The sequence below is a fragment of the Mesoplodon bidens genome (assembly GCF_964165515.1).
Source record: "Mesoplodon bidens genome assembly, chromosome: 3".
In the NCBI taxonomy this organism is placed as follows: domain Eukaryota; kingdom Metazoa; phylum Chordata; class Mammalia; order Artiodactyla; family Ziphiidae; genus Mesoplodon; species Mesoplodon bidens.
The window spans coordinates 85,178,447-85,303,103 of NC_138178.1; the positions used below are offsets into that span (position 1 = coordinate 85,178,447).

Here is a 124,657-nt window from a genome sequence, read left to right on the forward strand (position 1 = left end):
ATAGAAGAGTGAAAAACTAGAAACAAATTATAAGTTATACTCTTTTAAGTTTCAAGCCATGTTAAATAATGGTGATTTATTGAAAGATAATAGCATGGCTTATAGGAACATCAGAGTTCCAGAACTGGAAAGTCTTAAAGTATAAGACATTAAGTTGTATTATCATCAAACAATGTTAACATCTCAGTCCCAACTCTGGTACTCTGCTTTTAAGGAGATTTGGATACTCTTTAACTTTACTTCTGCTATTCCTACTACTACCAAACTATTTCTCTTATGTCTCAAGTTCAAATGCCCTCAAAAAGAGTATCTGTTTGTTTTTGACATTTGCTATGTGATATTGGGTGTGAGGGGGGGTCTTTGTTCAGCAGAGCTCTTATACAAGACCACATTGTAGATCTCTGACCAGGATCCAATGTCCACAGCCCTAGTCCAGTTAATAGCAGCAAGGATAGCAAGGTTGTATTATATGCTTTTTTTTTTCTTTAATCTTGAGGTTACATTATTTTTGCAACCTGAAAGCCAAAATTAAAAGTTTCTTAATGAACATTACTTAGTTATACACTTAATACAAGTTGCCCTTAATTGTCCATTTTTAAAATACAATAAAAACATGACCATACTCTGTTCAGCATGATTCATATTTGCAGAGTGACTTCTGAAATTAGAAAAGGTCCTAGCCCAGCAGGGAGAGATTTCATTATGTAACAATTACTGAGATTCTATAATAAGAAAATATGATATATTTATTTCTCATTTCATAGGTCTTAATCTCTTCCTGATACAAATTCTCAAACCATAGCTATAGGAAAATATAAACACTTGTCAGGTAGGAAGAAAGGCTGTCAAGAGAGATTTACCTGTTTTGTATCAGAGCAAAACATGTCTAGAAAAGAGTTGCCCATGTTATGCATGGGCAAGATGAAAGAAAACACATAGCAACTATGCAAATATACTCATAAAACAAAACAAAAAAACAACCCAGTAACAAGGAAAGGAACATGGCACACCAAATGCAGTCTGGAAATCAAACAAAGTATAGAAAAAATGTAAGAGTTCTTTCTGCTGGCATGTTTATGATAAAATAAGAACGTATAAAATGACAAAACAACAAAATGAGATTTGTAAAAGAGAGAACATAGAATTTAGGAAATAAATTAAGACTGTATAAGTCAGGATCCAATCAGGAGCCAGAAACCATACTAGCTATTTTAACCAAGGGAGTTGAAGAATTGTTAACTAAGTACTGAAGAATTGAAAGGGAAAAAAGGAACAATAAGATTATAGATAAATAAACATAGATATAGATATAGATATAGATATGTTGCAACTTTGAGGAGGGGCCCCAATGAACTGAGTACCAGGCTTGTGAGAAGAGAGTGTTGCTTAGCTGGTTCTGGGGTCTCTTAGAAGAGGAGCTCAATAGAACTGTGACCCAGACCTGTAAGGAAGAGGTGCTGACCAGCTGGTGCTGAGGTCTTTGAGGGGCTGCGATGAGGCTGGTTCTGCAAGTGTTAAACAAACAATGACTGTAAATTGGACTTTGTAACTGACTATGTTTCTCCTGGATCAAAGCAACGTGCCCTAGTGAAGAAGTGAGGCTGAGGTGCCACTGAAAAGAGCAGGAAAACAAGAAAGGAGGAAATCCCTCCTCCTTCCTCCAGCTTTTAAGTCTCTCTCTGACACTTCCTATTAGAAGCACCTAACAGAGGGAAACTGGCAAAGGAGAAATGTGGTTTACATGGTCCCAGCTCCAGCATCACAAACCAGGAGAAATGAATGGTGGGTATGGAGGTGAGAGATGATATTTATAAACTGGCACAACGGCCAAAACAATATCATTACAGAATTAATAAATAAATTTGGAACAGCAAGAAACAGACCTAAGGACAGGGTCAAGGTTTATTTTGCTCACCACTCTATACCCAGTGCTTACCACAGTGCTTGGCCCATAGCAGGCGCCCAATAAATGTTGAAAGAAAGAAAGAATGAATAAATGAATGCTCACTGCTACCAATAACCCAACTCACATGGGTTTTGTTAAGGCACAATTGATTCTAACACTAAATTGTTTGAACTGATTTTCTACTGTTTTCTTTGAGAATCGCTTCTCCTATCATGGTGGTGGACATTATGGCCAGCAGAATAGCCATCAGTTATAGCTTGATCATGAATAGCTAAAATAGACCAGAAACTTAGAACCATCGGCCTCTGTATTAAGGGAGATATGGAAAAAATGAAATGCACAGTCTCTGACAATAACCTGTGAAGTGCTCACATTCTACATTGTCAGCCATGAATCTTATTGATCTTATAGAATGTATTTCAAAATTTTTTCTGTGGTGTTCTTTACCTTAATTGTATTAAAATACAGCACTCTTTTTTTTTTCTGCAGTGTGATTTGCATCATTTATTACTATCAATGGTACCTCCTTCTTATTCTGTGTAACATTAGCGTATCTTCCAGGAGAAAAAATAAGCAATCAAGAGTTTCTTTTATGGATTTTTTAATGTGTATTTTTAGTGCGGGAGGTTTTTGTATCATTCCAATGTATTCCTTGTGTTCAGGTTCAAGACTGAATGAACTTCATTAGAGTATATAAACTGTCACAGTTAAGGCAGTGCTTCATTGTTTTATAATGATAACTTTTCACAGTACAGAATCTATTGAGTGCTGGGATCTGCTTCTCACCTGTTCAGAAGGATACCAAATCAGAAGTCATAGTTTTCATACTTGACTGTTTCTTCACCTTCCTGGAATTCACATAATCCTGTTGACTTTGCACTTGAAACAAACAAATATATATCAATCTTATTGATATTTTTTACTCCAAAGTTCTTCTGTGGCAAATCTGTCCTGAACTAGCATATTTTGACATGAGTAATTATAGCAGAATATATGCACAAAAAGTCATCGCACTCAAACATGCAATTTCACACTAGCAACTGATAATTTGAGGGGACAAGAAAGTTAGTAAGAGAAGAAAAATGGGGCGGAAAGAGGAAGATATATGTGGATACTTTTAACACCTTCTCCTCTTACCACAATTACCAGATAAAGACACCATTTCTGCTGTGAACGCCACTGCTACTTAGCCGTAGCCGAACTCCTTGAAGGATAGGATAGGTGGACAGTCAATTGAGCCCACTCTATTCCCCAGCTGCCCAGATCTTGGAGAGAAGTCACAGCTTAAGCTCACCTAAGGACCACCAGACTTAGAGCTTCAAGGTAGAGGGAGCACAAACACATCTAGAACTACTGCTCACTCCTTCCCTCTGACAAGTTTTCTCTTTTCTTTATCCTCTCCTGTTCCTCTGCATTTTCTAGAAAAGCTTCTAAAAACTTCGCTGACCCTTGGAGTTCTGGGTGTTGGCAAGCATAGATATTTAGCATTTCATGGTTATCTCTCCCTGAATTCTTGGTGGACAGGGATTTATGCTACTGGGACTGTTTCTCAAGGTTGCCCAGTGTTGCACCACTGGTGAAGGATACAAACTATCATGATGATTTACTGTTGATTTTTCTGACAGCTCCCAGACCACCTGAAGGTACCTTGATCACTTGTGGTCTAAGGGTCACTGTTCCAGAACATTTGTGATAAACTATAGCTCACCTTTGAGGGAAGGACTCCGTCATGTTCACTGCTTGTATCCCCAATACTTAGAACTGTATTTGGAATATACTCAGTGCCCAATAAATATTATTTCTTCTCTTATATTTATTCTTTTACTAGTGGAATTTAATTTACATGTTCTTAATGTAGTTTGAGAGTTCCTTGAAAGCTAGAGCTATGGGAAAGCTATCTTCCAGAGAATTCATCATTCTTTACAATGTATATAAAATCCATTGAATGTTAGTTATTGGACAAAATCCAATGAAAATAAAAAATATTTCTGTACTACAAATAATGTATTTTAAAAGTTTTATCAAGAAATAAGTAGTGTTAAAAATATTGATATGAGAAAACTATATGGTGGTTCCTCAAAAAATTAAATATAGAACAACCATATGATCCAGCAATTCCACTTCTGGGTATATACCCAACAGAACTGAAAGCAGAGACATGAACAGATCTTTGTACATCAGTGTTCACAACAGTGTTACCAAGTCCAATCTCACTCTGCTTGTTGCACGATAGGCCAATAAATCGGGAAACGAGGTGTTGAGGCAAGGAATAACGACTTTATTCAGAAAGCTGGCAGACTGTGAGAAGATGGCAGACTAGTGTCTCAAAAAGACTATCTTGGGCTTCCCTGGTGGAGCAATGGTTAAGAATCCACCTGCCAATGCATGGGACACGGGTTCGATCCCTGGTCCGGGAAGATCCCACATGCCACGTAGCAACTAAGTCTGTGCACCACAACTACTGAGCCTGCGCTCTAGAGTCCATGAGCCACAACTACTGAGCCCACGTGCCTAGAGACCGTGCTCCGCAACAAGAGAAGCCACCACAATGAGAAGCCTGCATACCACAACGAAGAGTAGCCCCCGCTTGCTGCAGCTAGAGAAAGCCCGCGTGCAGCAATGAAGACCCAACACAGCCAAAAATAAAAAGAAAGAAATTTATAACAACAACAAAAAAGACCATCTTATCGGGGTCTGGATGCCAGTTTCTTTCATAGAACAGAGAGGTGGAGGAGGTGAGGAAGTAAAGTAAAAAGGCCATAAGTCTTGCAAATATCTCCCGGAATGGCCAGCCTCAGGGAGGGGATGTGTTAATTTCTTCTTTCTTGTAGCCATTCACAGGTGGACAGGGTCCGGATGTTTCCCTGAACATAGGCACTTTGGTTTAACATTCAGGCAGAGGGGCAGGGTTCCCCGAGGCAGGCCATTATGTATAGACAGTATCCTTGCAGTGAACAAAAGCAACGGGAAGCAAAGGTTAAAGTAAAAGAAACAGATCTGACATGTAGCCAGATTTTGTTCTTCCCTGTAACAACAGCATTATCCACAATAGCTAAAATGTGAAAGCAACCCATAATGTCTATCAACAAATGAATGGATTTTTTTAACGTGGTATATACATGCAATGGAATATTATTCAGCTTTAAAAAGAAATGAAATTCTGGGACTTCCCTGGTGGTCCAGTGGCTAAGACTCTGCACTCCCAATGCAGGGGGCCCAGGTGCGATCCCTGGGTCAGGGAACGAGAACCCACGTGCCGCAACTAAGAGTTCACATGCCATAACTAAAAGATCCCGTATGCCACAACTAAAGATTCCACATGCTGCAACTAAGACCCAATGCAACCAAATAATTACATATTAAAAAAAAAACGAAATTCTGACACATGCTTTAATATGGATCAACCTTGAAAACACGGTGCTGAGTGAAAGTGAAATAAGCTAGTCACAAAAAGACAAATAATGTATGATTCCACTTAAACGAGGTACCTAGAAATAGTCACATTTAGAGACAGAAAGTAGAACCGTGGTTGCCAGGGTCTGGGGAAAAGGGAAAGCAAGGCATTATTGTTTAATGAGTACAAAGTTTCAGTTTGGGAAGATGAGAAAATTCTGGAGATGGATGGTGGTGATGGTTCACAATAATGTAAGTGTATGTAAAACCACTGAACTATATACTTAGAAATGGTTAGAATGATAAACTTTATGTAATATATATTTTACCACAATAAAAAAAGAAAAAATGTTGACAAAAATTTTTAAAGAATATTGGTCATTAGAAAGTATCTGATATTGTTTTAGCTCTTTATTTTGTAGCTCTGAACTCTGAATAACCCATTTTCCCAGTTCAGTGGTTCTTAAAGTGTGATCTGGGGACCCTTGGAGGTCACCAATACCTTTACAGGAAACTCATAAAGTCAAAATTATTTTCATAGCAATACGAAGATGTTATTTGTGTTTTTTTACCTTCATTCTCTCATGAGTAAATATTGGAGTTCTGCAACATTTACTTCATTCTCTCAGGAGTAAATATTGGAGTTATCACAAAAGACTGAATTCAGAAGCAGCAAGGAGAATTCTACTCTCTCCTATTAAGTCAGACATTTTTTTTCTGACAAATTTGTCTCCAAAAATATAGTTATTTTCATAAAATATATTATTTATGTTAATGTTACCAAGTCCAAGCTCTCTCTGCTTGCCACATGACAGGCCAATGAATCAGAGAGGAGGTGCTGAGGCAAGGAATACAACTTTATTCGCAAAGCCAGCAGACTGAGAAGATGGCAGACTAGTGTCTCCGAAAAACCATCTTATGGGGTTTGGATGCCAGTTTCTTTTATAGCACAGAGAGGGGGAGGAGATGAGGAAGTAAAGTAAAAAGGCCATAAGTTTTGCAAATATCCCCTGGAATGGCCAGCCTCAGGGAGGGGATGTGTTAATTTCTTCTTTCTCACAGCCATCCACAGGTGGACAGGGTCCAGATGTTTCCCTAAACAAAGGCACTTTGGTTTAACATTCAGGCAGAGGGGCAGGGTACCCCGACACATAATACATAAGCAAGCTTCCCGTTGCTTTTCTTCTTTTAGTGAAGAACTTTTGAGAATTGCTGGTCCAGTTTATAGGGCGATCAGACAAACCCATTAAGATGCTAGCAAAATGGCACTTCTCACCTAAAATTTTACCCATCACCTCAGGTTAATCAGGCTAATCTCCAACCTCTTCTAAATTCAGATAAAACCCAAAACTGTCTGTGAACATAAACAGTTTTGTCAAATGTGGGTTAAGTAATACTACTTGCTGATAAATAATTCTGAATCTGCAAACTTCTGGGCCTGACTTTATTGCTACTGGATCAAAATTCATGCCTGCACATAGAGGATGGCAGTTGAATATTCTAACACAAATTAGGGGTTTGGAAGAAATGTACTCTTTAATTGTGCACCTTATCTATTTTGTGGTCACTTAAATATAACCCACTAATTATAGAGTTCTTATTCTACTTAGACATACAATTTAAAATTCATTATCCAGCATATAATTCACAAAGACTGTATAAAGACTAGTTATACAATAGTCACATCAGAAATATAGTCATAGTTTAAGATAGGTCACTCAGTCTTCTTTTAGTCTGTATAACCATGTTTTGCTTTCTAAAAGATCCTTGAGAAAAGATGTTTCTGGTAAACGCTGACTGAAACTGTCTTAATTCTTTTCCTTGCAGGAAATCAGGTCTTATCAAGTCACCTACAGGCATAGTGGTTAAAAACTTAAACTTGCCTGGTAGGCAAACCTGCATTCCAGTCTCAGCTCAGATACTTAGTAGCTGTGTGACCTCAGGCAAATTGCTTACCATCTTTTATTCTATTTTATTTTTTACTTTTTTATTTTTTTATGGATAAGTAGTACTTTTATTTGAAATAACACAAAGAAGCATAGCTAAAAATATTCTATTCACCAAAAAGAAGGCAGGAAAGGAAGAAGGAGAAACTAAAGATCAGATGGAACAATTAGAAAACAAATACTAAGATGACATATTTAAATCCAACCATATCAGTAATTACATTAAGTGTAAATGGACTCCAGTTAAAAGACACAGGTTGTTAATTTGTATGAAAAAGCAATACTCAACCATATACAGGTCTCCCCCACTATCCAAAAGTGGAGGATTCCTGTGAAACCTTTTGTAAGCCAAAATGGCATAAAGCAAAAAAGCAATTACCTTAGGACACATCTTGTTAATAGATGCACAAAATAAATCAAGATAAAGCACAGATGCTCAAAGCTATGGCGGCCTAATGCTGGAATGCTGAGTGTAGTTCCCAGGGAAGGAGCTTGGAGGTGCCGCTCTTGATGCTCAGGGTTTGCACCGCCTCTAAAGCAGCTCACTGCAAAACAAACACTGAAAGCTATTTTCGGTTTTCACCTTTTTTCGTAAAAGTGAAAATCCTCTTCAGGTTTATTTCATTTAGCGACAATAGGTACCAGTGTAGGTCTTTCATCAAAGTGAAGGAGGTAAAGCAAACTTTCAAGAAGCAGGGCATACCTGTATTGTCTATAAGAGAAGCACTTTAAAGACACAAATAGATTACAATTAAAAAAGAGATGGGACCTGGTAGCCCTACAAGCATTTGGTATTAAACATAAACTCTGTGCAATGATGACTGGGATGGTAAAAAGAGCAGGACAAATATTTGAGCAGGAGAGCAGTCCTTTCTTGATTCCTTCTGGTGAGCAGAGGTTGCTGCTGACATTTATTCTTATCTGAGGTGGTGGGATCTAGGTCTTTCCAGATCTTTCCAGTTCACCTCCAGTGTTTTAATTGCTCTGGAGATACAAGGGAGCAATAAACTTGGGAAGCTGCCCTTTACACTTTCCCTATAGGTTCTCACTTTCAGCTCACCATCCTACTGTGGTTCTTCCTCTCAAGTCCTTTCTTTAACACAGGACGCTGCCTTCAGGGGAGAGGGGCGGTAGCACACAACACTGCCCCCCTCTCGGCGCCCGGTCAGGGCCTCTCAGAGCAAAAGTCAGGGGCTGCGAGACGTAAGGGTACCGGGGCGGCAAGGAACGGACCCCTGAGTGCAGGGCTCGAACAGGTAACGGGGACCAAGAGGCTGCAGCACAGCACCCCCAGGGTTCTCCCCCGGCGCCACATGCAGAGCCGGAAAGGCGCCGCTTACCATCTTTTAATCTCACTTTACCTATCAGTAAAATAGAGATATTAATACCTTTTCCCAATGGATTAAGTAAGAATTACGTAATGGGTAAAAAGCAATTAGCTCAGTCCTGGATCCATATTAAGCACCTGATCAATATTAGCAACTATTTCAAATACTGTTATTGGCCTCCATTACACTATCGAGCTATTTCTAATTAGAAGTAAGAGAAAGAGGGCTTCCCTGGTGGCGCAGTGGTTGAGAGTCTGCCTGCCAATGTAGGGGACACGGGTTCGTGCCCCGGTCTAGGAACATCCCACATGCCGCGGAGTGGCTAGGCCCGTGAGCCATGGCCTCTGAGCCTGCGCGTCCGGAGCCTGTGCTCCACAACGGGAGAGGCCACAACACTAAGAGGCCCGCGTACCGCAAAAAAAAAAAAAAAAAAAGAAGTAAGAGAAAGAAATCAAAGGCCTTGCTGTTATCATTTTCCCTCTTTCCTTAGGAAATGCAGAGACTGACAACACTAAGAACTACAGAAAGGGAAAAGCAGGCACTCTTCTGTCTGTCCTCTGAAAGCAAAGGATAGTCAAAGAAGAGGATTAAGCCAAGTCATGTCTCTTGTAGCCCCAGTTCATCAATTCTAAAATGAACATTTATTTCACATTATAACACCTCTGCAATAGGGATATGTCATACACTGCTTAACTAGCAGGGTTTTTTTCTTTCTTAATGCTTAATAAAATAATGGCAAATCTTAAAATTCATGGCATCTTAAATTCAATGAAATAGAGTAATTGAGCTTTCTACTAAAAAATACTAATAGTACCCAAATAATCCCCCAAAGTACACCCTTCATTACTGTATTTATCACAGTGTCTTACCATCTCTCTTCCCAGGCCTAACATGCTTATCATCTGGCACAAAGAGATCACTTAGATTGATGGAATCAATGCATGCATGCGCTTGATCTGACCTTATTCACCACTCCTACTGTGAGTATCTGCAAAAAAATGTAGCCAAGGGAAGTCTATTTCTCTTTTCTCAGAATCCAACAGTCTTTAATTATATAGTGTTGATGTTGCTTATACTTGTTTCATGCATGTGAACCTCATCTACCCAACTATAGTGTAAGCATCTCAAGATAAGGACTGAGTCAGATAAATTTGCCTTCCCTACAGGGCTGGTGCTGTGGTACATACTTAGTGATCAATTGCCCGAAGGGATGTTTTTTTTACACTGTACAAGGATATATGACCATATTCCTGCCAACCTGACTCCCCTAGAAATCTGAGTAGGGGATTTAAAAAAATTCCTTCGGGAATTCCCTGGCAGTCCCGTGGTTAGGACTCTGTGCTCTCACTGCCCAGGGCTGGGTTCAATCCCTGGTTGGGGAACTAAGATCCCACAGGAGTGTGGCACGTCCAAAAAAATACAAATATAAATTGTTGGAGAACTTAAAAAAAAAATCCTTCGCTGCTCTAACAATTCAAATCACTTAGAATTTCTTTCTCCACCACTTACTGATTGTTAATGGACCCTTTGTCTGTTGATCAGAAGAGTCAAACCTATAGTGAAAGAATTACAAACTGCAGAATAGATGGTCACTGGCATAGCTGACACTGTTGGTGTATCACTCACAGACCCTCTGATCACTTTTGATCAATTCTGGTGTCTATCTCCTAAATTATGTTTGCTTTGCTTCCAAAGAAGATGCTTTGTCAGTATTTGCAGAAATTCAGAATTGCCCTGGGGGAACCATAGCCATTGATTGATTGGTGCCTGAATAGAAAGCCCACCACCTTTGCCTCAAGGCTGGATAAACCCTGAGGTATAATTTATGCTCCAGAGCTCCTCACAGGATCAGGCCAAGGCCAGGGCTTCTTGAAACGGCACCGGCACCGTGCTTACTTCATTTACCCCATCCCTATCCTACTCCCTCTACACCCTTAACAAAGAGCGTCTTTGAGACAGGATCTGAATTTGATAGTGTCTGAGTTTTTGCATAAAAATAATGGGAAAAAAAGTTTTGTGTTCTAAGATTTAAACATTTATTCTTCACCCTGGGTGTATATTCTTGAAACTCATAATGAGCAATATAAAACCATCAACAAAACCAAGACTGGAGAGTCTTTCTGCCCTGCCCTTTAGGAGGACACATTCTGCCCTGAGCAGGATAACAGGAATAAGGGAACAAAAGAACAGCAAACAATAAGAACTGACCAAACAGCATTTCACAATCGATTTTATTTTATTTACAAGTGATATTTATCTAATTTTATTTTTGACAATGTCTGGCTTCTTTGCTGAGCTTCTTAGTGGCTTTTGGAACTAAAACTGTAGTGCAAAATGAGTTGATCGACATTTTGATAAAATGCTGCAAGATCACATAACAGAAATGCATCCTCTAATAGACTCCAATTTCTCTCTCACTGCATCCCTTATAATGTAGTAGTCTTTCCTTATCAATGGTTTCTTTTTTTTTTTTTTTTTTTTTGCGGTATGCGGGCCTCTCACTGTTGTGGCCTCTCCCGTTGCAGAGCACAGGCTCCGGACGCGCAGGCTCAGAGGCCATGGCTCACGGGCCCAGCCGCTCCACAGCATGGATCTTCCCGGACCGGGGCACGAACCCGTGTCCCCTGCATCGGCAGGCGGACTCTCAACCACTGCGCCACCAGGGAAGCCCTCAGTGGTTTCTTTTACCTGTGGTTAACCACTGTCGGAAAATATTAAATGGAAAATTCCAGAAATAATTCATAACTTTTCAATTGGGCACCATTCTGAGTAGCGTGATGAATCTTGTGCCATCCTGCTCCATCCACCTGGGACGCAAACCATCCCTTTGTCCAGCATATCCATGGAGTATACACTACCCACTGGTTAGTATAGGAGAAAACATAGCATACCTACGGATTGGTACTATCTGAGGTTTCAGGTATCCACTGCGGGTCTTGGAAGATATCCCTACGGATAAGGGGGACTACTGTACTCTGGAGTCTCAAAAACAAATCTCAGGATCTACTCTACTGAGTGGAACTGTTATACAAGTTTGTACACCTTGGCAGGCAGTTTCACTAATATGTTTCTGAATTTCTTCAAAGCTCTTAGGTGTGGTAGATGGAAGTGTGGATGGTGACAACTCTGGTACTGAATTATTGTTCTTTTCCTTTTATGGCATTCAGCAAGTTGTTTAATCTTCCTGAGCTTCAGTTTTATTTCCTTAATAAGACTGTTATAAAGAAATGAATGAGATAATATGTAGTTGGTGGGGCAGCTGTTTGAGATGTTAATTTATATCTTGTTCAGGCTTCTATAAGTATTACTGCCTCCCCAACCCAAGGAAAGCAACCATGTCTGCCTCCAGGAGTAGTTAATGGCTTTAATGTTGCAGGGCCAAAATTAAAAGTTGTCTGACACTCAGAGCATAACCTTTGGTCTAGTCTTGAAAGTGATCCAGCTGGATTGTTGCAGGTGGCAGGAGACATTAAGGGTTGGGAGAAGAAGTGGACCAACACTAGAGAGTAAACTATTTGGGAAACACCTCCCCATGTTTAGGGGGGATGCATTTATGGATTTCAAGAGAGTCAGGGACATGTGCCCTACTCCCACACAGTAGCAGGATCCAGGGCCTCTGATGGTGGCCAGCTTGTTACAAAATTGTATGTGTCAAGATAGAATGATAGAACCTATTTTCTTTAACAGTTTTTCGGCTGGATTTGTAATTTTAAGATATTTAACATATGGTATGTGAACCTTCATTTGTATTCTTGTCCTAGGCCCTGTAAATATTTGGGGTGGCCTGGAAAAGGGACCATAAGGACTTGGATCATGAACAACCAACAGTGGTAGCTAATGTGGTCTGAAGAAGAGAGAGCCCATCTCAGAATATTATGGAATGTGTAGGACCCTGGGATGGTATAGAAAACCCTAATTTTCTTCCCCCTAAAGTAAACATGACAAATCCTGAATTTCTCATCTCCCTTGACCTAGGTGGCTCAGAGCCAGATTTAACTTCATTTAGAACAAAATAGGGGCACGGATTTTTCTCTATCTTGTTCACTGCTTTATCCCTAGCACCTAGAACAGTGCCAATACACTTTGTTGAATGAATGGATTCTTGCTTCCAGTGCCAAGGACCAAACTCCCACCTGCCACATTGTGTAAAGCTCCCGGTTTTGTGCTGTCACATATTAGGTGTCAGTGTCAGGCACTCATTTTTGCCAAATGCCATATAATACATCTTTGTATCTAATGTGTCAGATGAGCCTAGAATACCCTGTTTATTTATTAACTTGTTTTAGCACCTTTAGCACTGTCTGTTATGCACAGACAACTAAGTACTTCGCCTGCCAGTTTTCCTCACTCCCTTCCTAAGTCCTAATCCCACTTTTCTGACAGAGCCCCTATCATAAATTCAGGGTTTCTTTGGCCCTGTATGTGAAACCAATTCTGTTTCAGAGACCACAGCCTTAGAGTTCTAGATCCTTCTCCATCTATATGCAACTTTTCTGCCCTTCATAGTATAGTTCTGTTCCTTGGTTGTGCCCACATTTAACATAGTACCTGCCTTCTCTCCCATCCTAGATACAATCCCAAAGTTAGAAATTCCCTTACCAACACCACCAGGTATCCACACGAGAGACACCCTTTGATCTCTGGGCCAGAAAGTGATGCTTCTACTGTCACCCTTCAGGACAATTTATTTAGGGAAGAGTTGTAGAAAGGGCAAGTCCATCTAGAAGCAACCTTCTTTCTTGGCACTGAGGGCTGAAGGGTATTGTTTTAAAGCCTTCTGTAAGGCTCCATGTACCTCTGTGCTTCTCAGCTTCTGCCATCTATAGAGAATACACCTGTTCTCAGAGGACTGAAAAACCATATGGTCTCCACCCTGTTGTTGGGATATAGTCGCAATCATGGCTAGAATTTTATTAGTCTGAGTTTGACCTTTTTCTGTGTGTATTCACTAGCTTAGTGATTTAACTACTCTGAAACTCTATTAGTACCAAGCTCAGTAAGCTCCTAATTTGTACACCGGAGGCTCCTTGCAAGCAAGAACTGTGCCTTTTGGTTCTGTATCCCCAGCACTTAGTACCCTGCCTGGTATGTAGTACTCTTCAGTGAAATCCCTCCTAGAGATAGATTCTGTCAAGAACTGTAAAGGGTCTGAGTTTTACCCTACTTGCAAGTTAACAAGTTAGCCTGTCATAGTTTCATGGATGCTGGTAGAAGACATGAGACTCCTGGGTCAGAGTCAAAAATGGTTTATTACTCATAGCAATAGTAGTAGCTAGAGTATCTGCCTTTTTTAAGTCAGTTCCCCAAGACCTAGTTTCCAGAGGGCAATGGGAATAGGGCCAGTTAACACCTGTACATGAAGAACTCTGAGCTTAGGGAGCCAAAATCTTTGTTTTACTTTGCAGAATTTTTATGGTTTTATTTAACACAAATAAAACTTGCACATGAACTGTTCATTTTCTTCACTGTGCAGCCTGGCATTGCAATCAGTGACTCACGGCCAGCTGGGCTGCTCTTTCCACAATGCCTTTGAGGTTCTTGGAGGAAATGAGAGCCATCTCAGCACAGTAAGATTTGTTGCACATCAGCAGCACTTCCAGCTTTTTGACGTTGTAGACCAGAAACTTCTAGAAGCCACTAGGCAGCATGTGCTTCATTTTCTTGTTGCTGCTATGACCAATATTGGGCATCAAGATCTGGCACTTGAATCTTCTCTGTACCCTGTTGTCGATGCCTCTGGGTTTCTGCCAGTTACACTTAATTTTGACCTATCAGCCTGACTGGTGCCGGATGAACTTCTTGGTCTTCTCTTTGATCACTTTGGGCTTCATAAGGTGTCTGAGAACAGTCATGATGCTGGGTTGGAGATGGCTGCTACCTCCCCTGAATCTTTTATAATGGGCAGTAAATATGCCTACCCTTTACTCCAGAAGGACACCCTGTTGCCATCAAACATTCTTGAAAAGGTAGTCTGGAACAAAGTGCAGTTGGTGCCTCATTTACAGGACTTGCAGAAATGGGAGTGACCCACGGAGAATGTCTCAACAGACGGCTGAAGTGAAGCAGAGGTGGCAGCAGGCTGAAGTTCACTTGCTCCCGCCCAACCCAATCTCAGAAGCCTCCAAGAGCAAACAGTTTTTTCAGTGTTTCAGGAGCACTCTATTCATTCTGGCTTCTACTTCTTTGGTGGTCCAATACTCCCTGCCTTGAATGCCTTTTCCTTACTCCTCTACTATGTAAATCTTATTCATCTTTCTAGATCAGATTCAAATTCCACTCTCCTATAAAGCATTTCCTGACCAGCCCAACTCACAGTGATTTCTTCTCCGATAGTACAGAGTGATTATTACCAATATCAATCATATTGACACTTAGGAAGTAACAATAATAACACCAAAAACCTCTGACATTTGTGTTTTGTGTATCATTTTACCTTTTACTAAGTATTTTTACACAAACTATTCCCTTTGACTCTCACAGCAATCTGCAAGACATGCAAAGGAAAATATTATTTTCAATTTATAGATAAGGAAAAGCAGAAATTCAGAAACGTGCCCAAGGTCACCTAGTTAATAAACAGGTCATCAGATTTAGCTCATAATGGATGCACTATGCCATTTCTTCTTGCTGTTTAAACTCCCAAATGGATTTATTTCATGTAGTGTTAAGTCTCAGAGAGACTTGATACTTTCCTCTGGTCAAAGAGTAGGGGTGGAGATTAGAGTTACAGCAGAGTCTAGTGGTTAAGGGTCCTGAGTCAGACAAACCTGCTGTGGAGAGGTTTCTTGGGCTCACCAATATACAGGTTGCCTCACCTTCCAGAATATGGAGATAAACCACATTTCGCAGGTTCCCTTGCATCCTAGATTCCCACAAGACTGAGTTCTAGCCAATGGAATGTGGGCAGAAGTGATATCACTACTTCCAGGTCTGACCTTGAAACATCCTATTCAGTCTCCCCTGCTCTTTTTCCATCACTCCAGCCTGATTCATGATGGGGAGATCTTGAAGCTACAATATGCTTAAGCCATAAGATGGAAGTGGCCTGTGTACATGAGTCACTGCTTAGAGGTGAGCTGCCTAAGAGAGCCACCTGATGAGGACCATCCACACTGCACTTTGCCCCAGCAAGAAACACATTTTATTGTGTTACATTACTATGATTTTGGGATTGCTAAACCAGTTACCCTACCCTAATGCACTTGAGATTAAAATCCAGCACTATAATCCACCAGTCTAGTGTGACTTTCTGTGTGGTACTTAGCCTTTATTTACCCATTTTTATGATGGAAATAATAATAATAACTATCTTATAGAATGCTTGTGAGAATTAAATGAGATAACATGCAAAGGACTAAGCACAGTGTCTGGCACATAGTATAACTGCTATTTAATCAATAAATACTATTAACTTTTCATGTTATTATTTCTAACACATTTTCTGCTGGTTCCAAACAAAACTTTGAATTTCTGTTTTTCCAACTTGTGTTAGAGGAGAAAAGACAGTGCTTCCTCTCACTCTGATTACCTTATGATAATGAGAATGAGAATGAGAATGGCTCAGGGTTAGTCAGGGTTAGAGTCAGTCTGCACACAGACCTTGTTTTCTGGGTGTCCTGCCAATCCATTCTTTCCTGCCCCTAGGGACTTAAAACCAGTGAGGAGGGGAGTTCCCTGGTGACCTAGTGGTTAGAATTCCAGGTTTTCACTGCCATGGCCTGGGTTCAATCCCTGGTAGGGGAACTGAAATCCTGCAAGCTGCATGGCCAAAAAAAATTGTTTTTAATAAACTAAAATAAAATCAGGGAGGAAAAACAGCAACAAAAAATTTATAAAGCTATTGCCATTGCAAAAAAAATCAAAATCTTCTGAAAATCTCTCAATATCATACTGGAAATATGTATTTCTAACTAACGGTGACATTTGATAATGCTTAGTCTTAATATTCACAATGAATTCATCAGTTGTGGTTGTGTCATTTGAAATGACACAACTAAATCTTTCAAGTAAAAAAATTCGGGGCTTCCCTGGTGGCACAGTGGTTAAGAATCCATCTGCCAACGCAGGGGACACGGGTTCGAGCCCTGGTCCGGGAAGATCCCACATGCCCCGGAGCAACTAAGCCCGTGAGCCACAACTACTGAGCCTGCGCTCTAGAGCCCGTGAGCCACAACTACTGAAGCCCGTGCACCTAGAGCCCATGCTCTGCAACAAGAGAAGCCACCGCAATGAGAAGCCTGCGCACCGCAACAAAGAGTAGACCCTGCTTGCTGCAACTAAAGAAAGCCCGTGCGCAGAAACGAAGACCCAATGCAGCCAAAAATTAATTAATTAATTTAAAAAAATCCTATTCTTTGGGTGATAATGATGTGTCAGTGTAGTTTCATCAATTGTCACAAACGTATGACTCTGGTGGGAATTCCCTGGTGGTCTAGTGGTTTGGACTCCACGCTTTCACTGCCATGGGCCCGGGGTTCAATCCCTGGTCATCCCACAGGCCACAAAATGTGGCCAAAAAAACCCAAACAAGCAAAAAAACCAAATGTATGGCACTGGTGAGCAATGTTGATAATAGGAAAGGCTATTCATGTGTGGAGGCATGGGGCGTGTGGGAACTCTCTGTACTTTCCACTCAATTTTGCTGTGAACATAAAATTGCTCTAAAAAATAAAGTCCATTAAAAATTCTATTCACCATTACTGAATTGAACTTATAATTATAAATACTTTCTCTAATGGGATAATTATGTTATTAAAAAGAAATTACTAGAGTTTTATCTTGAAATGATTGGCACAGAGTATTCCCAGTACATTTTTTTTTTCTCTAGTTGGTGACAACATAAACTGAAGCTCAGATTGAGCCACCTCTCTGACACTTGGGAAACTGATGACAGGACAGATAAAGGCCTGTCACGGCTGATTTCATGTTATGACTTGTTAATGTGTCCAGCCCACCCACAATGGTTCAGGGAATTAAAAAAGGATCCCAAGGGTATGCAGCAAGAACATTTCTTGCATGAGCAGACTGGGAAAATACAGAACATTTCTTTGAAAATTTGCTTGATGGCCCAGGTTTAAATATAGGCCATAGGATAAAGAGCACTTTTCATTCACCCTCTTGACAATTATCCTGTTGCTTGCTCTCACCTTGTCTACTGAACAAGTAAACATGGAAAAAGCTATAGGCTCTGAAATCAGTCAGCCTGGATACAAATTCCAGCTATGCCTTGGCCAGATTATTTAACTTTTCAGGTGATTGCTTTCATCATCTGTAAAATAAGAACATAATAGCACTGACCAATGGTGAATGCCTAGGAACTGTTTTGTGCTTTGTTGTTAAAAGATTAAGAACCAGGTTTTGATACAAATTTGGTATAAAGTATACCAATCTAAAAACTCCTGAGGGATTAATCACAAAACTGGTTAACAGGGGACTTCCCTGATGGCGCACTGGTTAAGAATCCGCCTGCCAATGAGGGGGACATGGGTTCAAGCCCTGGTCCGGGAAGATCCCACATGCCGCGGAGCAACTAAGCCCGTGCGCCACAACTACTGAGCCTGCGCTCTAGAGCCTGCGAACCACAACTGCTAAGCCCATGCGCCACAACTGCTGAGGCCTGTGCATCTAGAGCCCGTGCTCCACAACAAGAGAAGCCACTGCAATAAGCCCGCGCACCACAACAAAGAGTAACCCCCGCTCGCCACAACTAGAGAAAACCCACACACAGCAACAAAGACCCAACGCAGCCAAAAATAAATAAATAGAAAAATATTTCAAAAAAACAAAAACAAGACTGGTAACAGGAGATTTTAGTACAAATAGTCGATTTATTAATCTCCCCAGCCTCTCACCTAACCCCTTCACCCTTCTAATACTAAAAGTTTATACACACAGTTTTGGAATATGAAATATTTTATCAAAATATACTAATGCTCCATATTATTAAGGAACTATAATCTTGGGATTGCTTGCATTTTTTCCAATTGTTTACTGTTAAACAGAAAGCCTATTGAGAGATTTTATAAACATTAAAATTTGAAAAATCATTTCTATTTTCTTTTTTATCCAGCTATTTTCATTTTAAAACTGATTTATCATGCAGTCATATTCTAAGAAAAGCTTTCAATGAAATTATATAAAATACACTGCAGTTATAATTTAATACACTTTTATCTGGTTCAAGTGCTAAGAGGTTTAGTTCAGCCCAGGTTAATCTGTGTTGCACAGAACATAGTGGTTCAGTTCTGGACCTAAGGAAGGTTTGATCTGAAAATTTGGACCTCTTTACCAGCTCGAAGAGATTCAAAACCTTGGTTTGGCCTAGAATTGAACTAGTCCCTCCAGAAATCCTCCAATGAGAATTTACCTAAAACAAGTTAAAATCAGACCAATGTCTAAGTCGGGGATGAGAATTTTTCACTTTGATGCATTCTACCTTAATTATTTTTTTTAATTACCTAAAAAATATTTTTTAAAGTAAATGCAAGATGCAGCAGACAGTAATACTCACACAATACTCATTTTCTCTCATACACTTTCTCCCATTTCTGCCCAGCTTATAGCAAGTAGTTGGAGCCATGTGACTAGATCTGGTCAATGGGCTTTGAGGGCAACTGATGTGTGTCACTTCCAGGCCAAGGCAGAAAAAAACCAGTGCTTGATTCTCTAGATTTCCTTCTTTCCACTCTGACTCGAGTGGCCTCATGGGTCCTTGAGTGACAATGTGGAGTAAAACCCACTGCCTACCAGTCTGGAACAGTGTGTCAGAGAAATAAATTTTTGTTGTTTTAAACCACTGCGACTTTGGGGGTTGTTTTTTACAATAATTTACTTTAGTCTGTCCCAATTCACAATACTTCCTTAAATGCAACCTGTTCTTTCACTCCTCATGCTTTTGCACATGTTGTTCACAATACCTGAAATATCCTGGCACCTCAACCATCAAGCCAGTTCTGGTTTATTTCAGGATCCATCCCCAGTATCTTGTGCCTAATGAAATGCAGAATGACATACATAGGAAAGAGTATGGGTTTCAGAATTTGCTAGGCTCAGGTTCAAATGTGGTTCCATCTCTTAAAAGCTAAGCAACGTGAGAAAAGTTATTTACCCTTTCTCTGCTCTGGTTTCCTCATCTACAAAGTGCAGAAAATAACTTCATTGGATATTTGTGAGATTACATAACATCAGGGGTATAAATTGCTTAGTGCAATGTTTACCACATAGGAAAAATACTAGCTGTATTATTATTTCCAGGCCTCCACCACCCCAGCTAAATTCAGATGCATTTTCCTCTTGGTTTCCCTAGCACCTCTATTATAACTTAACTGTCTTCCATTATATTTTTTCATACATGTCTATATTCCCCATTAACCTATGAATAACTAGAAGTTAGTGGCATTGTCTGATTTTGTTTGCAGTTCTACTCCCAGCACCTAGAACACTGTTCGGCAATAAGAAGTGTTCTACTAATATTTGTTAAGTAAACTCTTCTTGATGTGCTCAGCACAGTCCATCTTTAATAAATTTTTATTGATTGGATGAATAGAGCAATGAATAAATCAATTAGTGAATAAATGATTGTATCTCTTGCCTTCCCCATAAGTAAACTGACTTTTTCAAAGGGGAACCATTTTAACCTACTTCCTATAAGCCTCATCTCATTCCTGCTGCCACCTCTGCTTTCTTCTCTCATGGCAGACTGGCTACGTATTTATTAAAATTGTGTCCTCTTCCATAACATACTTCTGGAAAACATTTATCATTCCCCTTGCAACTAGGCAGTGCTTTGTGACTAATTCTCACCAATGGAAAGTAAGCAGAAATGATGTATCTTCCTTCAAGCTGAATCCATACAATACCTTCCTTGAGATCCTCCCTATCCGTTGGTCCCTTCTGTTGGATGCAGAGAAACCAATGGAGGATTCCAATACCTGAGAAGATGCTGGAGCCACCAGATGAAAAGTGCTTGGAGCTTGAGTGCCTGAATGACTGTGTGGAGTAAACTTCTACTTACTTCATTTACTTCATCCCAACCAATCAAATTGGACTATGAGATTAATAAGAAATGATTATTCTGTTAGGCATTGGGATTTGGGATTGTTTATCACCTTCAGAGCCTTATATTCATTCACCCATCCAGGGCTGGGATAAAAAGCACTTAAGCAGCCTGGCACACACCAGTCATCCCCCCAAATCTGTAAGTACTTGAAAGAAGCAGGTCCTCTTGTAGTGCTGACCCCTGGCTCCTGTGTTTTCCACCACTTCCTCCCTGACTGAGATCTAGAATGGGACTTGGTCAGTGCTGCCACTGGAAAACTAAGGAGTTGCAGTTCTTTATGCCCACGAGGTGCCCTGTTCTGGTAATGGGTACTGCTTCCTGAGGCTGGGTTCCAACACTGTTTATAAAGCTTAGTCCTGCTTTTGGATTTTTTAGCTTAATATCCCAGGAGCTCCTAAGAATGAGAACTTGCTTCGCTTTTTCTGGGTCCTTCACCAGAGCTATGCCCCCTAATCCAGAGGCCATTACATGTTAATTAACCATGGTGAGCATGGTAAGCTGGCTTTCTGTCTGTTTGTAGTCTTGAGTTTTGCCTACCCCCTTCATAACTTATGCTAGGAAACCTCGCTCTGCCCTGATGACCTAACTGCAGACCAAGCATTTGCTTAAACTTTGTCCATTTCTCCTGAAGTTCACTGAGGCACCTTTGCCCTGCTGAGCTGTCAGAGCCTGTACATTCAGCTGGGCCCACACCTTCCTTTCACTACCTGGGATGGGTGGGTCTGGAGCAAAGTATCCTCCTGACATTCCTCTCCAGCCTAGAGTAAGCAGTGCAGCCTCACAGGGACGTTCTGAGATTAGCACAGTTCAGATGTCATCAGGTCCTTTGTTTTTCCATTGGCATTTAGTATTTCAGTGAATGTTTTATATTGTGATAAATATACTTTAATTTTAGAGTATAGCAAATAGGTTAATGGTTTTAGAGCCTTATATTTTTATGAGATATGGATACACTACATTACATTTAGGGCATGCTTGGCATGCACACATTATTTTATTGCACTAAATCAAGTCTACTGGGACCTCAGCTTAGCATTTAATGACTTAATATGCAAGTTTACTAAAGTCCCAGCCAGTCGTCCTATTGCACAGTAACCAAATACCCAAGCATTTAAAAGTGCCTTTCTTCTTTAATCTCATTTTTGTCCTACAGTCTTTTCTAATGTGCCTTGCTTTCGTTTGCTGGCCTATATCTTTACTGTCCAGCTAAATAGACCAAGTCATTTCTAAACAATGACTTTTATTATTGAGCTTAAGGAAATTAAAAAATAAAATCAAACCTGCTGCATGTAGGTACAAGTTGCCAATAGTCAATTCTCAGGAAAGCAGCTACTAGAAGTAGTCTGTCCTATACTCCTGGCAGCAACAATGACAATAAAAACCTTGCCCTACAGATGTCCTGGAAACACCCAGTTTCCATCCTAGAATGGCAGAGAATTGCATTTTCACTCGAACTTTATTATCTACACTAAGGATGTTTGCAGAATCCAGTGAGATAGCTAACACTGAGTGTGAACTATATGCCAGATATTGGGCAGCACATTTTACATACTCCTTTACTCATTGCAGCATTTTTACAAGGTAGGTGCTATTATTATTACTATCCCTCCTATTTTACAGATAAAGAAACATAGGTTTAGATGCTTTAGGGAACTTGGTCAATGTCACAGTGTGTCAATTAGGATGAATTCGACTGCAAGAAATAAAAACTTATGAGGAGTGGCTAATACCAGTGCCTCTCAGATTTTAATGTGAATAAGAATCACCTAGGATCTTGTTAAACTGCAGGTTCTAATTTAGTAGGTTGGGAATTGGGGGTGAGATTCTACATTTTCAGTAAGCAACCAAGTGATGCCAATGCTGGTCTGGAGACCATACACTGAATAGCAAGTGTTTAATCACAAAAACACTTACTGTTTACTTAGTGAGAGGTTTGGAGGTAGGCAGTTCCAGGATTGATTCAATAGCTCTACAGTGTCCTTCAGGACACAGACTCTTTCCATCTATCTGATGTGCCATCATAAATAAGTTTTTTATCTTAGGCTATTTCCTCATGGTCACAAGATGGCCATCTCTGCTCCAGTGTCACATCTGTATGTGGCTAGAAACACAATTCATTCCCCCTGAGACTGGACACATTGCCAGCTTAAAAAAAAAAATCTAGTAAGGAAGACATGGAGGTAAGTGGGGAATGGAAGTGGGGAAAGGCATTAAACATGTATGCCATAGCTAAGAAATAGTATAGCCAAGATTCAACCCATCTGTATCCAAAGCAATACTACTTTGCGTCTGTTGAATTAACTGTAGCTGAGGTGACCTGAAGTCATCTCAGAAGGCAAACCTGGAATGCCATTGTTCTAACATGCTCAACTTTGATTACTTGTATAATGGCAGCCTGAAGAATGAGTATGCTATATAAAAAAAGGGAATGGATTTGTTTGGAGCCTAGAGATGAAGAGCCATATAAGCACAATTCACAAAGATTTGGCTCAGCAGAGAACTGTTCTTCTATGGGGCAGAGATTGTTCAGCTGGATTAGACGTACACATAAAAACATCCCTTAAAATGATTTCTCTTGACTCCATGCTCACCAGGAAATTTTCTGGTTCTTCATTTGATCTGCCAAGTAATCAGAAACCAGGAAGGGAGAGGGAGCTCCCCTGGTGAGTCTACAGGTGTTATTGTTTCTCTGAGAGAACAAAGTTCCCACTGGAAATAAATACTTGCACTTGGACAGAGAGAAGAGCTCAGAGACATACCCATGTCCAAATTGAAACTTATTATGCAATAAAAGTGGAAACACAAATCACTGTAAAAGGAACAAGTTGTTTAGGAGATGTTTGGAAAACTGGCTCCCCATTTGGGAGAAAATTTTTAAACAAAATTTCACAAAGACAATGAGACATCAAGTTTACATCAATTAGACTGGTCTCTTAGGGAACACAAAGGAGGGCATTCATTAGAGCTTTGCTTATGGTTCTGGAGAGTTGAAAGTAACCTGGGTGGCCATCACTGAGAGAGTGAACAGGTTGAATGCAATGGATTAGAGGTACCATATAGCAACAAGAATAGGTCTTTAATATATAATACTTAATGACAAAAGATATAGAATGCAATACTATTCATGTAAACTAAAATACAAGCACATAATATACAGTTTGCATAACACATTCAAATAAAAAGATACACATTAGGGCTTCCCTAGTGGCGCAGTGGTTGAGAGACCGCCTGCCGATGCAGGGGACACGGGTTCGTGCCCCGGTCCGGGAAGATCCCACATGCCACGGAGCGGCTGGGCCCGTGAGCCATGGCCGCTGAGCCTGTGTGTCCGGAGCCTGTGCTCCGCAACGGGAGAGGCCACAGCAGTGAGAGGCCCGTGTACCACAAAAAAAAAAAAAAAAAAAAGATACATATTAAATACATTAAATTACCTTTGGGGATGGGGAATGGGAGTAGAGTATGATGATCAAAAAAATGAACGGATGGATAGATAGATATATAAATAGGACAGAGTGGTCTCAGCGGTACCGATAATGATAACACGCCAGTAACTGAAGAATGTCATTAACTGAACCTTCTGCACCTGAGATCCAAATAAATAATTTAGCAACTGCAGGCAAGCACATACACAGACATAGTTATCTATATATACATATATTAATACAAATTATTAAAAGTTAAAAATGAACACATGAAGATTCTTGTTTGCTCATTCCCTTTCTTGTGATTTCTTGTAGATGTCCTGACAAAAATGAGTCTCAGGGCCTGTGCTGAGTCTGAGCCAAGGCCTAAAGACCCATCAAATTCAGCTCCCCTGAGTAATCCACCTTCCTAGTCCACAACCAGCACATCTCTCTAACTATAACCTTAAGTTTGGAGATTCTAATTATTAAAGTTGGATATCACCTTTCTGTCTATCTAGAATGCATCCTCCCTTTCCTTCAGATAGAAAGTTCATTTTTATTTCTGCTCAGTTACTGTTTCATTGTCTCAGTTCTTCGGTTAATGGAACGAGTTAGACTGTTATTATCCTCTCATTTGCACTAATAGTTTTCATATTGTCACTGCTGTTACTACCACAGATAATTTTCCTGGCCAGCATAGATTTTTTTTTGGTATGAAGATAGATATCACTTTCTTGTGTTTTAGAAATAACTCCTGATACTATTTGAGGGACTACATTTAAGGTGAGGAGACTATAAATAGAAAAGTAGCTCACTGAATTGTAAACTGGCATTTGGAATGGAAAAAAAAAGGGGGGGAGTGTGTCCTTAAGTGGAAGAGGCTATTTGCACAAGAGGCCAACTGTTGTTTTAAATTAACTTTGATGCTAGGATTTAACCCTTTGCTCCCAAGGACATTAAATACGTTAATTTCTAACTAATTGGAATCCAAAGGTTACAGGGGCAAAATTATGAAAATGCTTGTCATGCTTGAATTTGGAAATTCTGTAATCTAAAGTGCTAAGGAAAGTGTCAAGACAAATCCTTTTGGGCCTGGCTTATAAAGGTAAGTTGTAAGATATATCATGAAATTTTTAAGGAAAATAGCTGCACAAGCAAAGAGAACTGTCAGACTATTTCCTTGATATAAAAATCCAAATGAATACACATATACTTTCATAAAAACCAGTGGAGAACTTAGAACAGCTAAAAATGTAAGTGCCTACATGGTGTGATTTTTATAGGTACAGTCCAGCTGTAAATTAACGTTATGACTTTGTGGCTTTATGCTTTCTTCTTCTTAAAATGCCATTTATATGCATGCAGGTGTAACTCATGCTAGTGACTGGTGTTCCGGTTTGCCTCTAGGCTAGTCTAGCTGGTAATGAATTTTGAAAATGCCAGATACTCCAGGCTCTTATCTCAGATAAGATGTGGGGCCCAAAGGCAAGATTATAACAAATTCTAATTGTGCACACTTCAGACAAAAATCTGTGAATAAAGTCACTGCAGTTCTAGAAATAGAAAGTGGAATCAATCCAATAAAAATGCCAATATGAGGAAATAATTCAAAAAAGGGAGTTCTCAGAGGAATCATGTTTTCGTAGACAAGCAGAAAGGAAAATATTTGAAATCAAGATTACTAAATTGATGAGTAGCCTTGAAAAGATGTGCCCCTTTAGGATTTTATTCAAGGATCAAGACTTATTACGTTATTTAACCCCTTGCTGAAAAAAAGTAATACTCCACATGCTGTCATTTGTTCCTGGTGCTTTCCAATTTGAGAATGAAATTTGAAAAAGGAGGGAAAAGCTTAGAGATTATTAAGGGCAGTCAACTCAAGGAAGTAACTTTGAGAAGATTCTGCCTTGCACCTATTCTTCAGGCTTTAGGCAGAGAAAGGGTTATAAATAAGGTAACAAATTTATCATCCAGATATTTTGAAAGTGAAAGGGAACACTGGTTAATAAATATACAAGAGTAATAGGTATAAATCAGGACTGTCCCAAGAAAATCAGATGTATATAATTCCTCTAATTGTAACCATGATGTTATTTCTGAAGAAGTAGATAGATCCTCAGCTGATGTCTGAAATTCCACAATTAGAGCTTTATTTCTTTGTCTTTTTTTTTTGTTTGGGTCTTTGCTGCTGTTCGTGGGCTTCTCTTTGCAGTGGCTTCTCTTGTTGAGGAGCACGAGCTCTAGGCACGTGGGCTTCAGTAGTAGCAGCACGTGGGCTCAGTAGTTGTGGCATGCGGGCCCTAGAGCTTGCAGGCTTCAGTAGTTGCGATGCATGGGCTCAGTAGTTGCGATGCACAGGCTCTAGGGTGTGCGGGCCTCAGTAGTTGTGGCATGCAGGCTCAGTAGTTTGAGCACACAGGCTTAGTTGCTCCACGGAATGTGGGATCTTCCCGGACCACAGCTCGAACCCGTGTCCCCTGTGTTGGCAGGTAGATTCTTAATTACTGCCCCACCAGGGAAGTCCAATAATTTATATTTTAACATGAATAAACCTTTCAGATTCTTCCCAGAGGGCAAGCTTGGAGGGAGAGGAAAAGCCAGTCTGTTGAATTCTGGACTGTATTTGGCTGAGGGAAAAGGGAAAGAACACTGACTGCATGAGGGAAGCTGGAGAAGTCTGAGGATGACCCTGACCATAAGACCTAGTCTTAACTCAGGGAAATATCCACAAGGGACCACAAGGGCCGGGCAAGCCTCAATGGCCCAAAGGATCTATGCTCACCTAGCCCCAGGGGACACATCTCTAGCAGAATATAAAGATCTCATTTCTAGCAGAATATAAAGGACGAGCTCCCAGCTGCTTATGAATCACCTTGCTCCAAATAAGCCAGCTTAGACGCTCACAGGATAACTGCCATTTTTATGAAGTTTAGAGACTGCTTTCCCTTCATCACACAGAACCAGCTAGAGTCCCTGGTCAGACCACCATGTTTTGATGGTTCCATTCCCAATTCAGGAAGCACTGGAGAAGTAGGGGGTGAAGAACCCTGAGTTAACCCTCCAAAACATCCTTTCTTTTAAAGAGTTGTTTTGCATTTCTTGACTCTGAGCAATATACATCTTAGATTTAATCACTATTTAATGTGAATCCTTAGTATTGAAAACAACCACAAAATAAATAAATGAATAAATTAAAGTCTCTAGGCTATAATTTGGGCCATTTTTGACCAGTAATTTGCATCTACCTCATCCTTGCTTTTCACAACAACAGGTTATACAAGCCAGGTAATAGCCAGTGACCACTCACTTTTTATGAATATATAAATAAACTGGAGGATGTCTCTGGAGAAGATTACAGGTTTTATGTAAAGCTGCTTTCAGAAATAAGGTCCTGAAATAGAAACTTACAATCTGAGCAGAAATCAAATGGCTCCAGGATGCCTGTACCAAGTTGTCCTTGCCAAAAGGTCTGCTAGGGCAACTATGCCATCTATAAGTCACTGGAGAAATCAGAGTATATCAAAAATACCTGCAGAAAAATGAAAATAGAAACACAACAATCCAAAATCTATGGGATGCAGCAAAAGCAGTTCCAAGAGGGAAGTTTATAGCAATACAAGACTATCTCAGGACACAAAAAAACTTTAAATAAAAAATCTAATGTCACATCTAAAGGAACTAGAAAAAGAAGAACAAACAAAACCCATAGTTAGTAGAAGGAAAGACATAATAAATATCAGAGCAGAAATAAATAAAAGACTAAAAAAATAGAAAAGGTCAATGAAACTAAGAGGTGGTTCTTTGAAGAGATAAACAAAATTGATAAGCTTTCAGCCAGACTCATCAAGGAAAAAAAAAAGAGGCCTGAATCAATAAAATCAGAAATGAAAGAGGAGAAGTTACAACCTACACCACAGAAATACAAAGGATTATAAGAGATTACTACAAACAATTACATGCCAATAAAATAGACAGCCTAGAAGAAATGGATAAATTCCTTAAAATGTACAATCTCCCAACACTTAATCAGAAAGAAATAGAAAATACAAAGAGAATGATTACCAGCAATGAAATTAACACAGCAATTTAAAAACTTCCAACAAACAAAAGTCCAGGACCAGACAGCTTGGAAGGTGAATTCTATAAAACATTTAAAGGAGAGTTAACACCTATCCTTCTCAAGCTATTCCAAAAACCTGAAGAGGAAGGAACACTTCTGAACTCATTCTATAAGGCCAACATCACCCTGATACCAAAACTAGGCAAAGACACCACAAAAAAATTACAGGCCAATACCATTGATGAACACAGATGCAAAAATCCTCAATAAAATATTAGCAAACCAAATTCAACAGTACATTAAAGGATCATACACCATGATCAAGTGGGATCTATTCCAGGGAATTAAGGATGGCTCAGTATTTGCAAATCAATTAATGTGATACATGATATTAACAAACCAAAGAATAAAAATCACATGACTATCTCAATAGATGCAGAAAAGGCTTTTGACAAAATTCAACATCCACTTATGATAAAAATTCAAAGTGAATATATATGCAACATAGCTCAACATAAAAAAGGCCACAGCCAACATTATACTCAGTGGTGAAAAGCTGAAAGCATTTCCTCCAAGATCAGGAACAAGACAAGGATGCCCACTCTTGCCACTTTATTTAACATGGTATTGGAAGTCTTAGCCACAGCATTCAGACAATAAAAAGAAATAAAAGGAATCCAAATTGGAAAGGAAGAAGTAAAACTGCAATTTTTTGCAGATGACATGACACTATATATAGAAAATCCTAAAAATGCCATCAAAAAACTATTAGAGGGCTTCCCTGGTGGCGCAGTGGTTGGGAGTCCGCCTGCCAATTCAGGGGACACGGGTTCGTGCCCCGGTCTGGGAGGATCCCACATGCCGCGGAGCGGTTGGGCCCGTGAGCCACGGCCGCTGAGCCTGCGCGTCTGGAGCCTGTGCTCCACAAGGGGAGAGACCACGACAGTGAGAGGCCCGCGAACCGCAAAAAAAAAAAAAAAAAAAAAACTATTAGAAATAATAAATGAATTCAGTAAAGTTTTAGGATGCAAAATTAATATACAGAAATCTGTTGTATTTCTATACACTAACAACAAACTATCAGAAAGAGAAATTAAGAAAACAATCCCATGTACAATTGCATCAAAAAGAATAAAATACCTGGGAGTAAACCTAACCAAGAAGATAAAGGACATGTACTTGGGAAACTATAACATTGAGGGCAGAAATTGAAGACAATACAACAAATGGAAAGATATACCATGCTCATGGATTAGAAGAATTAATATCTTTAAAATAACCATACTACTCAAAGCAATCTATAGATTCAGTGCAATTCCTATCAAAATACCAGTGGCATTTTTCACAAAACAGAACAAATAATTCTAAAATTTGTAACATAAAAGACCCTGAGTAGCCAAAACCATCTTGAGAAAGAAGGACAAAGCTGGAGGTATCATGCACCCTGATTTCAAATTGTAGTACAAAGCTACAGTAATCAGTTCATCAGTTTTAGCAATATTTTTTTGGATGTGTCGCCTCAGTCAAGGGAAACAGAAGTAAAAATAAACAAATGGAACAATATCAAACTAAAAAAGTTCTTGCACAATGAAGGAAACCATCAACAAAATGAAAAGGCAGCCTACTGAATGGGAGAAGATATTTGCAAATGATATATCTGATGAGCAGTTAATATCCAAAATATACAAAGAACTCATACAACTCAACATCAAAAAAAAAACTCAATTAAAAAATGTGCAGAGGGAATTCCCAGGTGGTCCAGTGGTTAGGACACCACACTTTCACTGCCAAGGGACTGGGTTCGATCCCTGGTTGGGAAACTAAGATTTCACAAGCCACACGGTGCAGCCAAAACAATAAATAAATTAAAAATGGGCAGAGGACCTGAATAGACATTTTTCCAAAGAAGACATAGAGATGGCTAACAGACATATGAAAAACGTTCAGCACCACTAATCATCACGGAAATGCAAATCAAAACCACAATGAGATATCACCTCACACCTGTTAGAATGATTATCATCAAAAAGGCAAGAAATAACAAGTGTTGGTGAGAATGTGGGGAAAAGAGAACCCTCTGTTAGTTGGATTGTAAATTGGTGCAACCTCTGTGGAAAACAGTATGGAGGTTCCTCAAAAAATTAAAAATAGGGCTTCCCTGGTGGCGCAGTGGTTGAGAGTCCGCCTGCCGATGCAGGGGATACGGTTTCGTGCCCCGGTCCGGGAAGATCCCACATGCCGCAGAGTGGCTGGGCCCATGAGCCGTGGCCGCTGAGCCTGCGCGTCCAGAGCCTGTGCTCCGCAACGGGAGAGGCCACAGCAGTGAGAAGCCCGAGTACTGCACAAAAAAAAAAAAAAAAAAAAATTAAAAATAGAACTGCCATATGATCCAGAAATTTCACTTCTGGGTATTTACCCAGAAACACTAATTCAATAAGATATGTGCAGGCTTCCCTGGTGGCACAGTGGTTGAGAGTCTGCCTGCCGATGCAGGGGACACGGGTTTGTGCCCTGGTTCGGGAAGATCCCACATGCCGCAGAGCGGCTGGGCCTGTGGTCCATGGCCGCTGAGCCTGCGCATCCGGAGCCTGTACTCTGCAATGGGAGAGGCCATAACAGTGAAAGGCCAGCATACTGCAAAAAAAAAAAAAAAAAAAAAAGATATGTGCATTCCAAAGTTCACTGCAGTATTATTTACAAGAGCCAAGATATGAAAGCAACCTAAGTGTCCATTGATGGATGAATGGACAAAGAAATTGTGGTATGTATGTATGTATACACACACACACACACACACAGAGGAATATTAGCCATAAAAAAGAAGAAATTTTGTTATTTATGACAATATGGCTAGATCTAGAGGCTATCAAACAAAACAAAATAAAAACAGATTTATAGATACAGAAAACAAATGGGTGATTGCCAGCAGGAAAGGGTGAGGGGTGGGCAAAATAGGTGAAAGAGATTAAGAGGTACAAAGCCTCTAGTTATATAACAAGTAAGTCACAGGGATGTAATATACAACATAAGGAATATGCTCAATAATATTGTAATAATTTTGTATAGGGACAGATAGTTACTACATTTACCATGGTAATCATTTAATAAAGTATACAAATGTCAAATCATTATGTAGTACACCTGAAACTAATATAACATTGTATGTCAACTATATTTCAATTTTTAAAAAATGCACCATCTATGAAAAGGCTAAGAATAAGTGCCCAGCCTATAGTTTTTTTTTATACAGCAGGTTCTTATGAGTCATGAATTTTATACACATCAGTATATACATGTCAATCCCAATCGCCCAATTCATCACACCACCATCCCCACCCCCCCGCAGCTTTCCCCCCTTGATGTCCATACGTTTGTTCTCTACATCTGTGTCTCAACTTCTGCCCTGCAAACTGGTTCATCTGTACCATTTTTCTAGGTTCCACATACATGCGTTAATATACAATATTTGTTTTTCTCTTTCTGACTTACTTCACTCCGTATGACATTCTCTAGATCCATCCACGTCTCAACAAGTGACCCAATTTCGTTCCTTTTTATGTCTGAGTAATATTCCATTGTATATATGTACCACATCTTCTTTATCCATTTGTCTGTCAATGGGTATTTAGGTTGCTTCCATGACGTGGCTATTGTAAATAGTGCTGCAATGAACATTGGGGTGCATGTGTCCTTTTGAATTATGGTTTTCTCTGGGTATATGCCCAGTAGTGGGATTCCTGGGTCATATGGTAATTCTATTTTTAGTATTTTCAGGAACTTCCATACCATTCTCCATAGTGGCTGTATCAATTTATATTCCCAACAACAGTGCAAGAGGGTTCCTTTTCTCCACACCCTCTCCGGCATTTCTTGTTTGTAAATTTTATGATGATGCCCATTCTAACTGGTATGAGGTGATATCTCACTGTAGTTTTGATTTGCATTTCTCTAATAATTAGTGATGTTGAGCAGCTTTTCACGTGCTTCTTGGTCATCTGTATGTCTTCTTTGGCAAAATGTGTATTTAGGTCTTCTGCCCATTTTTGGATTGGGTTGTTTGTTTCTTTAATATTGAGCTGCATGAGCTGTTTATATATTTTGGAGATTAACCCTTTTTCCGTTGATTTGTTTGCAAATATTTTCTCCCATTCTGAGGGTTGTCTTTTTGTCTTATTTATGGTTTCCTTTGCTGTGCAAAAGCTTTGAAGTTTCATTAGGTCCCATTTGTTTATTTTTGTTTTTCTTTCCATAACTCTAGGAAGTGGATCAAAAAAGATCTTGCTGTGATTTATGTCAAAGAGTGTTCTTCCTATGTTTTCCTCTAAGAGTTTTATAGTGTTCAGTCTTACATTTAGGTCTCTAATCCATTTTGAGTTTATTTTTGTGTATGGTGTTAGGGAGTGTCCTAATTTCATTCTTTTACATATACCTGTCCAGTTTTCCCAGCACCACTTATTGAAGAGGCTGTCTTTTCTCCATTGTATATCCTTGCCTCCTTTGTCATAGATTAGTTGACCATAGGTGCATGGGTTTGTCTCTGGGCTTTCTATCTTGTTCCATTGATCTATGTTTCTGTTTTTGCACCACTACCATATTGTCTTCATTATTGTAGCTTTGTAGTAAAGTGTGAAGTCAGGGAGTCTGATTCCTCCAGCTCCATTTTTTCCCCTCAAGACTGCTTTTGCTATTCGGTGTCTTTTGTATCTCCATACAAATTTTAAGATTTTTTTTGTTCTAGTTCTGTAAAAAATGTCATTGGTAATTTGATAGGGATTGCATTGAATCTGTACTTTGCTTTGGGTAGTAGAGTCATTTTCACACTACTGATTTTTCCAATCCAAGAACATGGTATATCTCTGCATCTGTTGGTATCATCTTTAACTTCTTTCATCAGTGTCTTATAGTTTTCTGCATCGAGATCTTTTGTCTCCCTAGGTAAGTTTATTCCTAGGTATTTTACTCTTTTTGTTGCGGTGGTAAATGGGAGTGTTTCCTTAATTTCTCTTTCAGATTTTTCATCATTAGTGTATAGGTATGCAAGAGATTGATGTGCATTAATTTTGTGTCCTGCAACTTTACCAAATTCATTGATTAGCTCTAGTAGTTTTCTGGTGGCATTTTTAGGATTCTGTATGTATAGTATCATGTCATCTGCAAAGAGTGACAGTTTTACTTCTTCTTTTCCTATTTGTATTCCCTTTATTTCTTTTTCTTCTCTGATTGCCATGGCTAGGACTTCCAAAACTATGTTGAATAATAGGGGTGAGAGTGGACATCCTTGTCTTGTTCCTGATCTGAAAGGAAATGCTTTCAGTTTTTCACCATTGAGAATGATGTTTGCTGTGGGTTTGTCATATATGGCCTTTATTATGTTGAGGTAGGTTTCCTCTATGCCCACTTTCTGGAGAGTTTTAGCATAAATCGGTGTTGAATTTTGTCAAAAGCTTTGCATCTATTGAGATGATCATATGGTTTTTATTCTTCAATTTGTTAATATGTTGTATCGCATTGATTGATTTGCATATATTGAAGAATCCTTTCACCCCTGGGATAAATCCCTCTTGATCATGGTGTATGATCCTTTTAGTGTGTTGTTGGATTCTGTTTGCTCGTATTTTGTTGAGGAGTTTTGCATCTATACTCATTAGTGATATTGGCCTGTAATTTTCTTTTTTTGTAGAATCTTTGTCTGGTTTTGCTATCAGGGTGATGGTGGCCTCATAGAATGAGTTTGGGAGTGTTCCTTCCTCTGCAATTTTTTGGAAGAATTTGAGAAGGATGGGTGTTAGCTCTTCTCTAAATGTTTGATAGAATTCAGCTGTGAAGCCATCTGGTCCTGGACTTTTGTTTGTTGGAAGATTTTTATTCAAAGTTTCAATTTCATTACTTGTGATTGGTCTGTTCATATTTTCTGTTTCTTCCTGGTTCAGTCTTGAAAGGTTATACCTTTCTAAGAATTTGTCCATTTCTTCCAGGTTGTCCATTTTATTGGCATACAGTTGCTTGTAGTAGTCTCTTAGGATGCTTTGTATTTCGGCGGTGTCTGTTGTAACTTCTCCTTTTTCGTTTCTAATTTCATTGATTTGAGTTCTCTCCCTCTTTTTCTTGATGAGTATGGCTAATGGTTTATCAATTTTGTTTATCTTCTCAAAGAACCAGGTTTTAGTTTTATTGATCTTTGCTATTGTTTTCTTTGTTTGTATTTCATTTATTTCTGCTCTGATATTTATGATTTCTTTCCTTCTGCTAACTTTGGGTTTTGTTTGTTTTCCTTTCTCTAGTTCCTTTAGGTGCAAGGTTACATTTTTTTTTTTGCGGTACACGGGCCTCTCACTGTTGTGGCCTCTCCCGTTGCGGAGCACAGGCTTCGGACGTGCAGGCTCAGCAGCCATGGCCCACGGGCCCAGCCGCTCCGCGGCACGTGGGATCCTCCCGGACCAGGGCATGAACCCGTGTCCCCTGCATCGGCAGGCGGACTCCCAACCACTGCGCCACCAGGGAAGCCCAAGGTTACATTTTTTATTTGAGATTTTTCTTGTTTCTTGATGTAGGCTTGTATAGCTATAAACTTCCCTCTTAGAACTGCTTTTGCTGCATCCCATAGGTTTTGGATGGTCGTGTTTTCATTGCCATTTGTCTCTAGGTATTTTTTGATTTCCTCTTTGATTTCTTCAGTGATCTCCTGGTTATTTAGTAACATATTGTTTAGCCTCCATGTCTTTGTGTTTTTTACGTTTTTTTCCCTGTAATTCATTTCTAATCTCATAGCATTGTGGTCAGAATAGATGCTTGATATGGTCTCAATTTTCTTAAATTTACTGAGGCTTGATTTGTGACCCAAGCTGTGATCTATCCTGGAGAATGTTCCGTGCGCACTTGAGAAGCAAGTGTAATCTGCTGGTTTTGGATGGAATGTCCTGTAAATATCAGTTAAATCTATCTTGTCTATTGTGGCATTTAAAGCTTCTGTTTCCTTATTTATTTTCATTTTGGATGATCTGTCCATTGGTGTAAGTGAGGTGTTAAAAATCCCCCACTATTATTGTGTTACTGTCGATTTCCCTTTTATAGCTGTTAGCAGTTGCCTTATGTATTGAGGTGCTCCTATGTTGGGGGTATATATATTTATAATTGTTATATCTTCTTATTGGATTGATCCCTTGATCACTATGTAGTGTCCTTCCTTGTCTCTTGTAACATTCTTTATTTTAAAGTCTATTTTATCTGATACGAGTATTGCTACTCCAGGTTTCTTTTGTTTTCCATTTGCATGGAATATCTTTTCCATCCCCTCACTTTCAGTCTGTTGTGTCCCTAGGTCTGAAGTGCGTCTCTTGTAGACAGCATATAGATGGGTCTTGTTTTTGAATCCATTCAGCAAGCCTGTGTCTTTTGGTTGGAGCATTTAATCCATTCATGTTTAAGGTAATTATCAGTGTGTATGTTCCCATGACCATTTTCTGAATTGTTTTGGGTTTGTTTTTGTAGGTCCTTTTCTTCTCTTGTGTTTCCCACTTAGAGAAGTTCCTTTAGCAGTTGTTGCAGAGCTGGTTTGTTGGTGCTGAATTCTCTTAGCTTTTGCTTGTCTGTAAAGCTTTTGATTTCTCCACCGAATCTGAATGAGATCCTTGCCGGGTAGAGTAATCTTGGTTGTAGCTTCTTCCCTTTCATCACTTTAAGTATATCATGCCACTCCTTTCTGGCTTGTAGCGTTTCTGCTGAGAAATCAGCTGTTAACCTTATGGGAGTTCCCTTGTATGTTATTTGTCATTTTTCCCTTGGTGCTTTCAGTAATTTTTCTTTTTCTTCAATTTTTGCCAATTTGATTACTATGTGTCTTGGCGTGTTTCTCCTTGGGTTTATCCTGTATGGGACTTGCTGCACGTCCTGGACTTGGGTGGCTATTTCCTTTCCCATGTTAGGGAAGGTTTCGACTATAATCTCATCAAATATTTTCTCTGGTCCTTTCTCTCTCTCTTCTCCTTCTGGGACCCCTATAATATGAATGCTGTTGCATTTATGTTGTCCCAGAGGTCTCTTAGGCTGTCTTCATTTCTTTTCATTCTTTTTTCTTTATTCTGTTCCGCAGCAGTGATTTCCACCAGTTTGTCTTCCAGGTCACTTATCTGTTCTTCTGCCTCAGTTATTCTGCTATTGATTCCTTCTAGTGTAGTTTTCATTTCAGTTATTGTATTGTTCATCTCTGTTTGTTTGTTCTTTAATTCTTCTAGGTCTTTGTTAAACATTTCTTGCATCTTCTAGATCTTTGCCTCCATTCTTTTTCCGAGGTCTTGGATCTTCTTCAGTATCATTATTCTGAATTCTTTTCCTGGAAGTTTGCCTATCTCCACTTTATTTAGTTGTTTTTCTGGGGTTTTATCTTGTTTCTTCATCTAGTACATAGCCCTCTGCCTTTTCATCTTGTCTGTCTTTCTGTGAATGTGGGTTTTGTTCCACAGGCTGCAAGACTGTAGTTCTTCTTCATGCCCAGTATAGTTAATCTCACCAAGGTTACTACCTAGAGCAGGCCCATCCAATGGAACCTTCTGCAATGATGGGAAAGTTCTACATCTGTGCTGTCCTACGTGGTAGCTATTAACCACCTGTTGCTGTTGAACACTTGAAATGTGGCCACTGCAAGCAAGGAACTAAATTCTTAGTTTTAGTTTATTTTAAATAATTTAAATTAATTTTATTTAACTTAAATTAATAGATTTAAATGAATAATTATGTTTAAATTAATTTAATTTAAATAGCCATCTGTGACTAGTGGCTACCAAGGCAAGTCTAGAGGTTAAACCAGCGGAAAGAAAGTAATTCGGAAGTCACCTTTGAATTTAGCAGGGAATCTAACAAGTTAACATTTGATAATATATATATATATATATATATATATATATATATATATTTTTTTTTTTTTTTTGCGGTATGTGGGCCTCTCACTGTTGTGGCCTCTCCCAGCGTGGAGCCAGACTCTGGACGCACAGCCCCAGCGGCCATAGCTCACGGGCCTGGCTGCTCCACGGCACGTAGGATCCTCCCGGACCGGGGCACGAACCCATGTCCCCTGAATTGGCAGGCGGACTCTCAACCACTGCGCCACCAGGGAAGCCCTGATAATATATTTTAACTCTATAAGAATCTGCGATTGCTCCTATTAATTTCTCTTGAGTCTTCGCAATGGCCTTCTAGACCCTTCATATTCTGGCCTTCCACCCCTCTCCTGCTTCTTCATCCATTACCTGTCAGATCTCAGCTCCTAGTACTCTACCCCTTCCTCACTTAGCTCCAGCTCTAGTGGGCCCCTTGCAGCATTCCTGTTTCAGGGCCTTCCCACTGATGCTTCTTTCTGTCTCAACCACTGTTCTCTTAGCTATATGCATGGCTTACTCCCTCCTTTCTTTCAAATTAATACTAAAATATTATGTTCTCAGTGAAAACTTTCCTGACCACTTTATTTGGAATTGCAATGCCCATCATCACACATACTCCTTATCTCTTTCTGTAACTTTGTCTCTTTAGTGTTTATCTCCTTCTAACATAATTCACTTACTTATTTTGTCCGTCTCCCCAATTAGAATAGAATGTGAGTTCCACGAGGGCAAGGATTTTCCTTGGTTTGTTCACTTCTGTAGTCAGTGGTATGCACATAAATGTTTAAAAACTGGCTCTTTGGGGGGGAAATGCCCTGATTTGTAGCATTTGCCAATTTCTGTGGTATAAGTACTCCTACTATCAACAATTTCAGTTTACCAACAAGAATTTACCCAGCGTAGATCTGGGAAGAGATATGCACAATCAACTTGCAAATCAAGCCAGCTCCAACACACCACTAACTATACTCCAATTCCTAAAACACTTGGAATTTCTCAAACAGCATTTCCTATACTTTGCTCTTTTTTAATTTATTTAATTAATTTATTTATTTTTGGCTGCCTTGGGTTTTCGTTACTGCACGTGGGCTTTCTCTAGTTGCGGCAAGCGGGGGCTACTCTTCGTTGCTTCTCATTGCGGTGGGTTCTCTTATTGTGAAGCATGGGCTCTAGGCACGCAGGCTCAGTACTTGTGGCACATGGGCTCTAGAGCACAGGCTCAGTAGTTGTGGCACACAGGCTTAGTTGCTCAGTGGCACGTGGGATCTTCCCGGGCCAGGGCTTGAACCCGTGTCCCCTGCATTGGCAGGCGGATTCTTAACCACTGTGCCACCAGGGAAGCCCTATACTTTGTTCTTGATAAGAATTACCCGGGGCTCTTAAAACAGGCTAAAACCTAGGTAATCCCCTCCCCTGGGGTTTCTGATTAAGAGGCTCTGATGGGAACTGGGAAGTTGATTTTTTAAACTGAAGTACAGTTGTGTTAGTTTCAGGTGTATAGCATAGTGATTCAGTATTTTTGCAGACTACACTCCATTATAGTTTTTTAAAAGATCATGGTTATAATTTCCTGTGCTGTAACAGTATATCTTTGTTATTTATCTATTTTATATGTACTGGTTTGTATCTGTTAATCCTATACCCCTAATTTGTCCCACCTCCACTTCCCTCTCCCCTTTGGTAATCACATATTTGTTTTCTATGTCTAAGAGTCTGTTTATGCTTTGCATATACATTCATTTCTATTTTATTTTTAGATTCCACATGTAAGTGATATCATATAGTATTTGTCTTTCTCTGACTGACTTATTTCACTAAGTATAATATCCCATTGTGTATATATAGATAGATAGATATGTGTATATCTTAATCCAACCGTCTGTTGATGGGCACTTGGGTTGTTTCCATATCTTGGCTATTTTAAGCAGTGCTGCTATGAACACTGGGGTACATGTATCTTTTCAAAAAAGTGTTTTCATTTTTTTCTGGCTATATACCCAGGAGTGGATCATGTAGCTCTATTTTTAGTTTTTTAAGGAACCTCCATACTGTTCTCCATAGTGCTTGCACCAATTTACATTGGGAGTTTATATATATACAAATTTAATTTGATCATGGAATTTTATGTCAATGGAATTGAAGAGTCAGTATTTTAGGACTTCCCTGGTGGCCCAGTGGTTAAGAATCTGCCTGCCAATGCAGGGGACACAGGTTCGAGCCCTGGTGCAGGAAGATCCCACATGCCAGGGAGCAACTAAGCACGTGTGCCACAACTACTGAGCCTGCATGTCACAACACTGAGACCGTGTGCTTGGAGCCTGTGCTCTGCAACAAACAGAAGCCACACAATGGGAAGCCTGCACACCGCAACGAAGAGTAGACCCTGCTCGCCACAACTAGAGAAAGCCCATGCGCAGCAACAAAGACCCAATGCAGCCAAAAATAAATAAATTGTTAAATAAATAAATAAATCAGCCTGCGTGCCACAACTACTGAGACCGTGTGCCTAGAGCCTGTGCTCTGCAACAAAGAGAAGCCACCACAATGAGAAGCCCGCACACTGCAATGAAGAGAAAGCTGCGTTGGGTCTTCGTTGTTGCGTGCAGGCTTTCTCTAGTTGTGGCGAGCGGGGGCTACTCTTCATTGCGGTGCGCAGCCTTCTCCTTGCGGCGGCTTCTCTTTGTTGCAGAGCACAGGCTCTAGGCACGCAGGCTCCATAGTTGTGGTGCGTGGGCTTAGTTGCTCCGCGTCTTGTGGGATCTTCCTGGACCAGGACTCGATCTTGTGTCCCTTGCATTGGCAGGTGGATTCTTAACCTCTGCGTGACCTGGGAAGTCCCGGGAATTTATATTTTTAACAAATACCCTACGTGCTTCTTATTGTCAAGGTAGCCCTATCCACATTCACCTTCCAACTCAGGTTATTCCTTCCAAAGCTGAAAACTAGCCTTCGGCCAGAGAATTTGGAGAAACCAGCCTATCATCCAAACAAAAATACAGAGACTCGGGTGGGAAAACTCCTGACAACCCTTCAACACACCCTTTTTCCAGAGAATGTGGAGACTTGAGAGTACTGCAGACATGTTTTGAATCTAGCTTCACAATGGTCCAGTTCTCTAACCAACAAGTATAAAATACCATTGAAACAGCAGGATATGTAGAAGGCTGTGTTTCAAGGATGATGTTTGAAAAGAAACATATTTTCCTTTTGAAAATATGCATATTCAATTTCTGTATTCATCAAAACTGAGGAGAAATTACAAAATAACCAGATCATGTCCTGTTTCTATGAAAGTTTACTAGGTCTTAAAATGATGAGTGTGTATCACTGGATTAATTTTCTTATTAGATTGTAAAAAATAAATGTATCCAGCCAAACCTGTACCCACTCTACACTAAGCACCAGAGATAGAATACACAGAGAATAAGGCAGCCTCTCTCCACAGTCTCCTGGGGACATATTCGAGTAAACTGGCAATGCAGAAGGATAACCTAATTAGTTGTTTGGAGGGAGGTGGTTGTTTCTAGAGGAAAAGGCATCCAAACTGGAACCCAGTGGAGGAGTGGGTGTTATACAGGTTAAGGCATAGGTGGTGGGAAACATGTATTCCAGGAAGAGAGAACCGAATGTTCAAAGGCCAGGAAATGAGCAAGAGATGGATTCTACAACAGAAAGTTCAGTATAACTGGAACTTTCAATGAGACCAGGGAAATGACAAGACCTGAGGCTGGAGGAATGAGTTCAGGCCAGATCACCAGAACCTTGTAAAATCAAGTTTTTCATTGTTTAATATATGTGTTTTTCCTTTTTGTATTAACCAAATGTAGAGAACTACCCAAATACTCATGAGCAAAGAATGGATAAAAAATTGTAGTACATTTATAAAATGGAATACTATACAGCAGTGCAAATGACTGAACTACAACCATATGCAACAATGTGGATGAATTTCACAATGTTGAGAGAAAAGCAAAACACAAAAGAGTAAAAATTGTATGATTTCAATTATTTGAAGTTTAAGAAGAGACAAAACTAAATATGGGGTGATAGAAATCGGAAAGCAATTCCAACAGGTACATGAAAAGGTGTACAACATCACTAATCATCAGGGAAATGCAAATCAAAACCACAGTGAACACATCACCTCACACTTGTTAGCATGGTTATTACCATAAAACCCCAAAAGACCACAACTGTTGGCAAGGATGTGGAAAAAAGGGAACCCTTGTGCACTGCTGGTGGGAATATAAATTCATAGAGCCATTATGGAAAATAGTATGGAGGGTCATCAAAAAATTAAAAATTGAACTACCATATGACCTAGCAATCCCACTTACAGGTATATATCTGAAGGAAATGAAATCAGGATCTTGAAGAGTTATCTGCACTCCTATGTCCATTGCAGCACTATTCACAATTGCCAAGACATGGAAACAACCTAAGTGTCCATCAACAGATGAATGAATAGGGACTTCCCTGGTGGTCCAGTGGTTAAGAATCCACCTTTCAATGCAGGGGACACAGGCTCAATCCCTGGTCATAAACTAAGATCCCACATGCCTCGGGGCAACTAAGCCCATGCTAGCAACGTGCTCTGTAGCCCACGTGCCAGAACTAGAGAGCCCGAGCCCCCCAACTACTGAGCCCACACTCTGGAGCCTGCTCACCACAACCAGATAAGCCTGTGTGCTGCAGTGAAGACCCAGCGCAGCCAAAAAAAAAAAAAAAAAAAAAAAGAATAACATGAATGAAGAAAATATGGCATATATATACAATGGAATATGATACAATACCATAAAAAAAGAAGGAAATCCTGCCATTTGTGATAACATGAATTTTGAGGACATTATGTTAAGTGAAATAAGTCAGGCAGAGAAAGACAAATACTGTATGATTTAACTTATATGTAGAATCTAAAAGAGTTGAATTCATAGAAACAGTAGATTGATGGTTGCCAGAGGCTGGAGGGTGGCGGAAATGTGGAGATGTTCAAAAGATTCAAACTTCCAGTTATAAAATGAATTCGTTCTGGGGATTTAATATTCAGCATAGTAACTACAGTTAACAATACTGTATTGTATACTTGAAAGTTGCTAAGAGAGAAGATCTTAAATGTTCTCACCACCAAAACAACAAACAAACAAACAAAAAACCCCAAGGTAACTATGTAAGGAAATGTATGTGTTAATTAAACTTATTGTGGTAATTATTTCACAATATACAGAAATATCAAGCCATCATATTGTACACCTTAAAGGTAAACAATGCTGTATGTCCATCAATTATATCTCAATAACACTGGGGAAATAAAGAAGTCAGAAAGCAGTTACTCTTGGGAGCGAATACTAGCTAGAAGGAAATACAACAGGGATTTCTCAGGAGTTAGTTATGTTCAGTTTCTTGATTAGGTGCTGGATACACAGGTGTGTAGAACTGAGGTGTACCCTTACAATATGTGTGCTTTCCTGTCTGTGTATTGTACTTGAAGAAAAAGTTAACTTAAAGGTATAGAGAGCTCTGTTATCTTCATAAGTTGTAAAATACTTCTCTCACTCTTTCCTATTTCCTGTGCTCCACCTTTTGTTATTGAATTTTAAACTCCTGGCCTTAAGTCTGTATCTCGTGACAGTGGGTCACCACCCTAATTACACTTTCATTTAAATTGATGTTCTCATCTCAGCTGATTCAAGTGGCTGGAAATGACCAGCTGTAGTTGCTGACTGGGTTGCACACTAATCACTAGACTGGGCTGTCAGTATCACATGGCCCTATCATCGGGATCTCTGGCATGTACACCTGACACAGAATGGCAGGTGTAGGTTAATGAAAAACAAGGAAAGGTGGGGGAAAAGCTCAATACTGTCAAGGCTTGTTAATGAGAAAATATAATTATATACTTTGCATTTTCTGCAAATAACTCATGGAGGTCAGCCTACACATTGGGATGAATGTAATAATCTTCCTACTAAATCAGACAGTTGATAAAACATTGACTTAAAATGTTAATTTCTTTTTGTGAATTTGTGTCCTCCTTTATCTGGCAGTGGGGAGGGTACTGGTTTATGACCAAAAATATCCCTTATTCATCTTGCACATAATAGAGGCTGAATACAGTTTTGTTGTTGAATTGCACTATTAGCCAAAAAGTCCTGAGTCTGTTTTCTTCTGAGCAGGTAATAGTTCATAGAATCACAGCAAAATAGAGCCATAAAAGTCATGTGGAAAGTACTCTGTTATATAATGTATGGCACCTTAGAGGCTTGAAAGCATCCTTGTGTATCAAAGAGCATCTAGTTGCGTTTACTTGCTGAGGGTGATAGGTTATTCATCTGGAGGCTCCTATAAATAAGCTTCTTTGGTTTTAAAAGCCCAGAGTAGTCTCAACATGTCAATAGATAATACTGTAGTGCCCAAGCAAGAATACTGCGTCGATTCATTCATTCATCTGGAGCCAGAGGGGGATTTTAGCAACATGTGAGTCAATCTGCTCTGCCTGGGAAGCTTGGAAACGAGCTAGGCTTTGTCTTTCCCAGAAACATCTAAAATCAACCACTGCTCCTCACACTGATTTATACAGACAATAGCACATCTTGTTATGCCTCAACAGCAAGAACAATATAACTCTAGTTTACAAAACAATAGGTTATCATTTTCAGAAAATTTACTTTAAAAAATTCATTCATACAAATATGTACAAAAGTATATATACACATATAGGTATTCTTTTATATGAATAAATTACATATATAATATATATATAATCTTTAAGATTATCTTATGTATGTATCAGGTTATCTTTTCATTTTTAGTGTGGAAATATGTCCTGGAAGGAAAAAAATCAAAGCTATTATTAGGGACTCATTTGGTAAATTTAAACTGTTCAGAAAGTTGCAAAACTTTAAAAAATTTCTGGGATTTAATAAGTCTTAATGGTCAAAATGATTCATCTTAATATTGAATATGCAACTTAAGTTTCTTCCTCCTTGTTACCAGTGAGGAGACTTCCAGATTTTCCAGGCAAATCAAAATCCAAAGAATTGATTTTTTTGAAAAATTAGATCTGGCTATTCCTCAAAAGACTAGATTTCTTTAAGCTTGAGATGATGCTTTAGTTGAACCCAAAAATATTCAAACCCAGAATACAGGCTTCTTAATTATTGAAAAATTTTACTAATTTAGGAAACATTTATTGAGCACCTACAATGATACACATAGGAATCCAACTGGCAGATTCCCGGTGCTTCCTACTCTGCCATCTTTCCAGAATCCTCTCTGATTGGGTTTCAATTCCTGCTCCATAACTTGCTGGGAGATTTCATATGCATAATTTGATATTTAAATTTCCTCATCTGCAAAATGGGAGCAATAATTTATCTCATAAAATTGCTTCAAATGAATTAAATTAGATAATGTATACAAAGCATCTAACTCAGAAGTAAATAGGAGCTTTAAAATGATAATAAAGTAGTTTATAAGACATTATTATTAAACTTTGCATTGCTTTGCATTCAGGAAGTTCCCTTGCTAAGAGCTTACAAAGATTTCCCAAGAGAAGGTGACCAGAGCCTGCATTTTGGTCCTGTCACCTTGGGTCACCTGCTCCCCCACAACTGTGAGCTGCATGAATTTTTTCTCAGAGTATTTCCATCCGTTGCATATTTCTCTTCTGCATGCCCTGAGATTCAAGTTAATATGTAAATTCACCTCTCGGTAGGAAGTGTCTACTATGTTTCACTTACTGACAAAATTCCATCTGGGAGGCAGCTCTGTCAAGAACAGTATATATGTTGCACAGGTAAACAGAAGATCTGGTGATGAAACCACAGCTGTCAGCTTGTGTCTCTGCTCCTAGTCACCTCCTATGACCCAGAAAGCATTCAAATCACATGTTCTGCTCAAGGATAAATACCTCAGAAACAGGTATTAGAGGAGGAAAGTGTTTAACCAAAGCCACGTAGTTGCTACAGAAAAACAATACCAGGAAACTAAGCAGCTTTTTAATCTGCAGACAGGATAATTACTGAGGCTGAGGTGGCAACATTGATTACTCCCATCAAAAGAGTTATAAGCACAAAAATAAACTCAAAATGGGTTAAAGACTTAAACATAAGACCTGAAACTATAAAACTCTTAGAAGAAAATATAGGGGAAAAACTTCAGGACTTCGGGCTTGGTAATGATTTCATAGATAATGACACCAAAAGCACAGGCAACAAAAACGAACAAGTGGAACTACATCAAACTAAAAAATTTCTGCACAGCAAAGGAAACAAACAACAAGATGAAAAGCAACCTATGGAATGGGAGAAAATATTTGCTAACTATATATCTGGTAAAGGGTTAATCTCCAAAATGTATAAAGAACTTCTAAAACTCTATATAGTTAAAAAGCTAATTTAAAAATGGGCAAAGGACTTGAACAGACATTTCTCCAAAGAAGACATACAAATGGCCAACAAGTATATGAAAAGATGCTCAACATCATTAATCATCAGGGAGATACAAGTCAAAACCACATTGATGTATCACTTTATATCTGTTAGGATGGCCATTATCAAAAAACCCCAAAAGATAACAAGTGTGGAGACACTGGAGCAGTTGCACACTGTTAGTGAGAATGTAAAATAATGAAGCCACTATGAAAAACACTACGGAGATTCTTGAAAAAAAATTAAAATTAAGACTACTATATGTACCAGCAATCCCACTTTTGGGTATATTTCCAAAAGAATTGAAATCAGGATCTCGCAGAGATACCTGCATTCCCACGTTCATTCATTCATTCACAATAGCCAAGACATGGAAGTAACTCAGATGTCCTTCAATGAATGAATGGATTTTAAAATGTGATACACACACACATACACATTTAGATAGATAGGTAGATAGATAAAATAGATACACACAGTGGAATATTATTTAGCCTTTATTATTATTATTATTTTTTTTTTTTTGCTGTACGCGGGCCTCTCACTGTTGTGGCCTCTCCCACTGCGGGGCACAGGCTCCAGACGCGCAGGCTCAGCGGCCATGGCTCACGGGCCTAGCTGCTCCGCGGCATGTGGGATCTTCCCAGACTGGGGCACGAACCCGTGTCCCCTGCATCGGGAGGCAGGCTCTCAACCACTGCACCACCAGCAAAGCCCTATTTAGCCTTTAAAAGGAAGGAAATCCTGCCATTTGCAAAAACATGGATGAACCTAGAGGACATTTTTTTTTAATTTTTATTTATTTATTTATTTATGGCTGTGTTGGGTCTTCGTTTCTGTGCGAGGGCTTTCTCTAGTTGTGGCAAGCGGGGGCCACTCTTCATTGCGGTGTGTGGGCCTCTCACTATTGCGGCCTCTCTTGTTGCGGAGCACAGGCTCCAGACGCACAGGCTCAGTAATTGTGGCTCACAGGCCCAGTTGCTCCACGGCATGTGGGACCTTCCCAGACCAGGGCTCGAACCCGTGTCACCTGCATTGGCAGGCAGATTCTCAACCACTGTGCCACCAGGGAAGCCCTAGAGGACATTATATTAAGTGAAATAAGTCAGACTCAGAAAGACAAATACTGCATGATTTCACTTATATGTGAATCCAATTAGTCAAACTCATAGAAGCAGAAAATAGAATGGTGGTTGCCAGGGACTGGGGGAAGGGGGAAATGGGGTGAAGTTGGTCAAAGGGTACAAAGTTTCAATTATGCAGGATGAATAAATTCTTGAGATTTAACATACAGCATGGTAATGACAGTAAACAACACTGTATTGAATACTTGAAATTTGCTAAAAGGGTAGATCTTAAATGAAGTTTTTTCATCATACACACACACACACACACACACACACAAATGGTAACTATGTGGAATTGATAGATATATTAATTAGCTTGTTGTAGTGATCATTTCACAATGTATACGTATCAAACCACTAAGTTGTACACCTTAAACATATACAATGCTTATATGTCAATTACACCTCAAAAGAGCTGTTTAAGAAAAAATAGGATTGGGCTTCCTGGTAGCACAGTGGTTAAGAATCCACCTGCCAAGGCAGGGGACACGGGTTTGAGCCCTGGTCCGGGAAGATCCCACATGCCCCGGAGCAACTAAGCTCGTGCACCACAACTACTGAGCCTGCGCTCTAGAGCCCACGAGCCACAACTACTGAAGCCCATGCACCACAACTACTGAAGCCCACGTGCCTAGAGCCCATGCTCCGCAACAAGAGAAGCCACCGCAGTGAGAAGCCTGCACACTGCAATGAAGAGTAGCCCACGCTCACCACAACTAGAGAAAGCCCACATGCAGCAACGAAGACCCAATGCAGCCAAAAATAAACAAAAAAAATTTTTAAAAATAAAAAAGATTGTCTCCTATAAGTTGTACTCAGAGATAGATACCAACACATGTACCCAACCCCAACAACACAAACGCTAAATGAAAACTCATGGGATACTTTTTCCCACTCTTAGAGAAGAAGGAAGGAATGAGATCTGGTCTATAGCCTCCTCGATTGGAAACGCCTAGAAAGTCTGAGTTTACTAGTAATAACGAGTTGATTTCTCTCTACTAGTAATTCCCAGCTCTGGCTGCACAGTAGAATCACCTAGGGAGCTTTTAAAATATCGACGACTGGCCCTACCCCAGACCAAATAAATCAGAATTTCCTGGGGATGAGGTTTGGGCATAGAATCTTTTTTGGTATCGTTTATTAGTGTGTGTGTGTGTGTGTGTGTGTGTGTGTTTACAGCTTTATTGAGGTATATATGGCTACAGTAAACTGTACATATTGAAAGTGTGACAAGTTTTGATGTAAATATACATTTGTGAATCCGTCACCACAATCAAGATAACAAATATTTCTATCATCTACCAAAATTTCTTTATGTACTTTCGTATCCCATCCCTCCATCCATACCCTCCCCAGGGAACGATGAATCTGCTTTTGGTGACTATTTGTAAGATTATATTTTTCAAATATTTTCTTCATTTTTTCAATTGCGTTTTTTGTCTTCTAACTGTTGAGATATGAGAGTTTCTTATATATCCTGGATACAAGTCTTTGTTGGATATGTTTTGCAAATATTTGCTCCCAGTCTGTGGCTAGCCTTTACTTCTCTTAACACTATCTTTCAAAGAAAAGAAAATTTTCATTTTGATGAAGTCCAGTTTATCAATTTTTATTCTTTTATAGTTTCTGGGTTTTGTGTTTTATTTAAGAAATCTTTGCCTAACAAAAGGTAGCAGAGAAAAAGGAGAAAAAGATTTTCCCCTACATTTTCTCTTGGAAATTTTTTGTTTTTAGCCTTTGCATTTAGGTCTATGATCTATTTCAAGTTAAATTTAGAATATGTCATAAGGTAAGAACTGAGCTTCATTTTGGGGGAAGTTTTGTTTTGGGAGGCATGTACCAAATAACCCAGTTATTTGTTGAAAAGATTATCCTTACCCCATTGAATTGCCTTAGCATCTTTATCAATAATCAATTGGCTATATATGTGTAGGTCTAATTACAGACTCTCTATGCTCTTTCATTGATCTATATGTATATGTGTGTGTGTGTGTGTGTATACACACACACACACACACACACACACACATATATCCACTACCACACTCGATTACTGTCGAGTTTTTAAAAAGTCTTGAAATCATGTATTTAAGTCCTCAATTTGGTTCTTTTTTTTCCTCAAAATTATTTTGGCTACTCTACCTCTTCTACGTTTCCATATAAATTTGTAATTGGCATCCTAGTTTTAAAAGCAACAACAAAACTCTGGCTGTGATTTTGATTGGAATTGCATTATTTCTAAAGATCAATTTAGAAAGAACTGACATTTTTTAAAAATTAATTAATTTATTTATTTTTGGCTGTGTTGGGTCTTCATTGCTGTGCACGGGCTTTCTCTAGTTGCGGCAAGCGGGGTCTACTCTTTGTTGTGTTACACGGGCTTCTCATTGCAGTGGCTTCTCTTGTTGCGGAACACAGGCTCTAGGCGCATGGGCTTCAGTAGTTGTGGCTCGCAGGCTTAGTTACTCCACAGCATGTGGTATCCTCCAGGACCAGAGCTCGAACCCGTGTCCCCTGCATTGGCAGGCAGATTCTTAACCACTGCACCACCAGGGAAGTCCCAGAACTGACATCCTAACAGTATTTTGACTTTCCCATTCCATGAGCATAGTGTATCTCCCTATTTATTTAGGTGCCCCTTTAACACTTCACAGTAATTTTTTTAACATCTTTATTGGAGTATAATTGCTTTACAATGGTGTGTTAGTTTCTGCTTTATAACAAAATGAATCAGCTATACATATACATATATCCCCATATCTCCTCTCTCTTGCGTTTCCCTCCCACCCTCCCTATCCCACCCCTCTAGGTGGTCACAAAGCACCAAGCTGATCTCCCCGTGCTATGCGGTTGCTTTCCACTAGCTATCTATTTTACATTTAGAAGTATATATAAGTCCATGCCACTCTCTCACTTCGTCCCAGCTTACCCTTCTCCCTCCCTGTGTCCTCAAGTCCATTCTCTACATCTGTGTCTTTATTCCTGTCCTGCCCCTAGGTTCTTCATAACCTTTTTTTTTTTTAGATTCCATATATATGTGTTAGCATATGGTATTTGTTTTTCTCTTTCTGACTTACTTAACTCTGTATGACAGACTCTAGGTCCATCCACCTCACTACAAATAACTCAATTTCATTTCTTTTTATGGCTGAGTAATATTCCCTTGTATATATGTGCCACATCTTCTTTATCCATTCATCTGTTGATGGACACTTAGGTTGCTTCCATGTCCTAGCTATTGTAAACAGAGCTGCAATGAACATAGGAAAAAATCTGTAAAAATACAAACACATGGAGGTTAAACAATACACTACTTAATAATCAAGAGATCACAGTAATGTTTTGTAGTTTTTGATGTTTCAGTCTTGTACATCTTTGCCAAATTTATCCCTAAGTATTTGATATTATTTGATGTTATAGTAAATGGTATTTTCTATTTCAATTTCCAAATGTTTGTTTCCAGTGTAGAGAAATACAGTTGATTCTTTTATTATTGACCTTGTAGTGTGGAGATGGTCAGGTACATTGATTAATTTCCAAATGTTGAATAATGTTGCATGTTTTGGATGAATCTTAATTAAAACTGATATATCATTTTTTTATTTCACTGGGTTCAAAATATGAATTGGGAAGTATTACCCCCTCTTCAAGTTTTTGAAAGTGTTTGTGTAGAATTGATATTATTTCTTCCTCAAATGTTTGGTAAAATTCACTCTTGAAGCCACGTGAGCCTGGAGTTTTCTCTGTGGGAAGGTTTTTGATGACAAATTAAATTTTTTTTTTTCGCTGCACCATGCAGCTTATGGGAGTTTAGTTCCCCGACCAGGGATAGAACCCAGGCCCTCAGTAGTGAAAGCGTGGAGTCCTAACCACTGGACCGCCAGGGAATTCCCCAAGTTCAAATTTTTAAATAGATAATCTATCACTAATATCTATTTCTTTTTGAGTAGTTTGTCTTTCAAGGACTTTCTCCATTTCACTTAGGTTGTCAAATATATTGGCATAAAGTTGTTCATAATACTTACATGTTATCCTTTTAATGTCTTCAGGATGTTTAGTAATATTTTTATTGTTCCTGATATTAGTAATTTGGATCTTCTCTTTTTCCTCTAATCAGTTTGACTAGAGTTTTCCTAACACTTATCAATTTTCTCAAAAAGCCAGTCTTCAGCTTCACCAATTCTCCTATTGTTTTTTGTTTGTTTGTTTTCTATTTTGTTGATTTCTTCTCAGATATTTTAATTTCCTTTCTTCTGCTCACCTTTGGATTTAATTTGCTCTTCTTTTCTAGTTTCTTAAGGGAAGCTTAGGTCATTGATTTTATTTATAAATAAATTTATTTATTTTTTAAACTTATTTATTTATTTTTGGCTGTGTTGGGTCTTCGTTGCTGCACGCAGGCTTTCTCTAGTTGTGGCGCATGGGCTTCTCACTGTGGTGGCTTCTCTTGCTGCAGAGCATGGGCTCTAGGTGCACGGGCTTCAGTAGTTGTGGTACATGGGCTCAGTAGCTGTGGCTCGCGGGCTCTAGAGCACAGGCTTAGTAGTTGTGGCACACGGGCTTAGTTGCTCCGCAGCATGTGGGATCTTCCCCAACCAGGGCACAAACCCGCGTCCCCTGTATTGGCAGATGAGTTCTTAACCACTGCGCCACCAGGGAAGTCCTGGTCATTGCTTTTAAATGTTTATACCTTTCTATTGTAAGTGCTACAAATTTCTTTTAAGCACCCCACAACTTTTGGCATGTCATGTTTGCATTTTCCTTCAATTCAAAATATTTTCTTAATTCCTGTGACTTTTATGGTTCATGGGTAATTTAGAAAAGTGTGTTGGGTTTCTAATTATTTGAAGATCTTCAAGATATCCTTCTGTTATTAATTTCTAATTGAATTATGTTGTGGGCAAAGAACATACTTGGTATGATTTGGAAACTTTAAATTTATTGAGACTTGTTTTATGGCCAAATGGTTTATTTTGGTCAAGGTCCCATGTACACTTGAAAATCATGTGTATCATGCATAAGTTGGGTGGCATGTTCTATAAATGCCAATTAGGTCAAATTGGTTGATAATGTTGATCAAGTCTTCTGTATTTACTGATTTTCTGCCTACTCATTCTTTCAATTATTGAAAGAAAAGAGTTGAAACCTTTAACTGTAATTGTGGATTTGTCTGTTTTTCCTTTCAGTTTGATTAGTGTTGGAGCAAAGGGTTTGCTTTTTATTTTAACTTTGCATCTGATTCTAATATGCAGGCAAAATTAAGGCATGTTGCTCTGAAACCAATAGTTCTCAAACTTTAGCACACATCAAAATTGCTTAGGGGGCTTATTAAAACACAAATTGCTTTTGTTTCTGATTCTATAGTCAGAAGAACCAGAGTTTCTGATTCTATAGGTCTGGAGGAATTTGCACTTCTCACAGTTCCCAGGTGGTGTCAATACTGCTGGTCCACGAGGCCACATTTTAAAAATCACTGATTAAGCCACTTTCTCAGCCTCGGTTGCATATTAGAATCACCTGAGGAGCCTTAAAAATTATGATACACAGGCTACATCCAGACCAATTAAATTTAGGATCTGCATGGGGAAAGGGGAGTAGTGGGACCCAGGCATCAGTATCCTATAAGCTCTCCTATGTGATTCTAATAAGTAATCAAGACTGAGAATCACTGCTCTGTACTAAAGTAATGATCTAGATTGTCCAAGAAAGTCTTTGGGGCTCATTACCAACATCAATGTCCTCTGAGTAAAAAACACTGTGGAAGTACCAGCAAACAACAGGTTTACTTACTGTTAGTGTACTAAGGTAGGAGACTGAGTTTTAGCTCCTCCTCCTCTGCTGTCATCTAGCACATTTGTAAAATGAAGCCAATAGTTCCTGACCATTTCTTAGACTATAGAAAGGTTCTGACAACCAATAACATTCTATCTTTTATCATTGGAGAAAAATTCCATTAACTAAATATATTTAGACATTAAAACAATCTTTAATGATAGTTATTTTCCATAATTGGGTTTTTATACATAACTTATTTATAGAAGAAAAATATTGACTAAAAATTATGCAGGTAAATTTTATCCTACCTAATACCTCCAGGGAAATTCATGTGTAATAGAGGTATACTCCAAATATCCTTTAACAGCCATTCCAACAGTAAAGTCATGAAATAAGAATCTTTTCAATATTCCATTAACCCTCCCATTTTCCTTCATCAAACACAGGGACTTTGACCAAGAAGAAAAAATTCTGGCAGAAGAATTCTGAAAAACAGTGCTGACACTGGACTACAGCAATAACACAGTTTGTCCTCTCCTCTCCCTCTTTTTCTTTTTAAAAAATTTTTCAGAGTAATTATACCCAAATTACAAGTCATGTAATTTTTACAATACTCATCTGAGACAGGCAGAACAGGTATTACTGTCCATATTTTTCAGCTGAGAAAACTAAAGCAGGCAAAGAGAGACTGCACAAGGAACTAGCCTATAACACAGGTTCTTTGACTGCAGGTACAAAATTTTCTCCTACTGAGGGGAAGAAAAAATGGGCATAACTCTAGACAGGAAAACCAGAGATCTTCAGCCTCAGGAGCCACCTTGGAGATTCACTAGGCGAAGGGCCATTATGGCCAGAAGGGAATATTTAGAGATGAAGTCATCTAATCACAGTCATTTTACAAAAGGGAAATCTGGCTTGCCCTAGACAGCTAGAAAATGTGAAAAGAGTCTTGGATTGACAGGCAGGAGACCTGAGTTCTGGCCTCATTGTGCCACTAAGTTTCAGACCAACCCACTTAGCCATCAACCTACAGACATTTGCAATTGGATGTCTCACAAACATTTCAAACTCAAGTCCAAAATTCTTTCCTCTTCCTCACCCATCCCCCACCTCCTCCATCTCCTGGGATGATCATCTCAATAAAGGGCCCAGGGCAGGATCCTGGGAATCATCCCTCTCCTTCATCTCTCATGTACCCTCAGTTATACCAAATTCTGCTACAAATTTTCAGATCCACCACCTCCTCCTCCTTTCCATTTCTTGTGCCACTGTCTCAGTTCAGACCCTCACTATCCCTGCCTGGGTTAGGTTACTACTGTTGTCCAACAGGTCTCCTGGCTTCTACTCTTGCCCTGTTTCAATCCATCTGCCACTCCGCCTGCCATCACAGAGAGCTTTCTAAAACAAAATTGTCTGTCACTGTGCTTTCCATCACCAACTAGACGAAGCCTAAAATTCCAAGCAGGATACCCCAATCTATTTGTGATTTGGCCTCTGCCTTCTTCTCTCACTTCATCTATCATCACTCATAACTTCAGCCAAGCCCAAGTTTTGCAGTTCCTCCAATGTCACCTTTGGCTTTGACACTAATGGTTCATTCTTCCTGGAAGTCTCCGACCCTTCTCTTACCCATTGCCTGGCTAAAATTAACTCAGCCTTCTAGACTCAGCTTAGGTTGAAATTGTTCCTGGCACCCCTTTAAAATGTCCCTTTGATACTCCCATAGCATCTTGTGCAAACAAAAGGGTCACTACTCACCCTGAACTGTTTGCTCACACATCTATGTCCTTCACTAAACCATGAGCTGTGGGATGGCAGGGACAGCATCCTATTCAGTGTTTGGTATTGAATATTCATCCAACAAATATTTGAGGACCAACTTTAAGCCAAATGTTGTAATGGATACAGCAGTGACCAAAGCAAAGATACACCTTTCTATCAAGTGGGAATCTACATCATAAATAAACGATGAGATAAATAAGTAAGAGTGAAAAGTGCTGTGCAGAGAATTAAATCATGTGATATGAAAGTGACTGAGTGGCTACTTTAGATTAGGTATGTCAATAAGTCCCCTCGGGACTTCCCTGGTGGCGCAGCGGTTGAGAATCCACCTGCAAATGCAGGGGCCACGGGTTTGAGCCCTGGTCCAGGATGATCCCACATGCTGTGGAGCAACTAAGCCTGTGTGCCACAACTACTGTGCCTGCGCTCTAGAGCCCGCGAGCCACAGCTACTGAATCTATGTGCCACAATTACTGAAGCCCGTGCACCTAGAGCCCGAGTTCCGCAACAAGAGAAGCCACCGCAATGAGAAGCCCACGCACCACAACGAAGAGTAACCCCCGCTCACGGCAACTAGAGAAAGCCCACACGCAGCAACGAAGACCCAATGCAGCCAAAAATAAATTAATTAGTTAACTAAAAAAGTAAATAAATAAGTTCCCTCTGAGGAAGTGACATTTAAGCTGATAAGTGAATGCCAGCGTGCCAGGTATTCAGAGAGAGGAGCGTTCCAGCAGGGAGGACTACCAGTACAAAGGCCGGAAGAACTGAAGGCGGCCCATGTGGCTTGAAGCGAGCGTGGGAAAACAGTGAAGATGGGGTCAGAGAAGCAGGCACGGACCATGTTATATAAACTTTGTCCTCCAGAGTAGAGTGTTCCGGTTTTTTTTTTTTTTAAATAAATTCATTTATTTATGGCTGTGTTGGGTCTTTGTTGCAGTGGCAGGCTTCTCATTGCGGTGGCTTCTCTTGTTGCAGAGCACGGGCTTTAGGCGCGTGGGCTTCAGTAGCTCCATGGCATGTGGGATCTTCTGGGACCAGGGCTCGAACCCCTGTCTTCTGCATTGGCAGGTGGATTCTTAACCACTGGGACACCAGGGAAGTCCCAGAGTAGAGCTTTGATTTTATTCTAAGTGTGGTTGGGAGTGACATGATCTGATTTACATTTTCAAAAAGATCTCTCCAGGACAGCTGTGTGGATAATGGGCTGTGGGGAGTGGAAACGGAAACCAGTTTGGAGGAGAGAAGCAACGGTGGTCTGGGGGTGGTCATTGCGGTTTAGGACAATGTGGGCGTTTTGGGGACATACGTGTGAGAGAGCCTGGGACTGTTGATGAGCTGGTGAATTAAGACTCAGAGCATGTAGGTTTTTGGCTCGAGCACCTGGGTAGTTGGTGGGGAACGGAACAGGCGCTCCGCCGATTCTAGGAAGAAGGAGGCCTTGAAAAAGTCCCTTCGCCTGCCCGGACCGGGAAACAGTTCAGGTCACGAAGCTGGAAAGAGACACGCCCAGACCCGCTGCCGGTGCCCGCCAGCGCCGGGAGCCTGAGAGAGCCCGGCGGGCGGCGCGCGCGGACCCGGCGTCCAAGTGCCCCGTGGGGGTTTCCGCGGCCTCCGGGCGGGGCCGGAAGAGGAAGTCGGTGCTGCAGTGGCGGCTCCAGCAGCCGCGGCGGCCCCAGCCCAACCTCGCCGCCCGACCCTGTCCGGCCCAGCCACCGAAGCAGCGCCGCGAGGGGATCCGGAGCCCGCCCCGCCTCGCGCCGCGCCGCCGGGCGCTCACCAGGCAGTCTGATGGGGCTGCAGCAACCGCTGACCCCCGCCGCCGCCGCCCTGCTGTGGGGCTTCCTGCTCCCTCTGGTAAGGGGGACGGGCGGGCGCTCGGGCCTCCCCGGGGCGGGGCCGGGCCCCCCACCCTCCTCCTCCGCCGCCGCCGCCGCCGCCGCCTCCGCCGCCTCCCCCCACCCCCACGGGCTCCCTGCCGGCCTGCCCTCTCCCGCGCCTACGCGGCCTGCTCTGAGTTTTTTATTTCATCCCCATCCCTCTCCCACTACTCCCTTTCGGTCCAGCCCCCATTCCCGTCCTTTGAAGTCCCGGTACCTACCCCCGAGAAAGCTACCTGCCGAGCCCCTAATACGACTCGGACTTTGGTGCTTCTCCTCTATAGTTTCACTGTTCCAGGCGTTTTGAATTGACCTCTGAATTTTATTGTCCAGCCTTTCTTACCGCTGCTTAACCCGCACTCCCCCAACCCCAACTCTGAAAGAAGGAAAAAACGCATACCCGATTCCTGGATCAAAGTTTAGCGGTTCAAGGACTGCGCTTTAGTTTAATTGCTCTCATACAGATTTTTTTCTTCCTCCTCTGTAGTTTCTGCTTCGCCTTAGGGCTCATTTGATTCCATTCTGGGGCTTTCTGGTAACAGTAATAATTTAAAATAATTTTTTAAAGAACACACCAAAGTGTAATTCTTATAGTGGGTTTTAGTGGGTTTCAATTCTCTGCCTAGTTTAAAGGGGAGGAGAGCCGATTAAGTAACAGTAACAAATATGTGTACACAAGTTTGTTTTCGTAATTAGAGAAAAGTAATAATGTCTTAAAATTCAACACCAAGCAGAAGCTTCAGTGAATGGGTGGTAAGGACGCCAGTGTTCAGTGTTTCAGTTTGTTTCTTGTAAATTTCACTTAGGGAGTTTCAGGTTGGAAACTTTTATGAGCTTTATACAGAACTGGTATGATGGTGTATGCCTGTCTAGTTCTTTCCATTAGAATGTGTAACTTCTCTGAAAGAGTATATTTTGCTTACTCTCCAGTTTAAAGGATTACTACCAGTGAATATATTCAATATGAAAGTGTTTTTAACATTTATTGAGAAACCAAACTCAAAGCCTGAAGTGGTTAAGTGCCTTCGTTGTATTCATAACTTTGCTAGGCAGCATTAGGAAGAATGTATCTAAAAATTGCTTGAGGTGGGTCGGGGGGAGGAGTAGGATATAAAGAGAATAGCAAAGTGGCAGTGTTGGTCTGAATCTTTGAGGTGTTGTTTACCTTGTTCAGACGTGTCCAAAAGATAATTCAGGTAATATGTAAATACACATAAAACTATAACCTAGGTATGAAATTTTTTGAGTGTTTTTGCACCCATTTTCATTTGAACTTCTTAAGCTAATTCTAAGAATATATACATGTGTGTATAAATTCCCACCTGTCCTTTCTCAACACAGATTAATAATTAACCTAATAATACATCAATTGCTCATAAACTCATATTGAAATTCTTAAGAAAAACTCTGAAGCCTCTCACTAGAAAAATGGAAGCAAAATTTTCATGTAATTTCAAGTGCTTCACAAGTCTAAAGTTTGTCCGTGTTCTAAATTGTAGCTAGAGTGTCTCTCCCATATTCTAGATTTTATTCTTTTTATATTGCACATATATATTTTGTCATATTTCACCATGTTGATCTTGAGTTCTATATTCCCCGGTTGTGGGGTTGTTATGAGGACTCAGTAACATTCTTTCAATCCACAAATATTTAGTGTGTTATCTCTTATATGCCAGGAGCTGTGCTGGTAACTGTGAATACACTGACAAGATGTTTCGAAATTGGGAAGATCTTTTTCAGTGCTAACTAGTATTATTGATATTCTATTTCTTAGTGATTTCTCAGTGGATTTTTTTCTTCTCCACTCTTTCTTCCTTTAAATTCCTGAAAGGGTCTCTTTCTCATTCCTTTCCTTTTCTGAGGAACTCATAAATCTGGTATCCTTTTTCTCAACAGGAGCTCTCTCTTTCCTTCTGTTTACTAGATACCTAGTTCCTTTCCTCCACTATTTTAAGTTTTTTGTTATTTTAACCATTTTCTCCCTGAAGCCCTGTTTACTCCTCTTCCCTACTCTTACAGCCCTAGGTGACCTCTCTGGGTTCACTTGAATGAATGATGCCAGCTTAATCATTTCATTTCTTCTTTCTGGTCTCTGGAAGCTGGCCCTACTGAGCCTCTTTCCCCTTGGTCATGTTAGAAAAAGGTCATCATGGGCTTCCCTGGTGGCGTAGTGGTTAAGAATCCGCCTGCCAGTGCAGGGAACAAGGATTCGAGCCCTGGCCTGGGAAGATCCCACATGCCGCAGAGCAACTAAACCTGTGCACCACAACTACTGAGCCTGCACTCTAGAGCCCGTGAGCCACAACTACTGAGCCCGTGTGCTGCAACTACTGAAGCCTGTGCACCTCGAGCCCATGCTCTGCAACAAGAGAAACCACTGCAATGAGAAACCCTCACACCGCAACGAAGAGTAGCCCCCACTCACCGCAACTAGAGAAAGCCCACGTGCAGCAACGAAGACCCAATGCAGCCAAATATTAAAAAACAAAAAGGGTCATCATCCTCATCTAGAAGCAGCATTTCATCTCCAGAAAGTGTCACATCCTTGTAGAAGAGGCAGAGTATTTAGCATTGGAAAGCCCCTTCAACATCATGTAGCCTACCCTACTCTGTTTGTCCTCAGCACATCAGAGTGACCTTACCGTGTATCTTGAACACAAGCTACAGCACATCTGGCTGTTTTAATGACTTCTAAACCCATTAAACATTTAAGTCTAGACATGAAAAGAGTGCCTGGCAGGTAATTAATTCTCTCTTGGCTTTGCCATATTTCCATATCACACTTGTCCTTCCCTAGTCCAACTCCCACCGCTAGCCCCAACTGTTAGACCTTTATTTTAGTGTTATTTGGGCCCAGTCACAGGGTTCTGTTTCAAAGAGAATGAGTGAAATTTAGCCTGGATCTGTTTTCTAAAATTGCTTCAAAGTTCTCTGAAGAATCCTGAGTCTTTCTCATAATGTTTTTTATAAAAGTTGTATTCATGTTTTCACTACTTCCAAGAATTCAAAGTGTCATATAGCCACATCTTGAGCTTATGAAAATGAAGTGGTAATCAGAATCCCCAACAGAAAAATCTCTTACTGAAATCTGCATTCCTTTGGATACTACACCAACTCAAAGAGTCTTCTTTAATTCCTTCTCTTCTGCCCTCCTCCCTCAACCTCCTGGGGAAACTAGTTGTGTTCTGCTATCCAACGTATCAGAGACATGCTGTGCTACTGTACTATAGACTGAATCGTGTCCTCCCAAAATCCATATCTTGAAGCACTAACCCCCAGTATTGATGGTATTTGGAGATGGGGCCTTTGGGAGATATTGATAATTAGGTTTAGATGAGGTCAGAGAGTAGGTCCCTTGTGATGGGATTGGTGCCCTTATGAGAAAAGACAGCAGAGAGCGTGCTCTCCCTGCCCCTCTCCCTCTCCCTATCATATTTTCTTATGGCAGCCCAAGCTGACTAAGATTTTGGTACCAGGAGTGGGGTTCTGTGGTAACAAATACCTAAACATGTGGAAGCAGCTTTGTAACTGGGTAATGAGTAGAGGCTAGAAATATGAACATTAAAGGTGATTCTGGTGAGAACGCAGATGGAGATGAGGAACATTTTATTGGAAACTAGAGGAAAGGCAATTCTTGGCATAAAATGGTAAAGAACTTGGCTGAACTATGTTCTAGTGTTGTGTGGAAGGATTGTAAGCAGTGAAATCAAATATTTAGCTGAGGAGATTTCTAAGCAAAGCGTTGGTGGAGCAGCTTGGTTCTTTCTAACTGCTTTTAGTGAAATGCAAACGGGAGAGAGGAATTGAAGAAGGAATTGTTAAGCAAAAAGGAACCAGAATTTGAAGATTTGGAAAATTCTCAGCCTATCCATGTTGCAAAAAAAAAAAAAAAAACGAGAGAAAGTTTGTTCTGGAAAGAACGCTAAGAGTGTGGCTGAACAATCACTTGATAAGTAGCTTATGGGATTCTGTGAGCAAAAACACTGCCACTTTTAACTCTGGGGGAAGTAACTGCTTTTAGTGAAAAGCAAAGGGGAGAGAGGAATTGAAGAAGGAATTGTTAAGCTAAAAGGAACCAGAATTTGAAGATTTGGAAAATTCTCAGCCTATCCATGTTGCAAAAAAAAAAAAAAAAAAAAAGAGAAAGTTTGTTCTGGAAAGAACGCTAAGAGTATGGCTGAACAATCACTTGATAAGTAGCTTATGGGATTCTATGAGCAAAAACACTGCCACTTTTAACTCCGGGGGAAGGAGACAGGATGAAATGAAGAAAGGCTGTTGGACCTTTTGGATCTGACAGGATGGGATGATAGAGCTATTTGGCTGTGAACGTGCATTATTCTTCAAGAAGAGGGAGAAATGACCCCCAAAGGTGATTCAGAGATCATCAGGGCCACAACTTCAGTTTCAACGAGCCTTTTGGCCTCTACCAGGAGCCTTGGGGGTGGTATCCCACAGAGCCAAAGGCTACCCCACAGAGCCATGGGGGTGACACTTCCTCCCCAGTGGGCCTGGAAAGTGGGACATAGAGCCAAAAAGGATACTTCTTGAGCCTTAAGATCTATGTCTTACTAGGTTTTGGACTTCGTTGGGTCCCCTCATCCCTTTCTTCCTTCTGATTTCTTCTTTTAGAATGAGAATGTCTATCCTATACCTGTCCCACCATTGTATTTTGGAAGCACATAACTTGTCTGATCTTACAGGTTCACAGCTGGAGAGGAATCTTACCTCATGAAGAATCTTGCGTCTCACCCACATCAGATTTAGATGATATTTAGATGAGCTTTTGGACTTTTTAGAGTTGACGCTGGAATGAATTAAGACTTTTAGGGCTGTGGGATGGAATGAATATAAATATTTTGCATGTGAGAAGGATATGAATTTTGGGAGCCAGGGGAGAAATGCTGTGGACTGAATTGTGTGCCTCTAAATTCTCATGTTGAAGCCCTAACTCCCAGTGTGATGGTACTTGGAGATTGATTGGGCCTTTGAGGATAATTAGGTTTAGATGAGGTTATCAGGGTGGGGCCCTTACAATGGGATTATTGCCTTGCTCTCTCTCCCCCCACCCCCCACAACCATGTGAGGACACAGTGAAAAGGTGGCCATCTACAAGCCAGGAAGAGAGCCCTTACCAGAACTGGACCATGCTGGCACATTGAAACTTCTAGGCTCCAGGCTGTGAAAAATAAATTTCTATTGTTTAAACCACCTAGTCTGTGGTACATGTCTAAGCCCAAGCTTAGACATGCTGGTTATGTCACATTCCTCCTTTAACTGTCAGATTCTTCACAATCAGAGCTGTCTCTGTGGATTCTGCATCCCATTGTCCAATTTTTAAGTCACTAATTGCTGTGTTATCTCCTTCCCAAAATACAACACCTAAACATACATCTCCTTAGAATCTCAAAATGATCCTGAGAGAAGTTTCAGGAAGATTACAGTTTGTCCTAGACCAGATAGAAAGTCATGAAAAAGAGGACTAGAACCCAGAGTTTCTAGACATTTGTTTATACTTTTCCACTAACTGGGTTTTTTTTTGGGGGGGGGATCAAAAATAGATCACAAGACTGATTGGATAAATTTGTAAATTTATTTTCATGAGAAAAAGGTTTAAAGATAGAAGTCATGTTTATTATATATTTAATAATTTGTCTTTGTTAAAAATTTACCTGAAATTGGATCTGTTTACAGAACTCTAGACCATAAAGTCTCCAGGTATGGACTCTTACCCCAAGATACTAAATTTGTTTTCAAAAATTTTATTGCCTTTAGGCCAGAATTTGCCAAATGTTACCATGTCCTATGGTCTTAAATCAACTCTGATTTACCCGCCTGACCTTTTAGGCATTTGAGTTTATGAATTCTAGTGTAAATCGTAAATTCTATAATAGTTAAGTAGTAAGATTACTTAAGGAAACCCAGGGAAAAGGCTGGATCTAGGTAGAAGGAGAAGCTACCTGACTCATTCTGTGCTGTCTCCCTTAGCACCTCATAGTTTGCAGAGTACTGAATGAATGAATGGTTACCTTGTCTCTTCCCTCCACCCGAGTACATCTTAGCCTGTTACATGCCCCCAGATTCTCCAAGTGTAAGGTATGATCCTGGGAATCTACTTTCCCCATGTCCCACAAACTCCTCTGATTCTCTATAAATCCCTGTTTGGTGCCCTAGCTCCCACTGAGCCACTAATTAAGTAATTAAGATTTCACTTAATCTCTGAGGGTCTGAGTCTAGTCAGTTTCAGTGCATGGTTTCCATAAACCTTGAATATTGGAAGTAGGAGTAGAAAGAACATAGATTGTCTTGATTATATAACTTATTAGTGAGGAAAGAGGCATAGAAAATATAATAGTGAATAGTGAATCAGGAAGTTATTTAGACCTGGCTTTGGAACATGTGTCATTCAGACATATAACCCCAATTCTGCCTTTCCTGTAGAGGCTGTTTTCAACTCTTAATGTATTGCTATTGACTTAAAACTCAATCTGTGTAAAGAGAAAGATGTTTGTAAAGAAAAGGATACCTCCTACATTGCTATGATATAAGGGTAATGGGTAGATGACTATTACTCTTTGGCATTTAGCACTCAGTGATTACATTTTAACTTTTTATCTTCTGGTTTAGAAATAAAGATTTTTTTAAATTGCTAGTTCTCATTTTAAATAAATTCTGTTTATTAGCAAAACTTGCCCCAAACCCCCAGCCCTCATATTCGGTATCTAAAGATAGGGGAGTAGTTTAATTTGTAGATTTTATGAAGAAAGATTGTAGGGGGGGTTAATTGGAGAGAGAGTTCATCATATTCACACATTGTTTCTTGAAACCAAAGGATTAAGTATATCTAATGGATAACAATACGAATAATGTGAACCATGTTTAATTGACAGACTGTGGAGGTGGGTGGGGAAGCTGGGACCCAGTGATACAAATGCTGAAGAGTTTTGAGTGAACTTATGGGTGAAATGGGGGAACTGCTGGCCAATACATGAACGTTGGCTATACCAGCATACTGCAGGTACAGTGTGACTTTCACCTCTTAAGAAAATTCCTAGGAGAACCCCAGTAATGTCTGGAAATCCGATGAGTTTCACTGCTATTCACGATGAAGTCTATAACCATGTACTCTGCAGACCAACATCAGAGCATCACTTGGAAGCTTGTTAGAAATGTATAATCATGGGCTCCTCCTAAGACCTGCTGGATCAGAATCTGATTTTAACAGAACATTAAATTCAAGAAGCACTGATCTATAATAAAGGGTAAGAAATTGTTGCCCAGATTACTCACCATAATCTCTAAGAAAAAAGAAGAACCGTGCTTGACTAATCTTTTAAGGCTTTTAAAGGGAATTAAATATATACATGGGTAAAAGTTAGCGTTGTATTAGTTAGAGCTGCATCGTGATCAGGTGAAAATGGCCAAGATACAGAGTCCTGGCAGACCCAAAGTATGGCGTGGATTCAGGGTAGGGGGTAGTATATTAGATAAATTTTTAGCTAAATAATTTTTATTTTCAAAAGGAATGTGTGAAGACTTAAATTTGGAAAGTAGATCCAATGCTGGTAGATACCTTTTGAAGGAGAAAGAAGAGTAGAAGGCAAACTAAACCTGTGAAACAAAGTCACAGAAGAATCGAACTGTGCTATTAGCTTGGACAAGAGTAGAAAGGCCTGTTTCCTAGGTTAATATTGGGCTGGTGAGTCAGCATCAGGAGGCGGTTTGAACAGAGGCCAGGAATACAAATGCCCATGCTTGGGACTACCAAGAGACTGGAGTATAAAGCATAGATATAGCCTCAAGAGACAGGGACGTGAAGGTCAGTGCAACACTGACTCAGTGTAAGTACACTGATGAAATACAGCTCCTTATATATGTCCCATGGTTTAAGGTCTGATTGGTTTGGGAAAATGAGGAAATAGGACACCTGCAAGGATGTGAGTATAGTGTACTCCATTACAGTTGAGGTGTTTTTAGACTTTGAGTTATCAGTTGGCACTTACCATACCAAAAATTATTTAGGAGAAAAATGATCAAAAGAATAGGCGACTCTGACATTAAGATAGACTTAAACATGGATTTAAAAAGATGATATGGAATAAGACTGAAGTCAAGTGATCTGGGTAAAGTAAATTTGGAAATGTTCACAAACAACAGGCATCCGATGAATTTTTATGTGAGGTATATTTGAATCAGAAAAACAGGAAGTACTACTTCACACTGTGGGCTAGTAAACTTGCTTCCCTTGCATGTGAGGATCAAGCAAGATGCGGAATATAAAGACCCGGGTGTGAGGTTGATGATTTGATGACCATGAAGAACACTTGATTCCACCGCCAGTGGTTGTAGGAACTGCCATTAAGAGGCAGGATTTGGGGTGAGCAGTAAGGAGCACTTGTCATAGGAAGGGAATTCCATGAAACTCTAGAGTCCTACAAGTGGGGGTACTTGGAAGAGTATAAGGAAAGGAGTTAGAGTTTGGGATGTTGAGGGTGTGGAAGGAACTAATTGGGTATTAGAGGAATTTGAGTGGTGGTAGGAGACCCATGCCCAGAATCACAGCAGAGAGGGAGTTAACAGCTAATGCAGAGATATATATATGACCAATATTAAAACTGGAGGGTGATGATTGGGTACTAAGGGGTGCTGGCGGATCTAGCTGCATGAGGGAGCTTGAAGTGATAGCAGAGCTGAAAGACTGCTGGTCTGGGTTTTAGAGAGCTCAATTCTAATCTGGCCCCTGAGACTTCATTTTGATCGTTTTGGACCTGTTTGAGCTGTGAAATGAAGGGACTAGATTATATTATCCCTAAATCCCTTCAAGCTCTTGATACTAAGCTTTTTATTAAGAGAATATTTTCATTATTGGTTGAAAATATAAACAGATATTTTTTAAGGGTTGAGTAAAGTCATAGAAGAACAGACCACAGTTGATTACAAAGGAAAATTCAGATGTCTTGAAACATGTTTCTAACTTGAAAAATGTAAAGGAAGATATCCTGTCCTTCCACCATAGGGTCTTTGTCAGATGATCTAATACTAGCATGGGTAGACCACAAGTCTCTCCTGATTTGGTGCTTGTAATGTTTGAAGGGACACTTGAGCTTCAGGCCTCTGTGCTTCCCAACCTAACTGGCCCACAGTGATGTGGTTTCTACTACAGTTGGCCCTTGAACAACATGGGTTTAAACTGCGCAGGTCCACTTATACTTGGATTTTTTTCAATACATGTACTTTGTTTATGATCTACAGTTTGTTGAATTTGTGTGGAATCAAATCTACGGGATTTGAGCATACATGGATTTTGTTATCTGTCCTGGAACCAGTCTCCCTCAGATACCGAGGGATGACTGTGCTCTTGTTCCTGTATAGCTTTTGCTGCTCAAGGTTGGGCCCATAGAGCAGCAGCAGCAGGATCCCCTGGGAGCTTGTTAGACATGCAGAATCCCACATTCCACCCAGGCCAACTGAATCAAAATCTCCATTTTAATATGATCACTAAGTGATTTGTATGCACGTTAAATCTTGAGAAGCACTGCTCCTATAGCTATAGTACTCACACCTTAACAAGCATCAAAATCTCTATAAGGCCTTGTTAAAAATAAACTTCTCAGAGTTTCTGATTCAGTAGGTCTGGAATAGGGTCCAAGAATTTGCATTTCCAACACCCTAAGAACTACTAAAGCTTTTACTAGAGACTGACTTAAATCACATTCTGTTTGTGATTGTCTTTTTCAGGAAGACTATAATTTCTTGTTTAGTGTTTCTTGGTGGGGGCAGCTTTATTGAGATATATTACATATACCATAAAATTCACCCATTTAAAGTGTACAATTCAGTGGCTTTTAGTATATTTACAGATATGTACAACCGTTACTATCGTCAATTTTAAAACATCTACATCACCTCAAAAAGAAACCAAATAGCTAGAGCACAGAGGATTTTTAGGGCAATAAAACTACTTCATGTTCCATATGATACTGTAATGGTGTATACATGTCATTACATATTTGTCAAAACCTATAGAATGTAAAGCACCAGGAGAAACCCTAAATGTAAACTGTGGACTTTGGGTGGTAATGAATTGTCAGTGTAGGTTCATAGATGCTAACATATGTTAATAATGGAGGTTGGAGGGAGGCTATGCGTGTGTGTGGTAAGGGAATATGTAGGAACACTGTACTTCATGCTCAGTTTTGCTGTGACCCTAAAGGTGATCTAAAACATAAAGTCTATTTAAAAAAAAGAAAGAAACCTCATATTCTGTAGCTATCACCCCCATCCCCACATCCTACCAAACCCTAAGCAACCACTAATCATCTTGTATTTCTTTTCCATGATGCAAGTACTTGGCAAGGTGCTAGATGCATTATTAATAATAATTGTTACCATTTATTAAGAGCTTAATATGTGTAAACATTTGCATCATCTAACTTAATCATCATGACAGCTCTGTGAGGTCTGGACATTTTTTGTCATCTCAAAGCTGAGGAGGGAATCCCCTGGAGGTCCAGTGGTTAGGACTCCGAGCTTTTACTGCCAGGGCCCAGGTTTAATTCCTGGTTGGGGAACTAAGATCCCGCAAGCCTTGAGGCGGGGCCAAAAACAAAAAACAGAAAAACCAAGATGTTGACACTTAAACAATTTAAATGACTTGTAACATAGCCAATAAATGGTGAAACTGCCATTCTGTCCCAGGTCTCTAATTCCAGAACATACGATATCTATTGTTGATAAACTGAATTTTCAAAGCTATATAATCTCTATGAGAAATTTTACTAAGATGTTAAAATGTAGTGGAAATGCTTAAGGTATTTGGATATGTTAGCTTGCGAATGAAATTTGCTGCATGTTGCACATCCAATACGAACTATTCTACAATTATGTATGGTTATACTTTCCTCTCTCATACTAATCTTCCACTAAAATTTGTGTTTTGCCTCAGTAATTCCCATATCAATGAATTTTGCTTATATCAATGATAAATTTTCTACCACCATAGAAAAGACTGTAATCTGTCTATAGCAATAAATGTTACTCATAGTTGGATATCTTTGTACTTCCTTGTACTTTTAAGCTTTTTAAAAAATCCCTTAGCTTTTGTAATTATAAAAGTAACACTGACTATTTATACAGTTGTGTAAAAGGAGGTAGTGTATATGTATCAATATGGAAAATCTAACATATAAAATTTAAATTTTATGGCTTAAAGACTTAAATATAAGACATGACACCATAATACTCTTAGAAGAGAACGTAGGCAAAACATTCTCTGACATAAATCATACCAGTGTTTTCTTTGGTCAGTCTCCCAGGGCAATAGAAATAAAAGCAAAAATAAACAAATGAGACCTAAACAAACTTACAAGCTTTTGTACAGCAAAGGAAATCATAAACAAAATGAAAAGACAAACCTACAGACTGGGAGAAAGTATTTGCAAATGAGGCAACCCACAAGGGCTTAATTTCCAAAATATTCAAACAGCTCATACAAGGCAACAACAAAAGAACAACCCAGTTGAAAAATGGGCAAATGAGCTAAATAGACATTTCTCCAAAAAGACATACAGGGCTTCCCTGGTGGCGTAGTGGTTGAAAATCCGCCTGCCGATGCAGAGGACACAGGTTTGCGCCCCGGTCCGGGAAGATCCCACATGCCGCGGAGCGGCTGGGCCTGTGAGCCATGGCCGCTGAGCCTGTGCGTCCGGAGCCTGTGCTCCGCAACTGGAGAGGCCACAATAGTGAGAGGCCCCCGTACCGCAAAAAACAAAACAAAAACAAAACAAAAAGACATACAGATGGCCAACAGGCACATGAAAAGATGTTCAACATCGCTAATTATTAGAGAAATACAAATCAAAACTATAATTATGGGCTTAGCTGGTGGCACAGTGGTTGAGAGTCCGCCTGCCGATGCAGGGGACACGGGTTCGTGCCCCGGTCCGGGAAGATCCCACATGCCGCAGAGTGGCTGGGCCCGTGCGCCATGGCCGCTGAGCCTGCACGTCCAGAGCCTGTGCTCCGCAACGGGAGAGGCCACAACAGTGAGAGGCCCATGTACCGCAAAAAAAAAAAAAAAAAAACTATAATGAGGTACCACCTCACACCAGTCAGAATGGCCAGCATTGAAAAGTCTACAAATAACAAGTACTGGAGAGGGTGTGGAGAAAAGTAAACCCTCCTACACTGTTGGTGGGAATGTAAATTGATGCAGCCACTATGGAAAACAGTATGGAGGTTCCTCAAAAAGCTAAAAATAGAGTTGCCATATGATCCTGCAATCCCACTCCTGGGTGTATATCCAGAGAAAACTATAATTCAAGAAGATACATGCACCCCAGTGTTCATAGCAGCACTGTTTACAGTAGCAGAGACATAGAAGCAGCCTAAATGTCCATCGACAGATGAATGGATAAAGAAGATGTGGTACATATATATAATGGAATACTACTCAGCCGTAAAAAAGAATGAAATAATGCCATTTGCAGCAACATGGACGGACCTAGAGATTATCATATTAAGTGAAGTAAGTCAGAAAGAGACAAATGCCATATGATATCACTTACATGTGGAATCTAAAATATGACACGAACTTATCTATGAAACAGAAACAGACTCACAGACATAGAGAACAGACTTGTGGTTGCCAAGGGGGAGGGGCGTGGGGGAGGGAAGGATTGGGAGTTTGGGATTAGCAGATGCAAACTATTATATATAGGATGGACTACAAGGTCCTATTGTATAGCACAGGGAACTATATTCAATATCCTGTAATAAACCATAATGGAAAAGAATATATATATGACCGAATCACTTTGCTATACAGTAGAAACTAACATTGTAAATTGGTTATACTTAAAAGAAATAAACTTTAAAAAGTAAAATTTTAGAAAAGCTACACAGTAGTATATATAGTATGATCCCATATGTGTAAAACAGACAACAGTGTATATATTTGAGATCTATCTATCTATCTATCTATCTATCTATCGGGTTGGCCAAAAGGTTCATTCGGTTTTTCCATAAGATGGCTCTGGTAGGGCTTAGTTGTCTTTAACTTCATTCGAAGCAATTTTGTTAGACTGTAATGTGACAGCTGTCATATCAGCGTGCATTAAAAAAAATCAAAATTGGTGAATTTTTGTATAGCCATTATTAAATTGAAGATGGAAGAAAAAAGCAACGTTTTCAGCATATTATGCTTTATTATTTCAAGAAAGGTAAAAATGCAACTGAAACGCAAAAAGAGAGTTGTGCAGTGTATGGAGAAGGTTCTGTGACTGATAGAAAGTGTCAAAAGTGGTTTGCAAAGTTTCATGCTGGAGATTTCTCACTGGACGATGCTCCATGGTCAGGTAGACCAGTTGAAGTTGATAGCGATCAAACCGAGACATTAATTGAGAACAATCAACGTTATACCGTGCAGGAGATAGCTGACATACTCAAAATATCCAAGTCAAACGTTGAAAATCATTTGCAATAGCTTGGTTATGTTAATCACTTTGAAGTTTGGGTTCCACATAAGTTAAGTGAGAAAAACCTCCTTGACCATATTTCCTCATGGGATTCTCTACTGAAACGTAACGAAGTTTCTGTTTTTAAAACAAATTGTAATGGGTGAAGAAAAGTGAATGCTGTACAATAATGTGTTATAGATGAGATTGTGGGGCAAGTGAAATGAACCACCACCAACCACACCAAAGGCTGGTCTTCAACCAAAGAAGGTGATGTTGTGTATATGGTGGGATTGGAAGGGAGTCCTCTATGATGAGCTCTTTCCAGAAAACCAAATGATTAATCCCAAAAAGTACTTCTCCCAATTAGACCAACTGAAAGCAGCACTTGATGAAAAGTGTCCAGAATCAGTCAAGAGAAGATGCATAATCTTCCATCAGGGTAACACAAGACCTCATGTTTCTTTGATGACCAGGCAAAAATTGTACAGCTTGGCTGGGAAGTTCTGATTGATCCGCCATATTCACCAGACATTGCACCTTTGGATTTCCATTTATTTTGGTCTTTACAAAATTCTCTTAATGGAAAACATTTCCATTCCCTGGAAGACAGTAAAAGGCACCTGGAACAGTTCTTTGCTCAAAAATATAAAAAGTTTTGGGAAGACGGAATTATGAAGTTGCCTGAAAAATGGCAGAAGGTAGTGGAACAAAAGGGTGAATACATTGTTCAATAAAGTTATTGGTGAAAATAAAAAATGTGTCTTTTATTTTTACTTAAAAACCAAAGGAACTTTTTGGCCAACCCAATATCTATCTATCTTAAATATTCATAGATAGTATCTGGAAAGACATAAGAGAAGCCCCTAAGGGGTGACTGTGAGAACCAGGATGAGAGGAGAGGGACTTCATACCTTTTTGTTTTGATTGTTCTTTCCTTTTTTAATTTTCTCCTTCCAATCTTTTTACACCCTCATCTTTGCTTTTGTTTTCCTCTCCTTTTTTTCTAAATCGCCTGGTCTCTCTCCACATCATTCTTTAAGTTCACATAACAGTACAAATACATATAGGGAGCTTTGAGGGGGGGTCATTTTTATAAAAAGAGAAAACACTATAAATATCTTTCTGGAACTTGCTTTTCTCACCATGGACATCTATTTCTACAGGTAGATCTAGTTATTTCTTTTTTAAATTTTTAAATAAATTTATTTATTTATTTTTGGCTGTGTTGGGTCTTCATTGCTGCTCACTGGCTTTCTCTAGTTGCGGCAAGTGGGGCTACTTTTTTTTGCGGTGTGTGGGCTTCTCATTGCGGTGGCTTCTCTTTGCTGTGGAGCATGGACTCTAGGCGCTCGGGCTTCAGTAGTTGTGGCATGCGGGCTCTAGAGCTCAGGCTCAATAGTTGTGGTGCACGGGCTTAGTTGCTCCACGGCATGTGGGATATATCCAGACCAGGGCTCAGACCTGTGCCCCCTGCATTGGCAGGCAGACTCTTAACCGCTGCACCACCTGGGAAGTCCTCTAGTTCTTTCTTTTTAATAGCTGTGTACTATGCATACCATAATGTAATGGATTCTTATCTGTGGAAGATGTTTTTTGTTTTTGCTATAACATATTGCAGTGAATATCCTTCTACATTTATCTTTGTATAATCTTTGTGCATTATGTAATACATCTGTAGGATATGAATCAGAGGATTATAAGTATAAAAAAGTTTGATTGATATTGCCAATTGTCTATTGTAAAGGTTATACCACTTCAGCAGTGTGCATTGTTAAAACCCAAATCCTAATTTAAATACAGTTCTCTCTAAAAGGAGCTTAGTAGAATGACTGGTTCCAATCTATGGCAGGTAAAGGATAAAGTCAGCCTAAAACAAGGAAGTCCTCAAAGACTAATGGGGTCTTGTCAAAAGGATACAAAGAATAAGGTGGAAGAGGCTCTATTGGCCAAATGTGGGATAATTTGAACATCAAACGAATAATTGTAATTGCACTACATTGAATTTTAAAAAATCAATTAATCTCTAGTGATAGTAAACAAAAGGTGGTAGAGAGAGAGAGTAAAGCTCTTTTTTTTTAGAAAAGAAGAGTACAAGGGCTTCTGTGGTGGTGCAGTGGTTAAGAATCTGCCTGCCAATGCAGGGGACACGGGTTTGAGCCCTGGTCTGGGAGGATCCCACATGCCATGGAGCAACTAAGCCCGTGCTCCACAACTACTGAGCCTGTGAGCCACAACTACTGAGGCCATGTGCCACAACTACTGAGCCTGTTCTCTAGAGCCCATGTGCCACAACTCCTGAAGCCTGCGTGCCTAGAGCCCGTGCTCTGCAACAAGAGAAGCCGCTGCAATGAGAAGCCCGTGCACCGCAACAAAGAGTAGCCCCCGCTCGTGGCAACTGGAGAAAGCCCGCGCGCAGCAATGAAGACCCAACGCAGCCAAAAATAAATAAATAAAATAAATAAATTTATATTAAAAAAAGAAGAGTACAAGCTAATAAATGTAGAGGATTGACATTCACCATTTCACAACCCCCAACATAATATGTAAAATTAAATTCAGGCACGGAGGCTAAAACACTAGGTGAGAAGTTGCTGAACTGTTCACATTGTGCTACAGATTACTTACTAATCACAAGGGGAAAAAAATATTTAACTTTACACTGGAGAAACCCTGCAGTTACTATGTTAACCAAATAATCAAACTCAGCATTGCTAATAGCGGGACATCCTGATATCATGCGCCATTTTGTTGGGTGAAATAAGAAGTACCCATTTTGTTGGGTGCAATAAGAAGTACCCAATTCACTTACATAGTATTCTTTAAAAAATGTTTAACCTAAGTCTAATCAACCCTTATGATTATCTGTAGAATTACCAGCAATAGTTAGAACTGTAGATGATGTTAGTGTGACCTTATGTAGGTTGTTAGTAACTACTCTGAATCTCAGAGCCATCATTTATAAAATAGTGACAATGAATCAAATAAATGTATGACAATAACCTAAATATACTTTGTTGAATTTGTGTACTTTGTTTACAACCTAAAAATAGTTTGTGTACAGTAAGAATTTAACATATCAGTTTACCTCTCCTGTCAGAATCCATTCATAGCCACCAAGTATATAGCTGAATGAAAACTACATTTCTTTTTTCCAGAAGTAGATTCCTTATGTAATTACTTTATGTAATCTGATGGCATGTTTCAAGAATTCCCTATACTTGTTTAGATCCATAAGCTAATAAAGTCCCAAGTATGCTAGAAAGTTTTCTAATCTCGAATGTTCAAGGGAGATTTCAGGTAGGAGAGCATGGATTAGAGCATTTCTGTACTCCTTAGACATTTAGGTTGACTTCTATGTAATAAACAATTTTATAGATCAAAAATGATCAAATATCAGCAATTTCTTGTAGCTCGACCTAATGCATGCTTTAGTGGCAGAGGCTTAGTAGTACAACATATTTATCTGCCAAACAATCATTTTTCTCCCTTATGTTGTAGAGTAAGATTTTCTCAAAGGAGGAGAGAGGAAGGATCTGGACTGATCCAAGTTTGAAGGGAATTGGGATGTGGAGTGGTATTCTAGTTATCTTAGGCTGTTTCTTCATGTCATAGGCTCCACTCCCATCCCCCCACCCCATGTACAATGGATGTTCTTTTTAGTCACTTCTTACCTCTTGTCTCTCTTTTCTAGGTAGTAAGAAATGAGGCAAAAGGAAAGAACATGTTTCTATACCTTCTTTTTCCACTCTAAACTCTAGACTGGTCTTTTGGAATAGGCAGTTGCAGGGACTTGAAAACTTGAGATTTCCAGTTTCTCTGGTTCTCTTCCAAAGATAGCACTTAGAAATAATGATACCTTTTTTTTTCTTTTTACCCCAGTTACTCATAGAATATGGAAAGTAAGGTTGAGGGACTTCAAGTTAATTTTCTTTTATAGAATATGAACAATGGAATAATAACTCATAAGAGATTGGGAAATAAAGTTTCAGACTGTAAAGGGAGTATTGAACTTATAAAATCATAACAAGATTCCTCCCTGGGATATGGCCCTTATAACAAGGGCCTGTAAGAAAGTGACTTATCTTCCTTGAAGAATGTGTTCTGGGCAACCATGTACAGTTTTACCATTTCCTCAAACAAGAAGAAATCAATTTATTGGACGACCTTCCCCCTTAAGGAAATGTGGTCAAACCTGTATATAAATAGCTTTATTAAAATCCTTAGTTCTTGGCAAGCCAAATTATTGCCACTGTGAAAATTATTGTTTGTGTCCTAGACAGCTGCTCAGGAAGCAATCCTGCATGCATCTGGAAATGGCATGCCTTCACCATCTAAGGACTACTGCATGCTATATAACCCTCATTGGACAGCTCTTCCAAGTACCCTAGAAAATGCAGTAAGTAAATCACAGCTTCTATTTATTTATAAACATAAAAATATTGAATGGTAAGAATGAGTGATTATTATGTTTTAGCATGTAAACTAGTTATATTATGATTAATAAATATTTATTGCTTTTGCTTAAGTATTTCTCTCTGTGAGAAAAACAAGTTAGAGAATTTAAAAATACTTGCCTCAAAGCTTGATTGTCATCAAATATTTCTAATTTAAAAGAACCTTGGGACTTCCCTGGTGGCACAGTGGTTAAGAATCCACCTGCCAATGCATGGGACACAGGTTCGAGCCTTGATCTGGGAAGATCCCGTATGCCACGGAGCACCTAAGCCTGTGCTCCACAACTACTGAGGCTGCTCTCTAGAGCCCGTGAGCCACGTGAGCCACAACTACTGAGCCCACGTGCCACAACTACTGAAGCCCACGTGACTAGAGCCCGTGCTCCGCAACAAGCCACCATAATGAGAAGCCCACGCACTGCAATGAAGAGTAGCCCCCGCTCCCCACAACTAGAGAAAGCCCGTGTGCAGCAATGAAGACCCAACACAGCCAAAAATAAATAAATAAATAAAAAATAAAAAAAAAAGAACCTTGTATTAAACCAATGTTGACACTTTGTCATTGAATGCATTTAGGGTGAAATGTGATATTTATATTAAAGACATTTCTTCTTTCCAGACTTCCATTAGTTTGATGAATCTGACTGCCACACCACTGTGCAACCTTTCTGATATTCCTCCTGATGGAATAAAGAACAAAGCAGTTGTGGTACAGTGGGGAACCTGCCATTTTCTTGAAAAAGCCAGAATTGCACAAACAGGAGGTGCTGAAGCATTGTTGGTTGCCAATAACAGTGTCCTCGTAAGTTATAAAACTATAATAACTTCTTTTGAGTTCATGATATCAAATTTCACAGGAATTGAACTATCTTCTTTGTCTGTGGTTTAGGGGCTGAGTTTTGAATAATCTGATGGTAGGATTCTTTTTAAATAAACATTCTGGTTATGATAGGTGTTTAATTGGAAAATTTTGTTTCTTTTCCATTCCTAAAGTAGACAAGACTATGTTAGGAATGTGTGTGTGTGTATGTGTGTATAAAGTATCAGTTTAAGTTTATGCTAGAAGGATTCCAGTTTGAGAACTCTTAGTATAACATTAAGAACACATGAAACTTCATTTTATTACTTTAAAAAGATGTAATGTTTGTATTTAATGAATAAATTGTATTTTATTCTGTAAATACACTAGTAGTTCATAAGTCTTCACAATATGTTTTTCTTTTAGTTTCCTCCCTCAGGGAACAAATCTGAATTTCATGATGTGAAAATACTGATTGCATTTATAAACCACAAAGACTTTACAGATACGAAGCAGGTAAATTAGTAATTATATATTAGATAAAGTTTATAAATAGTACAACTTTTTACTTTTAACCATGATATTTAATTTAAATTATTATGTATGTTCCAGTTGCTAACAGGAAGTTATAAAGGCCTATCAAGTTTTTATTTGGAAAGTATGCACCCCCCATTGAGCACAAGGTGTTTCAGAGTCCTGACTTTAGAAGGGATATTTCTTTACTTTGACCTCTTTAAAAATCTTTGTGTTGTATCATTTAACTTTAAATCCTTGAACAAAATGTGATTGTGTGGAACATTGCACTTTCAAGATTTAATAAACCAAAGCATAGCCTCATAATTTTGACAAGAGACTATATATCATGTTGTCAAAACAGTTCTATTATTCTTGGCTATCTTATGTATAGTGTCCATTCCAGAATGAAATTGGAATATTGCTGCCATATGCTATAGTAAAAAGAAAACTAATTCCAGTGTATTAACTGTCATTTTGCCTTTCAGACTCTCGGAGATAACATTACTGTGAAAATGTATTCTCCATCGTGGCCTAACTTTGACTATACTATGGTGGTTATTTTTGTAATTGCTGTGTTCACTGTGGCATTAGGAGGATACTGGAGTGGGCTAATTGAATTGTAAGCTTAATTAAACTTCATTGTTTTTAAGATAAATGGTTAAAAATTGTTTGTTAATCATTTTATCGTGTAACAACACTTAAAAGTTCTGCTTGTTCTTAGAATATAGTGCTGACGATTAGATTGCAGGTTTGTCCTCATACAGGTCTTTAACTTTTCACTGAGAAGAAGGGAGTCATAGGTTCCTCTTGTTCTTCTGCTGGGAAGGAAACATTGAAATTTCACCAAAGACTCTTAAATTAAAATGTTTAGTTACCTCTCCCAGAAAAGGTGGAGATAGTTAACATTCTAATGTGCCTATTTATTTAGATTGGAAGAAAATAAACAAGAGAAGGTGGGAAGTTTTTCAGCTCCTCCTGAGTTGAGTCATTACAATGTGACCTCATCATTCTATTTAATGCTTTAGGAATTCTAAGGATATTAATTAAACATGTCCATATTTTAGTTTAAATATAGAAATGCCAAATGTATGTGAAATTTAGATTTCTCTATTTAACAACAACCTAGGCCCAGTATTCTTACAGTTACGTACCTTTGGCTATAGACTAAAGCAAGCAATGTAGTTTATTTTTTTTTAAAGATTTATTATTTATTTATTTATTTATTTAATTTATTTTTGGCTGCATCGGGTCTTAGTTGTGACACACAGGATCTTCGTTGAGCCATGCGGGATATTTTGTTGGGGCACAGGCTTCTCTCTAGTTGTGGCGCACAGGCTCCAGATCACGTGGGCTCTGTAGTTTGCGGCATGCGGTCTCTAGTTGTGGTGCGTGAGCTCAGTAGTTGTGGCACACAGGCTTAGTTGCCCCGCGGCATTTGGGATCTTAGTTCCCTGACCAGGGATCGAACCCGCATTCCCTGCACTGTAAGGCAGATTCTTTACCACTGGACCACCAGGAAAGTCCCAGCAATGTAATTTAGAAGGATCAGTTCATATTTATAACTCTGAGTAAAAAATTGTGCTCAGAGCATATTATTTTATGCATAAAGGACAATATATTCACTTGTGAATTGATCTATAGGTTCCATTAAAAAGGGCTTACTTGATGCTAGCCGAAGCTAATAAGCTTATTTGTAATTTCTTAAAGTACTAAAATTTGATTGACTTTCATCAAGAGAGAAGTCTAGGGTTTAAGTGTAGATTCCTAGAGTATTGAGCTTAAAATATTTTACATATTTGGAAAACACATTTCAGCATGTGTTAGTCACATGATTTCACATGAGTAAGCATTATTTTTCTTCATTATTAGTCTTTATAAAGCATAGTATGTAAGATCTCCAAAATCATTTTCTAGATTATATGGTGAAACTTTATAAATAATTTCCCAAAAGCTACTGATTTATTGAAAATGTTTTTCCATTTAATATATATCTTCACTATACTTACATTATAATGTAAATTGTTTCTTCTCTAGAGTAGTACTTCTCAAACTGTAATGTGCATACAAACTGTCTTGAGAGCTCATTAAAATTTTTAAAAATTCAGATTTAGTAGGCTTGGGATGTGTGCTGAGACTCTGCATTTTTGACAAAGTGGCCCGTGGACCACACTTTGAGTTAGCAAGGCAAGCTTCATATACATGTCAGGGCAGGCTCCTCCTCAAGAAAATTGGAGGTGGGAGAGCAGCACGTATAAGTTCTTTTATTCATAAAACAGGATGGGCAAAAACAAAGAATTTGTTGCCTTCAGTAGCCAGGTTGGGAGAGGAGATGTCCTTTACCTGCAGGATTATGGATTTTGAAATTGAGGAGGCTGATTCTAAGAGCAGGATAAAGATAGAATTAACTAAGTGTGTGTATTGGTCGTGGTGGGGTGACAGTATAGAGAAAGAGAGTATGAATCAGTAATAAAATGGAGAAAATTTCATAAAAAGTAGAATTATTGAGGACATAAGGACTGTTTGCAACAATATGGCTGGATTTTGATGGCATTATGCTAAGTGAAATAAGTCAGACAAAGAAATACCAAATGATCTCATTTATGTGTGGAATCTTAAAAAAAAAAAAAAAGAACTCATAGAGCAGAGAACATATGGGTGGTTACCAGAGGTGGGGAGGTGGGGAGGTGGGGAGGGGGCAAAATGGGTGAAGGTACAATCTTCCACTTATAAAATAAATAAGTCCTGGGGATGTAATGTACAGCATGGTGACCATAGTTAATAATACTGTACTGCATATTTGAAAGTTACTAAGAAAGTAGTTCTTAAAAGTTCTCATCACAAGAAAAAAAAATCTTTTAACTGTGTGGTGATGGATGTGAACTAGACTTATTGTGGTGATCATTTTGCAATATATACAAATATCAAATCGTGTCATACATCTGAAACTAATATGATGTTATGTCAGTTATATCTTAATTTAAAAAATAACACAAGGACTGTTATTTAGCAAGTAAAGAGAGTTAGACTGAAAGAAAAGGGAAAAGAGAATAAGGCTTAGGGAGTGGAAAATTTATCAGAACAAGATCTCATAACCCAGAATTACCCTGCCAAATGAAAGAGGTACTTTTTGCAAAAGGAAAAAATACCTTGATTCCGTATAAAGCCTTTTCAGTAGAGAGTTAAAGTCTATTATAATGAGTCCTTCTTATAACTGGTTCTCATCATAAACTCAAGATGGCAGGAAAGAAAGCTTAGCTTCTCATTGCATGTGGCTCTTGAGCCGATTTAAGAGTACAATTTTTAAAAAAGATGAATTGTATTATTTTAACATGATATAAATCTGGTATATGTTTTCCTTCAAGAAATTGCCTGGTGCTTTTTAGTCTACTGAATATGAATATATGACTCTTTGATTATTATGGCTTATATATGTTCTGTGATAGAAATGTCTTTAAATAAATCTGTTTGCAATGATAGATACCAAAGGTTGGCATGTTTTCCCACTCAGGTACTACTTTCATTGAAACTTTTGTTAATACCCTGTCATCCAGCTCTACAGTTTCAGGGAGGTACTGTGTGTCTCTCCCCAGACCCTCTCCCAGCTCTTTTCCCAGGCAGCCTCCCTAGAGTCACAGATGCCTAGAATAGTAACCATCCCAATCCACAGTTTTCTAATAAGAAAGTGGCATGTTGGTAAATAAGCAGTTTGGCAAATGTACAGTTTCATAGAAATAAATCTTTTTTTTAACCTAAAGTTTGTATTGAGCCCAGACCTGATGAAAAGGGTCAGGATATACGAAAAGGGAACAAAATTTAGTAGACCAGAGTTGAAGGAACTGGAGCTGGAAAAGTATGTAGTGGGTTCCATATAACTGGGAAGAGACAATTAGGTGACAGAATAGAGACTCACTGCTCAACAAAAGAAGGTTGTGACCCTTTCCTCTTCAACTCCTGTGTCTGCCTTTTATTCACTGTGTGACCCAGCAAGTTTGTTGGGAGAGTTAGAAACTATTTTGCTATCTTATATCAAGGTAGGACAATGCTATGTCTTGAACTCCTTTTGAATCCTTCATAGTATGTCAATGAGCACTGAACAGACATATAGAAAATACTGAGTTGACTGAGAAGAATTTAGTGTTTTACATTGAAGAGAAGCTAATTTTAAAAGTACTTTCCAGGCTTCCCTGGTGGTGCAGTGGTTAAGAGTCCGCCTGCCGATGCAGGGGACACGGGTTCCTGCCCCGGTCCGGGAAGATCCCACATGCCGCGGAGTGGCTAGGCCTGTGAGCCATGGCCGCTGAGCCTGCGCGTCCAGAGCCTGTGCTCCGCAACGGGAGAGGCCACAACAGTGAGAGGCCCACATACCGCAAAAAAAAAATAAAAATAAAAATAAAAGTACTTTCCTATCTGCAAGTTGGTAATATTAAGTGTGTAAAAAGAATTGGTTATCATTTGAAACTTATTACGTCAATGTAGTTTCCAAATTAGATAATATAAACATTAATTTGTTTATGTAATAAATTCATCTGTTTCAACAGTTTTGCCTCCAGAAAAAAATGCTATTTCAAAAGTTAGTGGTTAATAACAGATCAACTCTTGAGGGTAGAATTATAAGGAGTTTTTACTTTCTAGATTAAATATTTCTTTTGGTGTGTAACTTTTAAGTATATTACTTTGTAATCAGAAACAAATCTAAGTTGGTGTTAGAGATAGATTTTTAAAATAGCTATACTTGGCAGAGATTTGCTGAAGTTCCTGTGTATGTTTATGCAGGGAAAGCATGAAGGCAGTGACAAACACTGAAGATAGAGAAATGAGGAAAAAGAAGGAAGAATATTTTACTTTTAGTCCTCTAACAGTTGTAATATTTGTGGTCATCTGCTGTATTATGATGGTCTTACTTTATTTCTTCTACAAATGGTTGGGTAAGAAATCATATTTTATATTTGCTACTTTTAGCATATATCTTTTTATTTACTTTGCCAGATTTATCTTTTCCTTTAAGGCATTCTACCTGGAAAACTTAAGTGAATAGTTAAGGAGTGATATGAACTTTTTAAACTGCCAGAAGTGTTAGGTCCCTATTACTCTGGGATTAAAAAAAATATTCCAATTAAAAAAATACTGTGTCTGGTGTGGGGGTGGTGGTGGGATGAACTGGGAGCTTGGGATTGACATGTATGCACTACTATGTATAAAATAGATGACTAATAAGAACCTGCTGTATAGCACAGGGAACTCTACTTCACTTTGCTGTGCAGTAGAAACTAACACAACATTGTAAAACAACTATACCCCAATAAAAAAAATTTAAAAAAGAAAAGAAAAACAATTTAAAAATAGTAAAAATTTAAAAATAGTGTGTCCTACAGATGTAGGGAACAAACGTATGGACACCAATGTGGGGAGGGAGGATGGGATGAATTGGGAGATAGGGATTGACATATATACACTAATATGTATAAAATAGATAACTAATGAGAACCTACTGTATAGCACAGAGAACTCTACTAATGCTCTGTGGTGACCTAAATGGGAAAGAAATCCAAAAAAGAGGGGATGTATGTATACGTATAGCCGATTCACTTCGCTGTACAGCAGAAGCTAGCACAACATTGTAAAGCACCTATACCCCAACTTAAAAAAAAAAAAAGGGAAAAAATATACTGTGTCTTGAAATAAGAACACTTCTTCATGGATGACTTGAAAGAATTGCTGTGGCCCCTAAGTTTCCCTCTCTGCAGTTAAAGCATAATAGGCCAGTATCTAAGCAGCAGACTAAGGATTTCTTGGTGGCTATATATAGTTATATGAAGTAGAAGATTATTCAAATTACGGATTTTTTGCTTCTGCTTACCCCCAAAGTGTGGTTTGTTCTTTTTGTTATTTTGCAAACCAAGATGTTGTATTGCTCCAATTTTGTTTTACTTATATAAACATTTAAGATCATACTACATCTAAAAACACATAGGTACTTGCCTGTGGTCTAGAGAATAAATTATACTTTTTCCTTTAAGAAGGTAGGATAGTGGCTTGCCCATCCCCTGGCCAGTCTTCTTAGTGGTCTGATAGGATGGAAATTTGCTATTTGTGGCCAACATATAGCAAAAAGAGGAGAGAGCCCAGGGAAAAAGAGAGTATGCCTGATGAGAATTAAAAACCCTTTGTAAAAACCACCACAGGCTACAATGCTTATTTAGAGAATATTAGTATAAGTTTCTGGACTAGAAAACTGAGGCCCCAAGGTTAGTTTCAGCTTGTTGTTCAATTTCTCCTGTCCTATGGCAGCAGTTTTAAAACTATACTTAAGACATATATTTACAATTAGAAAAATTTTTCTTTGAATATCACTCATATTTCAATATGTTGGTGGGAGAGTGGATACCAGGGTGATATTTGTATTATTAGGTCATCATTGCACAGCTAATTTTTCTGATTTAATTCTCAGCTTTCAATTGTTTGTGTCTGACCCTCAGTTGATATATATAGTGGTCTTTGACAGAAAAAAGAGATTTTTCTACCTTACCGTAAAGCATGTTTTCATTTTTGGTAAGGAATTTCCTTAAACTCATCCTTATTTAAAAAGTTAACCCTGCTTATAACTGTAATTTTCAACGTAGGAGGAAGATCAATTAACCTCATGGTTATCCTAGGACATGGGATTTAATTATGACTCTGACAATGGTGTGTGATATTGCAAGATTTAATATACTTTCAAATGGTTCGTTATGGCTAAAATTGCTGCCATTTCTTAATATGTTCAATGTACTAAATTGCTAAGGTTCTCCTTACCATTTTATGTTGTCATACTCAAGAAAGTAACTAAAGATAGTTATATTAACCAAATTCTTTCTCATGTCAAATCATTTTCTTAGGTATAGTATGACATTGAATGAGACACCTTAAAACTCTCTTAGGGCCTCCAGAACATGATTTCCACCAGAGTTTTAAATCTTGGGTTGGAGACCTTTGGTGGATGACTAACGAAACTCAGCTTGGCAATCTTTGACTGTCAATCTTACTACTCAGATTACCATATATATCCAATAATAACAATAACGAATAATAAGGAAATGAAAAAGTAATTTGTCCAAGATCACCAATTAGAAAGTGTCTATCCCTTATTTACTGTCTCTAGTTTACTCTCTTTTCTCACATACAAAACAGAGTTATAGTTTTCTGAAATCTAGTGGAATTTGCAAAATTCAGTTAAAATTTGTATTTCCATTGTGAAATTTTGAGAAAGTTCAGAAAACGAACACTTTTAGAGTACAATAATTTCTCCCCCTTTTTAACAATAGCGAGATCAAATGTTTTTAATTTTAAATAATTCTCAAATAAGTATAGCTAATATAGAAAAACATTTGTGAATTTTAACTACCTTAGTATCATATCTAGACAAAGAGGTTTGTTTAAGTGGATTTAGTTTTACCACATATAAAGTTGTTAGAGATAAATTCCACCGTAGGAAAATATAGACATCATGATTAACGTCTAAGGTAGGTGTCAGTTCTCATCCTTAAGCTGCAATTTAAAAAGCATTTATAATGTTTTATTAATTGCTCCATTTGTTACATTTAAATTAAATACTCACAAATGTCTACAACTCACTTTATAGACATCTTTAACAAACATGTGAGTTTGAATCATTGAATGATAGAAAATGCAGAGCCACTGACATAAATCGTAGCAATATTTTCTTAAATCAGTCTCCGAAGGCAAAAGAAGTAAAAGCAAAAATAAACAAATGGGACCTAATCAAACTTACAAGCTTTTGCACAGCAAAGGAAACCATAAACAAAATGAAAAGATAACCTATGGACTGGGAGAAAATATTTGCAAAAGATGCAACCAATAAGGGGTTAATATCCAAAATACACAAACAGTTCATACAACTCAATATCAAAAAAACAAACAACCTAATCCAAAAATGGGCAGAAGACCTAAATAGACATTTCTCCAAAGAAGACAGTCAGATGGTCAATAGGCACTTGAGAAGATGCTCAACATCGCTAATTATTAGAAAAATGCAAATCAAAACTACAATGAGGTTTCATCTCACACCTGTCAGAATGGCCATCTTCAAAAAGTCTACAGATAAATGTTGGAGAGGGTGTGGAGAAAAGGAAACCCTCCTACACTGTTGGTGGGAATGTAAATTGGTGCAGCCACTATGAAAACAGTATGGAGTTTCCTTAAAAACTAAAATTAGAGCTACCATATGATCCAGCAATTCCACTTCTGAGTATTTATTCTAAGAAAACAAAAACCTAATTAGAAAAGATATATGCACCCCTATGTTCATTGCAGCATTATTTACAATAGCCAAATTATGAAAACAACCTAAGTGCCCATCTATAGATGAATAGATAAAGAAGATGTGGTATATATATATATGTATGTATATATATGTATACACACACACACACAGTGTAATATTACACAGCCATTAAAAAGAATGAAATAATGCCATCTGCAGTAACATGGATGGACCTAGAGATTGTCATGCTAAGTGAAGTAAGTCAGACGGAAAGACTAATATGATATCACATATGTGGAATCTAAAACATAATACAAATCACCTTATTTACAAATCAGAAACAGGCTCACATACATAGAAAAGAAACTTATGGTTACCAAAGGGGAAAGGGAAGGGGGAGGGATAAATTAGGAGTATGGGATTAACAGATACACACAATATATTAAAAAGATAAACAAGGATTTACTGTATAGCACAGGGAACTATATTTAATATCTTGTAATAACCTATAATGGAAAAGAATCTGAAGCTGTACACCTGAAACTAATGCAATATTGTAAATCAACTATAGTTCAATTAAAAAAAAATAGTAAATTCTTTAAAAAAGAAAGAAAATGTGGAGCCAGCTTCAGCCCCTAAAGAAATCCTACCCGTGTGTAATGGAACGAAAACAACACATAAAATACCCACCCTTAAAGCTCAAGATCTAAATATTTTCAGTTTAGTAACCAATTCAGATTATGGTGTGGTCTCTGCCTTGAAAGTATTATGATCCAGTAAAAAAGCTAAAGAATTAATATTGATTGTATAAATATTTTCTTATCATGTTTCTTTCTGTTCTCATATAATTTAGTGTCTTTTTTTTCTAGTTTATGTTATGATAGCAATTTTCTGCATAGCCTCAGCGATGAGTCTATACAACTGTCTTGCTGCACTAATTCAGAAGATACCATGTGGACAATGCATGTATGTATCTCTTGTGAGGAAGCCGATAATGTTGGTTTTTGTAATTTAAAATAATACAAGGAAAAATAGCATTATTTTAAACCTGTGCAGTCCAATATGCATGTCGCTATTTTAATTTAAAATAATTAAAATAATAAAATTAAAAATTCAGTTGCCCAGTCTCATTATCCACATTTCAAGTGCTAAATAACCACATGTTGCTAGTGGCTACAGCATTGGACAGCACAGATATAAAGTATTTACATCATCACAGTTCTACTGAACTGATAAATATTTTATTATGTATCATTTGTTGTACTTAAAATCAAGACTTTTAAATTGATATTTCAAAAGTTTTCTTGTCACTGTGGCTAACATTGATTTGTTACATTAACTGAACATTGTGTTTCATCTACAGGGTAAATTAACCTATTTCGATCTCTCTTTTAGGATTATGTGTCGTGGCAAAAGCATTGAAGTGAGGCTTATTTTTCTCTCTGTACTGTGCATAGCAATAGCTGTTGTTTGGGCTGTATTTCGAAATGAAGATAGGTATGAATACTCATTGTATTTGCTTTTAGATTAGTCTAAGGATGGATTATTTTATATCTTGCCTTGATAATTGTTCATTATGATTATTATGGATTTTTTTGGCTTTTATCCCAGAACATCATAGTCTTGAAACATGCTAAATAAATTCTTAAATGAACAGATCTTGTGCTAATGGATTTGAGGCTGTCTAGAGAAGGAAATAATGAATTAGGATTTAAACATCTAAGCTGAAATACACTTCAAAAATATACTTAATTATGGTATAGCCACACAATGGAGTGCAATGCAGCTGTAAAGAATGAAGATCTCTCTGAATTAATATGCAGTGATTTCCAGGATATATTTTTAAGTGAAAAAAGCAAAATATAAAAGAATATCTAGAGTATGCTACCTTTCATGTGAGAAAGGAAATATCAGAAAATATACAGGTATCTGTCCATTTGCAGGAAGAATAACCAGAATAAAAAATTTAACAGTTTATTAATAAAATTATTAATACCCAAAAGGATTTAACAGCCTAAAGTTTGGGAGCAAAGCTCATACAATTTTAGGCAGCTTCAGGTATGATAATCAATTGATAATTATTCATGTCAGTTGTCAGTTTCTGGTAAAGTATGTTGTATAGCTCTCATTTCCTTTATGTTTTAGCTATCTGGATGTATATTAACATCAATGTCCTTTGTTATGAGTTACCTTTCTTAAAAGAGACATGTATAAATTCAAAGATTAAGGATAAATATGCACTTACGTCTGATATACATTCTTCTGAGGGAGCCTTTCAACTTTTTCTTAGTGTAGTAGTAGTATTCATTATTCTACTAGGACAGTAAATTACTAAATATGGAAAATATAAGAGGTTTTTCTGTTGTTATAATTGCTGCTTAATAATTGAATACTCATATCATAGCAATTGAACAGTATTACTTTACTGATCTGTTTCTTTTGAAATGTTCCATTTAAAAATAACTGAGTAAATCAATAGAGTAATTTCTTTTGATTTTAGGTGGGCTTGGATTTTACAGGATATCTTAGGGATTGCTTTCTGTCTGAATTTAATTAAAACACTGAAGTTACCCAACTTCAAGGTAAAGTATACTACTTTGTTAGCTAAAATAATTTTTTCTTTTTAAAACAACTTTATTAAGGTATAATTTACATAAAATTAAATGCACCCATTTCAAGTGTACAGATTGTTGAAATTTTACAAATATGTAACTTTGTAACCACCATCCCAATCAATTAGAGAATATTTCTTATCTTTTCAAAAGCTCTATCATACCCTTTAGCAGTCAATCCTAATCCCCAACCCCAAGCAACCACTGATTTGCTAGCTAAAATATTTTTAATCATTCATATAATATGCCCAATTCATATAATCTGTGCAAGACTAAGTATCAGGGAAGAACATTTCTTTGATTCAGTGATCTTTTTGTGTGTGGGCTCCTTAGTTGCAGCAGGCAGCTCCTTAGTTGCAGCTCATGGGCTCCTTAGTTGCGGCTTGCCTGCTCCTTGGTTGCGGCATGTTTGTTCCTTAGTTGCGGCCGGCGGGCTCCTTAGTTGCAGCTCACCAGCTCCTTAGTTGTGGCATGCAAATTCTTAGTTGCAGCATGCATGTGGGATCTAGTTCCCTGACCAGGGGTTGAACCCAGGGCCTCTGCATTGGGAGCGTGGAGTCTTAACCACTGGACCACCAGGGAAGTCCTTCAGTGATTTTTTTTTTTAAAGAGTGACTTAAAGCAGATAAAAGTTTGAATGTGATTTGTAGAATAAAACTACAAATAGTAATAACATTAAATGCCTTTAAAAAGTGTTTAAATGTATGTTACATGTTTATTTGTATTTGTAAAATAGTATCTCTTAATTTAGATATGGGAAGTTTGACCTTTAAATTTGTTTCTTTCTTCAACAGTCATGTGTGATACTTCTAAGCCTTCTCCTCCTCTATGATGTATTTTTTGTTTTCATAACACCATTCATCACAAAGGTATGATATTTTTGAAATCCATGAGAAACATGCTAAAAGATGAGAATCTTAAACATGCTCTTAGAGTATTGATTTTGCAGATGTTTACCACTGACTGAGTTTTAATTCTCTTAAGAGAATTATCATTGAAATTGGCCTTTTAGAAGAGGATATTTTTAAGCCTTTAAGCCATTCTGCTAAATAAAAAAATCTGTCCTGACTGATGTAAACATGAGAATATCTATAAATTTTCTTCCTACCCATTTTAAAGTAATTTTTCTTCTTATCGTAAAACTATAAATATGTGCTATAGAGAATATAGACAGCAAAAAGAATAAAAAAGTGTCATTGCTACTTTCATTTCTGTAACCCTAGTGTGAGACTAAGAAAGAGCACCACACTGAAAGTCTGAAGACCTCAAGTGTAGGTCTGTAACTTTATAACCCTGGGCTGCTAGTCACTTAGCCCTCAGTTTCCTAATCAGTTAGGTGAGGGAGTATTGCTAGCATTCCATCCTCTCTTTCCACCAGTAGGATTCTTTTGGTTGCCACTGCCAGAACCCAACCTAACCTTTCTATATGAAAGATGTCCCATCTACCCAGGACATGTGTAAAGGCCAGGGTGGGCCTGGCCTCAAGGGCACATACTCTTCCTTTCTGCTTCTGTCTATCTGTTCATTGTCTCAACTGGCTTTTTCCATGAGGTTAGAATCATACCACTCAAATATCTGTCGAATGTTGACTGATCAAAAATCTGGAATCACTTGTCACGTTTTAAATCTTAATAAATTCTGCTATGAATGAATTTGAAAGTAATTATTGTAACACAAATAATAGTCCCTTCACTTATAAGTTATATTTGTTCTCATATTTGTATTTTTACTTTTCTCATGTGTTTTGACCCTCATAAGTGATCAATAAATATCCTTGGAATAAATGGAAGTAAATTTAAAAAAAAATAGGTCATCTATTCCCAGCTTTACCACTAGCTTCTCAGTAATAACCTGGTGCTGTTCTTAGAATAAGCGAGAGGTGTTGGATGAGTGTGGTAGTCCTTCATTGCCCAGTTTTTCTACCTTGTGCCTATTCCTGTCTCATGAACATATTATTAATTATTGCTTAATTCTTCCACTTTCCCCACTTTGAGTCTTGCTTTGTAACTTTATATCATTTCTTCATCCTCTGTCACTCTCATATATTTAGTGTTTGATATTATAATCACTGCTTTTTTCCCTAGTAGTTCTTTATTCTTTAGCCCCTACTATCTGTGAAATCTCTGCATTTCTGATATTTGCTATAATGGCATAAGACAAACATGTGCTCCATTGGGGAGCTAAAATTGCAACTAGGTAACAAATGTAGTTAACTGTCCCAAAACATTAGCACATTTCCATGCTTTAATGATGAGCCATCTGGCTCACTGACTTCATTTGCAATAGTAACCTAAAAAAGCATAGCACTAGTATTATGGATTATAACAAAAATTGTTAATTTACTAAAGTATATTTTAAAGTTATATCCAAAGCTGTTCTAGCTTGTGTCAATTTATTTGGTTAAAAAAAATGTTTCTATAAGTCACTCCATCAGAGATCTCATAATGAAAGTAAAGCACTCTCTCTACAAAGGCATTTCCATAAGTCAACGCGAAGTCATACCATGTGATACATATATTGCACAGTGGGCATAGCTATAAACTATAACTAAACTCTCTATTTATTTTTGGCTGCATTGGGTCTTCATTGCTGTGCACAGGCTTTCTGTAGATGCGGCAAGTGGGGGCTCCTGTTCATTGCGGTGCTCGGGCTTCTTGTTGCGGTATCTTCTCTTGTTGCAGAGCACAGGCTCTAAAGCGTGCAGGCTTCAGTAGATGCGGCACATGGGCTCAGTAGTTGCAGCACGTGGGCTTAGTAGTTGTGGCGCGCAGGCTCAGTAGTTGTGGCACACAGGCTTAGTTTCTCCATGGCATGTGGGATCTTCCCGGACCAGGGCTCAAACCCATGTCCCCTGCATTGGCAGCAGATTCTTAACCACTGCGTCACCAGGGAAGCCCCTAACTAAACTCTTTAAAAAATAATTTTTCCATTCTGTTTTAACACTAGTATCACTTTATAAATGCCAAACTTGTCTGCCAGCAAACTATGTCCATTCGCTACACATAAAAAGTTTTAGTATTTTAAAGGTATATGGCAATAATAAAGATGTCTTTGAGTCTTCTTTCTTCTGTGCTTAGGGAATTTTTCATCTTCTTTTTTTCCTTCTTTGTTCCCAGTGACTAGGAATGTGATTTCTAGTCATCTGATCCACTGGAAAAGATTGAAGTGCTCTTTAGCGTTCACTGTTGTAGATTTACCTTAACACCTTCTTCTCAGTCTGGTTTGTTTGTTAGGCGACTCAAAATGAAAATTAGATACATGATTTCTGATTTTTGTGGTTTTCACTGAAAATTTCAAGGATTAAATATTAGACATTCTAAACATGTTCTTGACCCTGGTATTAGTAGACTGTTAATGAGTTGGCAGGACAGGTAGCCATAGGTGTACAGGTAATAAGAGCCTGTCTTCATTTTTTTTTTCATCCACCACCATACTAGGTGGATATCTTGCAAATAGTAGTTACTCAGGTAGATGTCTTTGAATGTATAAGAGGATGTCAATAATGGTCTTCAGTTAACTGTTTTAAATAGCAATTCAAAAATGAACCAACGTGAACTCTATCTGGAAATTGAATCATATCATGGGAGTTTGCTGTAAAGAACTGTATTTAATATTAGTTTATTTTCATAAACTCCTGTGATTTAACCCTTCTGTAACCCGAAGCTTAACATGAGGAAAAGATTTCTGTAACTAAGGATTTTATCCTTCTTTCTACTCAGCTCAGGTATCAGTGGGTCTTAAAAATATTTTTAAGTCTTCTTAAAAATATTTTTAAGTCTTCTTAAAAATACTCAAGTAATTTCTCCTATGCACCCCACCCACATGGCAAATGGTATAGCTAATCAATCACATTTTCCTAAAATTCAGCATTTATTTATCTTCCGACTACCTATTTGGGGCATGTATTTATTATAATGTGAAGTGTAAGATGGGTGCTCATGCAGTGTTAGCTACATCTAAATGTTTTCCCTCTCCCCAGTAGATTTGGCTGTCAGGAAATAACTTTTTAATAAACACAGCCCACATAAAAAGACCTTAGGCATACACAAAGAAAAACTTCAGCTAAGGTTAATGTTTTGATTGGTGCATAAAAAGCAGGCAGGGCTGAAATTGGACAGGAGTCAGGATAGAGAAACGTTCTCAAGTTCTTTAGGGCTGGGTCTTTTCAAGTTTGGCTTCATTGTTATTGTGGTGAGTAGTCAGAAGCTCAAATGTAAATAAAGTTACCAATATTTATTACAAATCTAAATATAAAAAATTTCAATATTTCTTGTGTCTCTGTTCATTGTTATTGCTAAGAATGACTAAGGACACATAGTATATGACATAATGTAATTAAAAGCACTTAAAATTTATAGCCCATTAGAAATGCTAGATATTAGTTGTCAGCATAAATGAGTGCTCAAACTCAATTGAATAATCTTTATGTGGTTTATCTGTAAGTTTCTGATAATTGTTGAGCTCTGATAAAGTGGAACAGCATGCTAGATGAAATTTGTTTTAGATGACTCCAAGTTTTGCTATCTACAGAGACCGTTTTAGGAAAAAATCAGTCTACAACCCATTTTTCATCAGCTTACAGTAGGCCATGAGCCATGGGGTCAAATCTTTCTTGAACACTGGCAGATTGTTCCCTTTAAGTGATTGAACAATTTCTTTCATCTTTCTTCTCAATTTTAGAATGGTGAGAGTATCATGATTGAACTTGCAGCCGGACCTTTTGGAAATAATGAAAAGGTAGGGATGGCAATTAAATACAAATGGCTACCAGTGTATGTGTGTGTGTCCAGTTAATAATTTTGCCTTCTTGTGTAATTCATTGGTCACGTAGTGCATGTTAAGGTATTGTAAAGCTTTATTTCTCAGAAAATATAGCCCTTTTATTAGTTATTCTAAATTATTAAATACCTATTGACTTGGGTTTCATCCTAGAATGATGGAAACTTGGTGGAAGCCACTGCTCAACCCTCAGCTCCCCATGAGAAAGTAAGGATTGTATTTCAGATATGTTCATTGGACTTTAAATCATACCCTCTGAGACAAGACTCTTCTTTGGGGAAAAAAAATCCAGATTACCAAAAAAAAAAAAAAAAAAAGTTTCAAGGCCTGAGTCCTATTTTTGGTAAAAAGGAAAGAGAAAAAGGTTAGATATGGGGATACTGGATTAATACTGTTAACCCTACATGTGTGTTGGGTTTTGTTTTTCCAAAACTACATATCTATTTCTTTCAAGCTTTCTATAAATTCAGAGTATATATATGCCTAATTTACGTTCTCTGATTCTAAGCTTTTCTAAAATGTTAATTCTCAAATGTTAAAACAATTATTCTAATATCAATCCTTCCATTTCTAAAGGTATGGGTAAAGATTCCTAAGAGGTTTATTGGTGGCCTCTTTTTTTTTTTTTTTTGTAATTACAGTTACCAGTAGTCATCAGAGTACCAAAGCTGGCCTATTTCTCAGTAATGAGTGTGTGCCTCATGCCAGTTTCAATATTGGGTTTTGGAGACATTATTGTACCAGGTAAGTGATTGTTTGTAACAATTTGAGTGGAAATATACTGATGGTTTAACATTGTCAAATGTATAGTATCAAATGTCAAATGTTAAAAGTTACCTACTCTGTATTAAGTATTTCTGGCTATAGCTATAGCTGGGATCAGCCACAGAGACAGAGATGGAGAAAAAGTGTTTTGGCGGGTAGAAGATAAAGCCCAAATAGTAACAACCAAAGTATATTTTCCATGGCTCAAAAAGTGTCTTAGAAGAAGTAACTAGTATCAGTTTGACCTTCTTTCCCAAGAAAGTATATAACAAATCCCCTTTTAAAAGTTGAATTTAGGAGAAAATGATATTTCTGGAGAAACTAAGCCACAAAAAGTACAGGGCCGCCCTGAAGAAGGAGAAACGAAAGAAACGTCGGCAGGAACTCGCTCGACTGAGAGACTCAGGACTGTCACAGAAGGAGGAGGAGGAGGAGGAGACAGCGGCGGATGCTTTTATTGAACAACGACGAGAAGAAGAGAGGCTGTTGGAGAGAGAGAGGCAAAAATTACACGAGGAGTGGTTGCTGCGGGAACAGAAGGCGCAAGAAGAATTCAGAATAAAGAAGGAAAAGGAAGAGGCAGCTAGAAAACGGCAGGAAGAACAAGAGAGGAAGTTAAAGGAAGAATGGGAAGAACAGCAGAGAAAAGAAAGAGAAGAGGAACAGCAGAAGCTACAAGAGAAGAAGGAAAGAGAGGAAGCTGTGCAGAAGATGCTGAAGCAGGCTGAAAATGAGTTGGAAAATGGCACCACATGGCAAAACCCAGAACCGCCCATGGAATTAAGAGTAATGGAAAAAGATCGAGCTAATTGTCCATTCTACAGTAAAACAGGAGCTTGCAGATTCGGAGATAGGTGTTCATGTAAACACAATTTCCCGGCATCAAGTCCCACCCTTCTTATTAAAAGCATGTTTACGACATTTGGGATGGAGCAGTGCAGAAGGGACGACTATGACCCCGACGCAAGTCTGGAGTACAGCGAAGAGGAAACCTACCAGCAGTTCCTGGACTTCTATGACGACGTGCTCCCCGAATTCAAGAATGTGGGGAAAGTGATACAGTTCAAGGTCAGCTGCAACTTGGAACCTCATCTCAGGGGCAATGTGTATGTTCAACATCAATCGGAAGAAGAATGCCAAGCAGCCCTTTCTCTGTTTAATGGACGGTGGTACGCAGGACGACAGCTTCAGTGCGAATTCTGCCCAGTGACCCGATGGAAAATGGCAATTTGTGGTTTATTTGAAATACAGCAGTGTCCAAGAGGGAAACACTGCAACTTTCTTCACGTGTTCAGAAATCCCAACAATGAATTTTGGGAAGCGAATTGAGACATGTACCTGTCTCCGGATCGGACTGGCTCCTGCTTCAGTAAGAACTCAGACAGGAGGGAGCGACCGGGCCGCCACGACGACTACTACAGTAGGCCGCGGAGGAGGAGGAGCCCCGGGCCGGCCCACTCCTACAAGAGGAACGGGGAGGCCGAGAGGAGGAGGAGGAGGAGCCACGGGGGCAAGAAATCCCACAGGCACGTGTCCAAAAGCCAGGAGAGGCACAGTTCCCGAAGCAGAGGAAGAAAAAGGGGCCGCAGCCGTGGCCGGGGCAGCCGCAGCCGCCGGAGCCGCAGCCGGAGCTCCTCCAGGTCCAGGAGCCGTGGCAGGAGGACGTCGGGGAGCCGAGACTGAACTCTGCAGAGTTCCAAATCCAAATAAACTTACCATGTCCTTCAAAAAAAAAAAAAAAAAAGTTGAATTTAATATTACCAAATGTATCATAATAAAATAATAGTTATATTCTAGGAAAAGTGGTTTAGGAATACTAAGCAAGGTCATGACCAAGAGGAAAACATAGTAGAACAACAATAGCTTGTAGGGCACTATAATACAAAAAAATACAGCATGTGGTGGAAATTGATCACCTTCTCCTAGCATGTCTTCTCTGACAGTTATTGCAGTTCTGCATTATTTTCCTCACTGGGCTACCTGTAGAATAAAGTTAATCCCAGCCCAGGAATAATATAGTGTAGAAATAATTAATAATGTTTCTCAATCAGCTGAGAGTTTTTCCTTCCTCACTTTTCTTATAGTCTCCTTATGTACTAACTGCCTGTGGCTGGGTAAAGAGTACTGGCTCTTCTGAAAAAGCCCTTTCATTGACATAGTAAAGCTGGATAGAGAGATAAGCAAAAAGTGTTGCCGTGTGAGCTGGATGGCAAAGACCAGTGTAGCAGCTCTCTTAGCTCAGTGAGTCTCCATTCACATAACTGATTAAGTAGGGAAAGCATTCTGTTGAGTAAACTTAAGGTTTCTTGAATATCTTTAAACTTATCCCCAACTTTACCAGTCCCACACCATGTGCTATAAAAAGCACATAGCATAGAATTGGTGAAAACAGTGTGATCGTATGTAAATACTGCATTCTTGAAGTAAATGTTGAAGGTCACTAACAAATATTTCCCCAAAAAGCAGAGTTTTTGATAATATGTAACTTAATTCTAAAAGCTAAATTCTAATTTGGGGGGATGGGTATCACTGTTTTTAATGTATTGAAATGTTGATTAAACAGCAAATATAGTAAAAACATAACAAGGAACTACCAAGAAAGATATTTGATTAATTATGTAAGGACCAAAACTAATTAACTGAAACAACTAATAAAGATAGTAAAATTATTTTCTGATTTTTTTTAAGCAGTGGAATGTCATTCTTACTGTTTCATAATAGTGTTTAGCAAATAAATAGTCTGAGATTTCTTCTTTGGAGAGGTTCAACACATTTCTTAAATAGGTAATAAAATGTTTTTTTTTCCTGTATACTTGCATGCTTACAAGTTAGAGCTTATATTTCATTGCCATTTGAACTCTCTGTATTAAAAATTCCAAAATATTTTATTCTCCATGGAAAAGAGATTTCTTTGATCACAATTTGAAATTGTCTTCCTTGATGCTCTTTCAATACATTTTTTTTGATGATACATATAAAAATTTTTGTCAACACTAGAGACCAAATAGACTAGAGACATATACAGAATATTCCATCCAACAACAGCAGAATACACATATTTCTGAAGCACACAGGGAACGTTTTCTAGGCTAGATCATATGTTAGGCCACAGAACAAATCTTACCAAATTTAAGAAGATTGAAATCATACCAAGTATATTTTTTGACCACAGTGGTATGAAACTAGAAATCAGTAACAGGAGGATAACTGGAAAATTCACAAACACATGGATATTAACACACTCCTGAACAACCAGTGGATCAAAGAAAATATTAAAAGAGAAGTAAAAATGTGTTGTGAGACAAATGAAAAGAGAAGCACAACATTTCAAAACTTACGGGATGCAGCAAAAGCAGTTCTAAGAAGTTTATACTGATAAGCATATACATCAAGAAAATAGATCTCAAATAAACAACCTTTCTTTACACCTACAAGAACTAGAAAAAGAAGAACAAACTAAGTCCAAAGTTAGCAGAATGAAGGAAATAATAAAGATTAGAGCAAAAATAAATAGAGAACAGGAAAATAATAGGAAAGATTAACAAAAGTAAGAGTCAAATATTTAAAAAAATAAACAACATTGAGAAAACTTAGCTGGACTAACCAAGAAAAAAAGAGAGAGGATCCAAATCAATAAAGTTATAAGTGAAAGAGGAGACATTAATTACAACTGATACCACAGAAATATTAGAAAAATTTCTCCATGACATGGAATATTAAGCAGCTAATAAAAATTATATCTTTAAAGACTGTTTAATGGCTTAGGAAAATGTTTAATACATGGTATTAAGTTTAAAAAAATCAGCATGTAAAATTTTGTCCAGAATTTGAGGTAGTTTAATGTTCTAATGATGCAGAAATGAAGGTTAGATACAATACAACATGTTCTGTTGCCATAGTTAACAGTTGAATTTGTATTCCTGTTGTTTTTTTTAAGAAAATAATGTAGAGTGTTTTTTTAGGCCTGTTGATTGCATACTGTAGAAGATTTGATGTTCAGGCTGGTTCTTCTATATACTATGTTTCCTCCACAGTTGGTAAGTTTTTGTTTTTTCTTTTTATTATATTGAATTGTACTGTCTGTAGGAAAAGGTCTAAAAATAAGGAGTCCTGGATTCTAATTCTTCACCATGAATGAATCAGACATACTTTTTCCATCAAAAAGATAATTATACTTTACTACCTATATCACAAGGTTTTGGAGGTTTAAAAAGGAAATTATACCTGAAAGAAAAACTTTAGGTTCTACACATAAAATGTTTATTAAAGCACATGGCACATAAGTAGTCAATAAATTCTATAATACTAGATTTTTTAAAAATACAGTGTAGGGACTTCCCTGGTGGTCCCTATACTGTTAAAGAATCCACCTTCCAGTGCAGGGGACATGGGTTCGATCCCTGGTCAGGGAACTAAGATCCCACATGCTGTGGGGCAACTAAGCCCACGTGCCACAACTACTGAGCTCACTCACCTCAGCTAGAGAGCCTGCTTACAGCAAACTACAGAGCCCACACACCACAACTACAGAGCCCATGCACCCTGGAACATGTGTGCCACAACTAGAGAGAGAGAACCCGTATGCCACAGCTAGAGAGAAGCCCATGCGCCACAACGAAAGATCCCGCATGCCTCAATGAAGATCCCACGTGCCGCAACTGAGATCCGATGCAGCCAAAAATAAATTAAATAAATAAATAAATAATAAGTCTTTAAAAATATGGTACAATAATTACATATTAATATAAATAAATTTATGGCACAATAACATTTCACCTGGGACAGCAGCAGTAGTTGTCACTCATCCTTTTATTTCTATTATCGAAAACAGACAGGAAAGGGCTGTAAGCTAAAAAATACTTTTCTGCTTCTGAATATATCAAATAGATATCTCAAAGTCTGTACACCAAAGTTCTTTATTCTTAGGTAAATGGCCTGCACCAGAGCCATTTAGATACTGTTCTAGCAAGGTTTTCAATTCTACAGTGGAATTAAATCTAGTAAATTAGAAGTGTACATTAGTGGTAGAAAAGGGTGTTGCTAGAAATAGTTACCCTGACAGTAAGAAAGAACAGCTAAGTAAGTGAAAAGATGAAAAAGGGGAAATTATAAAGAAATAAGAAAAGCAGTCTGAGGCCATTAAGTATAGCACTCCCAAAAGGCATTAACATATTAGAGTCCAGCACCAATCAGTGTGATAGAATAAAAGAACTCAATGAAAAGACAGATAATAGGACTGTCAACTCTGCTGTGTAACTTTGGGCAACTCACTTAACTCCACTGGTCCTCCATTTTCTCATCTATAAAGCAAGAAGGTGGACTGCATTGTCCATAAAGGCCCTTCTAGCTCCAATATTCTGAGACCCTGTGTTCATAATGAGACCCTGAATCATTAATAAAAGATCAAATGATGTTTGGTATGCGCTTGTTGAAGAAGACCAGGAAATATATAATCAATATTAGGAAGATTTTTCAAAGAAACCTTTAGTACCTACAGGTACAGATTTTAGTTACCTAAAATGTGGAACAATTCAACATCCTTAATAGTGGCAGATAATTGAGGCTTCCTTGAATGAGTATCTTTATCAATGATTAATGATTAGGGTAATTATAATGAAAACACTAACCAGGTTCCAAATTTTTCAAAAGCTCTGTAGAATGTCTCTCCTAACTACTGTCTAGGAAAATAATGAAATTATGAAAAGAAGTCATAGGGCAAAAACGTCCTTAGAAATATTCGAAAACCAGTAGTTTAGTGACAGAGTTAAAATCCACCTTTGATAGCATATAGAAATTGATACTTGTTATTCTTCTTGCAGCCTATGCCGTCGGTATGATACTTACCTTTGTTGTTCTGGTGCTGATGAAAAAGGGGCAACCTGCTCTCCTCTATTTAGTACCTTGCACACTTATCACTGCCTCAGTTGTTGCTTGGAGACGTAAGGAAATGAAAAAGTTCTGGAAAGGTAGCGGCTATCAGGTATGTGCTTATATCTTGGTTACCAAGTTACCTTATGACACTGCCTAAATTTGGATGGGAACTGCTTGTATATATCAAAGCTTTTACATGCCAAAAAGTTGCCTTGAATTTGTCAGGATGTCCTAAGTTTTTTCCACTACTACCCCCTTACTATTCACCTGCTGCATCATCAGTTCTCATCCCCACTGCAATCTGGTGCCAAAATTCTAGTGACTCAAGATAAAACTACCAAGAAGCATGGGAGGGCATCAGGGAAAATCAAAACAGCATTTCAACATGAGTTTTCAAAATCCACACAAAAGTCGCCTTCATGAAAGGTAAAACCCTTGTTTAAGTAATAAATTTTGATACTGACATTAGCTATTTATAGTAAGAGTCCTGAGATTTTGCAGATAAAAAGTACTCTCTCCAGCATCTAAATGAGCCTAATGAAATGAAAGAGGGCACTCATTTCAGATTTAAATAGATTAAGATTAACCTTTCTGTAAAATTCCTAGAACAGAGAATATCAGATACCAGAATCTATCATGTTTGAGTTATTTCTTCATTGCAGTTAAACCCCTTTCTTCTTTTCCTAAATGTTCTTGGTATTCCTGTAAAGTTTGTTTGTTTGCTTCAAAATTAGAGGGTTGGGAAACCCTTGCCTGTTGAGGTCATGGTCATGGCATTGATCCCTTCATGAGGCAGTTAGCTCTTCTTTGCCCTATTACAACAAACTACCCTCTGTCATCCACCCTCATGCATGCATGTCAGTGATCACATGAACAAAAATAGAGAAACTTTGGGTAGATGGCTGCAATTCTGTTAGTAGATAAACAGTTCAAAGTTCATATCCACCTTGTGGTTGGTTGTAGTGTCATCTATTTAACAAGAGGTGATTATCACATTAAGTTAGACTACTATAATTGAAAAAAGCACCAGCTTAGAATTCTTTGGGGTAAGTCTTATAATTTCTTTGAGATTAGGATAAATACCTGCCTTTCCTACCTCACAATGCCATTGTCTCAACTTGTATTTATACACATAGAATTAGTTTATGGCCCCAAGGTCCTGGACTAAACTAGTAAGACAGCTTGTAACTTCCATGAAGAGGACACCCACATGGAATGTTTTATAGATTCTGAAAAGTAAAAGTATGTCCTACAACACACACTCTAATACTTGTTTTGTTTTGTTTTGAATATTTATTTATTTATTTGGTTGGTTGTGCCAGGTCTTAGTTGTGGCAGGCAGGTTCCTTAGTTGCAGCAGGTGGGCTCCTTAGTTGTGGCTCATGGGCTCCTTAGTTGTGGCTCATGGGCTCCTTAGCTGTGGCATGCATGTGGGATCTAGTTCCCTGACCAGGGATCGAACCTGGGCCCTCTGCATTGGGAGCACGGAGTCTTAACCACTGAGCCACCAGGGAAGTCCCTAATGCTAGTTTTTGAAAGTCACATCCCAAGAAGTGCTCTTTGTCATCATTTTTAAAAAATAATTTTCTATTTCTTCACTTAGCAAATGTTTATTGAGCAGTTCTATTGAGCCAGATACTGTTGTAGGTGCTGTTGATAAAAGATGAACAAGTTAGAAGCAGGCCTACTCTCACGGCCTCTTGAAAGTTAGAGTCTAGTGGAGGATACAAATAGAGTCACTAACAATAAAGTGTGATGAATGTTAGTTATGGCAGGTGCCATGAAAACTAGAAGTGGGACACCCAGTGCTTATGGTTTTGAGACAGTCAAAGGTGATTTGAGGAAGGGAAGCTTCTTAAAGAATGTTAAGTTTATGGGACTTCCCTGTTGATGCAGTGGTTAAGAATCCGCCTGCCAATGCAGGGGACAAGGGTTCGAGCCCTGGTCCGGGAAGATGCCACATGCCATGGAGCAACTAAGCCTGTGCGCCATGACTACTGAGCCTGCGCTCTAGAGCCCGCGAGCCACAACTACTGAGTCCGCGTGCTGCAACTACTGAATCCCGCACGCCTAGAGCCTGTGCTGTACAACAAGAAAAGACACCACAATGAGAAGCCTGCGCACCGCAATGAAGAGTAGCCCCCGCTGGCCACAACTAGAGAAAGTCCGTGCACAGCAACAAAGACCCAACACAGCCAAAAAGAAAAAAAAAGAATGTTAAGTTTATGTTGAGACTTTAAGACTGAGCCATGTGTTCCATATTGAGGGAACCATAACTTCAAAGGCTTGGAGGGAAGAACATTGACAGATTTAGGAACAAAATGAAGTTTAGGATGGCTCTCCTATTGAGTAAGAATAGGGGAGCAGTAGGAGATGAAAACTGGAGAAGGATGCAAGGGAAAGAGTCTGTAGGTTGTTGTAAGCCAGGTTCAAGAGCTTGGACTCTATCCTAACAATATTGGAGACCATTTTAGGAGTTTTAAGAAATCTAGAAAATGGATTGGAGGAGGGAGCAAAACTTGAGGCAGCTATTACAATTAGAAGCAGTGGTAGCCAGAATTAGAAAGGTAGTGAGATTGAGAGAAGTGAACAAGGTCAAGAGAAATTTAGAGGCATTATTATTTTATTTATTTATTTAGTTAGTTAGTTAGTTAGTTTTGCGGTACGCGGGCCTCCTCTCCCGTTGCGGAGCGCAGGCTCCGGACGCGCAGGCTCAGCGGCCATGGCTCACAGGCCCAGCCGCTCCGCGGCATGTGGGATCTTCCCGGACTAGGGCACGAACCCGTGTCCCCTGCATCGGCAGGCAGACTCTCAACCACTGCGCCATCAGGGAAGCCCTAGAGGCAGTATTAATGTGATCTGGTGATAGAATCAGTTTAGGGAGAGGAAGTGGAGTCCAAGATTTTTGGCTTGGGTAGCTGAGTGGATGGATGGTGACACCACTCACTGAGATTAAGAAGGGCAACAGATTTGAGAGATAAGATGATGAATTCAGTGGTGGACATTTCAGAATACCTAGGGGACTACCAGGAAAAGAGAAGTAAGCAGTTGAATAAACATCTCCTGATATGCAGGAGACAGGCCTAGCTAGAGACAGAAATTTGGGAGTGTCACTAGCATACTCTGTGAGTGAGAATGTAGAGGGAGAAGAAAAGGCTCAGGACAGAACTGTGACCAAGAGGTTTCCCCTTTTAGGGGCACTTATCTTATTAACTGATTATGAGGCAAATCAGGACAAAGAGGATGAGCAACATGGCGAAACTTTGTTTAGGGTTAAAGTTTAAATTTGGGACAGTTAATGAGAGCGCATGGTACTATCTTACAGAATTAAGTATGTTATTGTTTTCATCACCAGCATTTTATTTTTACTTGTAAATTTTTCCTTCCCCTTTAATGCAGCTTTCAGGGTCAGATGGTTTATTATAGCACCTTGCCTCCTTTCTCTCTCCATGCTTTTTATTGAGGAGAATGGGGATGGTAGGTAAGAATGGACTTCAACCAAGGGATGCATTTATATTCCCTATGAATAAGTGCTCTGTCCTGGACCATTCAAGTTTCATTCTTAAAAATTGTGACCTTGAAAGAAATGATGATTCTGATTCACAACAGCTACATATAAAGTTAAAGATCATTGCAGCTGGACACAAGGCCACAGTAAATAGTTACAGAAGGATGGACTCCAGGGCCTTCACTCTAAGACATAGACGCTAAATAAGACAGTTGATTGTAGGAAAATCCATTTTAAAGTGTCAAAAAATAGGACAATTTTGGTAATACACTTCTCAGTTTTGTAGTATGGTATCATAATTTTATTACATAAGACATTCAGAATATAAAATACCACATAGTAATAAAAAGCATGGAGTCTGGTGCCAGACTGCCTAAGTTTGAATTCTGATTTTGTTAATTATTAGCCATGTGACGTTAGGCAAGTTACTTAGCTTCTCGGTGCCTCAGTTTCCTCCAGTGTAAGATGGGATAATAATCAACCTGCTTCAGAAGGTTGTTGTAATAGATGCAAATTGCTTAGTACAGTACCTGGCATGTTGTTAGCACTATAAATGTATTTGCTATTATTATTTGTAGGAATTGAGTTTTTTTGTTTTGGTTTATTTGTTGGTTTGGTGGTTATTTTTCAATTCATTAACTGATTTCTACTTTCCTGGTTTGGATATTAAAACTTTGGGTCTTTGTTAAATCTGCTTCCTTTTAACTTATTTTTAAAAGGCCATCACAAGCCTCAGAGAAACGATTTTGTTAAACATGGTCATTTTCCCACAGAAAATATTAAGCATGGACATTTCCTGAAATTTTAGGCAAGCTAGTTGCAGAATATTATAAACTGCTGCCAGGAGAGAGTCTATTTTTCCAAAAAACTAGCCTTTTTAAAAGTTATAGAATGTAATGCCTTCTGTTAATGTGAAAAAGAAAATCTCTCATTCCTTTTGTCCAACCTTTAAAGTCCAACTTAATTTAGCTTAAATATTGTCATTTGTGGAAGACAGTATATTATAACTTTGGCATCACTTCTGGCAAATTATTTAATCTCTGAAGACTCTTCGTTCATAAAATGAGTTTGGATTTACAGGGAGGTAGGAGAATCTAATCTATAGAGGTAGGTTAGCCCAAAGCTTAGTGAGGCAAGTGGATGTTGAAATCAGATAAGGCTAGCAGAGGCTTTGGAAGTAGAACAGGGAACCTCAACAAGCTTGGGAAAATAAAGGGAGACTAGGTATGGACTCAGTGTAGGAGAGGCCTGAGAATCAGCCCTGAAGACAACCCTCAGGCCGTTACTGGTTCACCTCTTTGGCTAACAGTATAATAATCCTCTTCTCCCTCTACCTCCATTATCTCTTTCCAGAATATCCCTTATATAACTTCCAACTCAAAATCTGCCTTCTCCAAGCAGATATCCAAGAGTTCTCCAACTGAAATCAGGTTCACCTTTCCCCATTTTTTTTTAGACTTTGACTTTAAATACTTATTAACACCTGCCTTGTAGTGTAGATATTTGTGTATGCTTCCCTCACTTAAGTTATTAGCTCCTAAGTGTTAGGAACCCACAGTGCTGATAACAGTGTTTTATACACTGTAAATTCTCGGTCTATGTTATTGAAATTCTTCATGCAAAGCAATTATAATGTTCAGTCCTTAAGGCACTGACCTTTAATCACTTTTGTGTGTGTGTGTAAGCTTCTGGGTTGTGTTTTAGCAGCCTTCATAAAATTACCAAAAATGTTAATAAGGTATTGTAAAAGTGTGGCACTTTTGAAACATTAAACTAGACATATCTCTACAGTCTTTATATATAACCATTTTTTGCAAGTGCCAAAAGTTTTTGCTACTGTTTTGAAAAAAAAATCAAATGTAAAGCAAATAGTATAAATTAAAATCAGAATCTAACAGCACATTTTTTAATGCTGTTATCATTTGATTCATTCTAATGCCTGATATTATCATTGAGTGTAAGAGTAGTAGAAAGCAGGACTTTTCCACTGGAGATTTTTTAAAGTCATGGGTAGCCCTGATAGCCTTTTTATGCTGTTTTCAAAGGGCAAATTATACCTTGTTTTTTGCTGAAACTTAGAGACTTCATAGAGATACTTTAGTATTTTACTTGGGAGTCATTCAGCCCTTCCATGAATTTCTCTAATCAAAAAAGTGGGGCTTCCCTGGTGGCGCAGTGGTTGAGAGTCCACCTGCCGATGCAGGCGACACAGGTTCGTGCCCCGGTCCGGGAGGATCCCACGTGCCGCGGAGCGGCTGGGCCCGTGGTGAGCCATGGCCGCTGAGCCTGAGCGTCCGGAGCCTGTGCTCCGCAGCAGGAGAGGCCACAACAGTGAGAGGCCCGCATACCGCAAAAACAAAAAAAACAAAAAAAAGGGCTTCCCTGGTGGCGCAGTGGTTGAGAGTCCGCCTGCCGATGCAGGGGACACGGGTTCGTGCCCCTATCCCGGAAGATCCCACATGCCGCGCAGCGGCTGGGCCCGCGAGCCATGGCCGTGGAGCCTGTGTGTCCGGAGCCTGTGCTCCGCAACGGGAGAGGCCACAGCAGTGAGAGGCCCGCGTACAGCAAAAAAAAAAAAAAAAAAAAAAAAAAGTGAAGTTTCCTGTAGGATTTCAGTAAATGATACTAGTTTGGATATCATTTGGATATCATTAAGGTGTTTTTTCTCTAAGGAGAAAAATGAAGCGGTGGCATAATTACTTTGGCATATAGAACAATTAATAGAAATCAGCCTTTGGGGAGAATTTTTTTGTTTCTAATCCTGAATCAGCGGAGTTAGATTTATGCAGCAACCTCCAATGGGCTGTTTTACTCTGGCTGGGAAGTAAGTTTTCAGTTTGTTAATATCCAGTAAACAGTGGGTTTGTCTCTGTTAAATGTCACTAGTGCTTCTAATTATTTTTAGAAGTCACAAGCTGTAACTGACAAGTCAGAATATGGAGATACTTAGAACAACTCTGCTGTAGTATCAACAACTCTCCAGTTACTGCACTTTAATGAGCATTTTATTAGGCTGTTTTTGGAGATTGGTTCAGAGCTATCAGTAAATGCCAGGCTAGCCGACCCAGTTTCACAGAACATCTTTTCTAAATTGAGCTTGCCTATTTACAAATATTAAGAAAAAAATTTACATGAATTTTCTGGTTAATTTTATTATCTATGTTAATTTTTCTTGTGTTTTTAAAATCCTATTTCAAGTTTGCTCTTTATTTTTCTGTGTTGTTTTTTTTTTGAAAAGTCAGTAAAGAAAAGTAAACACAGAGTAGAGATGTCACTTCTCAATAAGTTGATTTTACAAGTTTTTTTCTTTTTAACTAATATATTTCTATATTTAGAGATTAGATTACAGTGCCAATGAGGTACCAGAGGATTAGGAAAGAAGAGGCACATTATAACTTAGAGTTATGTAGGCTATTATTTCGTTAGGTTACAGTTACCAGGATCAGCAGGTCTTGGGGAAGAAAGAGGGTTTTTCCCCAACATCCATTCTGCAGTTCTCTGTCTGCACAGCTCCAGCCTCTTACACCGGAGTGTCTATAAATTGCTAGAAAAAGAGGGGGGCTAAATATATCTTATGTGCTTCTTCTTTCCCTCTCTCATTTAAATTGTGACTAAAATCAGCTCTTCAGCAACTTCGTCTTTTGTGTTACCTATCTTGATTTGGTTTTTATGCGCCCCCCTGCCGACCTGCCGCAGAAGTGCTATGAATATGCAACTACATTAATCTAGGGGATATCTTTGGCAAATAGAGGACCTCAAAACTGATTGTTTAGGGGCTTGAAATGACTCACAGAGCATCAGCAGGTTTGGGTTTTATAAGCTGTCTCCATCACTTGAGACAGTTGTCAGCTGAAAGCCTCAGCTCATGTTTGTATTCTTCTTTGTCTGGCACGTCCAGAGACCCCATTTGGAAATTCTTGCTCTCTCTGCTTCCTCTTCCAAAAAACACTAAAGCTTTTAGAATCAGTTTATAAAAATGGGAACATTTATCTTGCTTGTCTTCTACTTCTTAATAAAGGGGAAGGGAAAAACTATATCACAATACTTAAATCTAATCACCAATCTAAAAATCTTTGACAATCTTCAGAAAGACATTAAGTACTTTTTCTTTTCCTATTTTTTTATAGGTCACACTTAATTTTTTTTAATTAATTAATTAATTAAATTTTGGCTGCATTGGGTCGTTGCTGCACGTGGGCTTTCTCTAGTTGCAGTGAGCAGGGGCTACTCTTCGTTGTGGTGTGCGGGCTTCTCATTGCAGTGGCTTCTCTTTGTTGCGGAGCACGGGCTCTTGGTGCGTAGGCTTCAGTAGTGGCTCGTGGGCTCAGTAGTTGCGGCATGTGGGCTCAGTAGTTGTGGCTCATGGGCTCTAGAACGCAGGCTCAGTAGTTGTGGTGCATGGGCTTAGTTGCTCCATGGCATGTGGGATCTTCCTGGACCAGGGTTCGAACCCGTGTCCCCTGCATTGGCAGGTGGATTCTTAACCACTGCATCACCAGGGAAGTCCCTTTTTTCCTATTTTTAATTAGTTTTATCTGAAGAACAGGGTAAAAACACTGAAAACATTTAAGTGTTTCTTCCTTCATTCCCAAACATGCAAAGATTTTTATGAGAATATGGGAGGAACTGAAGTGATCATTTGAGAGAAGTTCAACTGGTAATTCCCCTAAAATAGTCTATGGCAAGTATATTCTTGTTTTTGTTTTCAGATATCATTTGACTTTTAAGTACCTTTAAAATATCTTTGCCCTTAGTAGAAATTTTTGTCATACAGTCTTTTTAATATTTTCATGTATCATTTTTAAATGATCCTAAGGTCAGTTCAAGGTGTCAACCAGGTTATACTGTCCCTGAACCAGCTGGTATTCTCACAGTGATTTGTGGTGCCATTTTTAGTTTTTCCACCTTGTAGGAGTGGACTCTGCTTGGAATAGTGTCCTGGAATAAGCATCAGGAATATCTTGTGATGGATATTCCCACTGCCATGCAGGGCAGTATTCATATTGGGAGATGGAAATAGTGGAAGATCCAGAGAAAGCACTTATCAGATCGGCCCTAGTCTAATGATTAAGCTTCCTGAAAGAGTCATTGTCACCCTGAGCATGTCCTTCCTTAAGACTGTGGATGTTGAAACAGTACATTGCTCCAAAAGGAGTGCTCGGTTCCATGGAGCACTCTGTGTCTCTTAAACACTGGGACTCCTTTTGCCAAATTAGTGAATACTGGGGACAAGTTGAAAATTTGCATTTCCTAACATCTTTTATTTATGCCTAGGTGATGAACCATCTGGACTCTGCAACAAATGAAGAAAACCCTGTGACTGCTGGTGAACAGATTGTCCAATAATAATATTATGTGGACTTGCAATAATGTGTCAATTGATTTTCTACAAATAGAGTTGGCCGTTTTAAATTGGCTTTTGAATTGACAATCTGAAAGGAACTTCAATGATGTGCTTGCAAATATGTATTTTTAAGAGCTGGTACTGACGACTACATGATAAGTAATTAAAATACATTTGCTTTAAACTATGTTAAAGTTGTGCCTTCACATTAAATAAAAGCATATGGTCTGTGTAATTTTCAAGATGTAATATATACAGTATATTTTTCTAAAAAAAAAGTCTTCACCCACCCCTGTACTTTTCTTACTGAAATCTCTTTCTTTCAACTCTAATGATAGTTAAAAGTATTTGTCAAAGTGAGTTTCTGAGCAGATTTTACTGTAAAGAATTATGCAAATTTTATGCTCTATAGAAATAACTGTTTAAGACCATGTAAGAAGGCAGTTCAGCAATGGAATTTTAGACCTTTTATCACTGCAGAGGTTAGAAATATATAATTTGGGAATATAAATAAATGTGTATTTTTGTAGCATAAGTTTTAAAAAATCCCAATCCTTTTTTAAACTTGAGAACCTAAATTACTTCAGACTACATATGTATTATATTAGAATATTTTTCCAGATATAGAGAAACATAATATATAGAACTAGTCATTAAAAGGAAACAAAAACTGAAATCCACAGTTTTCAGTTCTGCTGTTTCCTTGAAGATGTAGCTTAAATTTCTAAACTAACATTTAATTCCACTATGGTATTTCTGATCTCTGAAGTTTGGTTCTGCTAATGTTAAGACTTAATATTTTATAAAAATTATTTTTCTTATTAAATTATGTATTAATACATATGACTCATTGTTTGAGTGTTAACATCCCTAATAATCCCCTCCCCTACCTTTTTTTCCCCTGATCCCTACTCCTTTCTCCATAGGAAACCACTGTTAACTTTTTAAAATTTGGATGGAGAATGGTTTACTAATATACAAAGTGTGCTTCAGAGAAAAGAATTGGAGACAGAAGACAGGAGACTGGGTGTTAGTCTCAATTCAATTACAAGAGTTTGAGTAAATTTTATTAGCTCAATAAAACTGTATCTCAGCTTTCTCATCTGCAAAATGAGTATGTTAGAGCAACTAATCCCTTTGGTATCTTCCAACTTGAAAAAATCTTTCTCATTCTTTGCTAAATCTCAGATGTGGACTTGAACATTATCCTGGGAGTCATAGGTCACATTATCTTTCCATTTTCTTTTATTTTCTCTAAGAAATTCCCAAATGAAAAGTGATTGCAAAGACAGCAGGATTTTGTATTTCTCTGTGAATAATGTACAAGATATGTGAACAAATCCATGATTTTTCATCCTAAGGCCAGTTTAACTGATTAAAAGATAAAGCTAATGCCTTTAAAAATGGATCAGACCTTTGATGTTTGAACTAAATTTAGTATTTGAGGGAATTAGATGCTTTTGATTAATTGTTAAGTTGCTGAGTAATTTTTAGATGTAGAAGCTCCCTTGACAGTCAGCCCTTCTTTCTACTTAATACACTTATGGGTCATTTGGTTTATGGCAAATGACAAATAAGTATCTGACAAGTAAGAGTTCATGTTAATTTTGCCTCTATAATATAAAGTTTGGATTTTTTCCAAAGAATTTAATTTATTTGGCAGACTCTGATAGAACAGATTAAGTGCCATGTTAAAGCTCCAACTATATTTTCATTTATAGTATCAATAAAATGTTTGCCAAAATACAGCTTTTTTAAGTAAAATTATCTGCACTCTTATCCCAGCTTTAGAATATTCAAAACCCTCAACCACATTTTATGAAGAATGTTAAGAGAAAATTTTACATCTAGAAGTCTGGAATCTTAATTCTTTGAAGCAAATTCTACTTTATCCAACCATTAGTTATCAAGAAGGTATAACCTTGTTCTAGTTTGCTATTTAAATCTTACAGATTAAATAGAAATAACATAAAAAGTGAAATTTCTTAAGTTTCTCCATCTTCAATATCAACTTTATATGGTACTTAGGCCTTCTAGCAACTGAACTGAAAATATTTATAGAAATTACAATAAAGTGCAGAAATATTTTATTTGGGGAATCAAAATATAAGCAAAAGATAACAGAGATGGAAATTTGGCTTTAGAAGACTGTATCATTTCTTCCTCTCTTGCCCTCCCACCACCAATAACTTTAAGGGGAAGAGAAGTTTGTTTTTTTCCTAAACATGTCTTTAAAACAATAAGATATATTGTAGGAGATTACTTACTGCAAAAAAAATAAATAAATAAAAATAGTCTGAGAAATTCCCTATAAACATTTTTGTAGTTTATCAAACAGAAATTATTAAATACCTCAAGTTGTAAAGTCAATGATTTTTACTTCAGTTTAGTTTGGCAAAGATAAATATGAGGTTAGTGGGAAAGGACTTTGATATTTTGCTGTGTTATGTTTCCTTCTAGCTTGTAGATTTTTTTTTTTTTTTAGATTAGCAATACCTTATTAGTAGACTCGGCAATTTATTTCTCTTTTGAAGGAAGAAAATTTTAACCCATCTGCTCTTGGCATTCATTGATTTTAGTTACATGTTCATAGAGATTTTGATGAAATTGTACATTTAGAGTAAATACAAATGAGCTTTCCAGTTTTCCTTTGTTTTTTTAATTTCTGCCTTAGATATAAGCAGAAACTAATTTATTTAAGTTTCGTCTCTAAACTGTCAACTTGATCTCAGCTAATGAGACTTCACAAACAGGAATTGCTTTTCAGACTAGTGGATTGTACTAGTTTGAAAGGCTTTATATTTTCCCATTAACAAGGAAAAAAGTTTGTTATGCCAAACAACCCGTTTTACAGTTTAAAAAATTTATTTTCAGTGCTCTATTTACCTCAGAGGTAATTCTAAAGGAGGTAGGGGAGGGTAATGAAAATAAAATCAAAATACTGAATAAAAATCAGTTTATGCTTCCTGGAAGAAAGATACTCTATAAATTCAAGAGACCTGAATCAAATGACTTAACCTTTTGGAATTTGAAAGAAATTATGTAGTACTCACAATTTGGATTACTGAATTTTCAGAGTAAACAAAATGATTTATAAGAGTAATATACAGGCCATATTACAGTGAAAATCATATATGTAAATTTTCTTGTTTAATGTTTCCATAAGGACAGCTTCTGTATCTAAGAAAATGTTCATTGGGGAAAATTTTTTTAACTAAATTTTTTAGAATAGTCCTACATTTGCAATTAAGGGACAACTAAAAGAAAAAAATGTGGAATATTTAATGTCATTATTTGTTTCTTTAATTAGGCATAAAAAGTAAACAACTTATTTTCCTTTGGAATATGGATTTTTTTTCAGTATCTAAAGTTTATCTGGTTAGCCTTGAGATTTCCCAATGAGACAAGTCAATGTAAATTAGGTGGGTTTTGCTTGTTTTATACCTTCTGTTGTCTTTTGATCATATGAGAATCTTTTTTAAAGTACATGATTGAATTTTTACTTCTTAGATGGAGGTTTGAGTGTGAAATTCTTTTCTTTTAACACTTTGATATGTTAGTGTAAATTAGTACTTTTATAGCACTACTAGGCTTTATTTTTTTATGGAACATGATTTAAAATTTTTTGAAGTGTTAATTTGGCAGTGCTTTAAAACTCTTCATTATGTGCCAATACTGACAAGAAAAACAGTTTTTTTTTAATGTATTGAATTCACTGTGGTATTCAATAAATTCTATTTTAAAATAAAATTCGAGTTTGTTTTATTTTGAATGGTGAAAAATAATTGAAGAACTAAAAGCTACTAGATCATGTTCACATAAGGTGAAAATGATAATAATCACTTATGAAATTGTGTAGTTATTTTAAATCTGACAAATTATCCATAAAACCTAGATTCCATAAGTGTCATTTACTGGAAATTTATATTGATACATAATAGCTCTTAATAAATATTTATTGGATTGATATATCTATAGACTTTTTTTACCAAGAAACTATCCTACCTGTTGTAATGAACATCCCTGACATTTGCAGCTTTGCTTATTATGTTCTCACAAATTACTAAGATCCCTGCTGCCATTGTACAGGGTATTTTTTTTTTTAACTTAGTTGTGGATGGCCCAGATATGTATCTGTAGTGGTTTTGTCTTGACCATATGTTGAGGAGTCCTGTTCAGAGGAACCTTGTTTCATCCCACAGGCCCATATACCTGAAAAGATGCATAAGAAACTGGAAAGAGAGGCGCTCTTTAAGAAGAGAGGGAATAAGATGGGTTGAGCACAGGAGTGAGAGCGAGACATTTTTCACTGTATACTCTTGTACCTTTTACATTTTCTATCATATACTTCTATGAAGATTAAAAATACAAATCATAAAAATCTATTGAATTATTTTCCTCTTAATAGGTATTCATAATAATAGATGGTTAACTAATAAATTACTCATATATTTTCCTTAAGATAGTAAGCCTTGGAAACAGTCTAATATGTATAGTGGGAGTAAAGGGAGAAATATTTAACCACTTGTCATGTTTTTTGTCTTAAAATTTATGTTCTGTACAAATTTATTAGCTTGAAATTCATTTTTTGCTAGAAAATAAGAGTAGAACTAAATTTTATGAGCTCATTCCCATTTCTAGAATCCCATGAAGACTCTAGAATTGAGATCAGAAGTTCTCAACTTAATATTTCTTTGTGGCCCTTAACCAAATGACCCACAACAAATTAAAAATAAAGCAAAAGTGGGAATTCCCTGGCCGTCCAGTGGTTAGGACTCAGTGCTTTCACTGCCGGGGCCAGGGTTCAGTCCCTGGTCCAGGAACTAAGATCCCACAAGCTGTGTGGCACAGCCAAAAAAAAAGGCAAAAGTAAAAATAATCACTGAAAAGCATTGACAATGGAAAACAATGTCCAATTCCAGGCAACACTAATGATAACAAAGTATCCTCCCTAATAATCTTGGAAATTTCAACTACCTGCATATGAGCTCTTAGAATAGACACTTTGCACTTGCAGCAATAGCCAGACTCAGCAGAATTCTGGAGAGAGAGGTCTGTAAATTGCAGTAAGGCACTAATTCTTAACAGCTCTCTTAGGAGGTTATGCGTACAGTAAGTCCCCTACATACGAACGAGTTCCATTCTGAGACCGTGTTCATAGGTCCAATTTGTTCGTAAGTCCAACAAAACCTAGGTACCCAACTAACACAATCGGCTATATAGGGTAATAAGTTTATAATACTTTTCATACAAATAATACATTAAGAAAACACAAACACAAAAAATAAAACATTTTTAATCTTACAGTACAGTACCTTGAAAAGTACAGTAGTACAGTACAACAGCTGGCATACAGGGGCTGGCATTGAGTGAACAGGCAAGAAGAGTTATTGACTGGAGGAGGGAGAGGAGGTGGGAGATGGTAGAGCTGAAGGATCGTCAGCAATAGGAGACAAGGAGGGCAAGCTGCAATTTCACTCATGCCTGACATAGATGACACGGGTTCCGTTTCCTTGCTGGATTCAATTCTATCTACCCTCTTGAAAAAACGATCCAGTGATGTCTGGGTAGTAGCTCATTTTTTCTCATCATAGATGACACGATAGCACTGGATTGCATTCTGAACGGCTGCTGCAAACTTCGTGTACCATTCTATGTTCTGGTCCTGTGTCTCAAAAACTAACAGTGCCTCAGGACTTCCCTGGTGGTCCAGTGGTTGAGAATCCGCCTTCTAATGCAGGGGATGAGGGTTCGATCCCTGGTCAGGGAACTAAGATCCCACATGTTACGGGGCAACTAAGCAGGCATGCCACAACTACTGAGCCCACGCACCACAACTAGAGAGAAGCCCGTGTGCTGCAACAAAAGATCCCACGTGCGGTAACTAAGACCCAACACAGCCAAAAATAAATTAAAACAAAAACAAAAGAAAACTAATAGTGCCTCCTCAAATAAAGACAATCCCCTTGCCATTTCCTGCATAGTGAATCTCTTTAGTTCTTCAGTTACTTCTTCCTCTTGTCTCTCTTCGTCCTTTCTCTGGTACAAAAAAGCACAACCACTTGTAGAGGATGCATGCACGTGACAACGTACGCCAGACATGTGAACTAACTTACGTGATTGGACACGCAAACACAGGTTTGCATCTTTGAAAGTTCACAACTTGAAAGTTTACTGTAAATAGTTCTTAACCTTAACTGTAAATGAAAGTCTATGGTTTGGCATGTCATTATGTTAAAAACAACTTTCCAATTTAGATCATAGGGTCACTTCTTTAGATAAGTGGGAAAGGTATCAATTGGATTCTAATTAATAGTTACGTGTTAATAGGCTCTGCTAGCTATGGAAAACCAAGTAATTTTTTACAAATGAGTGCTTCATCCAAAAATTTATTATATGTGTTTGGAACACTGATTGAAGCCTCACATGTTATTATTTTTTCTACAAAATCTACTCCAGCCCCTTTCAGTGCAAAGAAATAAAATAGATAAATGCAGGTGCCAAGTCCTCTCCATACTCTTCCAAACGTCTCTCAAAGAAACCTGGTACTCACCATCCCCACTGCCACTAACTCAATTTAGTTCATCTGTACTGTAACAGTTTTTTTTTTTTTTTTTTTTTTTTTTTTTTTTTGCGGTACGCGGGCCTCTCACTGTTGTGGCCTCTCCCGTTGCGGAACACAGGCTCCAGACGCGCAGGCTCAGCGACCATGGCTCACGGGCCTAGCCGCTCTGTGACATGTGGGATCTTCCCGGACCGGGGCACGAACTTGTGTCCCCTGCATCGGCAGGCGGACTCCCAACCACTGAGCCACCAGGGAAGCCCTGTAACAGACTTTTAACTGGTCTTCCAAATATTAATTTCACTATCAATCCCCCTTCCATATCATAGCCAGTGATCTTTCCAAGATGAAAATCTGATCATGCAATTCAAGCACTTTAAAAAAACCTTTAATAGCACCAAATTTGTTTAAGAATAGTCTAAATACCTTAATGTGGTTTTTCTAGTCCCTGTTACTTTCCAACTTAATCTCCCATTATTTTCCTCTCCTTCATTCCTGCCCCCTTACACTCTTCCTAGGAAGCTCTTCTGCACACACTCCCACCTCCCACACCCAGCCATCCCCTATAGACCCTTCAAATCTCAGTTTAGGTATCACTGTTTGGAATGGGAAGAGATAAATGTGGAAAGAACAAATACAATTCCTTTATGGAGTTTTATTAAAAAGGAAGACGAGAAATGGGCTCAAGAAATAAGTTTGGTAAATGGGAAAAGAATTTGAAAAAGAATAGATACATGTACATGTATAACTGAATCACTTTGCTGTACACCTGAAACTGTCACTGTCACAACATTGTTAACCAACTATACTCCAATATAAAATAAAAAGTTTAAAAAAATTAAAAATTTTTTTAAAAAAGAAGTTTGGAATGGGGGTGGGGTATTGACAAGGGAAGAAATAACAGCATTTTTGAATGTTAATGGGGATCCAATAAAAGGGGATATTTTGATGATGTTGGAAAGAGATTGGAGAATTAACTAAATTTATTTCCTTAAGTAGGCCAGAGGTGATGGGATCTAGTGCCCAAGTAGAAGGGCTTGCATTAAATAGAAATATGGAGCGTTCACCTCCAGTAACTGGAGATAAGGTAGTGTATGTAAGTATAAATGCATAATAGGGAGGTAGATGTGATAGGTGTGGGCATGGGAAGTTCTATTCTGATTGCTTTTATAGTCTGCCAATGAAGTGCTAATCAGGGTCATCAGCTGAGTCAGTTTTGGGAGCAGATGCAGGAAGTTTGAAGAGAAAGAAAAAAGTTAATCTTTCAAAAGCAAGAATGATTGGTATAGGGACAGGTTCTCAAAGTGTGGTCTCTGGCTCAGCAACTGCATCACTTGGTTAAATATGCAAAATTTTGGTCCCCACCCAGACCTGAATCAGAAACTCCAAGGCTGGGGTACAGCAATCTGGTTTTTAACAAGCTTTACAGGTGATTCTTTTACAAGCTAAAATTTGAGACCAGGCATATCAGACTCACTTGAAAGGCTTATGGAACCACAGGGAGCTGGGCCCCAGTCTCAGATTTTTTAATTCAGGTCTGGGGTGGAACCCAACCAAGAATTTCCATTTCTAACAAGTTCCCAGATGAAGTTGGTACTGCTGGCCAGCGGACCACACTTTGAGAACTACTGGTCTAAGGAAATATAGTATGATATAGTTGCATCAGAGGCATATCATGAGGTCTGTGGTCTTAAATTTAAATTGGACTTTCTGTTTGTGTGTGTATGTATGTGTGTGTTTCCCCAGCCACATTCAGTTATACAGGTATAATATTGAATTGAACCAGGGCTGTGATTTAGCCAAGCAAATTCAAAAGCAAAAGAGGAGCAAGGGAATTTAGGATGTGTGTGAAGGAGTGAATATAACTTATTAACCATGAAATTTAAGCTAGGTAAAGAAGAACATGAGGGTTTGGGGGGGGCAGTAAATGATAGTGAAAAGGTGTTAGGATAAATGCATTATAGATACCTATAGAACTGAATGATTGTTGGGTTTGGAATAGTAGAAAAAGTTCAGTAGATGGAAAGTGGTGGTCCAAGATGATTGTTAGAAATGGAAATTATGAGGAATTGCCATTACTGGTAATGATAAGGTCAATGTAGGTTTCCCAGATCACATACAGGATGCCCATTTAAATTTGAATTTTAGATAAACAATGGATACTTCTTAGTATAAGTATGTTCCAAAGTATACTTAGAATGGGTTTATTTTCATCCATTATGCTGATCTTACAATGGGACCCTTCAGCCTAGTAACCTCTGTCCTTCAATTTTGGGATATTTTCTTAAATTATTTGGTTATTTCCTCCCCTTCATTTTCTCTGTTGTTTCTTTCTGGAATCCCTAATATATTGATGTTGTACCTCCTGTCTTACCTGTTTTCTCAAATATTCCATCTCTTGTCTTTTTGCCCATTATCTGGAAGATTTCCTTAACATTATCTAATCCTTTTATTGAATTTATTTCTGCTAACATTTAAAAATTTCCAAGAGCTCTTTTTGCTCTCTGACACTTTATTTTTTATTGTATTCTATTGCTGTTTCATTGATGCCATATATTCTCTTGATGCTCTGAAAATATTAATCATAGGGTTTCTGTTTGCTTGTTTTTGAAATTGTCCTGTGTATAACCACTGTTTTCTTCCAATTCCATTTTTTTTTTTTTTTTTTTTGCGGTACACGGGCCTCTCACTGCTGTGGCCTCTCCCGTTGCGGAGCACAGGCTCCGGACGCGCAGGCTCAGCGGCCATGGCTCACGGGCCCAGCTGCTCCACGGCGTGTGGGATCCTCCTGGAAGGGGGCACGAACCCGTGTCCCCTGCATCAGCAGGCGGACTCTCAACCACTGCACCACCAGGGAAGCCCTTCCAATTCCATTTTTGAGTGTTATTTCTTAAAAGCTTTCTTCAGAGAGAAGGTAATCTTTAGTTTTCTGCTCATGTTTAAGAGTGAGAGGCTAAAAATACAGTTGGACACTGAGCATATAAATGGGCTTATTAAATGTGAGGTACATTGTAGGATGATCTGGCTTTGCTGCTGGGAAACCCCAATACCAGTATATTTAAATGTTTTCTCTTGGGCTGATCAGATTCCTCAGAAAAATGTCTCCAAATCTCTTGGAGTCATGTGGTTGGGAAAGTGTTGAGGGTCTCAGCATTCTACATGCAAACATTCACTCAAACACAATTTTCAGTCTGTTACCCATGCACACCCTCGATTGTAACTGGTATCATCCCAGCCAGTAAAACCCCTGTTTTACTCTCTCCAAAGAACAAACCTCCAGTTTTCTGCCAGAGTCAGGGAAAAAAATTTGCCCAGCTACATGAAGTACAAGAGGAGATGTGTGGCTCTTCATGAATGATAGGATTAGAAAATAACAATTTTGTAATCCCAAACGAAATAATTGGTTTAGGCAATGATCATAAGTGTATAAAACCATTAGATGAGAGGAGGGCTAAATCTGTCAGCACCTGAAATCATTGATTAATCTTAGCATTATTAAGTGTGGGACAACCAGACATTGTAGGCCTTTCAACATGGTATTCTATGAAGCACAAAGCACTATGAAGTGTTCTTCCAAAAAAAAGATAACCTGGAATCTCATCAAATCTGCAGCACAAACTTCCAACTATGGGAAATATAGAGGATGAAGGGAGAAGTTAAATGACACTCAAGGGAGCAAATTTACAAATACAGAATATGCAACATTCTCAAGGACAACTGAATTGGTTCTTGTAATACATCAATACTATAGGGGGAAAGTGTGGAAGGAAGGGCTGCTCTAAATTAAAAGACTCTTCTGTGACATGACATCCAAATCACTTGCGTGGACGCTGTTTGGATCCCAATTTAATAAACCAATTAAATAAGACATTTGTGAGCCAACTGGGAAAATTTAGTTATAAACCAGATATAAAACAATACCAAATAATATTGTTTTTTTTAGATGTGATAATGGCATCATGTCCATTTTTTTAAACATATGTATTTTGAAGTATAGAGAAGCAAAATGGCATGATGTCTATGATTTACTTTATTTTATTTTATTTTTAAAATAATTTTATTAATTTTATTAATTTATTATGGGCTGCATTGGGTCTTTGTTGCTGGGCATGGGCTTTCCCTAGTTGCAGCAAAAGGGGGATACTCTTTGTTGTGGTGCACGGGCTTCTCATTGCAGTGGCTTCTCTTGTTGTAGAGCACCGGCTCTAGGTGTGTGGGCTTCAGTAGTTGTGACATGCAGTCTCAGTAGTTGTGGCTTGAGGGCTCTGGAGTGCAGGCTCAGTAGTTGTGGCGCATGGGCTTAGTTGCTCCGCAGCATGTGGGATCTTCCCTGACCAGCACAGGCAGGCAGAGTCTTAACCACTGTGCCACCAGGGAAGCCCTATGATTTTCGTTAAAATAAATCAACCTCAGCTAAGAAAAAAAGAAAAAAGGAAAAAAACAGATAAGGAGAGGGAAGACAGCAGAAGCAAGAAGAACTACAATCCTGCAGCCTGTGGAACAAAAATCACATTCACAGAAAGACAGACAAGATGAAAAGGCAGAGGGCTAAGTACTAGATGAAGGAACAAGATAAAACCCCAGAAAAACAACTAAATAAAGTGGAGATAGGCAACCTTCCAGAAAAAGAATTCAGAATAATGATAGTGAAGATAATCCAGCACCTTGGAAAAAGAATGGAGGCAAAGATCGAGAAGATGCAAGAAATATTTAACAAAGACTTAGAAGAATTAAAGAACAAACAAACAAGGTGAACAATACAATACCTGAAATGAAAACTACACTAGAAGGAATCAATAGCAGAATAACTGAGGCAGAAGAACGGATAAGTGACCTGGAAGACAGAATGGTGGAATTCACTGCTGTGGAACAGAATAAAGAAAAAAGAATGAAAAGAAATGAAGACAGCCTAAGAGACCTCTGGGACAACATCAAGTGCAAAAACATTCGCATTATAGGGGTCCCAGAAGGAGAAGAGAGAGAGGAAGGACCAGAGAAAATATTTGAAGAGATTAGAGTTGAAAATTTCCCTAACATGGGAAAGGAAATAGTCACCCAAGTCCAGGAAGCGCAGTGAGTCCCATACAGGATAAACCCAAGGAAAAACACACCGAGACACATAGTAATCAAATTGGCAAAAATTAAAGACAAAGAGAAATTATTGAAAGCAGCAAGGGAAAAATGACAAATAACATACAAGGGAACTCCCACAAGGTTAACAGCTGATTTCTCAGCAGAAAATCTACAAGCCAGAAGGGAGTGGCATGATATACTTAAAGTGATGAAAGGGAAGAAACTACAACCAAGATTACTTTACCTGACAAGGATCTCATTCAGATTCGATGGAGAAATCAAAAGCTTTACAGACTAGGAAAAGCTAAGAGAATTGAGCACTACTAAACCACTCTACAACAAATGCTAAAGGAACTTCTCTAAGTGGGAAACACAAGAGAAGAAAAGGACCTACAAAAGCAAACCCAAAACAATTAAGAAAATGGTCATTGGAACATACATATTGATAATTACCTTAAACATGAATGGATTAAATGCTCCCACCAAAAGACACAGGCTTGCTGAATGCATACAAAAACAAGACCCATCTATATGCTGTCTACAAGAGACACACTTCAGATCTAGGGACACATAGAGACTAAAAGTGAGGGGATGGAAAAGATAATCCATGCAAATGGAAATCAAAAGAAAGCTGGACTAGCAATACACATATCAGATAAAATAGACTTTAAAATAAAGAATGTTACAAGAGACAAGGAAGGACACTACATAGTGAGCAAGGGATCAATCCAAGAAGAAGATATAACAATTATAAATATATATGCATCCAACATAGGAGCACCTCAATACATAAGGCAACTGCTAACAGCTATAAAAGAGGAAATCGACAGTAACACAATAATAGTGGGGGACATTAACACCTCACTTACACCAATGGCAAGATCATCCAAAAGGAAAATAAATAAGGAAACAGAAGCTTTAAATGACACAATAGACCAGATAGATTTAACTGATATTTACAGGACATTCCATCCAAAAACAGCAGATTACACTTTCTTCTCAAGTGCACACAGAACATTCTCCAGGATAGATCACATCTTGGGTCACAAATCAGCCTCAGTAAATTTAAGAAAGTTGAAATCATATCAAGCATCTTGGCTGGCCACAACACTGTAAGATTAGAAATGAATTACAGGGGAAAAACTGTAAAAAACACAAACACATGGAGGCTAAACAATATGTTACTAAATAACCAAGAAATCACTGAATAAATCAAAGAGGAAATCAAAAAATACTTAGAGACAAATGACAATGGAAGCACAATGAATCAAAACCTATGGGATGAAGGAAAAGCAGTTCTGAGAGGGAAGTTTATAGCTATACAATCCTACCTCAAGACACAAGAAAAATCTCAAGTAAACTAACCCTACACCTAAAGGAACTAGACAAAGAAGAACAAACAAAACCCAAAGTTAGCAGAAGGAAAGAAATCATAAAGATCAGAGCAGAAATAAATGAAATACAAACAAAGAAACAATAGCAAAGATCAATAAAACTAAAAGCTGGTTCTTTGAGAAGATAAACAAAATAGATAAACCATTAGCCAGACTCATCAAGAAAAAGAGGGAGAAGACTCAAATCAATGAAATTAGAAATGAAAAAGGAGAAGTTTCAACAGACACCGCCAAAATACAAAGCATCCTAAGAGACTACTACAAGCAACTGTATGCCAATAAAATGGACAACCTGGAAGAAATGGACAAATTCTTAGAAAAGTTTAACCTTCCAAGACTGAACAAGGAAGAAACAGAAAATATGAACGGACGAATGACAAGTAATGAAATTGAAACTGTGATTAAAAATCTTCCAACAAACAGAAGTCCAGGACCAGATGGCTTCACAGCTGAATTCTATCAAACATTTAGAGAAGAGCTAATACCCATCCTTCTCAAACTCTTCCAAAAAATTGCAGAGGAAGGAACACTCCCAAACTCATTCTATGAGGCCACCATCACCCTGATACCAAAACCAGACAAAGACACTACAAAAAAAGAAAATTACAGACCAATATCACTGATGAATATAGATGCAAAACTCCTCAACAAAATATGAGCAAACAGAATCCAACAACACATTAAGAGGATCATACACCATGATCAACTGGGATTTATTCCAGGGATCCAAGGATTCTTCAATATATGTAAATCAATCAATGTGATACACCATATTAACAAATTGAAGAATAAAAACCATCTGATCATCTCAATAGATGCAGAAAAAGCTTTTGACAAAATTCAACACCCACTTATCATAAAAACTCTCCAGAATATGGGCATAGAGGAAACCTACCTCAACATAATAAAGGCCATATATGACAAACCCACAGCAAACATCATTCTCAATGGTGAAAAACTGAAAGCATTTCCTCTCAGATCAGGAACAAGACAAGGATGTCCACTCTCACCACTATTATGAAACATAGTTTTGGAAGTCCTAGCCATGGCAATCAGAGAAGAAAAGGAAATAAAAGGAATACAAATTGGAAAAGAAGAAGTAGAACTGTCACTGTTTGCAGATGACATGATACTATACATAGAGAATCCTAAAAATGCCACCAGAAAACTACTAGAGCTAATCAATGAATTTGGTAAAGCTGCAGGATACAAAATTAATGCACAAAAGTCTCTTGCATTCCTATACACTAATGATGAAAAATGTGAAAGAGAAATTAAAGAAACACTCCCATTTACCACTGCAACAAAAAGAATAAAATACTTAGGAATAAACCTACGTAGGGAGACAAAAGACCTGTATGCAGAAAACTATAAGACACTGAGGAAAGGAATTAAAGATGATATCAACAGATGGGGAGATATACCGTGTTCTTGGATTGGAAGAATAGTATTGTGAACATGACTATACTACCCAAAGCAATCTACAGAATCAATGCAATCCCTATCAAATTACCAATGGCAATTTTTATGGAACTAGAACAAAAAATCTTAAAATTTGTATGGAGACACAAAAGACCCTGAATAGCCAAAGCAGTCTTGAGGGAAATAAACAGAGCCGGAGGAATCAGTCTCCCTGACTTCAGACTATACTACAAAGCTACAATAATCAATACAATATGGTACTGGTGCAAAAACAGAAACATAGATCAATGGAACAAGATAGAAAGCCCAGAGATAAACCCCCACACTTATGGCCAACTAATCTATGACAAAAGAGGCAAGGATATACAATGGAGAAAAGACAGCCTCTTCAATAAGTGGTGCTGGGAAACTGGACAGCTACATGTAAAAGGATGAAATTAGAACACTCCCTAACACCATACACAAAAATAAACTCAAAATGGATTCGAGACCTAAATGTTAGACCGGACACTATAAAACGATTAGAGGAAAACATAGGAAGAACACTCTTTGACATAAATCACAGCAAGATCTTTTTTGATCCACTTCCTAGAGTAATGGAAATAAAAACAAAAATAAACAAATGGGACCTAATGAAACTTCAAAGCTTTTGCACAGCAAAGGAAACCATAAACAAGACGAAAAGACATCCCTCAGAATGGGAAAAAATATTCGCAAACAAATCAACGGACAAAGGATTAATCTCCAAAATATACAAACAGCTCCTGCAGCTCAATATTAAAGAAATGAACAACCCAATCCAAAAATGGGCAGAAGACCTAAATACACATTTCTCCAAAGAAGACATACAGATGGCCAAGAAGCATATGAAAAGCTGCTCAACATCACTAATTATTAGAGAAATGCAAATCAAAACTACAATGAGGTATCACCTCACACCAGTTAGAATGGCCATCATCAGAAAATCTACAAACAACAAATGCTGGAGAGGGTGTGGAGAAACCCTCTTGCACTGTTGGTGGGAATGTAAATTGATACAGCCACTATGGAGAACAGTATGGAGGTTCCTTGAAAAACTAGAAATAGAATTACCATATGATCCAGCAATCCCACTACTGGGCAATGCCTGGAGAAAACCATAATTCAAAAAGACACATGCACGCCAATGTTCACTGCAGCACTATTTACAATAGCCAGGTCATGGAAGCAACCTAAATGCCCATAGACAGACGAATGGATAAAGAAGATGTGGTACATATATACAATGGAATATTACTCAGCCCTAAAAAGGAATGAAATTGAATCATTTGTTGAGACGTGGATGGATCTAGAGACTGTCATACAGATTGAAGTAAGTCAGAAAGAGAAAAACAAATATTGTATATTAACGCATGTATGTGGAACCTAGAAAAATGGTACAGATGAACCGGTTTGCAGGGCAGAAGTTGAGACACAGATGTAGAGAACAAACATATGGACACCAAGGGGGAGAAGTGGTGGGGGATGGGGTGGTGGTGTAATGAATTGGGCAATTGGGATTGACATGTATACACTGATGTGTATAAAATTGATGACTAATAAGGACCTGCTGTATAAAAAATAAAAAATAAAATTCAAGAAAAAAACAGATAAATTGCAGTAAAATGTTGATAATCATTGAATCTAGGTGGTGGGTGCTTGTTTCTACTCTTGTATATGTATGAAAGTGTTAATTAAATATCTTTGAAAAATATTGTTTTATGGAGTTTTTCACAAGGGAGCCAAATTAGATGTGTGTTAATTCATCACTTTTCATATACAGCTCTCCTTATGTTTTAACTTTTTTCTTCAGCTATACATTTGTAGTAATTTGGTGTTAAGCACCTATATTGTATTTAAATAGTATTCAAAACACAGAGCTAATTAATCCAGTTAATACTTGGTTGCTTGGTTATTTTATGTTTACATTTTCCTCAGAGTGTAAGGTATACTGTAATAGGCTTTTGTGATCTTAAAGTATATTAGGTTAAGATTAGCTACCTGAAAGCTACCCCTTTGAGATCTTCATGAAACAAGATGAAAATCTGTTAATAGTGAGGCAAGTATATACATACTCATACACATAAACAAACATATATGCTTATAGCAATTCCATTTTAATGCCATTTAACTTGCATTTTAGGACCTTCCTTAGATAACCTTATAATGTTAAAATGTTAATAAATCGGTATTAAGTTAGGAGATACATATTAGCATTGCTAATACATAGTAGCAATAATGGTATCCAGTATCAGAAAGTCAGATCTTTTTTGAGATCCCTTTTTTCAACTGTTACCAATATCCTATTTAAAGAAAACTTTTTTTGTGTGTGATCCAAAATAATTATCAAAGCAAACAGCTTAAGTGTCAAACTAGATAATCAAGTTTTTAAAATTTATTTATTGGGCTTCCCTGGTGGCGCAGTGGTTGAGAGTCCGCCTGCCGATGCAGGGGACACGGGTTCGTGCCCCGGTCTGGGAAGATCCCACATGCCGCAGAGCGGCTAGGCCCGTGAGCCATGGCTACTGAGCCTGCGCATCCGGAGCCTGTGCTCTGCAAGGGGAGAGGCCACAACAGTGAGAGGCCCGCCTACCGCAAAAAAAAAAAAAAAAAAAAAAAAAAAAAAAAATTTATTTATTTATTTATTTGCACCATGTCTTAGCTGAGGCACGCGGGATCTTCCTTGCAGCATGCAAGGTCTTTAATTGTGGCGTGAGGACTTCTTAGTTGCGGCATGTGGGATCCCCAACCAGGGATTGAACTCAGGCCCCTGCACTGGGAGCTTGGAGCCTTACCCACTGGACCAACAGGGAAGTCCCTAGACAATCAACTTTAAACAGACTTACCTTTTTATGTATCTTACCTGAATTTGCTTAAAAATATTGATGTACCAGTGGAAATGAATAACAATTCACAACTAGAACCACCAATTAATAATTTAAAAACTGACCATGAAAATTAAAATATATAACACAGACTCATGATCCCTAAGATTCAAAATCACTTTTACGTACAACTTAATTGTTGATCCCCCAGTTTCATGTGATTAAGTCTCTGTCTCAGACTGAAATTTAAAGATTAGTTTTTTACATAAACTTCATTATTTTTTTTCCACTTTCTGGGGAAGTGGAGTCAAATGATTTAGGGCTAACTACACCATCTAAATTTGTTTTAGGAAATTATCATTGTTTATCATAGTTTAATGCATTTAGTCTTAGACCCCTTTAAATTTCCTGTTCAACCAAAGTAATCCATTCATTGTACACTCACATATGCTTCAGAGAAGTTCTTGTAGTCCCCAAAATAACATTCTTTATCAACACAAAGCTTTTGCTAAATTCAAAGGGAAATTTCTCTCTATGTTTTCTGATAATTTGTTCCAGCTTTTACCCAAATCTAGTCACTTGGAGTAGAGTATTAAAACTTTAGGAAGAAATATTTTTCTTTTAAAAATAAACTAGGGCCCCGGAGGAAGATGGCGGAAGAGTAAGACGCGGAGATCACCTTCCTCCCCACAGATACATCAGAAATTCATCTACACGTGGAACAACTCCTACAGAACACCTACTGAACGCTGACAGAAGACCTCAGACCCCCCAAAAGGCAAGAAGCTCCCCACATACCTGGGTAGGGCAAAAGAAAAAAAGAATAAACAGAGACAATAGGATAGGGACGGGACCTGCACCAGTGGGAGGGAGCCGTGAAGGGGGAAAGGTTTCTACACACTACAAGCCCCTTCGCGGGCGGAGACTGCAGGTGGCGGAGGGGGAAAGCTTCGGAGTAGCGGAGGAGAGCACAGCAACAGGGGTGCGGAGGGCAAAGAGGAGAGATTCTGGCACAGAGGACCGGTGCCCTCAGGCAC

The 124,657-nt window shown here is 38.4% G+C and overlaps 2 protein-coding genes and 1 pseudogene across 4 annotated transcripts; 2 read left to right on the plus strand and 1 right to left on the minus strand.

Annotated features, from left to right (window-relative positions):
- Positions 1–8,340: 8,340 nt before the first annotated feature.
- On the minus strand, positions 8,341–14,425 carry LOC308614036 (large ribosomal subunit protein eL32-like; annotated as a pseudogene). The gene is made up of 2 exons: positions 14,016–14,425; positions 8,341–8,606 (listed from the first exon to the last, which is right to left on the minus strand). The product of its transcript is annotated as a large ribosomal subunit protein eL32-like (transcript).
- A 41,260-nt stretch (positions 14,426–55,685) lies between these two features.
- On the plus strand, positions 55,686–106,575 carry SPPL2A (signal peptide peptidase like 2A). Of its 2 annotated transcripts, XM_081229601.1 has the most exons (16): positions 55,686–55,938; positions 73,695–73,814; positions 74,492–74,674; positions 75,098–75,187; positions 75,673–75,806; positions 79,961–80,112; positions 84,317–84,413; positions 84,843–84,944; positions 85,948–86,029; positions 86,854–86,928; positions 90,740–90,796; positions 90,992–91,045; positions 91,480–91,582; positions 95,566–95,640; positions 97,423–97,583; positions 106,257–106,575. In XM_081229601.1, the coding sequence occupies exons 1-16, from the start codon at positions 55,873–55,875 to the stop codon at positions 106,326–106,328; spliced, it is 1,623 nt and encodes a 540-aa protein (XP_081085727.1). In that variant the 5' UTR covers positions 55,686–55,872; the 3' UTR covers positions 106,329–106,575. The 2 variants fall into 2 exon arrangements, with proteins under 2 accessions (XP_081085727.1, XP_081085728.1); XM_081229602.1 differs by lacking the exon at positions 90,992–91,045.
- Positions 91,907–93,573, plus strand: LOC308613572 (U2 small nuclear ribonucleoprotein auxiliary factor 35 kDa subunit-related protein 2; the record flags this gene model as incomplete). Its single annotated transcript, XM_081227267.1, has 1 exon — positions 91,907–93,573. One exon carries the CDS (start codon positions 91,907–91,909, stop codon positions 92,930–92,932), a length of 1,026 nt encoding a protein of 341 aa, XP_081083393.1. The 3' UTR covers positions 92,933–93,573.
- Positions 106,576–124,657: the final 18,082 nt, after the last annotated feature.

Coding starts and splice junctions, on each gene's coding strand:
- SPPL2A (XM_081229601.1), top strand. CDS start 55,873: ATGGGGCTGCAGCAACCGCTGACCCCCGCCGCCGCCGCCCTGCTGTGG. Junction 75,807..79,960: donor TGGAGTGGGCTAATTGAATT/GTAAGCTTAATT, acceptor ATGTTTATGCAG/GGAAAGCATGAAGGCAGTGA. Junction 86,030..86,853: donor TGAAGTTACCCAACTTCAAG/GTAAAGTATACT, acceptor TTTCTTCAACAG/TCATGTGTGATACTTCTAAG.